Source organism: Bacillus rossius (genome assembly GCF_032445375.1).
Source record: "Bacillus rossius redtenbacheri isolate Brsri chromosome 4 unlocalized genomic scaffold, Brsri_v3 Brsri_v3_scf4_2, whole genome shotgun sequence".
Lineage (NCBI taxonomy): Eukaryota > Metazoa > Arthropoda > Insecta > Phasmatodea > Bacillidae > Bacillus > Bacillus rossius.
In genome coordinates, this window is record NW_026962011.1 from 6,762,647 (window position 1) to 6,875,225 (window position 112,579).

The following is a 112,579-nucleotide window of genomic DNA, read 5'->3' on the forward strand; positions in this document are numbered from 1 at the left end:
ATATATATGTGTGTGTTTGTGTGTGTGTGTAAACTTTCTAATGCATTCTATATATGTACAACGTGTATCTAAAACATACTGACAAATTCTGGCAGAATATTCCTGGCGAAAATACAAGACGAAAACCTGTGTACCATACTTTTCTCGTAAATGGATTCGGAGTTTTGAACCCCCAAAAATAAAATTTTCCTATTCTTGAATAACTTGCACTGCGTTTGATAATTTTGTAGAACGCAAATTGTTCACCACGAGATACGTGGGTTGTAATGAACATCCTTCAATGAATATAACGGCATTTCTGTTTTAGCAAATTTTATCACCTGAAAAGCTAATAAAAAATAAAAAAATAAACCAGGGCAGGCATTACAAAGCACGTTTGCAAGGTGTAAAGTTTCCTTCCTAAAAAATCATATGCCACAGTTTACTTACTGATGATGTTAATTTCAAGATATAGAAAATTCCATTTTCGGAGGTTCGTAACTCGATTTATGAGTAGGTTATTAGGCTTTCGTCTTGTATTCTTTCCAGAAACAGCCTGCCGAAGTTTGTACGTATGTTTTAAATACTCGTGTATATATGTCAACTTTATATGTATTATATATATAGTGCTCAATAACCAAGAGTAAACTTACTTTGGTTAAGTTGCTGAACCTATGACTAGCCTATGGAAAGAAAACGCTACGTAACATGAATGAAAATAAATCTAAAGTGATACATAATTTTTCACTCAAATTAATTACGTGTTTCAATATTAATTTTCGATGGGCTCTTTCGTAGGCATCTTTATTGGAAGGCTGCGGTGTGCTAGGGTTAATGGCTGTCGCTCATTAGCTGTTAAAGTCTCTGTATCATATTTAGATATACCGTAGCTTCAATTACAGAATAGCCACTGAGCGACAGGCAGCAAGCCCTCCCATATCTTAGGCCGCGGCCTTCCACCATAGACGCTCTTAACGACACATATAATTTAGTCTAAAATTTGCCTCAATATAGATACACTACTTAAAATATAACAAGACTCGCTGGAAAAGGATTGAAACGAAGGCCAACGCGAATGCGAGTTCAGTAATTGAACCTTCAGAGGTAGTATATACATAGGTGGGTAGTTACAACGACCATGTTCTACGTTACTACGTTATATGAGAAGAGACATAAGTTTTGTTTCTGTAGCGAGAAGTTGACTGAATTTCAACATAACACAATAATTATATAGTGAACTGTCATTCAATTTCGAAAAACAGATATAACTTCCATTGAGATGAAGTCCATGTTGTCCGAATTTTGACGTTCACTTTTTTAGAAACTTTCTGGCAGTCCAATAGTTTTCTGGTAAAATAAGATCTTTGCAATCCTGTTTACAGAGACCTTTCTCACAAGCTAAAAGTCAAAATTCGGACAATGAAATAGATAATAGTAGTTCTGTTTAAATTATGATTACCAGTTGTGATTGCAATAATAATAATTTATGTGTAATACACTGTGATGCCAGTAACATTCACTTTTAAGTTCACTTAATTGGTTACGGAGCAAATATTATGTTGATCGATAAAAAAAGGTAATCTTAATTATACACAACATACATTTATAAAAGTTAAATTAAAGTTAAAATTAAAGTATGGACATTTAAATTTAGAGAGTAGTATAGGATAGCCGGTCATGGGACACGGGTTCTGGGTGTGGATTGTGATTGTCGGTCGGCCATATTGGATTGTGACGTCACGGCGGCCATCTTGGATGAGTGTAACGGGACACAGTGTAACGGGACAAGCATTACATTGACCTTTGACCCTCAAAATTTGTCAAAATTGGGCAAAAATTGCCCAAAATTCCTCAAAAATCGTCAAAATATCCATTTTTGTGAAAAAAAATTCCGCCAAAAAATCTCAAATAATTCCACAATCCAAAAATTAGGATTTCGAAAATCCGCAAAAGTCGTTTTACCCTAGAAAGAACCCAAATTCCTAAAAGAGGCTTAAGCATCCTTGTCTACAGCCTCCGATAAGCCTCTGACGTCATCTAGGATTATGACCGCCATCTTGGATGAGTGTAACGGGACACATCGTAACGGGACAAGAAGATCACGGCGGCCATTTTGGATCCGCCATCTTGGATACGCCATATTGGATGACGTCATTGTGTTCTCGAACATTCCGGCGATGTGTTGTCCGCCATTTTGAATGATGACGTCACCGTTGCAATTTCCGTTACGGCCGTCATCTTTAACTTTTTTATTTATTATCCGATTTTAACGAAAATTTTTTTAAAAATTATAAAAAAATTCACTTAATAAAATTTGAATAAAATACTTATAAAAATATACTTTTTACGACACGGAGCTCGGAGTCCTCGGTTCGAACCCGGTGAGGGCAAAAAAAATAAAAATGGCGACCGATCCTTCCCTCACAGTGGGTGCTGGCAGACTGACTCCCACCACTTTTTTCAAAGCATATATATCGTCACCTAGTATGACGTCATGTCCGCCATCTTGTCTTCGATGCTGGAAGCTATCATCAATGTATCGTCGGCTAGAGTGCGCTGATGACATGTTAGTTTAATTCTTACCCGCTAGAGTGCAGTAATCATTTATTACTGTGACACCCGCCATCTTGAAATTTGGCCGCCATCTTGAAAATCCGTAATTATTTAGCTAGAAATTCGGGAAAAGTTCCAAAATTCATTAAATAAATCACTCATTAACTTACATAGCGATTCGATCCGCTCCTGTTCTTGGTTCAATACCCGAACGATGCAATAATGTTTAATTTTATGTAAAAAATAATAATTGCAATAAACCATGTTCAACATATTTAAAGAGACTCTAAATCCTCTACTACCATCATCCTATCAGACATCAAGACCACCATATTGGAAATTCGTAATTTTAATGCTAGAGATTCGGCAAAAAGTTCAAAATTCATTAAATAAATTTGTAATCCATAAATGATTGATTGGATCGACTAAGGTCCTTGGTTCGATCCCTGTACGATACAAAACAACTTTAATTTAAAAAAATACCACAAAAGCGACAGGTTTGAGAAAATAATAACACCACAAGTTCTTTTAAAAAAATTTATTACATAAATTCAATACACTACTACAAGTACAAAAAAAACACTGACAAATTACCAAAGCCTTTTGGATTCCACGTTTCAAACAGTCTTCTTATTGTACGGACTAAGCCTTTTACATGACTTTAAATGTCTATCCGATCCGTTCATTACCTCAGCCAGAGACGGACTGAAGTCCATATTACCAGGGTCTCACTTATATAGACTCATCAGTTGGTACAACATATGAGTCAAAACAAGAACCATGTTCATTATACTCACACTTAACTTTCTCGGAGCATTTTACATAATGAAGATGTAAGCTATCAAGACGTGAAATTAGTTTTTTGCACTTATTGCACTGAAATTGTATTCTTTTAACATTATTAGAACAACTGCTTCTTTCATGTCTGCGAGCATTTGAGGTGATAGTAAATGATGCGTCACAGTATTTGCACTGACGCAATGTACGCTCTTCATTAGTTGAAGAATCCATTGCTGACGATGAAACTTCGGATGATGGTGGTATCACGTCTGTTGAAATCTCCTCCAATGTTGACATCGTCGGTGCACACGGGATCTGCTCCTTCTCCGTCGTAGCTGTCGTCAAGGTTCCCGTAGTCGATGGTAGAACCTCCGAGTTCAACGTTAAAGACGGTAAAGATGCCATCGAGGTCTCAAGAACAGCTAATTGACACGACTTATGCACCAGAAGAAACAAACTAGGTGATCCTTACACCGCTGTCGTCAGAAACAAACTGAGCGTCCTGCTGTCTAGGACTCGCTTATATACATGTACCGTATGGAATAATACGATAGTCAAATCAAGAACCAATTACTAAAATACTAGAGTCAAATCTACAAATTAAAAAAGAGGATCATTTGATCGAAAAAAAACTCGATCTCTCCAATAGACACCAGGCTCCAAGAGCTACAATTCACGTCATCAGATCCATCTACATTTTGCTCCTATGCTTCAATTGACCATTAGCTGCAAGTGCTCCAACAGCTCCATCAGCTCCAACACGTAATGTACGCAATGTACGCGCAATACATGCAATTTACACGCAATAAATGTAATGATTACACAGTACACACAGGAAACGGAACGTACACACAGTACACACACACAGAAAACGGAACGTACACACAGTACACACAGGAAACTAAATGGACACACAGTACACACAGGAAACTGAACGTACACACAGTACACACAGGAAACTGAACGTACACACAGTACACACAGGAAACTGAACGTACACACAGTACACACAGGAAACGGACCTACACACAGTACACACAGGAAACTAAACGTACACACAGTACACACAGGAAATGGAACGTACACACAGTACACACAGGAAACGGAACGTACACACAGTACACACAGGAAACGGAACGTACACACAGTACACACAGGAAACGGAACGTACACACAGTACACACAGGAAACTAAACGTACACACAGTACACACAGGAAATGGAACGTACACACAGTACACACAGGAAACGGAACGTACACACAGTACACACAGGAAACGGAACGTACACACAGTACACACAGGAAATGGAACGTACACACAGTACACACAGGAAACGGAACGTACACACAGTACACACAGGAAACTGAACGTACACACAGTACACACAGGAAACGGAACTTACACACAGTACACACAGGAAACGGAACGTACACACAGTACACACAGGAAACGGAATGCACACACAGTACACACAGAAAACGGAACGCACACACAGTACACACAGGAAACGTAATGATCACACATACAGTAGCGGAAACACACACAGGCTTAGTTGGAAAACAGAATACAAGAAATAAAAACATTAAATTTTTACTTTCAATATTTTATTACTTCTCAACATTACACAAATACAAGTAAAAGAAGCCATTATTGTATGTAGCCAGCTTTCCTCAGTTCTTTGAGTATGAAGGCAGTGGCGTAGCGTGCCATCTCGGCGCCTGGGGCGGGAGACCCATTTTGCCGCCCCCATTCTATAGGTATTAGTTAAAATTAAATTTCACATGCAATGAGGTACCTTTTATTGAAGTTAAAATAGGATGAGCGGTTTTACAAGCGGATTCTACGGGCCTTATGAGCAGCGAAGTCAGAAATAACTTTGTCAAAATCAATATTAGCAGCCAATTCTTGTTCAATCGACAATATAGCCAAGTTTGATAGTCTAGCGGAGCTCATAGTAGATCTGAGGTAATTTTTTATTAGCTTCAACTTCGAAAAACTTCTCTCACAACTTGCATCACTAATCGCCAAAGTCAAATATATACGAATCAAGATGACTATATTAGGAACCGAAATTCCGAGATTCAGTTTTTGAATGAACTGGAAGAGCTCCAGTGGTCCTTTACCACTTATATCTTCCTCTGATTCAGAACAGGCAACAACAACAAACTGCTGAAGACGCTTCCGCTCCATCTGAAACTCGTCCTTGTCGATGTCTTCAAATACATGGGAAAGATCACACTCGAACTTGCTGTCCAAAAGTTTCGCTGGTATCAAAAATCCGAACTTGTCCGATATTTCTTGAATTTGCTGGAATCGAGTCGTCATTTCTTGAATGATCTTGTCGAATTATGCGATAATCTCTCGACGGATTTCCTGTTCGTGAGACAAAGCTGCATCTTCAGAAGATTCATCGCCATACATGCGTTTTTTCCTGCGAATTCTTCTCGTTTTGAGTTCGATTCCGAGTTTTTCGTAGAGAGTCTTAGCAAAGTCAATTGCTTCTTGCACGAAACGGTCTCTACTTTCCAATAAGAGGGGTTTCTAAGCGCAGAGTTTCTGAGCACACTTATCCACACTTAGTCCTCGTTGCTGCAGGTAAATCTGTGCATCATCTACTTCAGGTAGCACTGCAGCCCAAAAGCCAAGAAAAGTTAGGAAGTTAAATGACTGCATGGCTGTCAGGAGAAGACTGGCTCCCGATCTTGTTTCGGAAGTTTGAGATGAATCTGTTAATTGTTCCAGTACCTCAAGAACTACCTCAAACTTATTTTTAAGCATCTTGACAGCTACATGTCTAGCGCTCCAGCGCGTTTCAGTGACTCGTTTTACTGCTTGACCTGTGAGGGCAACCAAAGCGTTCCATCGAACAGTTGATGCGGAAAAGAAGGCAAACAGCTTCTCCAGAGTTCCAAAAACCGTCACGGAATTCACTGATTCAGAAGCAGCGTGTACCCCAGCCAAGTTTAGTGAGTGGTTTGTGCATGCAACGAATATAGCTTTCGGATTCAGTGCTTTAATCCAGGCTTGAACTCCATTGTGGATCCCTGACATTGTGGCAGCATTGTCATAAGCCTGTCCTCTCAGATTCTGTATGTCCAGTCCGTCTGATGTTATCTTCGCGATTATATCGTTGCTGAGATCTTCTGCATTTTTTTCCTTTTGGTTCGAAGAAGTCAATGAAAGATTCTACCACGGCGACTTTTTCTCCTTCGATATGTATGTATCGCAGAACTTGGCTCATTTGGTCATTGTGGGAGATGTCTGGTGTACTGTCGAAGATTACGCAATAATATTTAGCTTCTTGAATACGACGGATGATGGTGGATCGAACTTGCTGTCCCAGTAAGTTTATAAATTCATTCTGGGTTTCTGGAGATAGATATGAAACTGAGACTCTTGCTCCCAGCTTTATCTTTGTCAGGTGTTCCATTAGAAGAGGGTCGTATTTAGCTAGGAGGTGCACTAACTCCAGAAAGTTCCCGCGATTGGCACTATCATCTCCTCGAATGTCTTCTCGATGTCCTCTGAAGGCCAGATTCTGTTTGGCTAAGAACTGGATAATATTCAGCAACCTGTACAGTACATCCCTCCACTTCTTCTCCTCACTTTCGAAAACTTCTTGTTGTTTCTGATCGATGGTTGCTTTACAGTTCAGGCGAACTTCCAACTCCTTCCATTTCAAGAAGCTCTGTTCATGGCCCAGGCGATTTTCATGGTCTCCTTTTCTTGGATTTAGCTTCCACCATTTGTTGAATCCTTCTTCAGATGCGAAGTTAGAGCCGGAATTGCCAAACAGCTTGCAAGAAAAACAATACAAGGATTGCTTCAAAGGCGAGTACACCATCCATGTTCGGAGAACCTTTTCGCCATTAGATAATGGTTTGTAGAACCACTCTTTGGTTAGTTTTCGGGTACCGCCTTTCGTTGAAGTCCCTGAGCGAACAACATCGGCAAATTTGGAATCGATGTGCTGTACTGAGTCAGATCCGCGACGTACTAGAAGCGTTCTTACTTCGTCGGTAATAGGAGAAGGCCAGCAACCTACATCGTCAAGATTCACATCTTTGATTTCGGCAGGAGCAGAATGCACGATTTCAATTATGTCTTCTTTGGCAACAATCACTTTTTCTGCAGGCTTATGACTAGATTCTTGAGGTACTTTTGATGAGTCAACTTCGTCTTGACCCTGCTCTGTAGTGGGACCAGAACTACTTCCAACTGCGACGGCAGGTACGTCTTCTTCTTGTACCTGTTAAATAAGTTATGTATTCCCATGAATATTTGCCGGAGGACATGTTCGAATTTCAAATAAGTATTTTATCTATCACAAAACAAAAGTGGTTTTGGTGACCGCGCGGTTTGCCGGGCTTATAGGAAAATTTACAAACAAAACTGATTTTGTATGGCAGCTACCTTTTTTAGAGTTTCCCGGTAAAAACTGACTGAGTAAGCCATGTTATAGATGTTATTAAAAGATAAAATGACGAGAAATTTTAGAAAAATCGTTGGCGCCATTTTTGAGCTAAATGAAAAATTATGTTTTATTTGTATGACAGGTACCATAAATAATCAAGTTATCCAAAAAAAAAAATATTCCTTGACAACTACTAGATTTACAAAACATCCCCTATTGAAGTTTTAAATTCAAGTAGCAGGACAAAATTCAGTCGTAAACTTAAAAAGATGTACCTTAACGCAATGTAAGTTATGTTAATATACTCCATACTTTTTAAACAATAATCAATGTTCAAACAGCTATCAGAGCAATTTTAAGTGTATTAAAAAATAAGATTTAATGAACGAGTGTGACTCCGTACTCGCAGACAAACCTAGGTGAATAGGTTTTGCGAGACTAATGTAAGAAATATTGTAACTTTTGTAAACAATAAATAAATAATAATAATAAATAACTGGAGTAATTCTAGGCCATGCATGATTCTAGATGGAGGAATCATATACCTACTTACACTGGAATCACTTCCGCTGCTGCAGGATGCCACCGAAGACGTTAACATGGCTTTCGAACCAGAACTGGAACTAAAATATTTCAGTAATGCACTTTGAGACTTCTTCGCATCTGCTTCGTTCTTAGCTTTTTTTTTTTTTTTTTTTTTTTTTTTTTTTTTTTTTTTTTTTTTTTTTTTGCGGAATTCCGCACCACTTTCTTTGACTCTTTTCATTTTCAAAAACTAGTTCAAAGATTGGGTAAAGTTCTAAATGTTTAGTTTTAGAAGATTCAACAGTATTTAAAAGATCGAAACACAATCAAAATGACTTTCGTTCCGTATTCGAAACTCTCGTGAAACAAACATACGAGTAAAGCGTGATTGCGTAACGGTACTTCACGATGCACTAAAACAAAGATCAGTACTGTAGCATGTGTGCTACAGCTGCTACCTTTGATAATGTTTATGTTGGCAGAAATGGTTAACGTATTTTATTAATCTTTCAGATGCCCTAGTAATACGAGTTATTTTGGATTTCAGTTTGTTATATGTTGTTTTAAAAAAGAAATTTGTAATTCTTGTTTAGTCTTATTATTTTTAAGTTTAAGATTTTAAGTTATTAAATTGGTCTGGAAAGTTCGAGTACACTACCGAATATGTTGGTAATCGCTGCGCTAGACGGCGCGCGAGCAGAACAGCTGATTGTGTGACGTCAGGTGAGACGGGCGAGCGGAGTCGCCTGGTAGGCCCAGGCGGGCGCGCACGTGAAGTAAAACGCGGGTTGGCCATGGTGATGGTTCCACCACGAAGTAACTGTATACGAGTGTTCCTTTTTGAATATGAACGGGGTTCATTTATATAATTTAGAACGCTTTGGTACGATGAACGCGAGTGGTTGGTGAGGCGTGTGTGAATATCGCGAGGATTTTCCAAGGATGAATTATGTTCGCCGAAATAAACTCCAAGACGGTATGGCGAAGGATTCGTCATATCCGTACAATTACCTGCAGCTACGGTAACGTATAATGGCAAGGGTTTGCCATTAAAAACACTCGTGAGCAAACGAGTGTATTTGGTGACCGGACATCACGACGTCAAAAAGCAAGTAAGTGCCAGCCGTGCCACTGCCCAGTTGACCCCTTTGACCCCTGGTGCGAAACTATAATTTGTGGATTTTTGGGATTTAAATTAACGGACTAATAAAACTGAAACTGGGATTTTACGTTCAGCGTGTTTCACCCAATCCCTGCCAGACCTAGAAGAAAAAAGGCGTCGACCGTTAGAAAATGACTTAACTGAGAAGGGCTTGTAAACCCATAATTTGTAATTTGCTAAATTTTTGGTATATTTATTTGCATGTTAAGGTGTGTCAATTTTTTGCTAGATTTCGCCTATGTTAATTGGTATTTACAGCGGTGATACGCCCGGTACGTATCTATATTTGTATTTGTATTAATATGTTCTTATATATTTTAATGCCTTTTTGGTAATTATATTTAATTTTCGGAGCTCCGAAGTATATGATCAAATTATAATGTTTTGGGGAAATTGTTAAAGTATTTTTTTTTAGTATTATTATATAACTATTTTTTATAAATAGTAATAGGGTATGTATTTTATGATGGATGCGCCGATTTGTGATGAAACGATTTTATTATATATATATATATTTATTAAATGTTGTCATATAAATTTTGTGTCTTTTTAACTTGCTGCCTCCTCTCACTGTTCGCAACCTTATTAGTATTTTTTAAGCCTGCTATTAGTTTGGGTTTTAATATTTTTTTGAGTTTACCTGCGCTCGCGGTACGGGGCAATATAGGAGTTTTACTGTGTCCCGGTTTGCGGAAGTTGTTTGGTTTGCCCTGGGTTAAGGTCAAACTTTACAGTACAATGCGTAGTACTAAATTCAATGAGTGCGAAAGAAAGGCATCGACACGGGCCGACGCGTGAAACATAAGATTTTGTATGAGTAATTAACATAATAAGGAGTGCCGCTCAACTCGGCTCGCGCGCGCCGGGCGGCGCGGCGTGATGCGATGTTGCCGTTCGTATGTAAACAAACAAACGTTATAAAGAGCTCTGTCAGTGATTTCGCAGTTTTTCTTTTAAATAAATATTAAAAAATAGTTGGTGCGCAAAATGTTAGATAAAAATGGAACATTATAGTGTGTGTGACACATGTTATGAATGAATCATAGATCAGATCTCAACCCGCTTCACCGGCGACCCGCCCCCGCGGGCTGCCGCCCGGGGCGGGCCGCCCCCTCCGCCACACCCACGCTACGCCACTGTATGAAGGATATTTCTTTGATGCACGGATAGTTTCCTGCACAAAGCGAGCCATGTAGAAGTCTTCGCCGGTCAACCAATATGTTTGGATCTTTCCATGATGTGTAATCAATCTCTTCTACCACCATCTTACTTGCTTGTTTATTATAAATACTTTTAATATCACAATCGTCCCAGTGATCATAATAAGCATTATCAGATTTATTTAATATATCACGTCGTTTCCATCGTTTCGGTCTCAGGACACCGTCACATTCTTCGATCTTGTCAGCTTTAGGTGCTTCATCATAGTCTATGTCTTTGTCAACAGCCTCAGAGTCACTGTAACAATCACCGTAGAAGGAATCGTCTTCACCTAATTTACCGTAATAATTCGTTGTTGATGATTTCGAAGTGTCTTCATCGTCTTCATGCTTCCTTTTTAGGAGTCCATCATTTTTACAAAGTAGGAAAGATCTACTTGAATTCGGCTGGAATATATTCTCACTTTTCACGTTAAGGATTCTTCCATTGTCTTCATTCTTCCGTAAATCATCAACCTCCTTCAATTTATGTTCTTCCTCACGATCGGGTGAGCTAATACCATCACGCTCAGGACAAGGAAAATTATTGTCATAATGCAGATCACTCTTCTTTAGTCTAGTGGATCCATCGGTGTCCTCTATGCCGTAAGTAGTCTTGACTTTACATGTTCTACCATGTCTTTTTAAGCTGTCAATTCGTGTTAACAACCTGCTACAACGATTACAGCTTAACATGTTGCGTAGTGGGTTTCTAGCACAATCATTCTTCTCATGTCAAAATCCTTGCCACAGTATCTACAGCGGCTTCCTTCCGATTCAGCTATAGATAACAAACCACGATCCATGGTAGCTTCTGTGACTAATGTTAGATACAAACTGTCAGTTTTCTCCAATTGGAACCATTTCTTAAATAGAGTTTTTGAAATATTACATCAGCGAGAGTTAAGTTATCTAATGCAAAGCAAATTGATGCAAGTAGTTCCGGCTGTCGTCAACAGATGGCGCCACGTGTTGCTTGCAGGTAAATAATATTTAGTTCTTTTATGCGGGATGCGGGATGCTCACTAACGATCGCAAAAGAAGGATGGCTTCGCTAGACTCCAAGGAGAAGGAAGTCCGTCCTTCCTGTTAGTGCTTCTTAGATATCTCAGAGATTATTTGACTAAAAAATGATTTTTTTTTATTTTCCACCTGATAAAAATATTACAAGTGTTGATTAAGTAGCAGAAATTCACTAATTAAATATAACCTTAAATAAATTAACATGACTCATTACATAGAAAAAATCCTTCATGAAGAGATCAATTGCTCATCTGTAACCAGAAGCACTTGCAGAAAACCATCAAAATATTGCCAAGTATAATCAGGAGCACACGGAGAAAACTATCATAATATTGTCAAGAATAAACGGGACCACACGGAGAAATCCACCATAATATTGACAAGAATAATCAGGAGCACACGGAGAAAACTACCATAATATTGTCAAGAATAAACAGGAGCACACGGAGAAAACCATCAAAATATTGACAAGAATATTCAGGAGCACACGGAGGAAACCGCCACAAGTTTTCTTTGATATCATATTATTTCAGGAAAAAAATAATACTAAAAAATAAAAATAAATTAATAAAAAATTTAAAAAAAAAAATAAAAAAAATACATAAATATATTCTGCTAGCTTGTGAACTTCTCATTGTTGAACAAAGATAGAGTTCTAGTACAAGCCAGAATTTTATGTATTTTTTTTATTTTTTTTAAATTTTTTATTAATTTATTTTTATTTTTTAGTATTATTAGTAGTATTATTTTTTTCCTGTGTGTACTGTGTGTACGTTCCGTTTCCTGTGTGTACTGTGTGTAAGTTCCGTTTCCTGTGTGTACTGTGTGTACGTTCAGTTTCCTGTGTGTACTGTGTGTACGTTCCGTTTCCTGTGTGTACTGTGTGTACGTTCCATTTCCTGTGTGTACTGTGTGTACGTTCCGTTTCCTGTGTGTACTGTGTGTACGTTCCGTTTCCTGTGTGTACTGTGTGTACGTTCCATTTCCTGTGTGTACTGTGTGTACGTTTAGTTTCCTGTGTGTACTGTGTGTACGTTCCGTTTCCTGTGTGTACTGTGTGTACGTTCCGTTTCCTGTGTGTACTGTGTGTACGTTCCGTTTCCTGTGTGTACGTTCCATTTCCTGTGTGTACTGTGTGTACGTTTAGTTTCCTGTGTGTACTGTGTGTAGGTCCGTTTCCTGTGTGTACTGTGTGTACGTTCAGTTTCCTGTGTGTACTGTGTGTACGTTCAGTTTCCTGTGTGTACTGTGTGTACGTTCAGTTTCCTGTGTGTACTGTGTGTCCGTTTAGTTTCCTGTGTGTACTGTGTGTACGTTCCGTTTCCTGTGTGTGTGTACTGTGTGTACGTTCCGTTTCCTGTGTGTACTGTGTAATCATTACATTTATTGCGTGTAAATTGCATGTATTGCGCGTACATTGCGTACATTACGTGTTGGAGCTGATGGAGCTGTTGGAGCACTTGCAGCTAATGGTCAATTGAAGCATAGGAGCAAAATGTAGATGGATCTGATGACGTGAATTGTAGCTCTTGGAGCCTGGTGTATATTGGAGAGATCGAGTTTTTTTTCGATCAAATGATCCTCTTTTTTAATTTGTAGATTTGACTCTAGTATTTTAGTAATTGGTTCTTGATTTGACTATCGTATTATTCCATACGGTACATGTATATAAGCGAGTCCTAGACAGCAGGACGCTCAGTTTGTTTCTGACGACAGCGGTGTAAGGATCACCTAGTTTGTTTCTTCTGGTGCATAAGTCGTGTCAATTAGCTGTTCTTGAGACCTCGATGGCATCTTTACCGTCTTTAACGTTGAACTCGGAGGTTGTACCATCGACTACGGGAACCTTGACGACAGCTACGACGGAGAAGGAGCAGATCCCGTGTGCACCGACGATGTCAACATTGGAGGAGATTTCAACAGACGTGATACCACCATCATCCGAAGTTTCATCGTCAGCAATGGATTCTTCAACTAATGAAGAGCGTACATTGCGTCAGTGCAAATACTGTGACGCATCATTTACTATCACCTCAAATGCTCGCAGACATGAAAGAAGCAGTTGTTCTAATAATGTTAAAAGAATACAATTTCAGTGCAATAAGTGCAAAAAACTAATTTCACGTCTTGATAGCTTACATCTTCATTATGTAAAATGCTCCGAGAAAGTTAAGTGTGAGTATAATGAATATGGTTCTTGTTTTGACTCATGTGTTGTACCGACTGATGAGTATATATAAGTGAGACCCTGGTGATATGGACTTCAGTCCGTCTCTGGCTGAGGTAATGAACGGATCGGATAGACATTTAAAGTCATGTAAAAGGCTTAGTCCGTACAATAAGAAGACTGTTTGAAACGTGGAATCCAAAAGGCTTTGGTAATTTGTCAGTGTTTTTTTTTGTACTTGTAGTAGTGTATTGAATTTATGTAATAAATTTTTTTAAAGGAACTTGTGGTGTTATTATTTTCTCAAACCTGTCGCTTTTGTGGTATTTTTTAAAATTAAAGTTGTTTTGTATCGTACAGGGATCGAACCAAGGACCTTAGTCGATCCAATCAATCATTTATGGATTACAAATTTATTTAATAAATTTTGAACTTTTTCCCGAATCTCTAGCATTAAAATTACGAATTTCCAATATGGTGGTCTTGATGTCTGATAGGATGATGGTAGTAGAGGATTTAGAGTCTCTTTAAATATGTTGAACATGGTTTATTGCAATTATTATTTTTTACATAAAATTAAACATTATTGCATCGTTCGGGTATCGAACCAAGAACAGGAGCGGATCGAATCGCTATGTAAGTTAATGAGTGATTTATTTAATGAATTTTGGAACTTTTCCCGAATTTCTAGCTAAATAATTACGGATTTTCAAGATGGCGGCCAAATTTCAAGATGGCGGGTGTCACAGTAATAAATGATTACTGCACTCTAGCGGGTAAGAATTAAACTAACATGTCATCAGCGCACTCTAGCCGACGATACATTGATGATAGCTTCCAGCATCGAAGACAAGATGGCGGACATGACGTCATACTAGGTGACGATATATATGCTTTGAAAAAAGTGGTGGGAGTCAGTCTGCCAGCACCCACTGTGAGGGAAGGATCGGTCGCCATTTTTATTTTTTTTGCCCTCACCGGGTTCGAACCGAGGACTCCGAGCTCCGTGTCGTAAAAAGTATATTTTTATAAGTATTTTATTCAAATTTTATTAAGTGAATTTTTTTATAATTTTTAAAAAAATTTTCGTTAAAATCGGATAATAAATAAAAAAGTTAAAGATGACGGCCGTAACGGAAATTGCAACGGTGACGTCATCATTCAAAATGGCGGACAACACATCGCCGGAATGTTCGAGAACACAATGACGTCATCCAATATGGCGTATCCAAGATGGCGGATCCAAAATGGCCGCCGTGATCTTCTTGTCCCGTTACGATGTGTCCCGTTACACTCATCCAAGATGGCGGTCATAATCCTAGATGACGTCAGAGGCTTATCGGAAGCTGTAGACAAGGATGCTTAAGCCTCTTTTAGGAATTTGGGTTCTTTCTAGGGTAAAACGACTTTTGCGGATTTTCGAAATCCTAATTTTTGGATTGTGGAATTAGTTGAGATTTTTTGGCGGAATTTTTTTTCACAAAAATGGAAATTTTGACGATTTTTGACGATTTTTGAGGAATTTTGGGCAATTTTTGCCCAATTTTGACAAATTTTGAGGGTCAAAGGTCAATGTAATGCATGTCCCGTTACACTGTGTCCCGTTACACTCATCCAAGATGGCAGCCGTGACGTCACAATCCAATATGGCCGACCGACAATCACAATCCACACCCAGAACCCGTGTCCCAGGACCGGCTATCCTATACTACTTTAGAGAAAATATAGAAACTAGTATCTAGGTCCATTGCGGGGGAAAAAAAAGACAAATTCTTGTTTGACTTTTCAATCAAAAACGTAGACTACACGGACTACATGTTTTTTTTAAACTTCGAAACGAAATTTGGAGAAACAATTAGCAAATTGTCATGTCCACTATTTTGGCCTCGGCTGGTATGATAGCACAAGCCCCAAGTGCGCCACCCCTCCTACACAATCTATGGGCAGGAAATTTAGTTCGCCACCCGCCCCTAGATGGCAGACAAAGGGGAATGTAAATTAAGGTAACTTTGTCTACCTGCCCAGCCTAATTCAGGACAAATATGTAAATATATAGTGTTGTGACAAGAAACCTGTTAATGATACAAGTGAATGTAAAGAGTATTGTAATTCGAATATGTATGCACAGGAAGGGTACAGATGTGCCCTCCCTACTGAATATGTACATACATTGTATATTTACCCTGGCTGAGCTAAGCCAGGCAGAAAGCTCTTCCCAGTAATTTCTGGGTAGATGGAGTGCGCTGGTTTCCCTTCAAAGGCATAGAATTGTTCAGGGGAATTTTTGCAAGCTATTTGTAGCAAATCAGTGCACTTTCGGCTTTATACTAACTGATTTCCTTTCAGCGATTTTAGCGAGCTGCCGAGACTTGCTGCTGCATATTCCTGAGTCGACCACCAGGGGTGCTCTTGTCGTAGATCTAGCTCTTAGCACCTAGATGCTCTTCTTGTGAGTGCTGTGTGCTACCGAATCGTAGCCTATAGGGGAGGTCGAGGGGGGGATCTGGAATGGATCCCCACCCGACGACGCCGAACCTGGGCGGAGGCGATCTCGGTCCGAGGCCTTCGGCCGAAGCCACCATGTTGACCGACCGACCAACGCCGACGAAACCTTATGGACGACCAGCGAAAGCAACTGCATCTTCGCAACCATCGACGACGAAGCTGACCGCGCCTGGTGTGGCGGCCTCTTCCGTGTCGGGGGGGGGGGGGGGGCTCTGCCTTCGCCCTCGGCACCGGCGGGGGTCCGCCCCCAGAGCGCCAACATCAAGGTCAGCGACTCGAAACACCTCGCCGGCATCGACCTGTCCACTATTCCGACTGCTACCTCGTCTCCTACTCTGTCTGTCTACACCACTACCACCACCACTGCCTCTATCACCTCGCCCATCGTGACTGCCGCTCCCTCCTTACCCGTTCTCGTCGTTGACGCGCCTGTGGACCCCATGGACACCGCCGCTCCAGCTACTTCAGACGACGACTTTGGGTTCGTGAAGCCTCGGAAGACCACCAAGCGGCCTCTCCGCGACGTGCTCTCTTCGGATGACGCCGTCCCAGTGGAAAACCGCTACGGATCCTTATCCTCCTTGCCTGACTCTGACATCGACGACGCCGCATCATCTGCTCCTCCTCTCACCGCCAAGCCTCGTCGTACCCAGCACCCGAAGAGACATAAGACTGTTGCCGCGCCGCCCCAGCCTCAACCTTCTACATCTGTCTCCCCTCCGCAACCTCAGCCATCCACGTCTCAGCGGCCGGCCACCTCTGCTCCTCCTGCACCTAAGCCGCCTCGCATGCCACCCATTGGCATTCGCTCCTCGCCGACCGCTCAACCCTTCCTCCACATCAAACACTTGCAGTCCTTGCTCACCGGTCCACTCACCGCCACCTCCATTAACGACCGTACGTCTTTCTACACTGCTAATCCTCACGACCATCAGTTCCTCTACGACCACCTCAAGAGACATGGCTACCAGCCCTACACCCACCTGCGTCCCGACGAGCGCACCGACCGTGTTGTGGTCAAGCGCCTGCCCTCCTCCACCACCGCGGACGAGGTCAAGGAGGCTCTCCTGGACCTCGGCCTCCCGGTGGGCACCGTCTTGCCGCTCCGCACCTCCGCCGACTCAACAACCCGGCCCTTCCTCGTCTGCACCAACGGTCTAGGGGAGGCGACGCGGTTCCTCAAACTGAAGACGCTAGGCTGCTGGGTGGTGACCGTAGAGTGCTACCGGGGCTCTGGGAGGGTACCCCAGTGCTATCGGTGCCAGTCCACCGGACATCCATCGACACGCTGCGAGCGGGACCCCAGGTGTTTCAAATGCGCTGGGCACCACTGGTCGCGAGACTGCACCTCTACGACTAAAAAGTGTGTCAATTGCGACGGGCCGCACTTTGCTACCTCGACGGACTGCCGTGTCATACAGGCATACATCCGACGACACCCGCCGCGACCTGCTGACCCGACGATGACGACCGACGCTCCGTGCCCGTCTGCTCCGCTCCCTTCTGACGTTCGGACTTTCCCGGCCCTGCGGACTCCTGCTTGGCAGGGCCACGACCCGCCTTCCTCCTCTTCCCGGGCACCACCTCTTGCTCACCTCCCCTCATCCTCTTCACAGAGGCCACCCGCCACGTCATCCACTTCCACTCGCCCCGCTGATGCCGACTCAGACGACACTTCGCTGACATCCATGTTGAGGGAACTCATCACGCTCATCCGCCACTACCTGCCACTCATCCGCCAGGTCCTGACAGCCCTTTCCCGTGCCCAGACCCCATCGGAGAAATTTGAGGTGCTCCTCCAAGCCCTCCTCAATTTCTTTGATGAATCACGCCCCACCCCTTAGTATCCTTATCTGGAACACCTTCTCCCTTCCTCCCAAACTCCACGATCTTCTCCACCTTCTCCGGGTGCATTCTCCCGATGTCGTGTTCCTCGCAGAAACCTGGCTCGACCCCCCCACACCCCTCCATATTCCGGGGTACGCCGTTCACCGCGCCGATCGTGATGGTCGGGGCGGAGGAGTGGCGTTACTCGTCCGCGCTACCTTGTCCCACCATCGTCGTCTCGTTCCGTCTTCCCCCGCGGCCGAGGCTGTCGCCGTGCGTTTGCACGGTTTTCCGTACTCCCTGACTTTGGTCTCCCTCTATCTCCCGCCCCAATTCCCCTTCCCTACCGACGACATTGTGGCCCTCGGACGGCTCGACGCCCACGTCGTGCTGGCCGGGGACTACAATGCGACCCATCCTTTTTGGGGCTGCGCTGCCGCGAACCGGCGGGGCAGCTCCCTCCGTCAATTCCTCCGGCGTACTCACCTTTCTCTTCGCGCACCACCCACACCGACCTTCTATCCGGCCCAGCGCCATCGCCGCCCCAGTGTCATCGACCTCGCTCTCTCATCACCCCTTCCCGTCATTTCTCACCTTCGCACCATCACTGCCGGTACTTCCGACCACTTGCCTGTCCTCGGCTCGCTCCACTTCTTTCCTCACACCAACCCTCACCTCCCCCGGTACGACTTCATCCACGCCGACTGGTATGGCTTCCAGGATTCACTCTCCGCTGCTCTGGACCTCACGCTTCCCTTCGCCACTCCTGCTCAACTCGACGACCGAGTCCTCTACTTTTCCGACGCCATCTCAACGGCCGCTTCTTCTCAAATTCCGCTCGCACCTCCGCGCCCTCTCATCATCCCCTTCCCGCCGTATCTCCGTGACGCCGTGTCCTTGCGCAACCGCTTCCGTGGTCGCTGGCAGGCGAGCCGCTCCCCGCTGCATCGCCGAGTTTACCTGGTGCTCCGTGGGTGGTGCCGCCGGTTGATCGCGGGGTGGAGGGCCCGACTGGAGGCGCGGCGCCTCGGCTCCCTCACCGCTACCTCTGGCTCTCTGTGGTCTTACGTCCGTCGCCTTCGTTCCGTCCCCACCTCCATCCCTCCCCTCACTCTTCCTGTCGGGGTGGCGGAGACGGCTTCGGAGCGGACCGAGGCGGTCGCCGCCTACCTCGCCACCACCTTCGCCTCCGCCCCCCACCCCACCTTGTCGTCGGAGTCCTCGGACGATGATGATGCTCCTTCCTCCTTGTCCCGTCACGTCACTCTCCCCCTCCTCCCTGATGTCCTGCCCTTCCCGCTTGCCACGCCTTCTGAAGTCACCTCTCTGCTCTCCCATCTCAAGTTTCGTTCGCCCCCGGCTCCGACTCCATTCCCGCCCCCGTTCTGCGCCATCTTCCCCGTAAAGCCACTGTTTTTCTCACTCGCATCATTAACGCCATGTTCATCCTCTGCCATTTTCCGTCTCCTTGGAAACTCGCCATCGTCTCGCCCATCCCCAAGCCCAGCAAGCCTTCATCCTTACCTTCCTCCTACCGTCCTATCTCTCTTCTCCCCATCCTCTCCAAGATCGCAGAGAGAGTCATCCACCGGCGCCTTCTTCTTCAAGTCAACACCCTTCACCTGCTCCCCCATCACCAGTTCGGTTTCCGCCCCCGTCATTCCACCACCCACGCCATTGCTCGTGTGGAACTCCTGGTGGTGCAGGGGTTCGCCAGGCGGCAACACACGGGCATGGTGCTCTTGGACCTGGCCCGTGCATTCGACTCCGTTCCGCATTCCCAACTCATCTCTCGCCTCTCCGCCATCGGTCTTCCGCCGCACCTGGTCCGTCTCCTCTGCTCGTTCCTGGGGGGTCGCTCCTTCCGGGTTCGAGTAGAGGGGACGCTTTCCGCACCCCGGCCCATTCTCGCCGGCGTCCCCCAGGGCGCCATTCTCTCGCCTCTCCTGTTCGCCCTCCACATTTCCGACTTGCAGCCCCCGCCTGGGACCTACCTGGTGCAGTACGCCGACGATACCTGTCTCCTCGCCTCCTCCGTCTCCGAGCGGCTGCTCGGCGACCGCCTTGCCCGCGGACTCACCTCACTCAAGGCCCAGTTCCTTGCGCACGGCATTGGCTTGAATCACTCCAAATCACGCTCTATCATTTTCTCCCGTCTTCATCCTCACCAGGACCGCCCCCCCCCGCATCTCCACCGTAGTCGTCCCTTGGTCGCCCACCCTCCGCTATCTCGGGGTCACCCTCGATCGTTCGTTCACTTTTCTTCCACACCTGGAATCCGTCCGCACCAAGTCCCGCGCCATCTTGGCCCAGCTGGCCACCGTACTCAGGCCGTCCTCTGCCGTTCCGCTCCCAGTTCGCCTCACCGCATATCGCTCATATGTCATCTCACATTTCATCTACGCCTGCCCGGTCTGGGTTCACTCATCTCGTTCCAACCTTCGACCTGTCACGTGCTCATATTTTCTTGGTGCCCGCCTTCTCCTCGGCCTCCCTCGCGCCACGCTCCGCCAGACACTGTTGGACAGGACGGGACTTCCGCACCTCCACCACCTGCTCTGTCAGACGACCGACACTTTCCTCCGTCGTTGCCGACGTAGCGACAATCCGTACATTCGGCAGCTGGCGGAGCCGCCGCCCGACGCACCGCACCCACGACGTCCGCTTTTCAGTTACGATCACTTACTTAACGAAGGACAGCCGGACGACGTAGGCGCGGCCGGTGGACCAGACAGATGACCCTGGGGCCTCCACGCCGACTGGTAGCACTGTGGGAACCCCATCCTCCTCGGCGCCGCCATGATGATCTTCTCTCCGCTGTTCCGCGCCGGCCCATCAACGGCGCGGCACCATCCGAGCCCTGAGGACCCCCCAGCAGCCGTGAAGAACTCGCCCATCAATAAGTAGCTGAGCATCAAGGACGACCTCGTCGGGGAAGCTCTGCTTTGTTGTTGAATAAAGACTATTGTCACCTTGCAGGCCTTGTGCCCATGTACCAATCTTTTATTGTACCTTGTGCCCTTTTTTATTAAATGATGGATTTTTTGGTGGGTGACTCCCTTCAGTGGGAGTCCCCTTTGTAAAAAAAAAAAAAAAAAAAAAAAAAAAAAAACTTGAGCAGTATTGTTTTAGGCAGCGACCTCCCTGGAGGACCGCTCCTACCCCCACCCCCTCTGGTAGGTAGCGACCTCTCTGAAGGACCGCTCCTACCCCTTCCCTCCTCTGGTAGGCAGCGACCTCTCTGCAGGACCGCTCCTACCCCTTCCCTCCTCCGGTAGGCAGCGACCTCTCTGGGGGACCGCTCCTACCTCTCCCTTCTATTGGGCAGCGACCCCTGCTCGGGGACCGCTCCCGCTCCTCCCTGTGCCCCTCCCAGCAGCCCGGGACAAGTCAATTTGGCGCCCAACGTGGGGCCAGTCAGCTTGGATAACCTGAGGACCACGCCCTGCCTCTACGAGAGCTATCAGCACAGCCGGAGCCACATCCACTTCCAGGAGTGCAGAAAACACCTGGTGGCGCCCAACCCAACTGAAGGATGTCTTCTGGATCCTGTGCCGCACCTCGCTGCAGTGCACCGGATGGACCCAGCATTCCCTGTGTATGCTGCAATGCCCAGTTTCACCTACAATGCCTTGGTATCGTGGAACAAGTCAGTGAACAGGCATATATCCACATATGCCAGCCCTGCAGACAACTTCTGGTAGAGAAGAAGCCAACAGTTCCAGCTCCCCGGCGCTGCTTCGCGCCGAACTGCCCGGAGACAGCCCTAGTCATCGTCACCTGCCAGGCCTGCCATCGCGACTACCATCTCGCCTGTCTAGGCTGGGAAGATACACCACTGGACCTTGCTGGGATGTCGTTTACCTGCGCCCAGTGTAGAGTGAATCCCAGTTTACCTTCAAGTACAGGATCTGCAAGTGTACCTCGGCCCTTTAGAGGGCAGGATCATGAGGACCCTGTGCAATCTGTCCACCAATGGGAGCAAGCCCTACGGGCACATGCAATCCACCCCACCGAATGGGTGGACCAGATAGGCCCATTACTACTTGGGGAAGCCTCTAGATGGTGGAATAACCATGAAGGGCTGTATGACACCTGGGAAGAGTTCACAGGGGGCTTCCTGAACCATTTTGGAAGCCAATCAAGACTGGCAAAGCTTACTGCCCAATTATATGGTACCAAACAAAAGGAAGGAGAGGATGTCGAAAGTTTCTTACTACAGAAAAGGAAACTTTATAAGAGGCTACACCCAGGGAGAGACCCAAATGAATTTCTTCCTACCTTGTTGGAGCTGGTGCGGCCCAACCTAAGGCCATTTCTACGGCATCCGCCTCCCGAGAATTTATCCGAACTTATGGTTCGAGCCACTGCCGTGCAGCGAGACTGTCTCGAAACTAGGGGCACTGTAACAAGTAAACCTTGTTCACCACCAACCCTGGTACAAGAATATGCTACCCCCAACAAAAGGTTGCCGAAGTGTTGGCACTGCCCTGAACAACACTTTCACAAAGACTGCCCAGTGCTCCGCTGGCAACAGTCTGAAAGGAACAGCCTCAACACAGTAGACCCCTGGAGGGAAAGAGTGGTGCCAACGAGCCCTACCCCTACACCGAAGGTAGAAGACCTCAACTCCCAAGCTCGGCTCGAAGGTAGACCGACCCCGAGCCTTATGTGCATACAGCACCACCCACAACAAGAACTGCCAAGAGTCAAAGTGCAACTAGACTCACAGCCCATTCAGGCTCTTATCGACTCAGCCGCCACCACTAATTATGTGCGCGAGAGTGTGGTGCAGATAATAGGGACCCCTATTAATTCCCAACCCCAAATGGCACAGCTTGCCACCCAGGGATCCACCATGACCTTACTGGGCAATGCTGTGGTACAATGCTGCATAGCCGATATGGAGATGGAGATCCCATGTTTAGTCGCAAAGGACCTTCGAGAAGAACTTGTGCTGGGCCAAGATTGGCTCACGCAGCAGCAGGCGATATTGGACTTTGAAGATCAAACTGTACACTTCGGACGAACGTCCCGCCGAACTCTTGACTGGGGAACCAAAGGAATGGGTGACCTGAATGCCCCTAATCAAAGTGGTGGTAACCCTAATCCTGGAATCTGCACTGCACAACACAGAGACCAACCTATGGTTGTGTTGACGCAAGGGGACCAGAGACCTCAAGAAACTCCTTCCCTTCGCTCTGCCACAACCAAGCTAAGCCAAAATAAATCGAGCAGTGGTTTTCAGTGGTGCCAGAAAGGAGGAACCCCAAAGGGGAAATCGACCATGCAGTCATGGAGACAGCCGCTGAGCGGCGCCCTCTCAAAGGCAAGATGCCACTGGAAGAAAGAGCCTTTTCCAGACCGAGGAATATGGTTTCCCCAGAACAGGATTCACCTGCAGCCATGGAGACGTAAAAAAAGATCTGTCCAAAAACCCCGAACCCCAGGAACCTACTAGCCCCTCTTCACCAGGACAACTACCTCCAGGACCCTACGACCAGGGGAACAGCTGGGCAGACCAGCCCGCTACCGTCTATCCTCCACATAGTGTAGTGGCCAGTGTAGAGGAGCCAGCCCTGGGACTGAAGCCCAGCGTGCTGACTCCTGGCATGTGCAACGATCCCAGTCAAGGCCACAGAGGGAGGGGGGCGAATTATCATGTCCACCATTTTGGCCTCGGCTGGTATGATAGCACAAGCCCCAAGTGCGCCACCCCTCCTACACAATCTATGGGCAGGAAATTTAGTTCGCCACCCGCCCCTAGATGGCAGACAAAGGGGAATGTAAATTAAGGTAACTTTGTCTACCTGCCCAGCCTAATTCAGGACAAATATGTAAATATATAGTGTTGTGACAAGAAACCTGTTAATGATACAAGTGAATGTAAAGAGTATTGTAATTCGAATATGTATGCACAGGAAGGGTACAGATGTGCCCTCCCTACTGAATATGTACATACATTGTATATTTACCCTGGCTGAGCTAAGCCAGGCAGAAAGCTCTTCCCAGTAATTCTGGGCCAATAAAAGTGACTGAATACTTGAGCAGTATTGTTTTAGGCAGCGACCTCCCTGGAGGACCGCTCCTACCCCCACCCTCTCTGGTAGGTAGCGACCTCTCTGAAGGACCGCTCCTACCCCTTCCCTCCTCTGGTAGGCAGCGACCTCTCTGCAGGACCGCTCCTACCCCTTCCCTCCTCCGGTAGGCAGCGACCTCTCTGGGGGACCGCTCCTACCTCTCCCTTCTATTGGGCAGCGACCCCTGCTCGGGGACCGCTCCCGCTCCTCCCTGTGCCCCTCCCAGCAGCCCGGGACAAGTCAAAATGTTCATGTAGAAAATAGTACACTAGCAAACTGATTATAATAATATTTCCTGGAGTAGTTCAGCTTCAGTTGCCTGAGCCAGTGCCTAGTAATTCGGGTCAGCCAGACAACGCTGACCAGACAGAGCGGAAAACTGTTCCAGCCTATCAGGACGCGCCATTTGTATTATCGCAACCTCGCGCGATAAGAGCAGAAAAAGTTGAGGTCAAGCCGATATTTTGTAATGCGGAAAGTGCCGAGATCGGCGATTTTTCAGAGTTCAATATGCTGTTATCTTCTCAAACTATTAACAAATTATGTTGTGTTTTATTCTCTACAAATCAACGGTACATTTGTTACAAAACACGAGTCAGAAACGTCAAGTGTTTTAAAAAAGGTATAAATAAGAAGCTTCGTTCTGAAGTTGTCAGGCAGATGACAATACTAAACTATTAGGTATGTAGTGTAACCTTGTATCTAAAGTTCTATTTTTTTTTTTGTTTCGCTTGCAGTAAAATGTAAAATAAACATGAGTGATAAATTTACTTAGTAATATTTTATGTACCAGAACTGTTGTACGGTTTTTATTTAAACGAAGTGGTGTTGTAGCACACAGTAACATCCACGGGCGCCAAAACAGTTAAGCATAAAAACGGCATTCCTTTAAACAAAAAAAAAAAATGTTCTATCCGCTCTGTCTGGTTATGTATGAAATGGGCGTGATGAGTCCAGTGTCGTCTTGTGCTTCTCAGCACATCACAACGCCGTTGCGTTGGCTGCTAGAGCTGACTCATCCCACCCCTATCAGCCGTCCTACATTCGTCTTTGTCTCTCACTTCCCCCCCCCCCCCTCCCGCACTCACCCGGGTGACATTCCGTTTTCCTACTAGTTCGCGGGGTCTCCACTTGGATACGCTCTACACGCCCGTGACAGAACGCTGCGCTATCCTACGAGGAAAAAATGAACCACTTCAACTGACCGCGCGCGAGAAAATATTATCTCCCACGCGCTCTTAAGAGTGAGCGATAGTAAAAAATTTTTCTGCAGATTGGAATGAAATTTTGTCAAAAGTTTTATTTAGCTACTGTTGTTGTCTGTATGTAGTTTCGAAATTTTTCATAACATTTTAATTGAGATATTAAACATTAAGTTTTAATAATTTAAAGCATTTTTATACAGAATTTTAAAAAGTCTCGTGTCTGACGCGTTGACTATATATGCATGTAACATTCTTGTTTACTAAAATAAAATTTTGTGTTAATAGGTGCATAAATTCTATCATTAAATAATTAAATTATAAATATCTGCATAATGCAGAAGTGCAGTCTTTTATGAAATCGCCTCTTACACGTTACTAACATATTGTAGAGAGATGGGATGAAGCCCTTATAGAGACAAAGCACCATGGATATTTGTTAGGCTAAAATATGTCAGAGCTATATCTGGGAAAGCCAAACGAAGATCAGTTAATATTACCAATTTTTCACACGTAGCGAGTGCAGACGTCTGTGAAACTATTTCCACATAAGTTCGTATACGACGAATCAAAATGTAAGTTAAACTATTATACAGTAGAAAGAATACTGCATCGTTTGATACCTAACATATGTCTGTGCACTGCCTGGAAACTTTAATCGAAGGTTAGTTAAAAGTCCAATTTCGCGTTGTTTTTCGAATTTTACACGCAGCCGTTTAAAAATAATACGCGCAGAAGAGCCCTGAACAGTGCTGCTAAGGATTGAGCAGCGGGAACTTCCCTGAACCAGGTACTACCTGCTTGTAGTGGGGTCTGGCGAGACCGTGCTAAGCCGCTTATCTCTCTTCAAGATCAGGAAAGGGGGCAGTGCCTTGTTACCTGCCTCTTTCTGACCACTGAACCATGGAAGTGCAGAGTGTATCAGTGCTGTCGTTCAAGTTCCTTGTGCCAGCTGAAAGAAACTTGCATCAACAGCTTCTATGTTCAAAGAGATAATTAGTAACCATATTGAATTATTTATAATTAATTTTTATTAACGTTACCTTATTTTTCCCTGTTCACTTACAATTTTGTTTATCTCACACGTCTGCCTCCCTACTCTCAGTACGCCTTCATGGCCAGTGACAGTAAACCTTGTTATCATTAAAGCCCGTTATGTAATGACACGGAAACGTAATCAAACGGAAACGCATCTCGTAAACGCAAGACGACCATTTACGGTACTCCGTCAGCTCGTTCTACAGAGTACGGATTTCACAGAAACATAACAAAACTTGCGCCAATAAGCGTAAAAAGTACTGACGTCAGCAACATCATTGTAAACAAGATCAAACGTGAAATTTTAAACATGCATCGGTTTTTATGTTTAGTTTACGTTGAATTGTGCATGATGACTTCTGTTTGATGCATTTAACTAGTCAAACGGCTTATAATTAGAGACGTCTGAATTTCGCGAATAGATTTCGTGACTGGTTGTATTGCATGTCACTGCATCTCATATTCACGTAACTGATTAGGTGCTTGTTACTCTCGCGCGTCTGGGCACTTAAATATATATATATATATATGTCAAATATCGTACCACACGTACGGTAATGTATGATTAATCACTTACTGTAATTTTTACATCTCGGAATGCATTTATACACAACACATTCAGCTTCGTTTTGATAAAACTTAAACAATTAGCTTGTCTGTATTTCACGGTAAATTTATCAATGTACTGAAATGTCACTTTTGGTTTTAAATAAATAAGTTTTATATATCACACTGTATAAAAACATAAAATTGTGTGAATTAGCACATAACAAACAAGGTAAACAACCTATATTTCATAAAATCATTTCTACATCCACCGGTTTTAAAGTCACGATGTATGTAGACTAACCAACATGCCGAAGGCATTACTTGTTGGAATTTCGCGCTTAATCTAGCTCTAAAACTAAATATTTCCATTCGTTAAAAGTGTGCCGCAAATATGCTTCTGTTTGTTTATTGACATTTTTTTTTTTTTTCACTTGAGCCATTATCATTACCCAGCCTTTTTTCGCCGTTCAAAACTGGTATTCCCGAAAGAGAGGTGTACACCAAACTAGACTTTTTTGATATTCCAGACAGAAAAAATTATGTCTTAAATAATAAAGCGGAAATAACTAGCAAATACATAAATATCGTATGGGGAAGGTACCTAAGGGTAGGGTATCGTACTCCGAGTGCAGACTTGTTATTGGGCGCCTGTAGACATCTGCGTGCCCTAAGGGATGAAAGCAATGAAGCCCTGCAATGGTGAAGCGCTTGAATGAGTGGGGCGGTGGAAACGGGAGATCCCCGAGAAACCCCGCCAACCACGAAATCGGAACGATTCCTACGTGCGAAATTCCGGGCTTCTGCCCCGCTGGGATCGAACCCAGATCGCTTTGGTGGGAGGCGAGGGGTCTGACCCATCGACCACCGCGGACCCTAATATTCAAAAACAAGAATAAAATGGGCATGTATATGGTATACGTAGTGATAAAATAGTGCATTGCTATTAGCTGCATGGAAGAACGCATGCACAAGAGTTCGGCATTGCCCATTTCTCCATCTCTCTTACGCTTGCGGATGCGAATATGTGTACACTTACGTGTGAATGTAGAACGAACTTAAAGGGTCTTACGTTTCCCTTTTCGTGATACGTATACGTTTGCGTGTCACGGTCAAACGGGCCTAATCATTACTTGCATAGCTGTTTCATAAATAAGTAGGTATATACTTAAACTCCCTTGCCCAGAAAACTGCTCGTAACTAAATAGGCACTTCGTTAACGATGCTAAGACTTTGCTGCAACTATTTTAGTATACAACTTGTATTTTAGTTAAATTTATTAACATTTCTCAATGCGTACTGCTGTATTTTCGTAAAATTAATATCACACACGTGATGTCACGGAAGTTGTTATTATGGCATAGTTGTAATGCACGTGTTACTGAAGTCTCTATTGTTTTATATAATCATCCTAACTACACTATTAATTTCAACGACAGTTTGTCATTTATTTGGAAAAAAATTTTATCTTGGTTTTCATCTGAAATAAGTGCATATGGCCTGAACACTGGCGAAGTACACTGCTTTCAAATAACACTACAACAATTTAAATTACAAAAATTACAATTAAAACTTTTTTATATATCTGGTTATTTACTAAAAATACGTTAATGGAATTTTAAAGAAAATAGACCCTAGTTAACTTTAAAGAAACCGCGTCTCCATGAAGATTCGAACCACAAAACATTTTTCTCTATATTAATCTATACACTGCTAACTAAACATACCCCAGAACAAATGAACAGTAAGCACCAAAACGAAAATATTTAACAGAATTAGCATAAAATGTACAAAAAAAAGTTTGTTTTACAATAGCATAAAAATTACAATATACAACAAGCGCGGATGTGAGTGTCTTATAGTGCCTGGTTGTAATACTACTATAACAACCACGATTTAGTTAATTATTTTGGACAAAGCCATTTATGTTTTGAACTGTTAGTCATCTAAAAACCTCCGAAAATCAAATAAATAAATAAAATATTAACAACAGAAAAAAAAATAATTTAAAAGAAAAACAAGACCGAGTCAGATGTATTCGAACACAGTCTGAACCAGCAAGGAAAATAAAAATAAATATGGACAATACAACGAAAACATCACAGACCAAATATTTAACCTCAAAAAAAACTAGAGAGCACAAGAATTCCGTGAAAGGAACTTATTAAGAAAAAATGTATTAAACACAGACGAACACAGTGGACATACAGTGAGACAGATTGGATGCAAGCAGACAGAAAAGCTGGACAACGCAGCAAACACATAAAGACAACGATGAAAATAAAAAATTCTGTGAACAACACAACGACGACAGCACTAACGAAAACAGAAGTTTTTCAATAACATCAGGCACAAACAGTTTGTTTGTGCCTGATGCCGGGAACAGATGTCAGTTCCCGAAACGTCGCAACTACTGTCATTGAAAAACTTCTGTGTTTGTTAGTGCTGTCGTTGTGTTGTCCATAGTATTAGTCTGACTGCTCGGTTTGCCCACGCTTTGTTATAATAAGTCCTATAGCATCGATCATACAATTCCGTATTCCTGTAGCTGTCTCGCCAGATGCGCAAAACTGGCATGAGTTTTCAAGAAATGATATAACCACAGAACATTTTTGAAAAGCAGCATAATTATAAATCGGCCCCTTTGCATTACCGTTATTATATTGAGGAAAATACATTTTGTGGGAACAGATTTTTTTTTTTGCGGCAACCAATAAATAGTTTGTGACTAAACGAATGTAGCACTAATAAACAGTTCAGTGACTGAGTAAATATTATCAATGTTACATATTATCAACAGCGTACCAAGCTGCTAAGTTGGTTTATATTGTACTTTTAGCCCCGCCTCGAAGCTTAGTCGTGTCCCGATTAACCATTTCGTGTTATTGTGATTGTGTTTTGATGCAGTGTTTACCATTTCCCTGCCTTGAACTTATACTTGCAACATTGCACTTATTCACTGTCACAATAAAATAATTCACCTCCCTTCAATAAGTTGACAAAATTAGATTTAAATACATATGCAGAACTCACAGTCTACTGGACCAACCACTTGCAGCACTGACTGCAACGGATGCTTTCATAGTTCTGTCTGGCCGTTCATTAATATGATAACGGTAGTGTGCAAATTAAAACAGACCAATATGTCTGACTGAATTTAAATCTGCACAGTACTGTATTGTAAATTAAAACTTTTCTGAAACAAGCATTTGAAAGCATCATGGAGAATTACGTAACGGAAATTAAAGACAAAAGTTCTTAAAATGCTTATTTACCAATTTTATTTCAGTTCAAAAAAGCTAGTGTTCCACTAGTTCTTATATTTTTTAATTTTTGTGACATGATAAAGTTATATTATTACAATGCTGTTTACGTAATGTATTGAAGTGACTCAACTTAAAGATTAAAGCAGTGTTAATATTGTTAATCTTGCTACTCTTTCGCCATAAATTGTAATCTCCATCATCAGGGTAACAGCCATGGTACAAAGAGTGGGAAGGTATACCGTGTAGGTCAGTGGTGAGGGCATATAGTTGAATAAGTAACAATCTAGAGCCACTACGCTGCCAGGAACATGGCAGATTAGATTTTGTCCGTTATTACTCCTCGTTAATATGCCGCACTGTGTGTTCTATAATGGACGTAAAGTTTTTATCATTTCTGAAAGACGTTGGGTTTGCGAAGACAATATATAAATGTGTGTAAGAGAAGAGACACTGTTAACGTGATCACAGGTTATCACATATTGTGATCGTTGGAACGTTATCAACAGCACTCATAAAAATTAGAGTTGAATTCATTGTTTAATAACTTGCGTAAGTGGTAGTATTTCTTTGGTTTATTTATGTTAGTTCTACACCTTTGCATTACAATATCAACGGAATGTTCGTAATTATATATACACACATACACACACACACCTTAACTCATGCCGTTACAAGCTTTTGGCTTCAAATGGTATATAGTCTATCCCATGAACGAGTGTAGGCCTACTTCTTTACATCTCGTAAAAGTAATTTTAAAAACTAAACGTAGTACCTATTTTATATTCGCAAATATATGATATAACTTGCCACAGGGACGATTAAAGGTGAAACGATGTAAACAGCAAAAGTAACAAAGTAATTTGAAAATAATGATGTCTAAGTGGATGAATAAATAAAAATTTTATGAGTAGGGTACACGAGTCTCATACCCCGAGGGCAGACTTGTAACTGGGCGCCCGTTGTCATCTGCATGCCCTGAAGGATGCAGAAGCGACGGAATGAGAAGGGCGGGGGAAACGGGAGATCCCCGGCAACGTCAGAATGCAAAAAATCTCGGATCGCCTTTCGAAGAAATATTGCCTGTTTTGCATCATGTCGCTAAAATAATGACGTAGTCCTCTTAACAACTATATTTCCATTTTTTCCTTTATTATTTTCCCTTATGCCTAAACAATTAATATTGAGCGAATAAACTCCAACTGGTTCAAACACAACTTCCAAATATGCATTCGAAATATTTAAAGGTACACATTTTCGTACAAGAAAGTTCGAAGTGTGTACTGACCACGTTTTGGTTGGATGCTAGGTTCACCATAGGCTCATTCACGCAATTTAACTACCACATCATTAACTATACGTTTTGTTACAAATTATTTGTATTATTTGTGTTAATACAATATCATAATTTTACCACGTATATTTACAATTGGGAGATTTTTGCTAGCAGACTGACTATTGAAATAATGATGTTTTGTTTTTGATTTGCTCTGCAACTAAAACACTAGAAAAAATCAAATGGAATTGACAACAAAAATGCATTTATTTACACACCGAATTTTGGTATGTTACTTTACTACTTTAATTAAGGATGATAAGCTGAGGTCGCAACGAGACCTTTGCGTTTTTTTTATCTTTCTTTATCATGTCATTATAACACAGAAATTGAATTCAGTTTATGAAATTTTATGCCCAGAAACTTTGTTTAACGTATTTCGTTTACAACAAGACTACAGACTATGTCAAACTATGTCAATAAATTACAATTGATAACTGGCACGATGGTGTACTCTGAAAAATTACGATTTTAAATGAAAACAATGGCTAAACCTAACATGGTAATTTTCCATTTAAAACAATACGACGAGAATATTTAAATATTGTCAGCATACTTGTTATGTTACTTAACAAATATATCATATTTAATTTATGTAATTTTGTGATAAATCCATGCAAAATTAATGATAACAATACATTTGGTTCTACAATATGTGATCCAACGAGTTACATCTTTGCTTAACATGTTTCTTCGCCAATTTCAGGCCAACCACACATAAGGAAAATTCAGTTTGGTGTTTACAAACAGATTCAGTTAAAATGTCTTTCTTCCGTATTTACTTTTACAATACAAACTTACAACTATGTACTGAAAATACTTTCCTCCCCTTCTTTTTTCAAATGCACATTTGTCGATGTTTTAAGATTTCATGGAAAACGAAACAAACGTAAAATTTTAATAATTTATTTTGAGTAATATTATTATTTAAAATAGGATTTAAACAATGCTCCCCCAAAACTGATTACACATAATTTGCAGAGCTAGACGAATAAACAATTTTACCTTTAGAATGAATTTTTATATTTTATGTAGTACGCATTACTTTTAATCCTAATTCTATACGCAACTTTTCACGAAATTTTTATTCACAGCATATTTATTACTACTGACACGATTTACACTGATTGTTATTAAGTAAATTTCAAGTAAATGCTACCTTTTGTAGCCGAACCCACGGTGTGAATTATGGGAAATTTTTATATAGTTTTTCGTTTCATGGTCCATAGACCTCAAATACAATTTGTGGACACGATAACTGCCGCAATTTTTTACCAATCACTTCTAAACTGATAAATAAGTTCTGACAGTGGAAATTTTCGATCAAGTTCGTTAATAGACAATATCTGACCAAAGTGGTAGAATTGGGGAAGGTTTTCCTAAAACCCGAAATATCGCTATAACTCCCATAATATGAGAAATATCATATTCGGTTGAACGTATTAAAATTTGAATTTTGGTCTTAGCTATTTTTTTATACGACCAACCATAACTGCAGGGGGTTGATAAAACAAGGGTTTGAGGACAATAAAAAAATCATAGCTCCCAATGTAGGCACAACTTCGGATGTATGAATTTTTGTATTATTGTTATAATTTTTATCTCAAACGTTTGTCTAAAACATTTTTGGATTAGAGAAACGTTTTCTGAAAGGGGTCAAAAAATAAGGGCGAATTATTAAAAATAATTCATAAAGCGCCCTTAGTAGAAACACTACCAAATCCGTTCAAATGTTTTGTTAATCTTTTAATTTTGATCTAAAAATTTAGTCTAAAATATTTTTTGATTAGACGAACTGTTTTAAAGGGGTTATATAAATATGGGTTAGTTATAAAAAACCATTACTCCCTTAGAAGAAACACTATCAAATCAGTTCAAATTTTTTGTAAAACTTAGGCCTATTATTTTGTTCTAAAATTATTTTTTACGAGACGAGCCAATATTGCAAGGGATTAAAAAAACAAGAGTTGGAGAAGGAAAAAAAAATCATAGCAAGGCCACAACTTTGGATCTGTACGATTTTTGTATTAATTTAATATTTCTAATCTTAAACTTATGTATAGAAAAAATTTTGATTACACAAAAATTGCTGCAAGGGACTGAAAAAAGAGTGGTATAATTAAAAAAAAATTACAGTTCCCTTCTTAGGCATACCATAATATCCGTTCAAACTGTGCTTAAATTTTATAATATTCATCCAAAACATTTGTCTAAGAACATTCTTGATAATACAAACCATTGCTGCAAGGGGTTTTGAAAACTTTGGTATGGAATATGAGAATAATTAAAAGCTCTTTATCATGTACTCTATGGAATTATTTTTGTTTTTGTTTACATTTTTAGTGTTGCAAATATTTTTCTAAGTAAATTTTATGTTACAAACCATTAATGCGAGGGGTGGGAATAAAAACGATAGAAATATAAAAATGTTATAATTTTTTTTAACAAATATTTTTATAAAACTTTAGAAACTTTTCCTAAAATGTTAAGCTTAGAGGTGGGTCGAGAAGTATCAACCTGATACTTTGTCACTGATACGCGCCTGTATCAGGAACGGCAAACGAGTACACTTGAAAAGTATCAGAGACTTTAGTATCAGTTCAGAATTCACCTGGAACACCACGGCCAATGAGCGCAGTACCCGATCGCAGATGACGGTCACTTGGGCGGAGCTTGTGAAAGGGGAGGGAGCAGGAACGACGAATAAGGGATAAAGAAGGGAAAGAATGTAGGGGAGGAAGCGCAGGGGAAGGCGTTGAAGCCTTGAAGGAGAGGCGCAAAGCGATATTGATACAAGCAGGGCTGCCACTCATGGGTTTTTCCACCCAGATCTGGGTTTTTCCAATGGTGTTTGGGTTTCTGGGTTTTTAAATAATGAATTCCAACAATTCTAGGTTTTTTATAATTTTAATTATTTTTATACCTAAAACAATAATAAAGGTAGTAGCTACTGTATCTGTTGCAATATCTGTTTGATAAATGCAAACAAGTCTATGTGTTTCACACACAAAAATACATATAAACACAATACTAGTTTTCAAGAAGCTAAGTCGAATATTAAATTAGACACATTCTTCAAAGAGGCTTGCAGAACACAAAACCAATGCAACAATTAACCTTCAAACCAATCTTGTAGAATCAGACTCTGAATAAAGACTAACGTACATGATGCAGTTTTATAAAAACAATTACCGGTTTAAAGAATGCAGTGATGGTGTTTGTTTTGTCATGTATATATTTGTAGGTTTTTTTATGATATGTGCTGGTCCAAGAATTACTTATACAGCCATTTTGCTGCAGAGTAATTTTCTTGTATTGGTTGTATTTAACCGTTTTCAGTCATGTAAGGTACCCTAATTAATTGTTTTATATTAAAACCAGTTATGTTTATATTTTTGAATTAGTACGCAAACATTTTCAACGATAGCATTTTAGACGCATCTGGGTTTTTTACCCATGTGTCTGGGTTTTTTTTGTAGGTTATCTAGGTTTTTCATGAATATCAGAGTGGCAGCCCTGGTTACAAGTCGTTTTGTTTATTGTCCTACTTCAAAGTACGCTCAGTGCGCAGTGCGTGCACCGTCTCGTTCAATAATAAAACTTGACGTCGTCTGGCCGACGACCACCCCAGAGCCCGACCTGCACCCGCCAGTATACGCTCCCGCTAACGGAACACACCCCTGGCCATGGCCCACCCGAGTCAGGCGACCCGAACAGCAATTAAAGACAAAGCCGCGGAAACCTGAGTAGACAAGAGAAGAACCGTACCCATTCTTCCTGAAACATTAAATTAGGATTTTAGCGACAATAAAATCTCTTCCAGACACACCCGTTTGGAGTCTAGCGTAATGAGGTCACGCCTGGCGCGAGAGAGGCCGAGCCTCCCTTGGACGCCATGCCAGTTCGGCAGTTCAGCGCAGCTCATGGACCGGGGCGGACCTACGTCCCACGAAGAGGCAACATCCTTTGTCTACATTGAAAGTAACGTCCGGTAAATATAGTCACTAATTAACCAAACCCCTTTTATTACTTAACCTCTCCGTGAGTACCCGGTCCCTTTTTTCGGTCCAGGACCTAATCCGGCCGCATCAACTTAAGGACACCCCGCACCACACTTGGTCAGCGGGGCTGCTCTTCAGCATACGGCACGGGCCGTCTCCCGCAACGTACAGAACTTTATTTAAGGTCACACGCACGGCGCTGACCACAAACCCACAAGGGAACTTGGACAAACTTAATTGCGGTGCGTGTTTCACCACAGTGGGCACAACACCCGCGCCGAGACATTTGCATACGGGATGGGCCGTCTCCAATCGCCCGCCCCCTTAATTCAGTGTAATTTTGTATCCCGTATTTTGTACTGCCAACTTACGTTACCCGAGTAACGAGTGCCACGTAACTTGTGCGCGCCCCCTTAATCCAGTGTATTTTTGTATCCCGTGTTTTGTATTGCTAACTTACGTTACCCGAGTAACGAGTGCCACGTAACCTGTACGCGCCCCCTTAATTCAGTGTATTTTGTGTCCCGCCTTTGTATTACGAAATTACGTTACCTGCGTACCCAGTGAGACGTCTGAGACATAACAGCATCCGAGGCCACGTAACGCGGAACACAAACAATACGGCGCCACGGAATAACAAGTAAAACCCCCCCGGGGACCTCTGTAGAGTGTTGTATTGTGTACGACTCGCTCCTCTGAATAAAAGGTACGACACCACCACCTCAACTCCACGTCTCTTATTTAAAATCATCTCACGCAACACCGCCGCCGGCCCTAGTGGGCCACGCAGGGGCACATACATCCACGACCCCAAATTCACGACTAGAAACGAGCTAGTCTGGCGCCCACCCGGACAACACAGATCAAGAACCGCCTTTTCCCACTAGGAGCCACACCGGGACTCGAGCCCGAGACCCCGGACGACGGCAACTATTAAGTGTGTAGTGTAAGTACGTTTCGCAGCCTTGTAAGTAACATTGCAAATGCAAAACATCCAAAGGGATAACAATATGTAAAGTTTTAAAACGAACAAATGTAGAAAAAAACTGTATAAATCATACGGGCTAACAAGGCTAGGCGAGCGCCGAGAGGCAGCGACTAACTGCAATCCGGCGCGTCCTGTCAGTGGCGAATACAGGGGTCCAGCTGTGATGAGCAGCTGGATTTGTTGGAAATATATAAATACCAACTCGTGGACCATCTGGCGGGAGGGGCAGTTGCTTTCGTGGCTCACCGAGGATCAAGTGACGGCGGAACTTTAAGTTGGGCAGTGTGCTGGGCCTGGACTGTCGGCACTACTGGCGATGCAGCAGCAAATCGACGAGTGGGGCGTTACTACATACATCTAAAGCTGCACATCGTCGGTAGGAGGGGAAGATGAGTAGTGACCCTCGGAACCTCGCGCTGTGCATGAAAGGTTCCGGTTGCATCGGCTGATGGAGAGAGAAACATGAACGAGAGAATCGGTGAGTGATTGGAGCAACAGTCAGCTTCGGGGGCGGCGCAATCGCGCGGGGCACTGGCGGTCTGTGGGAGCGGGCTGACAGAATCCCAAGCGGTACCTGCTTACTAACCTCTTTCCCACAGCGTAAATCTACATTCTTCACTATTATATGCCTCCTTGGCGACTGGCCGGGCACATACCTGTTGGGGGGTCACTGTGCTGTCACGTGCGGCCTTGGAGCTGAACACTACACTCACACAACGAGATTAACTAGGCCACTTTTGACGCAATACTTTACAAGCCTCTAAATACAGATATCACGACACTTCCATACATCAGTTAGCCACCTAACTGAGGGGGAAAGGGTGACCTTCTCCCCGCATGACATCTACACTAAATAATAAATTAAAGCCAAGCACCATAGCGATAGCTACTTTACTTCTCACTGGACCAAGAGCCACCATTAATTTAAAAATCACACACTTCGCACCCCGCCATCGTTTCTAATGATTCGAACAAAGTGACGGGGTCGCAGTCTTGAATTGACTTCCCACACAGCGAGTTATGGAAACATAATAGTTCCTCGTATCACTGTCACACGCTCCCGGCCGTGCATATGAAGAAATGGCAGCGGCCTAGGCAGCTCTCCTCTCTCCCAGCCAATCTGGGAGAGTAAAGACCAATATGATAGTGGTATTTTGGCTTCATTCTCTCTCTCGCTCTGCTAGCGGCTCCTAGTGAGACCTCGGGCTTCCCTTCTCTCTCTTGTACCCATCCGCTAGTGACTCTTCGTGAGACTGCGAGCACCTTCCTCCTTCTACCTCCCATGAGTTGGATGAGGAAGCGTTCCGGCTGCTGCCACACCCGGCGATAGACAACTCTACTCGTCGAGGTACCCACATCAGGCCCAACCCAGCCTGCCTGGGAGCCTCAGGCAGCATACCTTCTGGGATACTCCACGGCAGCTACAGGCCAGGGGGAGTCAAGCCTGGCCTACAGTCCCCTCCATTCCTACCAGTTCTCCCCTGTCCCCTACTCCAGAGCTCGCCTCCCGACTGCCGAGCAACTCTTACCTCACCCCCATGAGCCTACCTCCCTTGTCAAGGCTTCCTACCCCCGCCTCATTCCCCTCACCCTACCCTCGCAAGCCACTGACGATCTGCACCACAGGGAACCAGCTGCAGGACCCACGGCCGCAACCCATCTCTGCCCGACTGGCAGCACGCCTGCAGAAGCTCCTTGGCAGTGATGCCTAGGCGCACTGCAACCCCGGGGGTTTTCACCCCCATCTATACACTCTTAATCCGTGGCGACGCCGAGCGGGATGAGCAACCATCGTCCCCGAAGGCCCGTTCCACGCAAGCACGTCCTCTGTCAGCTGCACTGGGCCGAAGGTCCACTCCCGCCTCAGAGTGTGAGGCTGCTCTACCCAAGAGCTGGGCCAGGCAAACACCACGACTACCGAACGACCGAGCGACGTCCACCCCATCTTCACATCTTCATCAGAGATGAGGTTGCGACAGTGTAATAGTACAACAGCTCATACGCCGCGTAGCGCATTATCCTAGCTTTTGTAGCAGTTCTGCCACCGTGTAATGTATGTTTAGGGAGTACCTCGTACCCATGAGTACCATCGGAGAAGTCAGTGGATTAAAAGCCATTTTAATATCAACTGTGTCTACGATTATTCCACACCATTCCGTCCTGCACATGGCTGAGCAGCCTCACAGCCAAGTCGGGAGTTTCAGGGTAGATTCCCAGCCGCACACCTGGCGGGGCACGCGACCGATCACCATTGGCTTAGTGTCCCACTATTCCTGCCCCCCTCCCCTGGACAACAGCAGCACCGCGACGCCCGTAGCACCCGTCAGGTACTTCCCGGGCCTTCTACAGAGGCTCAAATACAGCTCGTGCGCCATGCATGATCCTCACTGCGCCAGAGTACAGACGTGACTGCCACCAGTCCTTGGCTTAGTTTAGTCGCCCCACGAGACATCCCTCCGTCAGGGACCGCCCTTCAAGCGACTGGAGCTCCGAGGAGGGGCCAGTCTCATTACTTTACAGACAAACCCTGTATGTGTGTGTGTGTGTGTGTATATATATATATATATGACACATACACACACATATATATACACACACATACACATATATGCTGAGTTCTAATGGCAGATTAAACAGTTGAAATGTGATTTTAGTATTTATTTACAGGTTTTTACTGGTAACCATGTACTCCCTGTGGTGTAAGTTCATTGAATGCCAGGATAAATGCTGTGTTGGAAACTGTCTTTTTGTACTGAAAAAATGCAATCACATTTAGCAAACAGCTGTTGAAAAGGTTGCAGCTGGTGATGTAGATGCTATTTCTATATAAAAAACAGGTTGAGCTTATGGTTAACGAGATTGATAAACTATTCACAAATGAGTGTCTAGGAAAAAAATTATGACAATATTAATGATTTAGAATTAGGTGAAGTTCTACAAGTTAACAGCACTATGATCCGAAAATCGTGTAAATCCAAGTTATAACAATAGCAGAGAGGGTAGCATGTCCAACAGCAAGCTACATCATGTTTGTTGGCTGCCAGGTGCGTAGTGTGCAGATATGTAGGCGCCACGTAACAGTAACTGTCAAAACAGGGAGAAGTGGAATCAGCCAGGGGGGAGGGGGTGTTTACTGCACTATGTGCAGTCCAGCACTCGCCAAGAGAGATGTAGTGCAACACACTTCTAACAAAAATAAGACTTTTTAGCAAAACATTTTTCACTGTTCCTCGAAAAGAGGCTCTAATAGAGGTGGTTGTAATAAATGGGGTCTTAACAGGGTTTTGTTGGAGCAGTTTCCTACGTAATCATGCATTTCAAACACAGCACACTTCAAAGCCTGATAGACTTAATTGCACTATCTGGTCTAGACTATAATAGATACATTTTCACAAGATTTTTTTAAATTTTACTTTTAAATCTCTGGAACCTCCACACTATCTAGGCTGTTGGGAACTCAGCGTCAACATGTGATGAAATTTCAGTGATCACCTGTTTTGCAATAAAAAACACCATAGCACTTTCCACATAATTTATATACCTACCTGTCAACTTACAGGATTTTAAAAATCACATCTAATTTCTAAAAAAAATAAGCATTTCTTTGACTTGATCTTATAAAACTTTTTTTGTGTTTTAAATTAGTGGCAGCCAAGATTGTCATGATTTCATTTACGTATGTACATTAGAGTAGGATTTAGCCAGATGACAACTTTACTAGGTTTTTTTAAAAAAAAGTTCATTCTTGTATATGTGCATGGACTCATGACGAGGCTATTCAGGCATGTCATGTTAAGGATATTGAAATTTTGTAAATATTAAACAGGGCTTCTGAAAAAAAAATTAATCATGAACCAGCAACCAAAAAATCTTCATTTAATGCAAAATCAATAAATATCTATCTGTAAATTTTAACTATTTTAGGTAAACAGCAAACTTGCAAATGTTTTTTCCATTAAGTGAAAAAGACAAACTGCCATTAAATCTAAATACCATTTTCAGTCCTGTTGGATGTAAGTATTTTCTGACCTACAATGTTCAAAACTAAAACAAGTCCTACAAATAATAAAAAAATATCAAAAACTAATATAGGATAGTTCAGAATGTGTTAAAAAAAAAGAAAAGAATGTCAAAATTTGTATTTATTTATTTTTAATAAAATGCTAAAAAATAAAAAATATACAGTTATTTCAAAATTATGCAAAAAAAAAGTCAACACAATGTCAATGAATTTCATACAAGCAAATATATCATAAAATTGTATACTGCAATGAGTTAGCAACAGAAACACATGTCACCATTTCACTATGCTCTTTGCTTAATAAGGAATGCATTTGCTCTTAGCGGCCAAACATAAAAGATGACACTACTTACTGCTTCTACAATGTACAGCACGCTATAATAAAACAGTAGGTAATGTGGTTATGTCAAACACTTTCCCAGAAAGCTTACTGTAATCAAACCACACTGTGACATAGAAAATAACTACCCTCATAGATGAATAAATTTTAAAACATGTACAAAATTATGTGAAAAAAATTATTCTACTTTTTTCCCCTTTTCACATTGTGCATCTTTCAGATAAATAACTATAAGCACAGTTTAAAATCACATGCTCAACAACAAATCCATGGCTTGTAATGTAACATTGCCTTTCAAAAAAAAAATTGCAAAGCTTATAAAAATACTAAAGGTAATAAAATAACTCATCTTCTTTCATCTGGAAACTATTCCCCCCCCCCCCCCCCCAAATACAACATGTTTTCAACAAATATTTCCTGTAACTGAAAACACAATTTGTCACAAGGATACAAAAAATAGTTGGTAATGTTCTTGTAATTTGACTTAGTAGGACAAAAATTGGGCCAAAGCAAAACTTATCAAAACAGACCTGCTGCAACTGTAAATAAAACCACACTTCCTAGATACATAACAGAGTTCTCCGACATATGTGCTACAAAATAGCTTACACTGTGTGTGGCCACAGTGCTTTTACCAATTAAAACAGCAAAGGAGGAGTTAGGAGAGCTCATAGTGTGCTGGAGAAACTACAGTTCTGAAAGCTAACTACCCTCAAAATATGCACAATCATTACGTGCATTCCTTAAACCAGGTTCCCAATTACTTTTAGATTTAGATAATCACAAGATGACACACTCACGCACAACAATGCCTTGATAAGGCACTTGCTCAAATGACCACAAAAAATATATAGGAAAAGCTGTCATATCAATGATTCTACATCAAAAACAAAATATACTACTCTGCAATATGGCATGTTACAATGCTTAATAATGAGATGAATGTAGGATGAGAAATACTGAAAGTAACTTTACTTCTTTATAAAATAAGAATAAAAAATTGTAGGTATAAAAAGCTAAAAATTTCTTTGCTTTACAAAAAATGTATGTAACTTATTTGAGTGCATATGCTTCTATACAACAAGACACACATTTAACATAATTAAATTTGTAGACCTGTAAGTATACCACACCACTCGTGGCATTAGTTTACGTACCCCATACTCTCAATGCTATACATCAGGTAAATGTTTCAAATACTATAGGTACATAGCACAAATTTAACATATATAATCATGTTAGTCATTGAGGAACAACACTTTAACAAGTCATACACAGAGAGATTCATATGTTCATGTTCAACATAAAGTAGACGAGACGTTGCTGCTGGCTGAAATCCTTCACAAATAACAAAATACTTTATGATACACAACCTTTACAGAGAAAACACAACAGCTGCACAAACCACCCATGTGACATTTAAAGTAAACATTCCTGCACTAAAATGTGAATGTGTAAAATAAGCTTTGTCCTAAGATGTATTCACATATAAAAAGCAGGAAAAAAAAAAAAAAACACCCTCATTAAAAACAGCATTTTAAAGGATCTATGATTACACTTAAACCCTGTCACACTTAAGCCAAAAAACATTTCTAACATCGCACACAATGATGTATATATCATTAAAGCTGCCAATAGTGCATAACTCACAACATATTTACAGATCACTTCTTCAAAACAGTTAAACGCAACACTTCAAAAAGTCAACGTATACTCTCTTCTATTTTGATTATCTTAAATTAAATTTGATCAACATCAGTTAAAATGCAAGTACCAATAGCCAAATGTTTAAACAAGATAAGAAAATCTCTAAGAATAAACCTAAATATTAAAATTTAAAATAACATTTTTAGATGCAAAATTTAGTAATATTCTTTATTTGGAAAGCATTGTAAAGAAAAATTTATATAAATTAAATTTTCCTGATCGAAAGAAACATAAAATATCATTCGAGAAGGTAATTTGGTAATTACTTCTGCAGTTAGCTAACAAATAAAGTGGACAATTTATATTTACAAAAATTATTATTTTTAATAATGAAGTGTTTTAGATTAATTTGGACTGAATCTTAAAACAATATAATTAAAAATTAAAGATATGGCAATTGTTTATGTGAATGACTTTTTTTTTTACCTAAATGCAAATGGATTTAAGAACATATTTTGTACTGAAACAAATTATAAATTTTCAATCATCAAAAATGTTGCAACAATAAAAATAAGGCCAATAGTCCTGAAAAATGAATAAACGAATAATTAAAAGTTAAAAATTGAATGTGATGTAGAACTACATAGTATTATTAAACATTTTTGTAACCATTCATTTAACACTACAAGTAAAACACAAAGTTGTTTAATTTATGCCAAGCACAAGAGCAGGAATACCGATGCATGAAGGACAGAAGGTAGTGGCCCTTACTGGTCTAACTTATCTTTCGTTATATTCCTGCACAACATAACTGAATTTAGAAACACTGCCGTGATATATAGCATCTTGATCTTCCATTACACATTCATGCAGATAACTCATATACACCATTTCACTGTACAATAACAAGAAAATTTATACTTTCATTATAATATTAAATATATAATATAGCAATATAGCAAGAGGGCAGTGCATAGTGAGGCATAAAAACATCTGCACATAATATATATATTTGTATAGAATTCTTTACCAACCTGGTAACTACAAGCATCTAAGTGCAATAACTAACGTCTACAGTGCTTTTAGTACATGGAAATGGTGCCATGGAACAATTTACAAGATAAAGCTTCCTCACATCACACAGTGTTATGTTGCGATCGTCAACAAGGAGGAAAAAACTTAAATAATACAGCGTGCAGAAGCCCTTCACCGATGGCAATCACTCGTGACCACAACCTACTTCATACGTGCGCAAACATTCAGCTTGGCTAGTGTGTAGAGCATATCTACGTCAAGATACAACACACCTATTATGTTCATTTGCAAACAATCTTGACGTGCACTCTTGAACATATTTGGCCCAATATGGTCCAAAAATTATCTCAGAAAGGTTCACTAAAACACCACCTAATCTTCCAGAAAGAGTATTCACAGCTGCTGAAAGTTTCTGTAAAGCTGTCACTGTTTTACCTTCCAGTGCAGAAGATAGTGGAGATTCTTTTCCATCAATGTCCAAAGCAAGAGATTAAATATATGTAACAGTTTGCAACAACACACACACAATGCAAATAGAGATTACTGAAATAAATCTTTGAGATTAAAATTTAAAATTTGCAAACTTTACTATCCATTCATTAGCATAAACAATTGAAGAGGCTATTTTTCCAACAAACAGGCTTTCTATTGCAGGTAAAACTTAGCTCTAAGAATGACATGAGATGCCAAACAAAAACATTTTCTTCATTCAGCTTACAGATCATCCACCTCATTTTAGAACGAAAATATGGCCGCCAGCAACAGAAGTTATGGGACACGGACATGTATCCATGCTAGGCATCCCTCAGAGAGATAAAACACTTTGCTTCATAAGGTATCCAAATCTACACGTAGGTGGCAATAGCCGACGGCGACTGCTCATCCTGTCTCTTCTTGGTGCCTTGACCGTACTGACCAATAAACGAGCCATCTTCAGTGAAGCGGCCTGAGAACATTCACAACACTTGAATCACCACACCTGCAGACATGCCCATATCTCCAAGCTACCACATGGCCCGGTATTACTGCCATTAAGGAGTGCGGGTTCGTGCTCAGGTTAGGATCTTCCATTGAACCAGTCACTTGGGGGTGAACACACATGAGCCACACCATGAAATCACAGCACATCAAGTGCCAACTACATACAAATACCTTCAACAGAACAGAATAATAGCCTTTTGAAATACATTTTAGTTATGGAGCTGAGAAAGTATTTATCCACTACTCACTATAAATACCAGACTCCCAACAGTGCACACCTTTCATCTCCACAAATTGCCCACGTTCTATGATTCTACTTTATCATTAGGGGTACATTTTTAAGGATGGTTTGCCTTTGCAAGGCAAAACGTTGCATTTTCCTGTAGCCACTAAATGATCTATTATATATTGCATTAGCATACCCATTTCACTCCATGCTAGTCTCAACTTGCCTAGGTACACAATGTCTCAGTTCAGTATGGCTACACTTCAGGAATCAATTATTGTACAGTTCAAAAGCAACAAAAATATTTCCAAAAAAACATTTTTGAATAATCCTTTGTTCAGGTGATATTTCACACGTTCTTTTACCAAATTTTCATTGCCTTATCGTATAAATAAAGCTAATGCATAATTTCAGATATACTAGGCTAAACAAATCTGGATAAACCATTTGAATTAGATTTCCCATAAGACTATCTTGTTTTCAATCTGTACAGTCACATAAAAAAGATGGCCACATCAGTTGAAACATTTTACAATATAAATTGTGAAAAACTTTGTACATATACTGGATTTAAAACAAAAACACACACAACTCATCAAAATTTTACAAAAACTTCATTTCATTAATGGGCTTAAAATGGTATATCCACATTGAAAAGAATTGATATAAGGGTTTGAAAATAATGAATGAATGTTAGAAAATTAGGTTGAAACTTATTTTTGTCGTAGGCTAAAGAAAGAGTTCTTTTATTTCAAAAAACCAAATCGTAAAAGTTTACATAAAAAAAAGTTGATCTTGATTTCTTAAAATTAATGCATCTTATAAATTTACATAATAATTAAGTTTTGTGGTTTAAGAGGAATTGCATTCGGTTGATGGGAGACTCTTTGAGCAGTTATTTGAAGAATAGGAAACTTAACTATTTGGCAATGTTTTTTTAAGAAATTATATTGATTTCATACATTTTTTTTTAAATTTTTAATGTAAAAAATTAATTATTTTTGTAAAATTAAGTTCCTGTTTCATTTAAGTAACCTTTACTTATTTTTTTTCTTCAGTAGATAGACTGATTAAAAAAATTGAAACTAACCAGAAAAACCCATTGTTACAAAGTAATAAAGGAAAGGGTAAGGGGAACATTTTTGAAGTATGGAGGCAAGGAATGCAGGGGTGGATGGAAGGCAGTCTGTGTTTTCCTGCATAGGGAAAAAGAGACCTAGTTTTTCTACCTAATCTCTACAAATTCCTTAGCCATGTTTGATTGAAACTAACCACCAGTGGGCCAATGTTGTGTAGTAACAGTTATAGTATATTTTTACTCTCTTCTCTGTAAAATTAAGTAAGCCAATAATGTGGTTGTTATGTCTGTGACCAAACATGTCAAATCGGTCTTTTCCAATATTAGTTTTCTCTCTGTTTATGTAGGTGAATTTATTTAGTGGAAAATAACTCTAAAAAAATAATGATCCTGAAACTTTTCCAGAATTTTGGGATCCCACACGAATCAGAAGTCCGTATACTGTATTAAAAAAAAAAGTGCGCGTTAACAACTGTTCCAAAATCAATTTTAAAATGCAACCAAATCAGAGTAAATAAAATACAGTAAGAAAAACCAAGAGAGATCCAAAATCTCATAAATCTAAGTTATAACAGTAGCAAACAGAAAGGAAGCGATATCACAATGGTTGGCTGGTAGGAGGGTGGAAAGGATAAGCATGGAGGAGGGGGTACCACTGCATCATATGCATTACAGGGCTTGCCAAGATAAATGCAGCGCAACGTGCATGAAACAAATTTTCCAGCAAATTTCCTCCAATTTTCGATTTTTTAACAAAACATTTTCACTGTTCCTTTAAAGGATTTGTGATGACAGAGCTTTACTGTATTTCTTAAAATAAAACTTTGCAATAGATTTTTTTTAAATACAAGCTATTACATTTTTTTTTTGCATTGGGTATACCAATGCTAAGCCTGTTAAATAAAGTTTTTGTGAAATTGGATGCGTTGCATGTATGTATTAGTCAATGTTCATGGCCCAACATCATTCCAAAATCTACTAACTATTTATGGTGAATTGTGTAGCACATATACAGAAGCCTGACAAAGTTTGTGATTGCTAGAGAATGACAATCACTGGGATTTCACCCTCAAGAGATGCTATGATTTAGTCAAATGCTCATGTAAAGCAAACATTGTTTTCAATAATTATCACAACATGCTTCATCAAAACCAATTGATCTGTTGATCAAATACAAAGATATCATATCTGATGATAGTTTGCATAAGATACGTACTATAACATCAAATACATATTTGCAACTGAGCGAGGAAATTTACGAGGTATTGATACTAATTTAGGATATGTGCTTGATGATATTGAACAAGGTATTACTTCAATTGGGAATGACATCGCCCAATTGTCCGATGCACGACACATTTAATCATGAGTTGAAACGCAAAACACACTATGATTGCGATGCATTGAGATGCACGTTCTGCTGTTGAATCAGCAACAAAAATATGTGCATTAAACTCATGAACTTTGTAAACAATGGAACTGGAGGGATTATTTTCTTTGGACGCACCCAGTGGAAAAAGAAAAACATTTTTGATTACATTGATTTTGGCAATTATTGGCTCCCAGAATGAAATTGCACTTGTAAAACTTAGGCCATCGCACAGTTCTTCGAAAGCTTGTACATTGGAGTGTCATTGATTTGCGTATTCATATTCAACAGCAATCTAAGTGCAGCAATGCAAACTGATTGAGTTGAATGTACGATGGTGCATAAAAAAGTCTGTGGAGGCAATAGACCAAACGATGCAAGATCTACGAAAAAATCTAAACTGGTTTGGTAGTGTGATGATTCTTTTGGCAGGTGATTATCAGTTTTACTTTGTTCACGAATCATTGATAGCCTTTCATAAATTCTCAAAAATATCACCAACACTTTTATTGAACAGGACAAAGTCTTTCGGCTCAGCTAGTATTAAATAATTTCATTGAAAGGTCTAATTTCTGTGCAGTAGACTGTAAACATGCATTTATAAATATTACAAGGTAGACTTTAAATGCCTTTATATCTGGTGATACTATTTCATATCAATAGTAGGTATGGAGTTTCATTCTAAACCTCCAATACTCAGGTTATATAATAAAAATAAATAAGTGTTTCCTTCCTATGCCAGCTACTAAGGCAGTAGCGATCTTTCAACCAACAAGTGTCCAGTCTGAAATGTTCAATTGGCAGGAGGGGGAGGACTTACCTTTCTGGAACCTAACACTAATTTTTTTGTTCAGTGTTATTTTATATGTGCACATCTGCGTAAAAATGCTGTATTTAATTCATATTAGGAATTTTAATTTTTTTTTTTTTCAGGGCTACTGGAAGTATGGAGCTGAAAACTTTATCAAGTATTGAGTACTGAAGTTACATCATAACTCTCGATGCATGTGTAAATATGACTACCGTGTTTTCTCGCATAATCGTAGCACATTTTATTCTAAAATCAAGTTTGAAAAGTAGGGATGCGACTATTATAGGGAAAAAAAAAAATTTTGTTAGGTAAAGTTATTCATAAAAACAAAACCCGTTCATGGAAAGTACGTTTATTTAAAAAAAGGTGGAGTATACAAGAGCACGCCAAACAATTTATATTAATAATTCATTAAACAAAAACCTTTCTTCAACTTTAAATAGAAATCCAAACTGTAACGCAAACGCAAGCCACTTCAATCTGCGACGAGAACGCGTAACTATTGCTATAGTACACATTTACCACGAAAGAATGCGGGCTATCAAATGTAGTTAACTCGGCAGTTGACAGAGAGCACGCGTTGCATGCAATCGGCGAGATATCTATATTCGACTATGTGCGCGCGCTCTATACGGGAAGCAACATAACCAAACACGAATGATGCCAACTAGCGCTGGCTACATGTTCATAAGCGGTACACCGCGGCGATGCAGACGATAAGATAAAGGAAATAACGTTTAAAAAGTCTTTAAAAGAAAATTTACACGTCTGACAACTTCGTATTTCCGTTAATTAAATAAGTAAGTGGTAATGCCCGAATAAATATTAGATTTATACTTTAAAATATGTACATCATTTTATACGGAAAAGATACCTACACAAAGCGCTCGGCATCTATAGCCCGTCCCACTCTTAGATTGCAGTACACGGCTTATCCCGCGCGCTGTTGCCAAATCTCTAACACATTACGAATTTCAGGAGATGCGTGTATTTGTAATTTGGATCGAACAAGAAGCATTTTAAGAAATCATATCGTAATTTATAATATTTTATACTATTACACATATAAATTTGTAATAATGCCACTTTTATGTAAATTTCAAATAAAAACTACCTATTGTAGACGAAAATTTCTTATAGATTTCTTTTCTGTTCTAAATATATATATATATATATATATATATATATATATATATATATATATATATATATATAACATTTTCATGGGCCCGATAAATGCCGTATTTTTGGACAAGTCATGTCCAAAATGATAAATAAAATACAGTAATGGAAATTCTCGGTCGAGAAGTTATGGGAAAAATCCGAACAATTGGTTCGAAATGGGGAAGATTTTTTTTAAAAACAGAAAAATCGCAACAACTCCCATAATATTAATAATATCGAATCCGTTTTAACGTATGATAACTCGGATTACCTAATGCCGAAAAATGTTTTCTAAATACATTTTTGATACGACCAGCCATAACTGCATGGGTTCGAAAAAAATTTTCACCGGACAAAAAAACGTAACTGCCTTAGTAGACACCTTATCAAATCTGTTTAAATTGTTTGTAATAATATCATAGTTATTTTCCAAAACTTTGTCTAAAACAATGTTTGATAAGATGCTTGGTGTTGAGAAGGATAGAAAAGTAATTCAAAATTTTGTACCATGATCGCTATTGAATTCCTTCGTATTTATTTCATACATTTTACATATTATGTTCAAGAATCGATTATAATATTTTTAGTTGACTAAGGAAGCCATGTATTTGAAATTGCTTGTAGGACAGAACCCCACTTATCTAAACACACGATCCTGTTTCCTCTTACGACGGCAGCGCGCGCTCTTGTACTGATAAGACACATCTTTAACAGCTATTTCCACGGAAACTGTAGAAGCAATTGAGATGGGGCTGCTTTTAAAAACTAATTCAATTCATTGTGAACATTTTTCTCGCTTTCGTCCCCCATCTATCTTTAATAGAAAAAATTTTTTCCGCGGGTCAACTTTTTGATGTTTCAGTTTGTGAGAAAATGCATTTCAATATATTAAAAAAATTATTTAAGTGAAACCTGTACAGTTTTTGTCTTAACATTTGTTCTGTGGCGTCCTAAGGCATTAATTTACTAATAAAAAAAATCTGAATGAAATACACATGTAGGTTTTCTTTTTTTGATGTGAAACATATCGGAATACTTCAAAACAGTTCGCAGCAAATAAGTTATGTTTTTTAATTTTTTCGGACACTTAAAATATTGTTAAGTATTCAAAATAAGCATTGCCTGATGCGTATTTTGATTCTATACAATATGAAAAAAAGCTTGGTCCAAAAATTAAAATTTTAAATTTCGTTTGATATTTGGCAACAACGCACGAAGAAACAAGGACAGTGCTAACGGCAATCGGCGTGTGTTAGAGAGAGAGAGAATGCGCCCATTTACTTCCACACTGCAATCTAAGAGTGGGATGCTCTATAATAGCGGGACCAAAAACATAATTCGACATTTAAGCGAGAAGTTTTTTTATCTCAATTTTGATGGCCAAAAATATAGGTGCGACGATTACGCACGTGCGACGATTATGCGATAAAAGAGGGTAACATGCAACCTAGGAAGCAAAGTTTCTTACATCCATAATTCTTCTTCTCTTTGACAAAGAATACTTATAAGTTATAACACAAAACAAAAATAGTTAAGCATAAAAATTTGCATTCAATACACAAGAAAATTTACAAAAAGATATTCCTAAAATTATTTCCTTGGCCACTAGAACCTAAGACAATCATATGCATATGTATAAAAAATCAAAAGCACAGTAAATAAATTACATCAGGCAACACAAATTTTCAGCTCTATAATATTGTATGTAGCCATACATGAACTATGTTGTAAGCCATTCATTTTTTTTAAAGCATCAGGAGAGCAACTATTTAAAAATAATCTAAGTCAACATGTACTTTAAGTATTGCTGCAAACCGAATTATAATTGGTTCTTTTGCCAACTAATCTAAGTTGTGTCGTTAGCTGAGTTTTAATGAAAAATACTTCTAAAATGCATATACAACTAAAAATCTAACCAATATAATAACATCACTGATACCTACTCTTGGATGACCACAAGGTAATGGCTTCTACACAAGTGTAGCAAACCCACCAGATGCCGTCTCTGGCTGTTTTTTCTGTCTGCCATACAAGCCAATAAACGAGCCATCTTCATTCATTCCCTCTGTAATAGTGCAAGAAAATAAAGAAAATAAAATAAACTTTAAAATAAATATATCGCACACAAACTAAAAAAAAAAAACTCAATATAAAAATAAATTGCAGTGCAAAAGTATTATACTTATTTTTGTTGTTCCCAACACTAATACATTTGTTTTAAGTGTAAAAAAATAATCATACAAAAAAAACTTTATAATGTTAGGCAAATATTCACACTTTATGCATCCCCATGAAATTAGAATGAATTTGTTAACAGCCCAAGTTGTAAAAATAAATGTGGACATATCCAAAAGTGGAAAATGAAAGTATCACAAACTTTTCAAGACATGCAATGAGTACTGAAAGCCAGAAAAAATGTTTTAGAAAAACAATAGTGAAACATAAAGAAGTGATCATTGTGACTGCTGTGGCTGTATTCTCAGTAAAACATTTCTTGCAAGAAACTTCAAGTTGAAAATTGAAAGTTGGTAATTTTATTTTGACTTACGAGATTATGTATACCTAGTTTTTTTTTAAACTGAACCAAATTAATTATGCAACTAAACAAAACTTGGAAAAAATAAAAAATAAAACATCAGATGTTTAATCAAAGTCACATTTTGTCAATAACTTTACCAACAAAACTAGTTTAAATCACTCTGGATTCAGTAATAATTTTCTACTTTGAAAAATGATCTAAAGGTGAAAACATTTTGAAAAAATGTGTGGCATAAAAAATAAAATACATTCACTACCTTGGTTCTTTACATAGTTTTGTCTTGATCCCTAGAAATGTAAAAACGATGTTCTACTGTATTAACATTTAGACTGTAACAGACATAAAGAGTTTTTTTTCTGGAATCCATTTTAGACCAAGAATGTTCATAACAGGCCAGAATGAAAAATATATAATTCTAGGTTTGCTTGCCCAATAGCTAGGGGGCAGGTTGATTTGTTTTAACATTCTATCAATTTAAAATCTCAAATTCATATTGGACCGTAGTGTGATAATACGGAGAGAGCTAGGAAAGCTACGCAGTAACAATTTATTTATTGGTAATTTTCTAGTGCCTACTAACAAGTGAGACATTTGCGTGAAGAAATCACCAAATTTGCAGAGTTATTTATTATTCTTAAATGTGACATTTCATAAACATTGATGGAACACACAATATATGCTAAATTAAATAATTTAAAATAAAAATATGAAACCAAATATTAATACTGTGCAGTTCTTAAACTACCACTTTTTGACGTATAATGAGTGTAAAAGATATTGCTTGCTGACACAAAACTTCTGATTTGTGTTAGCACGAAACTCAATATTTTTAATCTATAAAAGCATAGAGAAGGAACCATTGCTAAATTAGGAAAACACATAAGAAATACATTAATACAATAAAGTAAAACTACAGAAAAGCACACAATTAAACTATGCAATTTTAATGCAAAATATGGTTATTAAACTGTGGTTAAGATAATGTTTAGGTCAACCGTTAGTTATGCACAGTAAAATGTACTAAAATACGAGATGGCACAATAAGTTAAAAAACTTCACGTTTCCTGAAAATGGCTAGATAAAAGAAATTTACGTAAATGTTTGCAAAATTTAACTTCTAAGATTAATATAATTATTACCTATATGCATTTATAATGTAAGCATTGTACTGACACCAATGCATTTTTTCCCCCCATAAATAATAAGTAGGATTTCAATTTTTAGTACATTCATAATCATACTTTGCAGACATATTTGTTTGAAAATTGATCAATTAAGCTTTATATTCAAAAGAAGGAAAAAGAAAGGTAAATTTGCCTTAAAAACCACTAAAGCTAATAACAATAAAATTTAGACTAATTTCATTATACTAGCTGTTAAAAACCAATTCTTAACATTAAATAAGCGCCAAAAGAAAACTGGGAGTGTAACCTAGTGTAGATGTGCACAAAATGTGAAAATGTATTTACATTAATTCATCTCTGGGCATGATATTTATTTAAATATTGTCCTGCACTATCACTATGCACTATTTACGTATACAATTAAAGGGTATTCACGACCTGATGCTTTATAATATAGCTAACACTTTATGATACATTTAATACTTCATTTAAGAGTCACTTATACCTAGGTCACCATTATTAGAACAACAAATTTTGATAGTTATTCAAAAGTTGTTAAAATTTAAATGCTGGCCTATGATTGGCAGGAGGTTCGTGCAGCCTCAGCACACTGCAATGTAAATAATTGTTTTTACACTTTTAAATAATAAACATATTAAATCATCTCTGACCCAACTCGTTTCGTCACAAATAACCACTCCTGTCAAATGCAACAATACACCATAGTGCTGGTCACTTGCTTGTATTCGTTTATTTGGCAATCAAACCATTACCATCTGAATTGTTTATTTATAACACCATTGACATGGTTACGAGGTGATAAAAATGTGCTCGCGTTTAAAGTAAATAGCTCTGCACTCGCGATGCGACAGCTGCTGTGGACAGAGCTGCGCTACACGCCTTCGCATTTCCCCGCGCTGGACCACGGAGTCGGTGATGATGTTGACGTCTTCTCTTCCAGGGAGTAGAGTGGAGCAGGCACAGTGGTAAGTACTCACCCCGGGATAGTGCAAGGGCATGTACTGTGGAGTGAACCAATCACTCAACGATAGGCAGTTCTCCAGAGAACATCATAGCGTCTGGCAGATGAAGACCCTGGTTGACGGCGCTCGACAACCCCCCCCGAGGACTGCGCCTTGGGTTGCAATGACGATGACGGCACCACTGTGTTGAAGGCGCCGGCTGGTGCCCCTCCTGGGCGCTCGAGATGGACTCCCATCTCCTGGGAGGGTCCGGGTCCAGGTCCAGGCTGTACGTCAGCCCTGACGTGGCCCGATGACGACACGGCCCTGGAGTCAACGCCCTGAGTGGTGCGCTAGCTGCGGCGGGCAGGAGACTGCCTCCGGGGGGATGGCACCAGGCGATCACGGGTGGCTACACGTGTAACTGTGGGCGTCACGTCGGAGGTTGGGTTCACCGGCAACGACTCATGTTAGGTACACACTCGTAGCAAACTATTTTTAACAATCGCACCCGAGATATGGGGGTTCCCTGTTAACTAATTTCACTTATATTCAATTATGTTCCAATTTAAACACTTGAACACGTAACTGTCTGCATACCCAGGTTCTTGTTTCTTGCTGCATATAATCAAAACCATAAAATCTCCTTTATTGTTTTACTTGTACACAGATATATATATATATATATATATATATATATATATATATATATATATATATATATATATTTGAGCGTTTTAAAGTTCTTAACAATAGCTCATAATTCTTAAAAGACTATTGGTTTTGACATGGTGCTATGTATGTACAATACATTATTGTCTTATAACGTTCCATAACACTTAAGTATTTGTTTACACTGAAAATATCACATAATATTTACAACAGAACTTTTAATTAGACATCACATACAACACTTATCCATATACATAGTATTGTTACAAACGTGGGAGGCAAGGTAGCGCCTGACGGGCCACACGGCCACTGACGTCACACGTGCATTCTTTAGGGATTACAGTGGCCCGGCCTCACCACCTCAAAATTGCCACAACTTACTCCTTCCTTGGCACTGTTATCTATGTATCTATCCCATGCCCTTACGACCTGGGAATTCCGCATGGAGTGGCGTGGAATAGCGTCATTCTGGATGCTTTGAGCGTCAGGTCGGCCCGGGATGTCTGTTCGAGAAAGACGGGCATAAAAGCGATGATGCCGGCCTCCGTGGGATTTCGGAGAGTTCAACATGCCAGAGAGTAAAGTGCGAGTTTGACGAGGATGAGCGGCGCAGGCACGGAGTGCCGGGACCGTGCGAGTGTGTGTGGACAGGCGCGAGGTAAGGAACGAGCCACTGTTGAGCTTGGCTCCAGTGAGGAGTGTGAACTGTGGCCTGGACAGATACTTAGTGATTTGTGAACAGACATTATGTGTAGTGATTATATTAGTGCTGTAAATATTAACAGTAAAAAAATGTATAAAAATTAACTGGGCTATCTTTATGAACCCATTTCCCCCACTCGTAACAATATATATAAATTGTTTTTATTTCTTAGCGCTAGGCTAAAGAAATATTTGTTTAACAGTAGTGATCTGGCTGACTTCTTTTTACTTTCTACTTTTTTTTTGCTTGCAAATGTAGGTCAAGTTCAGCCATACTTTTTTTTTCCTTAGCCTCAGGCAGTGTTTTTGGTTTGTTTTTCATTTGTTCGTTTTGTTTGCACATAGCTGGACCAAAAACATAATGTGATGTTTATGCGAGAGTTTTTTTTTATCTAAATTTTGACGCCCTAAAATATAGGTGTGACGATTATGCTCGTGTGACGATTATGCGATAAAAGAGGGTAACTTGTCCTTAGACGTGTGAGCAAACAGGAAGTGTACTTGACCAAATGAGGTATAAAGCATGTACTCCGTAAATTTTATTTATGCTCTAAGTTAGTTTCGTTCAGTAATGCTATAATTAATTGTTTTTACACTTATGTAAATAATAAACATATTAAATCATCTCTGTGATAACTCATTTTGTTACAATAAACAATATATTTGATGGTTGAGTGCTATAAAACATGTTCCTAGCTTTAAATTCATCATAAAGAACCTTACAATTATAGCAATCTGCACATTATGAATTTTGAGTTGTAAAATAACCATCCTACTTGTACAGCCTATTTTTTTACTATTTACAATTAGAAATTTTTTTTAATACTGACTATAGAACAGATTTTTATGAAACAAATTGTAATGGTAAAATCTTAATTGATATACAATTATTTTTTCTTAGGGTAACCTTAAAAAAAATAATCATTAAGTCACTTAATGAAAAATCGTATAATGGCAACATCCGCTAACCTACCTAGTTTCTTCCACATTCAACTAATATTTTGGTTTTATTTTGCATTGGAGCTTCCAGTTTTTAAAGTGATAATCTGAGGTGTTAAGTTTCTGCTCATAGGTTTTGTTTATTACCGATATTACCAATGGTGAAAATCTTCAGATGTAAAAGTAAAAAAGAAACAGAAGAGAAGAAAATAAAGAAATAAGTGGTGACTTCCTTCCAGTCCGATTAATCCTCACCACCTTAAAGAAAGGGTTATCTTACCATAAGTCAGATTCCTCACATTCCCTGATAGGTTCGCCAGTAAACAGTGCTCCTAAATGCTATTAAGTGATGCAGTTTGTAGGCATGACAAGCAGTTTTTCAAATAAAATATTTTCAACTTGCTAGACAAACGGATAATTCCGGACAGCTTTCAAACATTCACGAGTTTCCTACAAATTTTGCAGCACCAGAAAAAAACACAGCTAATTCTCCAGATTCTTGTAGCCACCCCGGTGCTGTATAAAATAGACATACATTATTTTAAGGCAAATTTTAAATAGATTCAGTCACCTGTAAAGTGCTGTAGGTATATTGTTAACAACACTTAACTAATATATCAAAGATGAGCAGGAATTACAGGTTTTTATAACAAACAAAGCTTTATTATTTACATGCTCTGCACGAAAAATAAGAAACACCATCTCGTATTTAGTCCAAAGCAACCTAACTACATGTAGTTGAAACAGCAAGAAGCCAAGTCAGGTACTTTTAACTATAGTCAAATACCTGTGTCTCCATCACCATACTCTGCCATTGAATCAGTGTCGCTCTCTGGTGGTTGTTTAGGATCACTGCTCATGGAACCCCTGCCATGAGATTTGTTATCCAAGCTGAAATTAAAACAACAAATTTTAATGCATTCTGTATGATACTGCACACAACTTCATCCACAGTGACATGAGATAATGCACACATTTAGCACATCGGCATACTGCCAAAAGTGACCAGTCAAAAAACCTAAATATGACCGAGACAGTGTATCTCAATCAGTAGATAAGGAATTAAAATGTCACTATTCCAACGAAAGTACAGTAGAACCCGTTTATAGTGAACCCGCCTATAATGAATTCCCGTTTATTGTGAATTTCCGTCTTAGTCCCGGCAAAATGATGTGAGGTCAAGTATTAATTTATTGGATATAGCGCACAACTTTTGTCAATGTTGATACATTTTCCCGTGTACCACGAACAAATTTTGCCGACATAATGCACACTTATCTAAAATATTTTCATATAATTACAAGTTTTTTTCACAAAACGTCTATTCTGGATCACATTGAAGTTTTTCTCTGCATTACGCTACTCGATTGTCCACTGTTCATATTATAAACAAGTCGTATTCGAGTGGCCTCGGTAAGCTACGTGTAGCCAAAAATGGTGATCAGTTTGGTGAAAATAAAAAATAGTTTTCCCTGCATAGTTAAAGAATGTGCGAACGCGTGTACATTTAATATGTTATCAAAATTAAACATAAATTACCACCACACAAATACGTATGTACATTATAGCAACAAATTCAATATTTTTACGTCTCATTTTTATCGTTCACGTTTCAGACATTTTTATCGAGTAAGGTTCGTAAGACTACCACTAGATAGAACTCTGTGGACTAAATTTTTCTATAGAAAGTGAGAAAATTTCGTTCCAGCTTTAGCAACTGCGATACTAAATGATACGTAGTGATCTTTGATGCACCAGACTCATTATTTTTCGTTTATTTACTTTTGGCGGTAAAAAGAATTTGGTGTTATTAAGCTGCAAATGTGCTTCAAAAAGAAATACGTACATAAAAAAGGGTGAAAAACGCGGTAAAAAACGTAAGGCATTATCTGTGCGAGATAAACTGGACATTATTGAAAAGGTAGACTTCAACCCCACTGTCCCGCACGTGTTAATAGCAAAGGAATTGGGAATTGCAACATCCACATTAAGTACAATATTAAACAAGCTGAACAATCTTCTTTCTCAAGCTGCGAAAACGTCACAGAGTATTAAATGCCTGAAAAAAGGATAATACACCGATGTCCAAGAACCATTAGGTAATAGAAAGTTTGTACATGTATAGTTCATTAAAAATAATATCTGCATTTGCTCATAAAACTGTTGCTTTGAGTATTTCCATTCGTTCTTTTCTTGGCTTAGGCCTATGTGTAGTTAAGATTTTGCTTTTGAGTAAGTATTGCCAATAGAAAAGTTTTCCCAGATATAAAGTTTCCCCTCTATAGTGAACATATAAACTACTCCCTTCAGATTCGTTATAACAGGCTTCTACTGTATTATTAATAACTAAAATATTTCTTTATAAAAATTTGATAGTTACTTATTCAATTTTGGCATTTTTTTATTTAGTCACTTTTAGCAGTATACTAACCAAATATTTTTTAACTTGTTTGCAAATAAAAAATTAAGACTTACCCTCATAAGCTTGCCTACCAAATAAGTTGTAAATTAAGTTGGAGACTCGTAATAATGGCTGCAGTTTATATAATATTTTCAGTACTTCTCCCTGCTGATACTTCTATCAGCTGAATGAGTCGATAAGTTAGGAATCTCACTATCCCTTTTTTTTATAACAATGTTTATATTATAACTTAAAAGAACTTCTATATTTACCTGCAACTAAACACAACTCCTTTTTTAAGTTTATTACAATTAATTTGACTTAACCATTTAATCATACTGGGCCAAGACAAATTTGATTTTTAATAGTTAAATATCAGCTCTGACTCTTGTGCAAAAAGAAAAATGGGGTCAAGTAGCTATGAAACTAAATAATTGACCATCTTGTCATCCATGTTATAATTGCAGTGGGAGAAATGAGAGTATAGTCAACTCAAAACAATGTCAACCACATTTCCAACTTCTGAAATCCTGGTTTAACTCTTCCGGGAATTGAACCTGCATCACCTTGGTGGGAGAGGAGTTTAATTGCCAACAGCTCATCTTTGGCGGCAACTTACGGCTGGGAATACTCGTGGAATCCAGGCTCCTCAGGGTAGTCATTGCGGCCATGTGCCGCCTCTCGCTCGTGCACTGCGTACTTGCCGCCGCGGTTGCGCTTGATTATACACACGATGATCAGTACCAACAGCAAGAATGCGATGGCCAGCATCATGCCGATGAACCAGCCAGCTGTGGCCACGTTTTCTTTTGGTTGGATGATGGGACCTTCTATTGCAAACAAAACACATTGCAGCATTTTGTCTGATCGAAACCTAACACAGAAGACATTTTAACATGTCAGTCATTTATCAAAAACCAAATTTAATGTAAAATAATGCACATAGTAGAAAACTAAATTTTTTACACTCAGATCTAAAAGAAAATTACTAATTGCACAAAAAAACTCTTCTAGTGAAAGTCATTACTGGATACACTTTTTATGCTGATATTGCTATGTAAAAAAACTGAAAAATTAATTTAGTATGTAAATTAATATACTCAATGTAAATGAATTGGTGAACATGTGTTTGCTTAATAATGTTCGCAGGCTTTCACGGCCATTGTCTGAAGTAGCTTGCTTGGCTTATAGGTTGTAGCCATGTCCTTGGTGAATAATTCACCGATGTTACCTGCTCCCTGATGATGGTGACTGCAATGTCGACCGAAACGTTGGTGAATTATTCGCCAAGGACACGGCTTTAACCCAGAAGCCAAGCTATTTCATGTGTTTGCTTACTTCTTTTTGTAAGGTTAGAAGTCACATCTAACTAAAAACAAAATCCTATAAAATGCAGTTTTTGGTGTTTTAACCAGAGCTTGGAATGAGTTCTGTTCATTTCATTCCAATTTATTTTGAACAAGTAAGAAAGAATCCACCCCATTTTTAAAAAGTTATGAACTTTGTTCATTTCTATCATGGAATGGAATGATTTTCCATTACTTTAGCACAGTAAAACCTTTTTGTTGCGACCCCATTTATTGCGACCACCTCTCTATTACAACCCGATTTCGAGGAACCGTGAAAAAATTGCCGAAAATCAGAAGAAAATCGGACAGAAAATAAGTTTCTTGTGGTGAGTAGCATGTTACTGCGTTTCTATTGCAGAGTGCTGTACTGCCATAGGCAGCGCATATCTAAAAATACATACCACTTCCTGTCTACCCCTGTCAGCGCTTGACAACCCCTATTTCACGCCCTTTTGACGGCAGGGTGCAGATAAAGGTTTTTGTGTCAACGTGTTAACGTTTAGCTTTTTGCGAGTGTCTAGTGTGGTACGCAGTTAAGGCAAAGCTACCTGCTGGATTTCTCTTGATTTTGATTACTATTGGTTGACAATGTTTGTTTAGTTTTTTAAGTCCGATTTGGTATATTTTCTGGCTTGGATTTGTGAACTACTGTTGATGACTTATGAAGGTTTTTTCCTTCTTCCGATTTGGTTACTTTAAAGGTTGGGTTTTGTGACGATTGTTGACGATTTTCACATTTGTTTTATTTCATTTGGATTTTCAGTTTTTACGAAATGAGTGGTAAACGTACAAGATAATCCAGGAAGTGGATGAGAAGACGCTGTCGAAGACGGATATGGCGCGACGACATTGCTTTCTGAAATCAACTCTTTTCACAATAGTAAAAAAAGGGGAGAAATAGTAAATGCAGTTTTGAAGGACGGCCGCAACGTCCAGTTGAGAAATTTGAGGAGCGTGACACATGCGAATCTGGAGGAAGCAATGCTGGAGTGGTTTGGCCAGCTTAGGGCGCAAAACCTGCCTGTAAGCGGACCGATGATGCTAAAAAAGGCAGACGAATTAAGCTTGAAGTTAGGCATTGAGAACTTCAAATATTCAAACGGTTGGCTGGATAGTTTCAAAGTTCGTCATAGTATATCGAGTTGCAAAATCATTGGTTAAAGTGCATCAGTCGACCCACAATCTGTGAACGAATGGTTGCCCTTGCTCAGAAACATCCTTTGCCGATACCCACCTCGCAATGTTTACAAAGTGGATGAGCTGGGGATGTTCTATAATCTCATGCCAGGTGAAATGTGCAAGGTTGCAAAGCGAAGCAAGGAATGCCTCACCGTCCTTCTGTGCTGCAACATGGACGGCAGTGACCAAATAAAGCCTCTCGTGATAGGAAAATTCCAGAAACCCAGAGGATTCAAGGGCAATGTGATTCCATGTGATTACGATTTTAATAAAAAGGCATGGATGACTTCAACGGTGTTCATGAGATGGCTTCGTGGCTTTGATGCAAAGATGGGCGCAGCCAACCGAAAAGTTCTATTTGTCGACAATTGCCCAGCACATCCTGCTGTCGATAACCTCAGGAACATTGAGCTGGTGTTCCTTCCAAAGAACACCAACAGTGTGCTTCAGCCTCTGGACCAAAGCATAATACAGCAAGTGAAGCTGAAGTTCCGCGAGATGCTAGTGCGGAGCATGGTTTTAAAAATGGAAATTGGCAAAGATTTCAAGAAGTGGGATGTATTTAGAGGAATAGAAGCGATTGTTGCTAGTTGGAGGGCAGTGCAGCCTACAGTTATCGCTAACTGCTTCCCACATGCCCACTTCGTCACACCAGTCGACAAAGAGGTTGCCGTCCATGTGCATCTTCCTGCTGCCAGCTCTGAAGACCCGGACGACCCACCGACAAAGGATGCCGAACCCCAGCCAGGCCCTTCAAAGGAACCGGAGCTGGGCCCTGTGACAGTGTTGACACCTTCCCCTTGCACTATTACTAGGCCTTGCGACGATCAAATGTGGCAGCATTTGGTCCCAGACTGTACGTTTGAGGAATTTGTGAGAGTGGTCAATGACGTCGCAGTTTGGAGTGCCCTTGATGATGCCGGGAAAATACAGCAAGAGTCCAGAGATGAAGAGGGGGAAGGAGAAACGGAAGAACTCGAAGACGTTTCCACAACGAGAGACGTCTATGCATCATTGCTAAGAAAACATGGTGCAAGTGAGGAGATGTGGTCTCACTTAACAAAATTGAAAGAGTTTGTCGAGAAAGCTGCCATTAAGCAGAAGCAGACCTCAATTAAGGGCTTTTTTTTAAAAAAAGTAAGGCAGTTTCAATATTACTTTGAATTTTTTATTTTCATTAAATGAGTTTATGTGTATGATATTTCCCCCCCCTCATACGATAAACATTTCTTTATTGAAGTGAAAGTTTACAGTGTGAAATATGTGTGTAGAGCGGGAGACAATAATTGCTTTCACGTGTCAGTGTTTACAATTTAATGACCAGCTGTCATGTCAATTACGTTGTTGGATATTACTTAACTGGTGAGTTATATTCAGTGCTGGATGTTGCCATATTATATGTGTTGCTTTTGTAGAAAGCCCATACTTTTATGTCATATTATTTTTGTTTTAGTGTCAAAATTTCCACTTTTTTGACAGTTCCTGAGAATGTATTCGTAAAATAGATGCTTCGTAAAATTTGGGGTTCATAAAATCGGGGTTCTAGTGATTTTACGTATGCTCACGGTTCCATGGATAGCATTCATAAAATCGCTACCTTCGTAAAATCGGGGGTGGCCCATTTCGAATTCCCTCACCAAGGGTTATTTTTTTTATTTATTTATTTTTTTTTTTTTTTACTTTTGGAACCAAATATATCTGGTATATTGTGTGTATTATGACTTAATAAATAAAATACCATTAAATATTAATTACTATTAATGCAACCCACGAAAAACCTTCCGGCCACAGCGTGTGAATATGGTAGTCGGCCGCTCGCTCGCCCTTGCACACCCTCTCCCCATACCGTGCGCTGCGGCCGATCTCGGATTCTGCTTGTACTTGTTAATCACGTTATCTGCTTCATTTTAACGAGGAGAGTAAAAATATATTAAAAGTGTCAGCAAATTGATAAAAGCTGGGTCCGCAAAACAAGGCACAACACTGGCCCGCCAGTTGTTTTCATTCAAAACGTGGCTAAAACACTTGCATGGATCAGGCTGAAAACATCCGGCAATACGTATAGGTTATCAGAAATCTTGTTATAAATTGAGATGTTATGTTTTTCGAGTGTGTGTGTGTGTTTGTGTATGTATATGTGTATATATACACACACACACACACACTCATACAGCAATCGACTGGATGCACGCCCGCCTCGACTAGTTTTAACTGCCGCAGCGATGTTTATTTTGACAGCTCAAGCAATTATCTTTTCTCGTGGGTTGATAGAAAAAGATAGCTTCACCCAGCATAAAAAAAAAGGCTACGCCACTTATTCCCCACGCAGGAAACACACTGGCTGCGCATGTCTCCCCCGCATTTATCTTTCTTCTAACATCCCACATCTCGCCTCTCGCGCGAGCAATAACGAAGCGATAACGCATTGGGCGTTTTATGCTTTGTTTGGTGACAGCAGCTTGATTTTATTCGGTATATTCATTTTCATAGGACCCTTGCTATTAAAATACATTTATATTTAAGTTTGAAAGCTTGTAAATTCCCTGCCAGAGATGACTGAACTCTAACTTGGTGTGAAAAGTGACACATTTTGACATACTTCTTTTTGGGCGTGTTTGGTGAGGAGGGAGGGGTCCGAAAATATTTACAACGATCTACTCCTCCCTCACCGCTTTAGTACCCCATTCATAATAGCCAAATTTTACGGGAGAAGGGAGGGTGAAAAGAGCATTTTCTCACTGAAGGTTTTTCAAAGGGGAGCGAAATTCTGGTGTTATAAGGGAGGACACTAGATGGTTTGTGTGTCTGGGAGGGATGAGCTAGCCTTGAAGAATGTGAACGAGGGGAGGGAGGGGTGAGCTTATGCGTCATGAAGCCGCTGCCGCCAGCCAGCCGTCGAGCTTCGTGTGCACCCACTCGCATTGCAGAACCTACCGCTGCCATATTTTTAAAGTAAATGTCCCATTATTTTTTTTTTGTTATCCTTACATGAACATTATTGGAAGTATTAAAGCCGACACAAAAATCCGCTGTGTGTTAAAGTTTACAGATATTAATGATCTTTCATTTCGTTTTTTTTTAAATCCCCCCCCTGATTTTCACATTTTGGTCAAAATGTCCAATTTTTTGACGGTTCCTGAGAATGTATTCGTAAAATCACTGCTTCATTAAATCCGGGATTCGTGACATCGGGGTTCTAGTGTATTTAACTACGGCAAGCAAGAAAACATACATGTAAACTAACCAGTAAAAATAAACTGTCTTTTGACATATTTTCTTTAGAGGTGGCCTGTAGGGCGACGGACTTGTCAGGACGGTTGAAGTGGGTTTAAAGCAAAGCCGTCTAGCATTGTGAGTGACAGCATCCTGCCATTGTACGGCTGGTTTCTTGGCGAATGGTGTTTGGGGGAAGGGGGGGGGGTTTGTGTGTGTGTGTGTGTTTGAAATCAACTGAAAATTTCGCAAAACATCTATTACGACCCTAATCCTGGGAACTGTGAGGGGTCGTTTCAGAGAGGTTTGACTGTATCAGTTCCGTGAATCTACTACACTGATGTTCATAACAAACTACAAGTATACACCAAAATATGTAGCATGCATACAATTAAACAGTAAAAATATATCTACAGTAATGGTTTACAATGGTATGAGGAAGCAAGTGTGTGAACCTTTCTTATTGGAGTGTATGTTTACTTTAGTGGCTGCATGCAGAGAGTGGTTTGTTATCCTGTAATGTGCTAACAGCTTGTCACTTAACATTACATTATTTTAAAAACTCAAAAATTGAAGAAAAAGTATAAAACTAATATAACTAGTAGAAAAATTTAAATGACACTTAAATTTTTAATTATGTAAATTTTATTTTACTCTACTAAATAAAATAAATGTTTAAATAAAAAAAATTGACACCAGTAAAAAAAAAAAGAATGTATACGTTTAAAATAAAACCTGAAATCAGTTATAATATATGTACATATTGAGTAAATCCCTGTCAAGGAAATTCTCAAAGGTTTAAAAAATTTAGAATAATTAATATTAAAATTTTATTAAAAGGGTAAAAATATGTATTTTAAAGTCCAGTGCTAAATGTTTTACATTTAGTATGCAGGACATTTTCTTATTTGGGATTTCCAGTAGTGAGTTTATTTCCCCCAACAAATACGTAGGTGTAATAGAGAAAATGATGTAACTACAGTAACATTTAAGAAAGATGCAAATGCTTACCAACAACACTGTATGTTTCCACTTCTTCTGGTTCACTCTCAGTCATTTTGTCACCATCAACAGCAACTACCCGAAAATCATAAATTTCACCTTGCATCAAACCCCTCACTATTATGAAATCTTCAATCATCTCTGGTTCTGATTCTTGGAATATTGTTTCACCCTTTTGTCTGAAATAGAAACAAATATATCTAGATCCAATACCACAACAAATTATGTAATAAATTCCAAAGAATTCAGGTGTTTGATTATGAACTTAAAAGGGTTGGGAAAATGGCCTGATAAGTCGGCCGAACCGTCCTATTACAACCAAACAGGAAGACGATCCCAAACAACTGTCAAGCATAGGTACCTCTGCTGATAACCTGTACGTAAAGCATTCATACAACAGACTTTAAAGGTTAGGTGTGGATAACCTTTAAATATGTGTACAATAATAGAATTTTGGGAGGATTTATGGATGATGGGGGTGATCACCATGGAACCACCACGGAGCAAACGGAACTAGATAATGACCCAGAGAAGAAAGGCAATGAACTCACCTGTACTTGACGAAGAAGTGAGATCCCGGACGGCCTTCCATAACATTGGGCAGCCACACTACCTTGATGGTGGCATAGCCGTTCTCCGTTGGCAAGTGGTGCCACGTGAACTTGGGCACGTCTGGCTTCACGGCCATGGCAGGGCGAGTCTTCTGCTCGATGAAGTAGCCCTCTCCGGCACCAGCCCGCGTTGTCGCGTTGATGTGGATGCGATACTTGGTGGCCGGCTCCAGTCCTGCCAACTTGGCGCGAGTCTGCTTTGGATTTTCAATGGGGAGTACCTTCAGTTCCCCAACTTTTGTGTCTACAACTTTCTGGTACGAGATTCTGTATCCGGTAAGGTTGCCATTTGGCTGCTCTGGACGTTTCCATATCAAGTACAGCGCTGAGGATCCCATGGGGTATGCTTCGAAGAATTCCACTGTTCCTGGAACTGAAAGAAATAAAAAATTTAGGTTCAATGTATTTATTTTACTATTGATCAATATTCCCAATTTTCTGGATTATCAACGTACTTGTTTCCAACCGACACCTAACAAAACCATACACATGAAAAGAGTACAAGTACATAAGGGTCCCTAATCATTTTAATTTACCTGTTTATACATTCATCTGCATTTATTACTACAATTTTTATATAATTTAGGGGCCTTTGAAAGTCAGACAAAAGTTATTTAATAACTCCAAATCTGTTGAAGGTAAGGCAATGTTATGTTATCAAACACATACCCTATTCATAGAGGTACTCAAATTTCATTAATGACGAAATCGGGAAATTTTACAAACGATTTTGGAACTACCGTGTTTTATCGCATAATCGTCGCAACCATATTTTAGGCTGTCAAAATTGGGATTAAAAAACTTCTCGCGTAAACGTCGCATGATGTTTTTGGTCCCGCTAGTAGATGCCGAGCGCTTTGTGTAGGTATCTTTTCCGTATAAAACAATGTATTTTAAAGTAGAAATCTAATATTTATTCGGTCATTACCACTTACTTAATAAATTAACGGAAAAATACGAAGTTGTCTGACGTGTAAAATTTCTTTTAAAGACATTTTTAAACGGTATTTCCTTAATATGATTGTCTGCGTTACCATGGCGTACTGATTATGAAAATGTAGCCAGCGCATCATTCATGTTTGGTTATGTTGCTTCCCGTATAGAGCGCGCGCACGTAGTCGAATATCGATATCTCGCCGATTGGATGCAACGCGCGCTCTCTGTCAGGTGCCGAGTTAACTACATTTGATAGCCCGCATTCTTTCGTGGCAAGTGTGTACTACGACACGTTATTTCACGTCAGATTCTAGTGGCTTGCATTCGGGTTAGAGTTTTGGTTTTTCTATTTAAAGTTGAAGAAAGGTTTTTGTTTAATGTGGTGAATCCTCTTGACTTAACCCCACCTTGTGATATTTTTACATGGCAGAACGTGCATGTAGCCTTGGTATCTTCATTTGATTGAAGAGTGAAGTATTTCCAAACTTCACTTCTCTTCCCAGCCATATCATCACACTCAGAAAAATCTTTAAAATATCACTTAAGTTTAGATTTTAACAATTCAAGCTAACATAAATACTAAATTGTAAACAAACACAACAACATAACATCAGCAAAGCCATAGATATATAAATAACATGGAGACGGGGCAAGCTACTCAGACGTTCTTCAGCAACTGTTTCTATGATCGCAAGTGCAATTTACTTTATCGCGAGCACTGGTAAACGTAACATGAGGCTGTCTTTGCTCCACAGTTGGCAATGAATATTATTTTATTTATTTATTCAGTTTTTGTTCAGTGGATCCCATATGGAGTTAAGGGCTCCGGGATATAGAACAAGTCAAGTCAATTTTATACAGATAATACATATATACATACATACTGCATAAGTACAATTATTAAACATTATAGAGTACATTGGTACATAAGAAAGGGTATAAACTCAAGTTTAGGACATTTATACATTTATAGTATGCACGTCTCTATGGTTCTCGGGCTCCATTGTATTTTTAAAACAATCAACACAACCAGTTTTCTTTAAAACAGTAGCGCTGTGGGAAGGAAACTTAGGGTAATAGTGCATAAATGACAAAATCAGGAAATTTTTTTAAAAATTAGTTTTGACTTACAAAATAACCAGTTGCGTGAAATACTATTCCTTAGTGATTTTTTTCTAACAAAAACAATATAACACAGTTTAAGAACTTGGACTGAGGTATCGGCGCGAAGTATCTGCAAATATTTTACAGATTCTGCCGATGCCGATACTCTGAATATCGGCCGATACTTAAGAATCGGAATCGGTATCGGCCCAGCCCTATTTATAGAATACCATTACATGAAAATATCCGCAAATATACTTTCATTTTTAAGAAACAATGTCTGATGTTTACATAAGAAGCCGTATGGATTAATATTAAAATTGCCTTTAATAAGTACTTAACATTGGGTAATATTTATCTTCCTCCAACTACATCACCTAATCTATTCACATTGTATTTTGAAGCTCTTGAACAAAAACTCGTTAATTCTCATGATAATGTGATTATCTTAGGTGACTTCAATGTACCTGGGATAGATTGGAAAGGAAATCACTATTTCAATATTGCCCGTGCACATGTCAGATCCAAGGCTCAGTGCCTGCTTGATTTCATATCTAATTTGGATTTATTTCAGCACAACCTAATACAATCTTCCAATAATCTTCTAGATCTTTGTATTTCTAATCTATCCCATTGTGTGGTTGAAAAAGCTGTTGAATCTCTGGTCAAAGAGGATATCTATCATCCTACCCTACTTATTAAACTACTTATTGAGGCGACCTCACACAATTTTACTCCAGATTCTATTTTCAGAAACTACAAAGCTGGTGATTACTTAAGCCTTTATAACTCTCTAAAAACCCACAATTGGGATGAATATTATAACACCACTGATGTAGATGCTCTTGTAGATCAACTTACATCTTGTATCTGTGATAAAATCAATACTCACATTCCATTATCCACACGTAAGGCCTCTAAACATCCTTATTGGTTCTCTGGTGAATTAATTCATGCCTTAAAATCTAAAAAACACTTTCATAAACTCTATAAAAGAAACAATAATACTCAGTATTACCTTCTTTTCTCTAAATATAGAGCAATAGTTAAAAATCTTATTAAGCGTGATAAAACTAATTGGAATCGTAGTATCAATAATAAGGTTAAGAATAACCCTAAAAAATTCTGGAGATATGTCAATGTTATGAAAAATGGTTATAGTGAATCCCATTCTCTTAATGTCAATGGTGATATCTGTAATGATCCTGGTATTCTTTCTAATGTCTTTGCTAAGTACTTTGCTAGTGTATATGTACCATCCACCAACCACCCTCGTATCATTGATCCCGATATTATTCACGATTCAATTCCTGTATCATTCTTATCAGAAAGCCAGGTCTTATGGGGAATTAAATCATTAAAACCAACTATGTCTACTGGTCCTGACGGTATACCAAATTTCATTATTAAAGGCTGCTCTTTTATTCTAATGCCTCTATTGTTGCATCTATTTAATACAAGTCTAAAATCACAAGTATTTCCCACTAAATGGAAAATAGCTAAGGTTATTCCCATACATAAAAAGGGTAGTAAACTCAGTGTATTTAATTATAGGCCTATATCATTATTAAATGGCTTTACTAAAATCTTTGAAAAAATAATATTTAAACATATTAACTTTCCAATAAACAACAGATTAGCTCCTAATCAGCATGGCTTTAGAAATAGTATGACAACTTCTACTAATCTTCTCTCATTTATTAATCCTATATACAATAAAGTTACAACAAGGGGGCAGGTTGATGCATGTTATTTTGATCTGGCTAAAGCCTTTGATACTGTCAATCACTCCATTTTACTAGCTAAACTTTCTAACTTCGGTCTCTGTAATAATTATATAACCTGGTTTACTAGTTACCTTAAAGATAGATGTTTCTTTGTTTCACTTAATAAAAAAACTTCTACTTTATATCATGCTACTTCTGGTGTGCCTCAAGGGGGTACTTTATCTCCCTTATTATTCAATATTTATATCAATGATATTTTTAAAGTTCTTCATCATACTACTGGTTTTCTGTTTGCTGATGATCTTAAAATATCCAGAGAAATTTCCTCCTTAAATGACTGTCTGCTTCTTCAATCTGATATTACTGAAATTGATAATTGGTGCAAAATGAATTTAGTTTCACTTAACAAAGATAAAACAAAAATTATTTCTTTCACAAGGAAAATTCATCCAGTTAAATATGATTATTTTCTTGACAACTCAAAAATTTCCAAATCTCTTAGTATAAAAGATCTTGGTGTTATTCTTGATTCCAAACTATTCTTTCATCAACATGTTAATTCTTTAGTATCCTTTTCCCGTAGAACCTTATATTTAATAAATTATATAACTTACTATGCATCTAATATTGAATCCATTCTTACTCTTTATTTGTCCTTAGTTAGAAGTAAACTCGAATATTGCTCAGTTATCTGGAACAGTATTAACACAGAGCTGCCAACCTCAAATCACACCCATCAGTAATGGCAATTAGGTATATGAAAAAAGTACGCGTAAATCATGCACGATAAATTTTTCCTGGGGCATTATAACACACTCACAAGATAAAACAACGACAATAATATGCAAAAGAAAAAGAAAAATATGAATACAATGCAAATTAATACATAAAAAAATTTATTTGAACAATACAATCATCTGAATATGTAAGAAATATTAATAATTTTACTGGATATTTTGAATCTTCAATTCAATGTATTCAAAGTTAAACTTTAAAACAACTGTCTTTTTATTTGCTTCTTTTATCCTGGTTCGATAAGAAATGTCATGTAAACAAACAAGACAAACACAAGGACTTGTAAACAATAACTGCGTTCGTTACTTTCGTTTCTTCAGATGTAGCGAAAAAACGAAGGTATAGATTTATTGCTAGTCACGGCTTTAAAATGTTCTGCATGTTTCTTTGATTCAATATGCCGTCTACAGTCATCCCTTTCACCATGTGCAATCGAAAAGTCACACGCGCATACATTACAAAACCGTGGCGTTCCAAACATTTGAAAACGACAATCATGGCCATTCTTTTGAATATTTAAGTGGAAAGTTCTGAAGTCTTGCGTGTTTTTTCCCCCAGATGCACATTATTCTGTCACACGCTTCATTTCTACAACCGGCACTGAAGAACACAACACTATCGAAAAAAAAAAAAAATTCACGTCTGTAGACACGACAAAAACCGGACAAAAACACTATGATGAAAAAAATGGCTTTCAAGAAATAAATTAATACAACACAGGTTAGCCAAAGTACCGTACAAAAATTATCGTGATGTAAGTAGCCTTCAAACGATAAGTCCGAGGATATGTACTAGTTGTATCGTACAACGGACGTAATACCATCCCATTATTATTTGAAAACACGAGAATTAATTTACTTATTTCGACAGTACATCGTACATGCGCACACTTACTAGTTCCGTTATTTGAGCAACCAAGCGAAGTATTCAAACAGCGTTCACGAAACACGCACAGCAGAAACGTAAATTTTTCCGTTACCATGCAGCACAAAGCCTCGTTTCCGTAATAAACTAGCGATGTTCCGTAATTCCGTAATTCGGGGTTAAAATCCGTAATAATTACGGAAAATCCGTAATGGTTGGCAGCTCTGTTAACACCACCGACAGTGACAAAATTGAATCCATACAAAATAAATTTTTCAAAATAATTAGTTCTAGACACCATCAATTACCCAAATTAGAATCTCTTTCAAATCGTCGCATCCATCTGGATGCCCTGTTTGTGTTTAAGTGCTATAGTTCAAAAATTAATTGCTTATACTTACTTGATAACTCTGGTATTCGAGTCCCGCAGTTCAAAAGCCGCCTTCGATCCCTATTATGTTCCTTACACAATAATAATGATTTAATTTACAGACTTATCTCAAATTTCAATAAATATGAAAATTTTATTAAAAACTTCAAATTTTAATTTTTATGATTACCCTAATATTCTGAGTAATTTTATAATCCTGTTTATTCTTCCAATTTTAGATCAATTAGTTAAAATTATCTCAGTTGCTGTTTTGTTTTGTTTTGTTTGTTATTGTGTCGTCCTTTATTTTCCTGTGTAGGTTGTATTTATTCGCTTGTATGTGTCGTCTTTTATTATCCTGTTTATGTTGTATTTATTCGCTTGTATGTGTCGTGTTTGTATTACTTGTTCTGTGCACACCTCTAAAGCTTCGGCTGTTGGTGTGCATGTCACAAATTTTAATAAATAAATAAATAAATAAATAAACAAATTTCAAAAGTGAGAGGACCAACAACACAGCAGAAATACGAAATAAAAGGTTGAATGCCATTGTGTGAACTGTTAAGCACAGCACAGTATTACAACTTTGTGGCCTTACTGCCCTACCCAAATTTTCAAGATACAGCAAAACCCCTTATTTGCACTTTTCATGGGGACAAAGTAAAAAAGTGTAAAAAGCGGGAAAGTGTAAATAAAGGGAAAAGTTTAAAAAGGAGTACAGCTTACCTTATTTAGTATTTTTTTCCTTTTGTTTAATAGCAAATACTATAATGCAGGTACAAACACACTAACAAATTCTACTTTAGTATTTAATCAATTATTAATTTACCACATTTGAAAAAAATAAAAAAATAATGAAAGCCAAAATGTTTTTCTGATTTGTTCCTAACAAAAAAAATCTGAAATTATCTTCTGCTTGCTTTTTTGGCTGTTATAAATACAGTTGCAACCTGCAGCGTTTATAAAAAATACGGGCTACATACACATTGCGTAACAAGCAGCCACATTTATACATTCGTGAATTATTGTTTTTCCCTCGTGCATTTTAGATTGTCTCCTGCTATAATTACTCGGACTTTTACACGCCCAGGCTTGAATTATTACATGTTTAGAAATAAAAGCAACTTTTCATGTTATCAAATATGTATATTTTGCCATTTAAAATGTTCATTGCCGACTACAAACGTTACGTTTTTCACGATGTTTTTAGGCCTACTAGCTAATCTTCAGTATTTTCTGGTTGTTTGTGGTTGTTACGTGACGTAAATAGCGGGATGGATTCAATTTTTGAGACGTAATTTGAGTGAAAGTATTGTATTGGACTAAATGGGAACTAAACGGGACCTGAAGAATATAGTGCAAATAACGGGAAAACGTAAATAACGGTAACGTAAATAAGGGGTTTCACTGTATTTTCGAGAGGTAATTTTTTCAAGTAATGAAGTATATCAGCTCATTATGTAGATACAAGATCATGACGACCTTAAAACCCACCCCTCTAAGTAACACTGTTTGATTTGCATGGTTTTGAAGAAAAGACACCAATAAATTATGGAATTATTTTGATTTATAAATTATTTTATTGTTATTGTTAATTGGGTATCTGTTTTTATCATTATCGCCAATCACTATTTATTATGTATTGGAGATATGTGAACACCTCACTTAACTTACCCTCATATTAATGATAATCTGTGGTATGTCAAGAAGTGAACATTATAAATGAGTACGAATTATCACCAAGTTAATGAAGTGAGATATGTATATGTGGAAGGTAAGATGCTGCAATTGTTTGAATGTTTGAATATTAATATTAATATATATATATATATATATATATATATATATATATATATTGAAACAGTGAATCATCTCACGATAATAAAATTTATGCACTAACTTACATTGAGGCAGTCAATTTACAAGAAAACAATAATAAAGCAAAACATGATATAAAATTTTATTTGGAAATATTAGGTACCTACCACCTTCAGGAGTGTCAAAACTGAGTGTTTCACTCGGAGGGCCGTTGTAACGACCATTGTACACCAGAACTCGGGCATAGTTCTTGGAGTTGGGGACAAACTTGGTGACCAGAGATCTAGTAGAGTCACCCTTCACATCAATCTCACGCATACCTTCTTCCCTGTCTCTGTCAGTCCAGGTTTGAATCTATAAAACAATGCACAAAATGCATCCAGTGAAAATTAAAATTGACGTGTAGTTTCCCACCTGAGGAAGGGTGTCTACATGGATGGAATGGGGCTGATACTCATAGGTAGGGCCACAATTATGTGGTGAATCACGAAATCGCGAAATTTTCCGCGAATTTATATGGAAAATGCGAAAAAAGTGATTAAGAAAAACCGCTAAATAACACCAAAATTACACAATACAAGTCTCTTATATTTTAATGTGAAAAGCTTGATATTCAAGACTTTCCCGGGTCCTGGTTGATAAGCTGGAAGAATTTCCTGCCTTGCATTTCTACGTGCTTCCTCTAATCAGCTTTAGGGCGCCGTCGGGTCAGCGTTTGTGTTAGTGAAGCGGGATGATAAAAGCGACGCTCAATGGTAGTTCTAGCGCAAGGCTCTGAACTGGCACGCAGTCATCTCGTTCCCGTCAGATAACTGTGAAATTTGGGCGGTGACCGTAACATTATATGGCGGAAAAATGAAGATAAAGGTGTAATGCATTTCCCTCTGATACTTACAAGAAATTTGTAACGGTTTTTTACACCTAAAACTTAGAAAACACCTTTTAGCCATTTTATCTCCTCTAAATCCTCTTGATCCGATATCAAAAGAACCAGTTGGGCATTAACAAATTCTTAAATGCTTTTCGTAAACAGACTCCAGTCGGATATCTAGTGTGGTTTGGAAATCACGTAGGTTTTTCGTGGCTGTGCGTGGCACACGACTGTAGTTGCCATGCGTCACGCGCCGATAATGTTGTCCGGCAGGAAGGGCGAGTATAGTTAATTTGCGGTAAAAATGAATACTTTTATGACCCTGCTAAATCTTTCCATTAAAGAAATTTTGAAGTTCCAGTGATTTCCCAGCAGAAATAATGTTGTGTAATTAACAAACAAATTGTATCAAAACAATTAACGGTAAATGGCTGTCGCGGGGACCCTTAAAAAATTTTCATTTTACCAGAAATGGACTATACAAACCTGGATTTCGTGGCACGCAGTTTGGTGAAGGGGAGGAAGGATGTTGACAGTTTTACATGCCAAAGGACGTTAAGGGAGGAGGGGGAGAGAGACACGATGGTTTGTATGCCTGGGAGGGATGAACCTTGAAGTCTGGACAAGGGAAGTAGAGGTAAGCCGTATGACGTCATGCATCCGCCGCCTGTGCTGCCGCCAGCCTGTCTAGACGGATTCCCGCGCTCCTACTTACGTTGCACAAGCTACTGCTGCCGTATTTTTAAGCAAAATGTCCCATTATTTTTTTTTCTCTTCTTATACGAACATTAGTAAGATTATTATAAATCCACACAAAATATATGCTGCGTGTTAAATAATGGCTTTTTATAAGATTTTATTGTGAGTTTTACAATTTTTTCCCAAATTATTTTTGTTTAGATTTTTTTGGCGGTTCCTGAGAATGTATGGTACTTTTTAAGAGAAAATGTTTAACCATAACATTAAAATGTTGATTACATGTGATTCTAAACAACACAATAGGCCCAACTGCTATTTATTATGTCACAATCGTGAAATATATTGTGCAAGTACCATAAATAGCTTAAAAAAGCCATATTTTTTAAAAGACGAAATAACGACAAAATGTGTGGTTTTAAATGACGAAATCAGGTTCAAAATAAAACCATATAATCTTGGCTCTACTCATAGGAGCCGGCTGCCCTACCCAAGAGACAGACCTGTCTTTCCGGCCAGCCTGAATAATGCGTGAGGTGAGATGACATTGGGTATGGAGCAGCAACAGAATGAATTGGTGAGGGAAACGGGAGTACCCAGAGAAAACCCACAGGCCACAAATCACAAAAACACTTGCAATGTTTCCCACTTGCGAAACTCCAGGTTCGACCCCACCAGGAATTGAACCCAGATTGCCTTGGGGAGAGGCGAGTGTTCAAACCACTCAACCATCACGCCTCTAATGCATACAGTATAAGAACAAATTTATTATTGAAGATTAAAACCTATAAAGACTAGTTTCAAAGCCTTAAATTGAGTTAAACCAAAACAGAGTTATTCCAACACATATCTGTTACCAATCCTAACACAAATTCTAAACTAAATGGTCTCAAATAAATGGATTCCAGTATTTTGTAGTATATCGCGCATAGTTTTTTTATCACCGTAATAATTTATTCTCTGACTGAGTCTAAATTATTATTAAGCATATCCAGGATATGTAAATGAATATCCGCAAACACAAAAGTTCTGATGCAACACTAAAACACAAAGACATTTGAGGATTGTAGCACATCACCCAACACTGAAGCCCAAATCTGTATGATGCAATTAAAATGTCCAGAGTCTTACTGTAGCATAAACACACATGATGCTAGACTCATCAAGCAACCACCAAGCTACCCGCTGGAAAAATCTGCTTGCAACGAGTGATGGGTTGAATCCCAATTGCCTTGAATCCACCCATTGTATCTGAATCTATATTTTAAGGTCCACAATGAAATAACGTAGAAGAAATAAAAAAATAAAACACTTCTTGGTTGGTGATGATGTTAGCTAAATTTTAAATTGGTAATTCCTAATGATTTTACAGTAAAAAGTAGTTAACCTATACCAACCAACTCATTTCACAATGTCACTGTATTAGGTTTATAATTTATACCTTAATTGACCATTTGATAAAATGATAAAACTACTTGAAGTATCACAATGCTTTCTTACAGAATTATTGGAAAATATGCCAACAAATTAAAAAAAAAGTTTTTCTAGATTAAACCCCCACCCTCCCATAAATAAGTTAAGTTTATGTATGCAATTTAAATAATGATAAAATTTTAAAATGTGTTCTGATATCGAAACTGTGAAGAAACACCCAATATGGAGAGTTAACCTGGACAAGACGATAGATTACTGTGGAAGTAGTGCCATCCTCCATGGATAAATTGGGGGTGGATGAAGATGAAGGAAAATAAGAACACACCAGAATAATCTACTGGTTCAGAGCAATACCTATGCAGTTCTCAACAGCTGGTTTTTTTATAAAACCAAATTGTCTTGGTGAGATGCGAGTGGTACAGACTATGTTTCACGTCACACCATCATGCACAGACAGAGGCTTAAAGCGAAGCTACTACGGTACAGGCTAGTCGCTTGAAACAGTACGACCCTGCAGTGCTGCAGTACTGACCTTGTATCCTTTGAAGTGCCCTCGCACAGTTTCCGGCGGCACCGGGCTCCAGCTCAACAGAGCACTTGTGCTTCCAGTTACCTGCACCAGCGTGAAGTCTTGAGGAGCTTGTGTCGGCACTGCACACACCAACACACACTGCGTTAGAACAAGGCCTTGGTTGTGTATCACGGTCACGTCACATCGGCACTCCCGAGAGACAACCCCTCCCAAAAGGATGAAAATATATTATCAAAGTTTGATCCCAGTTACTGAAGTCGTGATTATTAAAATGGCCCTTTAAAAATCTTTTACACAAAAAAAATACATTGAAGTTAAATAAAAATAATGTAATGATCATTAATGATCTAATACAAATAAAAAACTTAAACAAATATTTATTTCTGATACAAACATATAGATCACACAAAGTGGGATCAAAGGAAACATGTGGGATATGATAGGATAAATTGGTGGGTGCGGTACATTTTTCAGCAATTTTATTTTACTTGGATTAATTTAATTATATTTAAATCTTTTTTACAAATTAATTGGCAAAAGGTTCAAATCTCTCATAAAAATTTGACAAGCAAAAAAGTTTGTATGAAATATTTTTTATGATTCCAAATGTAGATTTTTATCCAAGCTTTCTTATTTCCTGTAATTGTTCTGGTGAAAGAGTATTTCTTGTAACATTTTTGGTTGAAGCATCAACCCACCCCAACTGTGTAACATGAATCAAAATAGGGTTTAGATCTTTGGAGCCATGCCTCCAAATGACCCCACTTGGAGTAAACTGTAGGAAAATGTTTAAATAAATTTAAAAAAAATGCAGATACATTACTGAAATTAGCTACTGTAAAATTGCTATAACAAGAAAATTTTTAAAAGAATGAGCAAAATTAAAATAACTAAAATGTTCACATATTTATCTCATCTTACCCTAAATGATCAGATTAATATACGTATTCTAAAAACATGCTTCATGGTACAAAAATCTTAAATTAAAACAATATTAAACCAATTTGTCAAAAATACATTTAAGTATCTGAAAAGCATCACAAGGTAATTATAGAATAAATTTTTCTAATAGCAATGAATATAAATAGTATTTATAGAAGTCACAAAGCCATAAACAAATTTCACTGCACTTTTGAATGATTGTAGGGTTGCCCACCACAAGATGACATTGTAATCACCTCATCAAGCTGGTGACACTGTTAGATGAGCTGGAGAATTACCTAAAATATCACTTTTTCTCTGCCTAAACACGAGAGTATAAAAATAAAATAAAATAACCTTTTTATGAAAAGGAGAATAATAATTACTGTTTTGTTGAAATTTTGTATGAGGGATATGAATGTTTAAAAATGGTAGAAACTGAATGATCCTATGGAATTAAGGCCTGTAATTAATAAATGTATTTATTTTGGATAATTTTTAAGTCGAGCTCACTTTCTTAATTTTTTTACAGCATAATATGTGCTGGTTAACACAATTTCATGGTATTTGGGAGTAATAAAATGAAATAAAAGAATGCATAAAAAAATTATTTTAAGCAAATGGCTATAGCAAATACACTACAGCTTTACGACTTTCACACACAAAATGCTGTGTGTTGTGTCCAGGAATAGTGGAAAATTTGATATTGCAGACTTATACTAGCCTGGTTTCCTACTGATACCTCTTTAAAAATAACCTCTCCATGACAGATACCCCCCACCCCAATCAGACTTTTGTTCTAGAGAGGTAAATACATATATGTATAAAAATTATCTGTTTTAAAAGAAAATTATATAAAAAATTATGATATAAAACCTACCGTCCTCTCCAGAGTATCCTATCACTTCCTTGGGAGAGACATTAGATTCGCCCATCTCATTGATGGCAACTACTTTGATTCGGTAGCGCTGAAAGGTGGGCTGATTCTGTATCACCAGGCTGTTCTGCTGCCAGTCCAAGATGTCTTCCGACTGCCATGGCTCTCCCGCAATGTCCCTCTTCCAATACACACGGTACATAAACCTCGGTGCATTGTGCTCGATTTCCGGCATCACCTGCCACAACAAACCCGGCACACAACCACATTAGTTTCAGAGTGGCGTCACAGGAGTACTGCAAAAGTGATAACAGTTTATTTTTACTAATAACATAGTGTCCCTACAAGCTGAATGTTCAGGTATTCACTACTACTATAATACATCAAAATTACATTTTATATATTCTGACAGTTTTTGATTTGACAATCCATTCATCTGTTTTCAATAACTCCGTCTCTCCCTCCTCAAAAAACATGTTCAAAAACTAACTACTCATGCTTTTCACCTCAGCTAACACAATGCATGCCCTAATTACAGCCCACCACAACACAAAAAAAAAAAGTTTTACAATTATAAAAAAAATCATGTTGGATGCCAAATATGTTTACAGATTACCAAATTCAGGATTTTTTAAAAATATTTCAATAAAATTTCTTGCAAATTTTTTGTCACAGGGTAATTTATCAATATATTTTTCTTTTCCAGTTTTGGTTCCTGCAGAATATCAGACGCGGAACTAACTTTTGATATCTTTGGTTTCGGGTTCTGTTTTTTTTTTGTATGTTTCTTACCTCACGCAGCAATATTTTTATATTGAGGGAAAGGTAAACAAATACAGTATTTTAATGTTACCAATGCTTCACGATGTAATAACACACAAAAAATTACGTCATAGAGTATAGTTACAATGAATTTGGGGGAGGGATTGAAATCAAAAGACACCATCGTAGTTTCAAAAAAATTTTTTGGAAATAACTTCATTCAGTTAATTTTTGCCTTCGTTAAAGCATAGTACATTTAAATTCCTAAAGTTCATAATGACTGGCTACAACATACTTTTTACATGTGATATCTGATTTAACAAAGCAGAAATTTCAAATAATAATGAAACAAACTGTTATGGCATAAACACTGTTGAAACAAACGGTTATAGCATAAACACTGTTAAAACAATATGGCATCTTTCAGTTTCTTTCATTTATTGGTGGTACTGTTTTTTCACAGGTTAGAATGCTATGATTTCTGGCCGGTCATATGTTAAAAAGCCAATTACAATATAAAAAAACCATGCACCGAAACACATTGCATTATAAAATAAGTACATTAAAACAGTAGACTAAAGAACAAAATTACATTTGAACTGTAAGAAAAAATATATGTAATTGAATACCAGAAATGCTGAACCAGAAAATTAGAATGTATCTTCGCTATCAGGATTTTGATGCCAGTAATGATGGGTCTATCTATGCCAAGGTTTAAGGTTAGTTTTAAAATTATTAAATACAGTTTTATGCTAATTCAGAGTGTGTATGCCTCTTATCTGTGTTTTTTAAATTGTTTTTAGTAACAAAATAATGATCCAGTTAACCTTTATTCATATTTAGTGTAGCACAGAGATTTTTTTTTTTGGCTCTATTTAGAACCAAAACCAGAACCAAGGTTACTGATGTAAAACCGAACTGGAACAAAACCGACCAATAAAAACCAGAACAGCACAGCCCTACTGAAAATCCATACTTTTTGACTGTTTTAATCTCTCGAAACATACATCTTAAAATAAGTTTGAGCACTGTCAGAAACAGCCAATGAAAAGTTATGCTCCACATGCAATAACAGTTCAGCATTCATAGCAACGATTTCAACATTGTTTGCCGAAGAAGAAATAAGTTAGTGTACACAGGACTCTTTCCTGTAGTTTTGATACATTGGCTGTCGTGGAAGTCAAATTAGAAAAATTCTCGAGCATCTCATTTCAGTTTCACTAACATTTTTTTCAAAACTTACATAGCTTCAGTTTTAGTTCAGTAAAGTTTCAAACGAATAATAATTTAAGCCTCCAGCATGTACACCGAATCAAGACATAGTGAAAAGTAAGCATACACATCAACACTTAATCAATTGAAGTCACTTTAAACACAATTATTGTATCTTAAGACTGTTTTTTCAGCAGTGGCATGCCTCACTTACAGTCCAGCTGATGACCAGGTTGGTGGGTTCTGTCCCTCTGCCCTCAACATTGTCGGGATTCTTGTGCGGAACATCGGGCTGAGTCGTGCATATGGCAGAGTGAGAAGATGGAATAGATCTGCCTATCTTATTGACTGCGATCACACGAAAAGTGTAGTTTGCCCAAGGGCTCATCCCCACCTGAAATCAAAAAAATAAGACACATTATTAAAAACCACCTTATTTGTATAGAACATTTTTTTCTGTACAAAAAAAAAAGCAAATCAATAACCTAAATATAGTAAATTTAAACAATTATGCTCTCTATGTAAGATCAGTGATAGTTACATAATTGGAGAAAAGGCAGTTATGAGTAACATGTGTTGTGAGTGTTAAGCTAGAGGTTGGTAATAATGGGAGCATCAAGGTCAGTAATGCGAAGAAGATCAGGCTGATGTTGGGAGATACGATGGGGTAAATAATACATAAGGACTTGCATGATATTACGTCATGTCATCATCGGTAGGATTAATTTAGGAAATGACATGACGTCAATCAATAGAGGGCATATAAGTTAAATGGGATAAGTGAAAAAGTGTAAAGCGATAACAGGTGATGATGGATGAGTCGTTAAAACCACTGTCGCCAATGGCAATCTATGAAAATTTTCAGAGGTTTAAACAAAGTGTTGCCACAGGTTATGACTCATCAAAGCGATCTCAAGTTAAAATAATGATGCTGAATGTTATAGGTGATGAAGCAGTGGAATTATACAATATTTTTGAATTATCAAACGAGGACAAAAAGGACTAAGTTTTGCTGGCATTCTCATCATATTGTGACCCAGTTAAGAATACTGTAGTGGAACCATTTAAGTTTCATAGTCAAACTCAATATGGTGAGTTGTTCAAATTGTTTCTGACAGATCTAAAGAAGCTAATACAGAGTTGCGAGTTTAAGGAACATGCTGACAGTATGTAACGACCCAGGCTACTGCCCTCCCCACTTGATACAGTTATTAACAAGTTATTATTCTGCCTCATCATGTTCAGTCTATGGTTAAGTTTTCTGATATCAAACACCAGCTTTTTATTCCTTTTAAGAAATATTCATGTGTTTGGAATATATTTTAAGATCATAATTGGACGTAGTTATGCAAAAAGGAACCAACCCACACGAAACCTGTTCTGAATATTTTGAAGTTAAAGTTAATTATAAATTGTAATTCTCGTATTGATAACATAATATGGGTATAATTTTAATGGTCTAGTATAAATACTGATATAATAATAGCAACAACGGTACGATCAACCATGTACTATGTTAATTTATTTTCAAATAAAATATAACAAAATTGTGGGTTGGTTCCTTTTTGCATAACTACGTCCAATTTAGATAGTTTCATTCTTAAATTGTTCTGATTTGTTTGCTTAATAGTGAATAAGCCCCTAGATATGTTTACTTGTTTGAGTAGTTATGTTTTTATATGCTTTCACATATTTTTTGAGATGTTTTTTTCTTTATTTGTAAACGAGTGTTAGCATAATTTTCTATTATTTTTTGGCCATGGTTTTTTTTTGAATGAGCAGGGCAAAAGCTGGCAGGTTGCATAAGATTAGAGAGACAGAGTTCAGAGAGTGTGAGAAAAGGACTCTTGAGTTTGTCGGACTGCTGTCGTCATATGTCATGATTGTCCTATATTTTTTTGATTGTTAAAAATTATGTCACCAGTCTGTGCGATTTTTTTTCTTCTTGTAATTGTTGCCGGAAAAGCCTCATTGAGAGGGTTAGAAAATTTGTATACTGCTATGTTTTTGTGAGTGGTGTTAAGGCTATGCATCTGCCACTTCCTTCGGATGGTATGCAGAAGTTGCATCTAGCCTCACCAATCAGTACCAAGCAGTTGCAAGTTGAGCGGTGGCTCAATAATAATAAATTAATGGTGCAGAATAGAGAATTTTGTGGCTGTGGTCTAGGTGCTACTGTGTATGTTCAACCTTTTTCATGTTTTTTGAACTTTCAACTAGAATTTTGTAACCACAGTCGTCTGTATTAGCCCAAACAAGGATTGAGTAAACTTCGTCCATTGTTCCAGAGACATTAGTCCAGCTTGTACCGTGAGTTTGTTTGCAACCACTGGATTTACTTGCGAACTATATTTTTAATATTCATCCTTTGGTACCTGTGAACAGTCAACTTGTTTGTTTCGGAGTCAGTGAAGATGTTTGTAGATTCAACCAGTAGTGGTTCTTGTGGTCCGAAAATGGCGGTCTATGATGACTTGAGAGTTTTCGTGAAATATTAATAAAAAATGGTGAACATCAGTTGGGGTCCGAGATAGACTATTGACTATTTCAATAACCACTTGTCGAACAGTTGCATTTATTTTAGAACTTAAATAATTTTCAGCACACAAATTATTTCTTTAAGTCTTCATGTATGCACACTCTAGACAAAATTGAGAGCTTGGGATTTCTGGAGTTTCACATTTGGTGCCCCACGTTGGGCAACATACGTACCACTCAGACCCAGCTAGGTCAAACTGGTCTGAATTGCACATATATAAAAACACTTGTTTGTTTGGTTGCAAAATTAATGGTGCTATCATGTGAGGCAACAAGCCAAGATGACTACCACAAAAAAAAAGTTCAGGAACACAGCAATAGAGTAACAAAGACCTCCAATAAATGTATAACAATTATTTTAAAAATATAAACAAAAACAAAATACTGTGTAACATCATGCACAATAGCTTATTTGTAGCACTTACAGTGTACGTCATGTCCGTGGCTGGAACGGAATCGAAAGCAACCTCCCAGACATCAGGGGTGAAGCTAGTGTTGTACTGAATTATATACCGCAGGATTGGAGCACGCCTGTCACCCATTGGGTGCCAGTTCAAAGTTGCATCACGTCTGTTACACGTTATACCATCGAGCCTTGGAGGATTTGGAACATCTGAAAAATTAAAGAACATCGTTCCCTGGTCAAAAATATAGTGCATTTGTGCAAAAGAACTGATTCTAAAGCCTTAACTCACTATCAGGATAACACTGAATACTTAGTCCACAAAAGAAACTTTACCTTGGACTGTAAGAGTGGCTTGAGCGGTGGCTTCATCCAGCTCTGTCCGAGCAACACACGTGTATAATCCGGAATCAAGCTCTGTTGTTTTAGTGATGGTTAGTGATGAATCTGAAGATTTTACAAATCGTGGCTCGGACTCAAAATCTATTTCCTGGCCGTTGTTGAGCCAGCCGATCTCGAGGGTGAGCGTTGGGTCGGACACAGCATTGCAACGGAATGTTGCAGTTGTTCCTGCGGCTACTTCGTAATCTTCTGGTTCGTCTGTGATCTTCGTGTGCTCTGCAAAAAATTATTAAACACTAAGCAGTCATGCTATAACATACACGTTACCTTAGAGTGTATGCTGCACATATTTATAATTTAATTTTGGTCATAATCTGTACAATCTAAACTAACACCACTTAATTGTGTACCTTACAGGTTAATCCAACCAGTACAACACACAAAATCTCTGCTTTACCTACCATAGTGCATCCTGCTTCTCCAACTATTTTATTTCATAAAAAGCAGCTATTTTTTTACTATTTATTATGAATTATAAAAAAATACTGTGAATATATTTTTTTAGAAACTGTTATTGTGTTATTAAATACACAACTTCTTTCTACCAGCTTTAAGAAAAGTTACTGCTGGCAATACAAGTGTTGACCAAATATTTTTAATCATACCTTTTAGAATTAAAATTTTGATTAGAAATTTACTTCCACATAATATATTCTTTTAGCAGACATCATCCGGATAAAATTGTAAGAGTAGTTTTGGAACTGTTAGATGGTTACTGGTATCTTATTCGTAACTCTTTTCCATCACTTGTAAATCAAAGACTGGCAAAATAAACTTTCTTTCACTGGCATGAGAACTATGTTTTTTAGAAAATTCTGTAGATAAGTTCAAAAGTTACTACTTACTAATTAAGATTTCTTTAAAACAACCAAAACATTTAAATAGAAAACACAAACCTTTCACCACCAGGCTGCCAGAAGCTTCAGCATTTCCAAACTTGTTCACAGCATAGCAAGTATACTGACCATCATCTAAGAAATCCACTGCCCTGCAAAGAAAAACAAAAATCAACACAGAATGTGGAGAAGAATTTTTCATAATAATATATAATTGTTGCAATATCCTTGATGGTACTTACTTTATTTCGAGGTCGCCATTGTCGAGGACCGTGTACCGGCCCCCGGTCAACTCCAAACCATTTCGCACCCACTTCACTAGTGGCTTAGGTGCTCCAAACACTCTGCATTGTAGCGTGACACTGCGGCCATTCACAGTCGCTTCGTTCCTAGGAGGTTCCGTGATCTCAGGGGCCAGAGCTGGGGATTTCCAAGCAGATAGGAATATGAATCAAAATCAAATATGCCTAAGAGATAATGTAAATACCTACCTACCTATTAGATACTAAATGGGCTATACCACCTATATCATATGGGCATATGGTAATGTTGCAAAATGCACATAAAACACAGCAAACTAAACAACTACTCTCAAAATTTTACAAAACACGATGCCTTTTTTGAGAAAAATAATCTAGTAGTAGTAATTTGATGACATTTTGGTCGATTTTTGCTACATCCTCTCTTTTCAATTATTTGTCCTAATATTGCTATACACATAGGTATATGTAATGTAAGGTTAGTACATGGGCAAATTTCGTTATTCTATAAGTAGGGTTTAAATAAAGAAAAATCACTAATTAACTGAATTACACTTTACATGCCACAATAATAAGCACAAAATTGGATAAAACAAAGAAGGTAATCCAGGTACACCTACATTAATATATATATATATATATATATATAATGAGATTTACTGTCTTACAAATATTGCCAGTGCCAGAAAAAATTTACAAGACTGAAAAGAAAACTATTCACAAAATAACACTTCCTTGAATTTTGGATTATGATATACCTGTAAATATAATCATAATATGGCCTGGCCAAAAGCAGATTAAAAAATAGCCTGATCAGAAAATTACAGCAAACTAGGGGTGTGCGGGATCCCGACGCTTTGGGAAAAAAGTCGGGAAAATAGGCTTCCCGAAATGCCGGCCGGGAATTTTATAACTCCCCAATTTTTCGGGAAATTGTTTAAAAATTTACAAATGTTTACTAATCATGTGAAAATGTTTTTTATCAATTGAAACTGTTTTTACAGCACTATTTTTTATGGATTCGTACATTTTTGAAGGGTTTCCGTACTATTTAAACGCAAAACATCTTTTAAACGTATGCCGATCGTAGCGACAGCTGTGGTGTGCAGTGAATTATGATAATCGTTTACACATATCTAATTGGAATATAAAAAACATACATGGAGTACCTTAAATATTGTATGCGTTCATAAATATATTTCTTCAAGGGTACAAATTTGCAAGATACGTGAATAGTCAGTTATATAACGTTATTGCCGTCACCATCGAATACTTAACCTAAAACCACTGTGTGTCCTTAGACACAAACAAAACACATGCGCAATTCGTCCCTTTTCGCCAAAGATATAAGAAATACTAGACTTGCGTTACATAACGAAGCGTAACCGTTCTCATTACTTGATAGCAGTGGCGATGTAGAGAACTGTATTGGCACTTTGAAAAATATGAAATCACTTAGTTTTACAACACTGCTCACGAGTATCTAAACATCTATGATTTTGCTTTGGGAGAAAAAAAATAGTTGTTTAGTGTTTAGTTTGGCGGGCTTTTTCGGCTGACGTTACGGTATTAAGGCTTGTGCAAAGTATCTGTTCCTATTTTCGATGCCGTTGTATATTAAAACAAACTAGCAGCCTACAAATAATGGATGTCGCAACCGATCAGCTTGTTACTTGTAAACCTAAAAGTGTTTGGAAGTATTTGGAACGTCTGACAGGACAGTAAATCCCTGGCAAAGTGTGTCTCGTGTGAAAAAATTTTGAGATGCGAGCATGGTAGCACATCTGGCTATAAAAAAATAATTTGAGGATGCTAAAAAATATGAAGTTGCCGCTGAAAAAAGGGCAAGTGAAGCAGACAAAATAAATAGCAGCAAAAAAAAAAAAAACAACTAACTTTGCAAGAAATGATTAAATGGCCATCTTCTCATATTATAATTAACAATTTGGTTTTTTTTTAATTTTCCCGATCCCATCTCGTTTCCCGCGGGAATAATTTATTTTTCCCGAAAATTTCCCGCAGTACAAAAACCTATTCCCGCACACCCCTACAGTAAACCCTAATTTTTAACAGGTATTATTATGAAAACACAGTCAATAAATAAATACAGTAAGTCCTCTATTTACGTCGTACCGATTTACGTCGTTTCGGATTAACGTCGCTAATGTTTGAGTACTCATGTTTCAATTTAAGTTGTCGCCGATTCACAATAACGTCATTTACAATGACCGTAAATCTTTATTTTAACCAAAAAACCGTATATAATTCGTTTATAATTCTTTGTTTCCTTCGGTAGTTAATTTATGCTATGTAGCGTAAGCTACACGTTCACCGCCTTATCTTATCATACATCATGAGGGACGCTTCCTGCTCTCCGCTGCTCTCCGCGCGGTGATGCAATACTACCAGCCCGCCCGCTCGGCCACCCACGTATCTCGCACGTAGATCTACTTCTCGCAACGACACAGCATTTTCTCCTACCCCTTTTCGTCGAACTCCTTGGCACTTCAGTAGAGGTGTAAAAGTAACTAAAAAAAGTGTACCCGTATGTATTCGTTACTATAACAATTAGTACTCGTTACTTTCGTATCGTTAATCGTTACTTCTGATACCGCATAACATGCTATGTTATGTAACAGCAACGAATCGAGTCGTATTTGGTACGCGTACAGTATGACGTCGCGTAAATAATAATAAATCGAATATAAACAATTAAAAGTATTTGATAATTAACAGCTTCTGTTAACAAAGAAACAATAAAATCTCATTAGAGCAGCTTTATTATAATATCTCTTTTAAGATAAGAACAAAAAACGTGAAAATACACGATAATAAAAAACAAAAACATACATATTTATAATTTGTAAAAAATAATTTCTTACGTTGTTTCTGTTCCAATCTCAAACTTTGTCTACACACACAATACCTTTAATAAACAGTAAAAAACTTGGACGACGAATTTCCAAATTATACTTTTCTTAATAAACAAACATCGTTCTTTGTAATGAATAAGCGCGCGCATGCGTAAAACATACGAAAAATGTGAGTAACGAAATGCATTCGTGTGTAACGTTTCGTTACTCGTTACTAGATGCCGCACCCGTTACTCAGTAACGAATACATACGGTTTGCTACAGCTCTACACTTCAGTCACTATGATATCATTGAGTTGGCCGGAGTTTTAAACGTGCCGTTGTTAACTTTATCGTGATTAAATGCGTTTGTAGTAGGCCTACAGTATCAGCTCACTGCAATTTATGATTTTTTCTTCATAAGATGTCTTCCAAATGACTATATATCTGTTTTTATATTTCAATCAATAAAGGTAATAAAGCAGCTGGTAGAATAACCATTCTAACGAGCTGAGAAGTACTAGTTGGACTTGTTTCCCACGCTGTCGGTTGTCATTTGCTGATAAAATTGCCCGTTGTCACGTCTGTATGCCAGCGCTTCCGGCCGACCTTGGGCCGTGGTCGGCCGGTGGCATGAAACATGGCTCATTTTGCGTCGTTTCTATTTACGTCGCGGTTTTCAGGAACGTAACCCCGACGTAAACCGAGGACTTACTGTACATAAATAAATAAATGGGTCATGGGTAAACATATTTTTTTTTTTAATTTATGGCTCAACCAAAGTGGCAGTGTTTTTAGCTGAAAGTGGTTCTTTCCCCCCCCCCCCCCCCCAAATATATTATGCATATTTACTGCAAAGTTTAACAAAATAGTACCTTTTAGTAATAAAAAATACTATAATATTAACAACAGTTTCAAACATGTCTTTCTCTACATACGTCCATCGTTGCTGTAGAGATGTCATCCATCGTGCGTAAAACCAATTTCCAAAATAATATTTACCCACTGATATTCTTAAAATCTACATGTTGGCATGTTGCAAAGCCCTACCAGGGTGGCTACCAAACTGTAAAGAATAAATTCCCTGACTTTTCCAGGACAATTATTTTTATTCCCTGACCATGCATAACAATTTCATCAAATTTTTTTTAAGCGTAAAACCTTCTTATTTTTGCATTTTAATTAACTTATCAGATAACATACACAAATATATGTCAAACCAAAATAAGACTATAATAGCTTTAAGAAATTAAATTTTTTCGATTATAGTGTATGTTAAGTGATGATGAAATTGCTAATATTTAGTGAATTGTATGAATTATATATAGGTCCTAATGAACATACAAATTCTTAAGCAATATTAGCAAACAATCTTACTTAAGAGTTTTGATTAGTTTTTCTATGTCTAATTGTAAGGTAACAAATTAGAAGAGTAATGGGTCTTTTTTCTTAATAATGTACGTAATTTTGTTGCCTGTAAATAATAACACATTTTTTGTTGAATATTTTTAACACTTAAAAAAAATTTCGATTATAGTGTATGTTAAGTGAAGATTAAAAACAGAACTGTTATACACGCCATTTTACCCAATTATGTAAAAATTATTGTTTTATTTACTCATTTGATGTATAACCTAAAAAAGGATAATAATCTAAGCGTTCACAACACTGATCATTATAAAAAATAACTACTATTACATACAAAGAAGATCGCCTGCAGTAACGGTAGCAAAGCAAACGAACTATCTGTGACCTGTCTTCTTTGAATTCGAGATGGGAGCGGACGAACTAAAAGAGCGACCTAGTTCGCCAAGGAGCTGCGAACTAAAGCTGGAATTACAATGCCCCGACGGGTCCGACACGACAGGCCCGACAAACTGTCATGCAGCATCTCAGCACGACAGATTTAAAAGCGTAGGGTCACAATACCACGACAAAAATAACCCGACGATTTTCAATTTGGCCTTCGGCAAATCGTGCCAAGCTAAATACTTCAATTAAAATGCATTATAGAATGCGCTAAAAACAAAGTAGGCACTTTTATTTATTATTGACAGTTGAAGTGCAAAAAAACATTTAGTCGTTTGCGATACGAAGTAAGGTTAAGTTGATTCGTAAAACAAAGAGTAGTTTATTATAGTTACAAGGAAACAAGATAAAGATATGTCAGTGAGGGGAAGAAAAATACTCCTGATGTTAGCTGTGCGAAGAATTAAAAAGAAACGAAATGTTAAAAGATGGATTCTAAACTAACGTCTTTAACCATAAACACGATTATAACTGTTTATGTTTATACAAACAGACTAAAGCTCTTTTCACAATACCGCGACGCGATGTGACGTGACGTCATACCAAACCAGCCAATCACAACTACATCGCCCGCGATGGGCGACAGCTCACTTGGCGACGAGGCTGTTTCATCGCTTCGGCGATGTCGCTAATGACGTCAGAAATAACAGCCAATCAGAAACAAGATTGTGGTAAAGAAGAACTGAAAACAAGAGTTAAGAAACGATGTATTGATGCATCTAAGTAATGTTACTAAACAACACGTGGATTTTGTTCAATTTAAATGATCTTTGAAGAGCGTCTGATTGATGAAGTTCAGAAAAAGCCGTGTTTGTACGATGTTTCTAGTAACAAATATTGTTATCAGACGGAGAAAAATAATGCTTGGTTAGAAATATATTATGGGCTTCGCGATTCCTATCCATAATTAAATGCTTCTACCAGTCACTCAGTGTACAAATATATAATAACAACAATCTGAATATTACCGCCAAAAACTTTTGTTTACAACCATGTTGTAAAATATCCCCAGCAGAGTGCAGGCTGGTTTGGTTTTTTTCGCCAGCTGCATGGCGATCGCGTCGCGCTGTTATGAAGTGCACTAGCTGGCGACATATATTTACGTCGCTGCCTTCGCTACATCGCGTCGCCAGATCACGTCGCATCGCGGTATTGTGAAAAGGCCTTAAGGCAAGCTACAAATTTTTCAATTCACCCACACGTAAAACGAAATTTCACTTTTCAGCAAAAAGATTTACCAAGTAGGTAAATATTTTTGAAATTTAGTTCTGTACTGTTTTTTCCGTTGCCGTTTTCTTTTCTGTCGGGCAGCCCAACACGACGAAATTAGGAATAGAATCTATTCCTTGCGGGCCGTCGGGGTGCGTATTTTGTCGGGCTGATGTCACGGCGAGCTTGTATTTCATTGGCTATTGAACTTGTCGGGCCTGTCGTGTCGGGGCCGTCGGGACATTGTGATTCCAGCATTAAAGGAGCGCTCCCGGTCGCGAACTATTATGCGCAAGTCTAATGATTAGCTACTCTTAATATTTACCTTTCACTTTTCTTATACTGTATTGGAATTCATTTAAAAAATGGTTTACTCCATAAAAGTAAAGGGCTAAAAATTTTAATATAACCAAATAAATACTTTAACTCATTATTCACCTTTACTCTTAGCTTTCAGCAACGGCAATATTCTTCCCAAGCCCACACGTTCATATCTGATCCCGCGCACATGTTTTTTTTTCTTCATCTTTGTCTTCTACTTCTATTCTCTCCTTTTTATCTTCAGAACAAAGCCCGACTAGTTTACTAAATAATACTGAAAACCTGTACACACCACTAATCAAAACGTTTACACAAAGAGGACAGCAAAATAAAATAAATAGTACATCTGAAAAATAAAACGTAGAGAAGCACTACACGAACATGACTGGGAACAAAAAAAACACACACGTTTTCATCCCAAAACGTTCGTGTACTTGTACCCCAGTTGCCAATAATACGAGAAACAAAAATAAAACTATCTCTGTCATATCGGTGTACTATGAGTTATAAAACTAGTAAGCATAGAATAATTTGGTACACGTACCATTACTATGGTGGCAATACAATGCTTGCGCGCGCGCGCCAGCCAGTTGTTATCAGCAACGCAAACACAGCAAAGTGTTTTTCATGGACCCGCGTCATCAAAAATGGCTTCATTAAAATGTCAAACTTCGTATAAATTATAGTATTTGGAATTTCAGTTAATAATTCGATACATACAATTAACAAAGACTATGAATAATATTAAGCTGTAAAATGCTGCAGCAGGAACTTTAGACAAGATTTAATTTTTTCCCTGACTATTTGCAAAATTTCCTGACTTTTCCCTGCTGGCAAAATTCCCTGACTTTTCCCGGTTTTCCCGGTTGGTCGCCACCCTGCCTACCAACTACTGGCACATTTTTATAGACTGGAATTCAGGCAAAAATAAAAATACGAAAAATTACAAAACAGCAGCAGACTGTCAGAACACTAAAGAAAAGTAATACTTTACAAAGCCAAGATGCTACAAGACATTATCACAATACCTAGAACATTGACGTAAACATCTTTGTAGACGTAACCAATGCTGTTGGTTGCATTGCACCCATAGTTGGCAGTGTCAGTCTTGTCCAGCTTCTCGATCCGGATGCTGTTCGGATTGACAGTGCGACGAGGGTTGGGGGGAGCCTGGCTGATGGGCATGCCGTTGTAGATCCACTTGATCTGGGGCTTCGGTTCCCCAGACGCTTCACAGCGAAACTCAACTGTCTCATCCTCTGCTGCGTTTATTATCTCTGGCTCGACCGTGAAGTATGGAGCGGCTGGAAAGGAAGATCGGCATTGTAAACACTCCAACTTGCATAAAAAGTTATGATGAGAAAAAAGGCTAGTGACAACAGATGTACTAGAATTATAAAGCAATCTGCCTTGCAGGAACCTAAAAATAAAACACAGAACTAGGTTGTAAAAAAATTACTAAAACAAGCAGCTGACAAGGGACCATAAGTTATTAATATATGACCTGACTTCATATCTTGCCACCAAGATCACAATGATGTCAAAACCACTGAACACCAATTGAATCCATAAATTTTGATTATGAGGCATGGCAGAGATCATACATGAACACACACCAGCCCAAACTCTTCGCGTCATGATGATCAACATGATACCTTAAGCTATGTCCACATTCGTGTTTTTTCTCTTTAAACATTAGTTTCAATTGCATATTCAAATTTTCATCGAAGGCAAGCATTTGTTGAAACTGTCAGTTGAATGACTCTGCCTGTCCACACAATAGCAGTTCAATTTCTAGTTAATTTTCACCCTGGCATAACTTAAATTCCGTGTAATGCACACTTCAACAGCTTGTATTTTGCTTATGTGACTGCTGTATTGGAATGTTGAACTGGAACTGGTTTTTAGTTTTACTAACACAAGCAGCTCTTAACAAATAACACTTCTTAATGCTAAAGTAACCTTAAGACACTGTCTCACAAATAACACAATTCAAAAAATAACTAATGATAAATGTTCTGTTTAGCAAACATTCTGGCAAATACAATTCTACTTGCACAATAAACTCCAAGGCAATCATTGGTTTACTACCTTTAGCAAAACTTTCAATAAGTTTTTCAATGTCAGCATTTACCTATATGACAAGAGGACAAACATCAGACAGAGGCCATTTAACCTTTCCTCTCCTGGTCATGTTCTTTGCCATGATTTTGTAAGTTTAAGGCTGCCGAGAGATCTCTCAGCACTCAATAAACTGACAGCCATGGAGAAGGATATCAAGAACCCAAAGAATTTTTGGAAATATATCTACATTGCTAGAGTTAATCACATCAAGCACATTTTCTCGTAATGGATTACCTTTGATTACTGTCCCTCTTCTACTTTTCCCTCCAAATGCATATTTAACCATCCAAAACAGAACAATAGTTACACTTTGACATAGGATACAACCTTGAATAAGGTACTTAAAAATTAATGAGCCTTAATCCTTGATTCACATTTGAAGTTTCTTTCCCTTAATATGAAAAGAGCCAAAAAGAGATGCAAGTCTTAACACTGTAATCTATCTTATGAGAAACCTTGCTCTAGGTCAGTTATGACATCATCCAACAAAGGGAATGTAAATAGATTTTCTATATTATTTCTTGGTGCTGTTGACCTCGTAGTTTTCTCCCTGCATTTGCCTTGTAACGCAGTGTAGCGCTGTGAGGTCAATTCCCCATTGTTTAGCAGTACTGGTGGCATCCTTCTGCATTACCGAAAAAAAACTTCATTATGTTGTTGCATTGAATGTAGTTTATCCAATGTGTCCTGTACAGCATCAGAATTTTCTTGGATATCAAGCGAAGGAAACTGTAAGAGATGGCTAAAGTGCAACAATTCTGTGCTCCAAATGGAGTTTGTATAGACAGCAGTCATTTTGGCAGACACATTCAGGCCTTTATTTCCGCCTAGGCTTCTACAATTCTTGGGATTACTTCTACATGCCAATCAACCCAGCGAGTTTTGCACAAGCGTAAAAGTTCGGAACCCACATGAGTTTATACAACTGAATTTCTCTTAGCAGAGTGACTGAAATTTGTTTCATAATAGTAGTAACATTCCTTACACTCTGTAGAAGTGTAGCTTTCTCCAGTCCCTGAACCAACAGTTTTTCTTCAAAACTTTCTTGCATTACTTTTAAAACTATGATCTCAAACTTTTGATTTTTTTGATTTCACAGCAAATATGTCAAAGTTAAATTTACTTTTCAACATGTTCAGTGCATTTTTTTTTTTACTTTGTTGGTGTAATATTTGCTCTTATTATCACCCATTAGAAGTAAGCAACAGCTTACACATAGTAATTTATTACCAAATTGAAAGCAACGTTCAAAGATTATCCGACCTGGCCGGGAGAGCTTGTGCTATGACGCGCGTCATGTTAAATGAACCCGTTCAACTCTTAAGAAGCACGTGTCATGCATGCCTCACGTGTGCTTCTTGTCGTGCTATTTTGCAATGTGGACATAGCTTCAGAATACATGGTTAATTGCTCACATATATCCAAATTGAACGATTGAGAGGAATGGATAACTAAGGTACTGAACTTTTATTTTATTTATTTATTTATTTAATATTGTAACATGCCCACCAACAGCCGAGGGCTTTAGCGGTGGGCACGACACATATATACAAGGACAACACATAAACAATACAAACAAAATACAAACAAACAAGTAAAGTTAAAATAAGTATAAATATTAAAAATAAACATCAAAATATAAAATGCATAAAAAGAGATACAAAACATAGACATTACAGTATAATGAAATTACTAATTGCAGGCTTATGTAAAAATTAATTTACAAAAAAAAAAAATACATTATATACCTAGCTACACTTTCACGGATTAAGATGATCAATTTTATTGAAATTAGAAATGAGTCAAAAAATTATATCATTCTTTTTATGGTATGTACATAAGGTAGATGTTAAACAGCTGTTAAATTGGGGAATTCTAATGCCAGTATTATCAAGAATGGACTTACAATTTAATTTTGAACAGTAACAATGTTTAATAAATACATAATCCAGATAGATACAGCGTTCAGAAAGAGAATCTATAGTAAGCTGAGAGAAGTTTTTAATTTTAATTATTTTATCAAATTTATTCTGAATGGATTCTAATTTATTGCTACCGGAAGGATTAATTGAATTCCAAATAACTGAACAATATTCTAACTTAGATCTAACAAGTGGTAAATAAAGACAAAGAAGAGAGTCACTGTTTGTAGCATAGAACGTAATATATTTGATTAATGCTAATGTTCTATTTGAACTAGTAACTAAGTAATTTACATGCAAGTGAAAATATAATTTTGAGTCAAGTAGTATACCTAAATCTTTTATAGAGGTGATTGGGATTATTTTATTGTTAAGAAAATAATCATATTTTACAGGATGATATTTCCTTGTGAAGGAGATAATTTTTGTTTTACTTGTGTTAAGAGTTACTAAATTTAATAAGCATTATTTATTAATTTCATGTATATCAATTTCAAGTAACAAGCAGTCATTGATAGAGTTAATACTTCTGGAAATTTTAAAATCATCGGCAAACAGTACACCACTCGAATGTTTAGGTACAAATGTAATATCATCAATGAAAATATTGAAAAGTAATGGAGAGAGAGTGCCACCCTGCGGGACCCCAGATGGAACTTTAAAATATGAAGAATAACAGTTGTTGATGGAAACAAAAAAGCATCTATTATGAAGGTAGTCGGAAAACCAGGTTACAAAATTGCCACATAAACCAAATTTAGCAAGTTTACTGAGTAAAATATCATGGTTAACAGTGTCGAATGCTTTCGCAAGGTCAAAGTAGCAGGCATCTACCTGACCCCTATTCGTTACCTCATAATAAATAGGATTTAGAAAGGACACAAGGTTGGTTGCTGTGGTCATACCAGTTCTAAAACCATGTTGTGAAGGAGACAGTCGGTTTTTAATTGGGAAATTTAAGAATTTAAAAATAATTTTTTCAAATATTTTAGACAAACCATTAAGGATGTAAATAGGATGGTAGTTAGATACCTTTAATTTAGAACCGCTTTTGAGAATGGGAATTACCCTTGCTATTTTCCATTTGGTGGGAAACGTTTGACTTTTCAAACTTACGTTAAATAAATGTTTAAGAAGTGGTGTTAATATGTATGAACAGCCTTTAAGAACAAAGTTAGGTATTCCATCAGGACCGCATGACATAGAAGATTTTAGGGATTTAATACCCCAAAGCACAAGACTTTCAGAAATAACGGGGACCAAAATGGTATCATGGTTTGACGTTGATACATTAACATTATGATTGTGATTAGTAGATGAATATACATTAGAAAAATATTCAGCAAAGGTATTAGATAGCAAAACAGGGTCAGAAGAAACATCATCATTAACCTTGAGAGAATACTCTTCACGGTAACCATTTCTCATTATTTTTACATAGCGCCAGCCAAAATCCAGCAATGCCCATTTTATTAATAAATTAATTGTGAACATCTTTATTACTGAATTTTTGTGAAAATAAGAAATTAATCAATTTAGGCAGTCTACTATTTCTATTTACTCACAACATGTAAAAATAGCAAATTGATTTTCAAGTGCTAATTGTCTCAGCTTTATATTTTATTTAATGAGATAAACTAGCATTTTTGGTAACTAAAAACATAATTGCTAACATATGTTGCCAACAACTCAGCTTTGAATATTTTCTTTGTTGTTCACTTCATGGAAATTTTATGGTTTCTTTTGCAAAGTTTGTCAACACAATGATGATACTATTAAAAACACATCACTTCAGATTTTCTTCCTTACTTTCACACCATGTTGCAAAATTAAATACTTATGTCTTTAGTCAAGTCAACCAATGATTCTAACATTAATGTTAACTTTTGACATGCACTACAATTAAATTGTAGTGAATATTTTTTTCAAAATATAACTGAAGATAAAACCTTTTTTTTAGAGGTGTGAAAAAATCTTGTAGTTTAAAAATTATTCACATTGAAATTCTAAGTAGCATTTAAATTCTCTAAATAATAATTTCTGTAAAACATAATTATTTTGATCTATTAAATAAAAACCTAATTAACTCTTAGATACTTACCATTGACTTTCAAGTTTATGGAATAAGACTTTGCAGATCCAACACCATTGCTTACTTCACAAGTGTAAGTGCCCTGATCATCAAAGTTCACATGTTTTATAATCAAACTTTTGCCATAATTCCCCTGGCCTATTCGATCAGAAGAATGCACCGGTCGACCATCTTTCGTCCACACAGTTTGTGGTAAAGGTCTGGAAAAAAAAATCAATATTTTAGACAACAGGTGTGTACAGCTACTGAACGTAAAGATCAAGGTTTGATGCTGGAGTCTTTGGACAGAATACTGATTAAAAATGCTGAATTATTAAAACCATTGCTACAAAATAAAACAGCATATGCTTCAAAATGAGATTACAACATTACTTGACCAGGTAACATTTAACATGGAATTTTGAGGTAATGTGTGCTTTTTGAGCAGCAAGACAACTGTGTCAAGGTTGTGGCCAGCACCAGCAATGCGACCAAAACGTGAAGTAACAGCACTACTAGTCAGTGCTTGGGTCAGTATTAGAAGTGATTGTCATTTGTTTGGTCACTTGTGCTTTGTTTTGCGTTGTAGAAAAATTAATTTTTTTTTTTATAAAAATGGATACTATAGAGAGGCTTGGGAGTTCCCAATTTAAAATGTCAAAAGAACCGAGACAAAGTTACAATTACTAACTTTTCGATTATAGTGGCAAATCACGCAATTCAAACAAACAACTGCCAAGCTGCTCGTAAATATGACGTTAATGAAAGCAACGTGTGTAATTGGAGGCCAGATTTACTTTTTCTCAAGAATGCAAATGATTTGAGGAAATCATTCAGAGGGCCTGAAAAGGGACGGTTCTCTGATATTGAAACTCACGAGGTAAATTTCATCAAAGAGAAGAGAGGAGACAAAATTCCAATTTCACGAGCCCAAGATATTGCTCGTGAATTGAACATTCTGCAGACTATCTTCACGGCAAAAACTGGTTGGTGCGTAAGAATGATGTGCTGCAGCGGTTTTTGTTTGCAGCGCAGAACACAACTAGTGCAAAAACTGCCAAAAGATTTCGAAGAGAAATTGATTAAATTTCAGCACTCTGTGATTGGTTTACGTTAACACTATTTGTACAGCCAAATTGGAAACACTGACGAAACGGCAGTGTATTTCGACATGCTTAGCAACAGTACCGTTAAAACAAAAGGTGTTAAGACTGTCACCCTGCGCACGACTGGAAATGAGAAGCTGCGAGTCACGGTGATGTAATCTGTTATGACAAGATGGCAGGAAACATGACAGATGGCAGGAAACTGCCACCACTCATCATCTTAAACAGGAAAACTCTTCACAAAAAAGTGTTTCCACCGGACGTAATCATTTGTTGTCAAGAAAAAGGTTGTATAACGAGTCATTTAATGCAAGAATGGTTAAGACTGGTGTGGAATCGACACCCAGGTACACTTCTTAAGAAAAGGCGCATGTTAGTCCTTGATGCATTTCGGGGACATCTGACACCTGAGGTAAAAACTATGATAAATAATTTTAACATAGACTTGGTTGGTTGGTTGGTTGGTTGGAATGACAAGCTTACTACAAGTTCTTGATGTTGTTGTAAACAAGCCATTTAAGGACCACCTTCGGCAACAGTATAGTGACTGGCTGCTTATGGGTGACTATCCTCTGACACAGACTGGGAAAATTAAGAAACCATCAGTTATTCAGCTAGCAACATAGATTTCTACAACCTGGCGAAGGATAACTTCAGAATCCATCATCCGCAGCTTTTAGGGTCTGGCACACTCCGTACAACTAGATGATCCCATAAAGCATTGGCAATAATGTGATTAATAAAAATACAATACTCACGTCCCGCCAAATATGCAGTACAGTTCCACTTTCTTCCCCCTCAAAGCCACTTCGTTCTTCCTCGTGACGTACTGCTGCACTGGCTCATGCTTGCTTTGAGCAGCAGAAGCTCCTGTTTCTTGAACGTTCAACAGCACTCTGTTTCCAATTTTGTACTCGTTCCTGCACACCACACACATTCATGTAATAAATATCTACTAACCAAACCAATTTTAAAAAAAAAAAAGGCACCACGACACTGCTGGGTACACTAAATACACACCTGAAGAAAGAGTATGCAGCACATGCATACACAAAGTCGTTGCTTGAGTCGAAGCGGGTTACGTTCGTAAACCAGAGGTTCCCTTCAGGATCAACAGTCATCCTGGAGTTGTTAATGCTTTTGATTCCGCCATCAGCATTCTGAAAAACGATTACAAAAATTTTAAAAATTGTCCCAATGCATAAATTTACAGCAATTTTATTTTGGCTTTATCTGACACTGATCCAAAAAAAAAAAAATGGTAACAAATATACCAAAATGTTATCAAGGGAAAATGAACATGGTACCTGTATCAGCCAGTAAACATTGGGCTTCGGCCAACCATCAGGAGGCTGGCATGTCAGCTTGTAGGGTTCACCTTCCTGAGCAGATACAGAGGTCGGTAGCTCATCTTTGAATGAGTTGAGTTCAGCTTTTCGGACAAACACAGAGTTCGAAGTGGCAACCCCCCACTCATTCTCTGCAAAGCATTGGTATTGTCCTAAAAACAAAAAAAAAATCAAGTTGTTTATGTAATCACACAGGTATCGCAGTTTAAGATAATAAAAAAGGTTAAAACCTTCCAGTAAAAAATTTCCTAAATGTGTAAATATTTTAATAACAGTTATTTAATACAAAGATATTTATAAATGTAACTATATTTCTGTACATCATCAGGATGTCTATAAAAACATTTTGAACTAATTTTAGGCCCTCTTGACAACCTTAAAAAATTTAATATCCAGTAAGCCTTTTGTTAACTGGCATTTTGTTTTTCGACACCTCACTTCAGTATATAGTTGTGAATTCAAGATATATATTGTGAGACTATCCTCTTAAATCATTTTTAATGAAATTTTTTACATATATTTTATATCACAGAGAGAACTTTGATGTACCATATATGATAAGCATGCGCATGTTTAGGTTAGAAAGCTAAAATATTTTCAGAGATTGTTTCAAAATGTTTTAAGAGGCCAGTCTCATAATATTTATCTAAAATGCTTCGACTACATACTGAAGTGAAGCATCCAAAAATAAAATTGGATATTAAATTTTCATGAACTCCAGCACAGATACCGTTTCTTTCAGGTCTTTTTCGTCACTTTCATTACCATTTCTCCAGTTTCATTACTTTTCCACGACTTCCATGATCTGTAGACATTCTGATTATGCATAGACACACAACGCACATACCCAAATGCTTCACACAATGCATAACAAGCCTCACCAAATGCATGTTTTAATGAATGCATTACTCACCCAGATCCTCATCCCTGGGAGAAGAAATCACGAGTGTTCCTCGACCAGGCTGCTGAGACATACGCGTGTCATACGATTGGTAGTCAAAATGCTTCCCATTCTTTATCCAACGATACCTGCAAAAGAAATTAATATTGCATTCTCTAAATTAATGATAATAGCTATATTAAACAAAAAGCTGCATCTTAGTTTAACTAATTTCCATTACAAAAGGTTTTTTTTTGTCACTGTTAAAAAGTAAAAAAATTAAAAAATAATAAATTACCTAATATAGTTCCAAATTTATTATTATTATATTTTAAGCTTTCTAGACAACTCATTAATTGTGCATGTTCAGAGATAAATTTACTAATCAATATCATCTTCAATGAGCAAAAGAATTTTCCAAGAGAGTGTGTAAAAGGACAGTAGGTTAAAAAGTACATGGATTATTAAACTATTGTAAAATGAAATAGTAGCCAAAGCTTTCTAAAGAATGGTCACAAATTGTAAAAAAATGTAATAATTTGACAGCATTATTATTTAACAATACTTTTGAATACAATAAACTTAAAAAAATAATTTTAGAATTAGAGTTACATATGGCACTGCAATGCCGTCAATACTTTTCAATACTGAATATTTACATTAAAAATCAATTAAAACCACTTATGTATGTTATGTAGCCTATCTATCTGCCTTGAAGCTGTTTTCTCTAAACAAATTACATATTTTCAAAAACCTCAAGGATTCAGCTTAGAATGAGGAAATTTAGGATTCACTCAACCTCTGAAGAGACAACTACATTTTATCAGGTGCATTAAGCTCTCAAACCTTAATACTAAGAGGGTTTTCTTTGGAATATAGATAACATGTAATCTTACTCCAAATACAGTACTTAAGTTACTGAAGTATTTTTAAAACATTGGTCTTTGATGTGTAATATTAAAAATAATATTCTATTATTATAGCAAGTAGTAGTAAGTATTTTAGTCATATTTGTAAATTTCAATTTTTAAAAAAAACTGATATAAAAATAATATTAAACTTGAAATATATATTACTTTTTTTTTGTGCAAACAAACTAACTAAAGCTGCCAAAATATTTCAACTGGGAATTCATAATGTTCTAAATTATGCAAAGTGTGCAACAATCCAGAAACATTATACATACTTGGGAGCTGGTTCACCTTCTGCTTCACATTCGATTATAAATGGCTTATCATTTTCACTTTGTTGCTGAGCTACTTGGAACAACAACTCATCGGTGGGTGGCTGCTTCACTATCCTCGGTGGTGACTGAACTGCAACAGAGAACATACACAACTATCACATATCAGTAACTAATTCATCTTACTTCAGGCAATATTAAAATTTATTCCTGCCAAGATAAAGGCAATATATCTCACTACTGTACCTTCCCATACAAAAGAATCAAACTATCTCTTGTCAAACACACACTTGTTTGGTGATTACTCAAATTTTTTCTTATAAGGATGAATAGAGGTTTCTGGGAGAGAAGGGGGAGAGAATGACAAATTTTCTTATTAATAACACCAAAACAATACTTTAAAGACAGAATGAACATCTGTGCAAATTTCTCGACAGTCTTTTGATAAAGTTCAGAAATTACCTTTCAGCTAGTTTTAAGTCAAATGTTAGTTAATAATTTTACATTACTTAGCATCAAAACTTTATTAACTCTATATTTATTTTAGTTACAATCATAAACTATGTTCAACACCCTAGCCAACTTTATCACAGTGATGACTGGCATGTGACGTTCTGAATAGCTGTGACAGTATAGTTGGTAAAGACAAAGGAAAGAATAACTGAATGGATAGATGGTTTGACAATGGACGTATGTTAATACATCTCTTTGCTTGAATTGAAATATAAAGGAACATGATTATAAAGTTAATATACATGGAATGAACACCAACATTATGTTTGGATTTACTTACATAGTAATTGTTGAAAATAAAAAAAAAGCATTTTTAAAATAAAACATTGAAATATACAAACCATGTGATGGTAAGCAGCAGATGAATTTGAATTATTTTTTTATCAAAACACATTTGCATATACAAGTTGAAACAATGTATGTACCAATATTTTTGTTTCACTGGGAAGGTTTCAGTTCATGTATAAGTTTACTTATAATTCAAAATTTCAAACACTATACATTACTATAAAAAAAGAACTGACAAATGCCATACTAGAGAGCTAATTTAATTTTTAAAAAACTTAGGGGAAAATTTTAAGCGAATGAGACTGCCATTTACATGGTAAATGTTGATTTATACCATGATGGATGACTTTTACAATTGTGCACTACAGCACTATCATGAAATAACCACTGGTGAAACTTGTTTACTTTAGGGCACATACTGCAAATTACACTGCCAAATTATACTTGAAACAAATCAAGTGAAAACCCTTAAAGGTATTATGTTATAAAGCCTAGCCTTGAGCTAGCCAACTTCTAAATAGTGAGGACCAATTACAAATATTTCTAGTTGGTCAATTTGTAAATTCTATGTTTTTTTTATGAACACAAAAAAAAAATCTTTGATTTTGTTACTTTGGTTTATAATAGAAGATAAGTACAAGCAACTGAGAAATATTTGCATCAGTAAATTCATTTGCATTCATAAATTCATCAATGGCAATCAAAAAATCATAATAAACAAAATAAAAATTTCACAAAATTGAATGAAATTCATTGGGATTTAGATTTATTTAGCAGTCTAGTAGTGACTTCCTGTAGTGTGCCAAACCACTGCCCAAATCCTTGGTAGACAAAAAAATAAATATACTAATTCCTAATTAAATGTGTCTGGTTATACACATGTGCACATATTTTCAGGACTGTCTCAGCTAAGTGCATACCCAGCTACAATGCAACGACATAAAAAATTAGCATAAGATTCATCTGTGCTCATAACTGGAAAACATTTTATCTACTTTATTTAATGTACAATTACATATTTCTTTTCCAGGTCTGAAAAAGCAGACATTTTTAGCATACAACTAATACAAAATTTTGAATCAAGTTATCGAGATTGCACAAGTGAGCGATTGGGAATTTTCAGACGTACCTGAACCACAAAGTTCCATGTAGTAATTTAGAAGCGAACATTCAGAATTATTAAGGGTTTTTCTACTGAAGTGGTGAATCTTCAGCTTTCCTTACTTAACAGTGTTTCAGGGCCATGATTTCACTTAGGGGCTAGATAGCAGAACTCTCATAGCAAACCAAACATATTTAATTTTTGTTGAAATTGCATACATAATGCTTAAAAATGCAAAAGTGCACAAGGAAATGAGATAAATTTTGGGGATTTCAAGAATAGCACCTAAAATTAACTTAATTACTACCAACCACAGCACGTTTTAGTAGGCCAACAAAGTTTGGGACAGTGAAATGCAAAAATGAAGCAAAAATACCTGTCTGCTTTATAGTAAAACAGAGCATATTTAAAAGCATGTAACTCTAAAACTGTTTGTCCTAGAAAGCTCATATTTGTATCATTCTCATTATAATGGCAAGGGCTTTAATTTGACATATAACTTGAGTGTATCACATCACTTTATTTTTTTTTCTTCAAAGAACCCAAAAAAAAGTTTACAAAAAAACAAAATCAAAATTATTAATTTGGATGGAAATTATATATTTTATACCAAACCTCTTTAGTAAGTTGTGTACAAAGTTTCATGATGGCATTCCAATGGTAATGATTTTTTTTATGAAAATTTATGCATGTGAAAGTTCTAATTCATGACTGTTTACATCAGAAAACAACTTACCTAACTTTTTTTTAAGTTGCCTTAATAATTTATTCTCCATTATACCATAAAAATTTATGTACGAAAAGTTAGGTTTAAATAGGGTGATAATAATTGCTTTGGTAAATATAAAAACTGGACCTAACAGGAGTTACTCAAGCAGTGACATTTCTTTACTGTCTTAATTTGCAACTCTTAGTCAGCTTCCACCTACTAGGGCTCTTGTTTTCAGTCATTATGTTGTGAGTTGTCTCTGAGTGAAAAAGTGCTCTGTGCAAGTCATAAGATACAAATGGATAAAACATTGTTGCAATCCTTTTAATAAAGACAGGCATTGGGTAACTAAAAACCTAAGGCATGTCACACCATGGATGACAAAGCTAAATGATATTGAAGATGGAATGAAAATTTGCTCTTCTTGCCACATAGTTAAGTAAGAAACAATCATACTCAAGTTCTGAAAGTGATACAAATATTCATGATGAACCATTGACTGAAAATGTAAATTAATGACCAGGCTGCAAAAAAGATGATCCTGAGTATATGGCTATAGAATCAGGTATGTATAGATTTTTTTAAATGCCTCATTTACATCAATAGGAGAATTGTCTGTTCAAATAAAATGTAAATCAAATAAGAAATACTGCAAAGAAAAGCTTGACAAAATTAAATTAACTTTAAATGAAACTTTTTTTTCAAGCTGGCATCACAGAAGAGGATAACAAGAATCCACCAGACAACTTACAGACAGAAATTCTTAGTCAGTTAAAAGAAAAATTTGCAACAGACAGCAAGAGTGAAAAACTTAAGATTGTAACAATTTTATCAACCAGTTGATGCAAGAATGGAACATGAACTATATGACGAGGAAAGTAAGAAAACTCTAAGAAAAGGGAGTGCTTATCGACACTCAATCCAAAACCTGGGAAAACTTTACCTCGCGAAACAGGTGTTACAATGATGACAAAGTGAGAAGCAAATGCCCGGGAAAAAAGATTATATCTTTATGCGTAAGAACACTGAAAATAAGCCAATCCAAGTTCAAAAAAGGTTGATTTCAGGAAATTTGCATGACATTTACGATATTTTCAAATCAAAATTCCTTTATTTAAAAACTGGCATTTCAAAGTTTGAGGAACCGAGGCCCAAGAACCACATTATTACCGGTGCCAGTGGCACTCATTCTGTTTGTGTTTGCACTGCATACTTGATATAAGTAAGGAGGTAAGTTAAATAAATTGACACTTCCTGGCTCTGAACGTCCTCTTATCGAGTTACAAGTTGAATGTATGGCTAAAGTTATGTGCAATCCACCATTACAGGCATACTTCCTACATGAATGTGACTACTTTCCTGATAGAGAAATTTTAAGCTTTAACAGGGGTTTTCAAGGAGGAAATGAATGACATCAATTGGATTACTGTTTACAAATGCAATTTCCAAATATTTATCAAACCATTTATGAGTTTGTTCAAGAATTTGGTAATCAATTGAGTAACCTTTAAAAAAACCACTTTGTTGCTAAACAACAATTAAGGTTTATCTCTAAGAAAAAAAAAAAAAAAATCTTTGTTGGAAGAAAGTGAAGCTGTAGTAACATTGGATTTCGCCGAAAATTATTTGTTTGTTCTACAAGATGAGGCTAAAGGGTTTCATTGGAACAATTGTATAGCTACTGTGCACCCTTTTGTAGTATATTTCAAGGAAAGCAAACAAGAAACAGGAGTTCACCCGAGTTTTGTATTTATATCAGACTGCCTAACACACAATACTGTAATTGTACATGTTTTCCAGAAAAGTTAATCCTATTTCTGAGAAATTATTAGCCAAATTTTAAAAAGCTCTACTTTTTTTTATATGGTTCAGCTGCACAGTAAAAAAATCTTAAGAATTTTCTGAACCTTTGCTATCACAAACAGGACTTGGATGGACTTGAGACTGAGTGGTACTTTTATGCTACATCACATGGAAAGGAAGTTTGGGGCTACGGTAAAAAGGCTTGCTGCCAAAGCCAGCCTTCGAAATCCATTATAAAACCAAATTCTAACACCTTTTCAGCTTTGTCAGTGGAGTGCAAAATATTTTCCATCCAATAGATTTTTTTATGAAACCAATGAAGAGTATACAAATGAAAAAAAGATTCTAAAACCAAGATTTGAAAAAGCTGTGGTAGTCCCTAGGACTCAGAATCCCTTATGATCTAAATAGGGTCAAAACCAAAATTTACTTATTTTCTGATGATTCAGAAACACATTGGGTACAAATAATCTCTGGTGATGGAATACATTCCATTTGATGTAATTGTGGGTTTTGTCGCTTGTGCTAACGATAAGGAATGGTGGTTGGCGCATGCTGACTCAAAGGATGATGTTGAAAAAGAAGTTTGTGTATCCTTTCTTTACCCAGAAGTACCATCGCCATCATTCACATATCCTGGGAGGGCAGATACCTTAGCACTGCCAATAAACTATATTTTGTGTAAATTACATCCAAGCACAGCAACAGGTAGAACCTACTAAGTTCCAGCAGATGAGATGGCCGAAGCAGCACAAGTTTTGGGCAAAGAAGAGAACTCACCTTTACTAACTTTTAAGTGCTGAAAGAAAAGAAAAAAACTGTACCTTGAGTGTAAAGTAAGTTGAATTTTTTGTTCAGATAAAATGTGTAAAATAAAATTTTAATTTAAATAAAATTGAGTGTTGTATAAATAATTAATTTTTACATTAATTGACATAAAAAAATAATTTCAATATGATACTATTGGAATACCATCAAACTTTGTACACAACTTAATAAAGAGGTTTGGTATTAAAAATATTTTTTTTTCATCAAAATTAAAAATTCCAATTTTTGTTTTTTATAAAAAAAATTAGTTTTAATAAACATGCAAAAAAGAGAGGAACATCCATAAAAAGCAAATAAGTATCTAAAAATGCATTTTTCTTTACTTCAACTTTTTTTCAAATCATTCTGTACACTGGCAAAGTGATAACTGCTATTTCATAACTAACCAACCATCATATATTTTTGCAGTATTTAAAATGAAGCTAACTAACCTTAACACCATTACAACAGGAAACTACTTGAAATAGCATAATGGCATTTTACAAAATGACCAGATTATATGTCTGGAAGTAAAAAAAATTGAATTTTAAAATAAAATATTAAACACAGTAAGCAGTTGAATGTGTGTGTGATGCAAAACTTTACTATAGCCAAAATACGTTTGATTTTTAAAATATGAATTATAATACTTGTATATAATTAGGCAATAAGGAACAATTGCCACAATTGTGAATATGTTCATATAAACATGTCTAGCAATGTTAGTCTCCACCCCCTTCCCAAAAAAAAAAAAGTAATATTCTTACATTGCAGGTTTTCTGTACTAAAAAAAATATAATTTCAAAAATCCTTTATCTGAATACTTAAAGCATCTCACCCTTAAAACAGCATTTCTAAATTCCTACTGGTTTCTGAGAAAGTACCAATTATAGGTCACATTAGATAGCCTACACAGTGAAGCGGCTATTGCCATACTGAGCTTAATATTGTGTTGCCGATCCTGTGGTTTACCGTATATAAGAATATGTGTATATTTTGTACTTGGATATTGTGACTCAATGGAACGTAAATAATAATTTAAAATATATATATATTGCACAATTTCCTACTGTGAAATCAAACCCAAACATCAACTCTTAACAAGTATTTGTTTTAGCAGTATGGAGGCGCGAAACACTGACTTGTTATGTGCAATAGCAGGCAACCTGACGAACAGAAAGGAATTATTATGTTTGATACACATAATGACAATTCTTTTTATACGTCAGGTTACTTTCTACAGTACACAAGTCACTGCTACACACCTCCTTAATGCTAAAAAAATCCCTGTCAAGGGTTTAGTCTTGGGTTAGGATGCACAATAGGGAATCCTGCTAATTTTTTTAAAAAATATTTACATTTCATTGAGTCACAGTATCCAAATACAAAATACACACTTTCTTATACATGGAAAACCACAGTATCGGCAACGCAATTAAAGCACAACATGGTGATGACAGCTTCTCTGCATAGGTTATCTGTGATCTACAAACCATTTCTCAGAAACCAGCAGGAATTTAGTGTTATTTACAGGGTAGAGGAATGCCTGTAGTATTAAAAAAGTATTTTTTAAATTTTATTTTTAATTTACAGAAAAGCCACAACATAAGAATTTTACCAAAAAAATATTAATTTAGTGAACATTAATTTCTAAACAGTAGTCTTTTTCAGTATTGTATCCTGAAAGTTTTTGTAATGAATGAAACATGTTTTTAATTGAGGTGCACAATATACTAAGGCATCGTACACATTTTTAGTGATTATAGGTTCTCATTTTTAAGCAACTGCATGAGTAACCAAAATTTTTGTTGTAAAGGTCTATCATTACTTGTTCAATTAAAGATTTGAGCACTGTTTTCAACTTCAATTACCAAGACCAGGGATAGGAACTATTAAATGAATGTGACTGGAAATATGTATTTCCTAACTAATATTACAGCCTAAGTACATAAATTTTATCATCAATAATCTTGCAAAATTACTAATTCGAACGTAACACAATAACCAACAAAATGCTAAACATACTCCCACACATGCTGCATGCAATCTCTCATCGCACCAGTCTGCGATATCACACCAGATGAAAGGGGGTTGAAATATACAGTACTGTTCCTCTATGCTTTGAGAAACTAAATATTAATGACATGCACTCATTGAATGCATTATCTTTTGTGTGGTAGAGAAAAAATTTTCTCCTAGCATTTAAAGGAAAATTGTTTAATTAGGAAATTGTTCAAGTTTTTATTATATGTGGGCACTATATAAATTATAGAGTACATGTTATATTTAAATATTTTTTAGGGCATGACATGCACTGCAAGAGTTGTATTAATAGAGAATAAACTTTTCATTTTGCATACTTATTTCCTTACAAAACTGTTTTAAGACAAACGCCAAAAAAATTACCTGTTAAGTTAAGGCACTGGGCATATTCAAACAAGATTTAGAATCGTTAATGTTAACATTAAGCTTAACAGAAGCACAAGAAAACTCGAAGGAACTAAGGGCATAAATGAAATGTCAGTTGGACATGCCAGTACAATACTATAAAGTGGGCACTCAAACATAGAATACATTATCTAAAGATTTTTTTTACTTACTTAAAGCCGTTGCATATAAAAAACAAAGTGACAGCACTAAACCGTGCCGTATCGCTGAACACGAATCCATGGTAGTTGTTACCTGAAAAATAGAATGGACATTACTGAACCGAAGGAAACATTCTCTTCCTACGGCACTTACAAAAATAGAACTGATGATACTGTGACACACTTGAATCAACGTCAGAAGTGGTGACCTAACCAGTTTACCATTTCCGAAAGCCTATGCGCTGGATGCAGTATACATTTCGGCAACACCCACAAAAAAAAGTTCAACTTACTGATTTTTTTTACTTTACCTTATGACCATCTGGATTTGCATGGCATAGTGAATAAATAATTATAAAATAAATGTAGCTCAACTCAACTTAAATAAGTCTAAAACAAATACATTTTAGTTAATATAAGTACGCAAGAGCCACTCCATTGCTTAACATGAACGTAATGCACTATTCCAGTGTCTCGCTTTGTCGGGTGCAGCCGCTATTCCAATCGATTAAATGACCGGATACTCACACTCGGTAAAAACAGCTGTCACCACTATCGTCTGACTGATAAAGCAATCATTCAATTACCTTCATTGTAAAAGTAATCCTTTAATTAACGGCCAATTTTACTTATTAAACCATTGAAAAAGTTAAACAAATAGCAATCCTCCTCAAGAAAAGAACCTACAGCTACTGTAGTCACGTGACTGTTCATGAAATCGTTATTATGTTTTTATTTTACAGGAAATATGTTGAAAAATTGCAATGATTAAATATAACATCCAATATTGTCTAAGTGGGTTTTAAATTTATTTTATTGCACATACAAATGTTGTAATAAAGCTTATGTTGACGTACGTGGTTAAGGTGGGTCTTGTTTACAGTTAACCAATTTTCGTTTGTAGAATGTCAAATTTCGGTACTGTTATGATCGACGTTCAATAGCGGGAATTATAACAAAACTTTACTCACGCTATTGACTCGTATCTTAAATTGTCTCTACTTGTTACTTAGATTTAATTATCTTTGTTGAATTCATTAACTTCACCTGTTAAAAGGTCATTGCTCCAGCCATCTGCGTTATGACGATTCACAAAGGTATTTTTGTTATATTAAAAAATTGGTATGGAACTGCAAACGGACGGCTTCAATTATATGCCACAAAAATAGAAGCTTGTCGTGCGGGCGTGTCTCGGCTAAACAAACATTGCTTAGAACAGGCGTGATTAATATCACGTCCTGCCTCGTGTCACGAGATAGGTCATATCCAAAGTATTGGTCACTTCCAGAAAATCTTTATACGTCTTTACTGAGTAATGGATGTATGCAAGATTTATTCAAAGTATTTAATTAATCACCTTCAAAACTTAAAAAAAAAAAAAAAAAGTTTAATAAACACATTTAGAATTTTATTTTGGTGAGAGGGGGTAGGATACAAAAATTTGCCTGCTGTTTGCTTTCACTTACTTTAATTGGTGGGATTTTAAGATTTGTTATGATTCCCCTTTCCCCCTTTTCTAGCATACCTTCACCCCTAATTTTTTTGTTCACTTTGATAAAAAAAAAATTACTTTACAGTATGTATTACTTTTGCCCCCTCATCCGTGGTCTGTGGGATGTAAATTTAATTTTATAGCTCGTGTGAAAAAAAATTAATTGTAGCCAAATTTGCCTGTGGAGTTTTTTTTGGGTACCAAGATGCAAAACACTTTTCACCTAAACACATCTACAAGATATATTTAGGATGGTTATGCACAGAAAGACAAATGAGGCAACTGGACTTCGCAGATCATGGTTACACACAGTGATTGTAAATTACCAAGTTATGCTGGTGAACGTGATAGAACCATAGTTCTTTTCCTTGCCATATGAGCATAGTGCCCAAGCTATCATGAGCACTGAGAGACCCAACTAATCTTTTACTCTCTCCAGGCTGACCAGTAGCAAGAAGTCTTTCCCTCAAGAATCAAGTAAATATGGTACATTTTAACCAAATAAAGTTCTTATCGCTTTTGGATCTCTGATTGTACATGAAGAAAATTTCAAGTTCAGATAGATGTTGAGAAAATAAGTACCCTTTTTTCTTCATAAAACATATTTGTAAATCAGTCACTACATCACTGAGTAGGAAAGTATAAAAACTTTCCAACCAAGCAGCTTGGAATAAAAACATGCACACTAATTCACACTATGCAGGATGTAGCCAGTAATGATAGTAACAAATCTAATGACTGGTGAGCTGTCACTTGGTATCTAGCAGTGATCTTGACAGCAGCTGGCAATGAAGCAGCATGATATCCTGGGTGGCATGGTGACTAGGTGCAAGTATCCCCAAATCCTTGAGGTGCAGAAAGAGAGAGATGGAATAATTTGCTCCTTCAGGTAACTGACTTCCCTTCTCTCTATTATTCATTCACAGGGGTAATCAGTTAGTGGTAGATACAGAAACTTTTTCCATTAAGTGTTTGACAGTATCTGCAAGCCAGAATGTAATATGAAACTTAATATACTACTAATGTACAAAAAAAATTTACAATTTTATTTTTTTTATTTTTGGTGTTATAGTGAAAGGCTGAAAATATTTAGGGTGACAAACATGTTTGCTTGTGGGCATTCAGGGTTATTTTACTGG

General features: G+C 37.7%; 1 protein-coding gene across 7 annotated transcripts; it reads right to left on the reverse strand.

Moving 5' to 3' along the window:
* Positions 1-40,721: 40,721 nt before the first annotated feature.
* LOC134542458 (neuroglian) lies at positions 40,722-110,648 on the reverse strand. 7 transcript variants are annotated; one of them, XM_063386758.1, is made up of 23 exons: positions 110,536-110,648; positions 109,961-110,042; positions 102,142-102,271; positions 100,989-101,104; positions 100,034-100,227; positions 99,747-99,886; positions 99,485-99,646; positions 97,651-97,841; positions 92,532-92,807; positions 85,295-85,472; positions 85,113-85,204; positions 84,151-84,432; positions 83,837-84,024; positions 81,088-81,267; positions 78,903-79,137; positions 77,102-77,220; positions 73,736-73,922; positions 65,895-66,327; positions 65,353-65,522; positions 59,220-59,427; positions 56,987-57,090; positions 51,205-51,326; positions 40,722-44,578 (listed from the first exon to the last, which is right to left on the reverse strand). In XM_063386758.1, the coding sequence occupies exons 1-22, from the start codon at positions 110,539-110,541 to the stop codon at positions 51,232-51,234; spliced, it is 3,768 nt and encodes a 1,255-aa protein (XP_063242828.1). In that variant the 5' UTR covers positions 110,542-110,648; the 3' UTR covers positions 40,722-44,578; positions 51,205-51,231. The 7 variants fall into 7 exon arrangements, with proteins under 7 accessions (XP_063242828.1, XP_063242827.1, XP_063242823.1 ...); XM_063386757.1 differs by having other exon boundaries at positions 59,220-59,430; XM_063386753.1 differs by lacking the exons at positions 40,722-44,578; positions 51,205-51,326 and adding an exon at positions 51,531-54,213.
* Positions 110,649-112,579: the final 1,931 nt, after the last annotated feature.

Bases quoted from the DNA above. Each gene is read 5' to 3' on its own strand.
- LOC134542458 (XM_063386752.1), bottom strand. The intron at 102,272-109,960 runs GTAAGTAAAAAA...TCTCTGTTGCAG, and splicing joins TTTATATGCAACGGCTTTAA to TTCAGTCACCACCGAGGATA. The intron at 85,473-92,531 runs GTATTGTGATAA...GGAAATCCCCAG, and splicing joins TGTTTACGTCAATGTTCTAG to CTCTGGCCCCTGAGATCACG.